The sequence below is a fragment of the Aquarana catesbeiana genome, linkage group LG11, assembly GCF_042186555.1.
Source record: "Aquarana catesbeiana isolate 2022-GZ linkage group LG11, ASM4218655v1, whole genome shotgun sequence".
NCBI classification, from domain to species: domain Eukaryota; kingdom Metazoa; phylum Chordata; class Amphibia; order Anura; family Ranidae; genus Aquarana; species Aquarana catesbeiana.
Window position 1 is genome coordinate 17,033,344 of NC_133334.1, and position 144,179 is coordinate 17,177,522.

The following is a 144,179-nucleotide window of genomic DNA, read 5'->3' on the forward strand; positions in this document are numbered from 1 at the left end:
TGATATTTGATCACTAAGGTTCTCTAACAAACCTCTGAGGGTTTCACAGAACAGCTGTATTTATACTGAGATGAAATAGCACACAGGTGTACTCTATTTACTAATTAGGTGACTTCTAAAGGCAATTGGTTCCACTAGATTTTAGTTAGGGGTATCACAGTAAAGGGGGCTGAATAAAAATGCACGCCACACTTTTCACATATTTATTTATAAAAAAATTGAAAACCATTTATAATTTTCCTTCCACTTCACAATTCTGCGCCACTTTGTGTTGGTTTATCACATAAAATCCCAATAAAATACATTTACGTTTTTGGTTGTAACATCACAAAAAATTTTAACTGTCAAGTGGTTTGAATACTTTTTCAAGGCATGTAGTATTTCCACAAACACTTCATTCAGATTGGGGGGGGGGGTGTTAAGATGGGGCATAGTTCAAACTATTATGATCAAATTTGACTCCACTTCAGAAAACCCAAGTATCGTGGGAAAATCTTAATAGATGAGTGCCCGATCGCTAGATTTTTCCTCTTTTGGGATCCCTCTCCTCTCTCTTCTCATTTGATCTCATTCCTTTGCTTTTCCTGTTTACGCCTCCCTTCTAAAAAAGTTGATTGAAGTCGAGTGAGACATATCTAGGTCTAGGCACTAAAGCACGTGTAGGAGCACCTTGTTCCTTTGTAGTGGCCCTATGATTTTCACATAGAGTTTTCTCCTCTACAGGAATTTCCAAGTGGAAGTCACCATTGTCCTATTTGGGGGGGGGGGGGGGTCCCATGTATCTCATCGTGATTGTCCCCTTATTGGCATTACCCAAAGAGCAGGTGACATTAGTAACCATTGCCTCTATTCCCCCCTGGTATCTCATTCTTGCTCTTCTTCTTATGGTCCACATATTTTTACTCTTATGATTATATGAATACGTATCCTTAATCTGCATGCTTATATATGATCCTTTGAATATATTACCATCAACACGCAAAGAGTCAAAGTCAAAATTTAGGAAAGGCTCATTTTTGTTTCAGCATTACTCGATTTCATGAGTTTGGTGTTGAGGAACTCAAGTGGCCTGCACAGAACTCTGATCCTAATATTATTTATCAGTTCATCACATGGTTTCCAGAAAGCTCACAAGAGACAGAAGATGCCTTAAAGATATGAAAATGTAATGTCTACCCTAGAAAGAAATGTGGGAGAAAAGACTCTTACATAATTCTTGTTTTATCTTAGGGCAAGATGAGTCCTCGCCATGAGGGCAATAGTTCTGATAGTTGATAGTTATGATTACGGCATATGAATGACCCACATTTTAGGACTTTTCTGTAGCACCTTACTGAATCTCCTACAGCCTTACCTGATTTTTCTTATTTTTCCATTGAATTAATGTAGAATTAAATGCAAGTTTCTGATAACGTAACCCATCACTAAGGAACACCCAAACCTCTCTTGTAAACAAACTCCCATTAACAAAAACATGGTTCTGAACAGCAAACTGTGGAAGAAATTTTTCATTTCCTTTTCTTGTTCTGATATTTGCATGTAATACTTTTTTCAAGTGCCAGTTGAACTGCAAAGTAAAAAAATTGCATATTACATTACAAATCACTGTTACTGAATTACTACATTTAGGAAGATGTAAACCCAATAACTAAATGTTGTTCACATGTTAATAGCATTTCAAAAGTAATTTTCAATATTTTTTTTTTTTTTTATTGAATTTCAAACAAAGATAAACACTGCATAGCAACATGTAACATAATTACAACACAAAACACATAGCTCGAAATGATAAATGTACAGTGTTATAAAAAGAACAAAGTATGGACACTGCAGAAAATTAAACAGGGTGAGAAGTAGTAGAGAGAACAGCCCAGAGAGAAGCTGCCCAGAGCCCAGAGCACTGCCCGAGAGATGGGGTAAGTGCAGTGCCCCAACTACTGACTGACTGATCGGGGGGGTGCCGCCCGTGGCCCCTGTGAACCGGCCGGCCGACGAACTGACCATCGGAACGGGGGGGTTAAGTTCTGGGTGCCATCCGTTCTGTGACCCGACCGAGGGGGGGGTTGTGTGGTGGGTGTTGTCCATGAGGAGCAGGTGGATCATTTGCCGCACCCCCCCAAAAAAAAAAAAAAAAACACCAGCTGCCACTGGTGAGAAGGTTGACTATTGACCCATGATTGAGAGAATTCTGAGAACCTAGGGGCATTAAATGTTAAAAAACACTCAAAAGTATAGTTGGAGTTGACCAGATTTACTACCTCTGAAACGTTGGGGGATAAGTTTGATTTTCAAAGTCTAAGGATAGTCAACCTTGCTGCCGCCAGAACATGGGTGACAACTGGCCTATAGGCAGGATGGTAGAGGTTAATACCAATATTAAGTACATAAAATCACACACATAGGTTTGACTTGATGGAATTGTGTCTCTTTTCAATCTTACCTACTATGTAAGTAAGTCAAGGGCAGGCTGAGGTTTGGTTAGTATGCCAGAGCAAGTGACTTACAGTTGGAACACCCGTGACCAAAAGCTGGTAAGGCTAAGACAGCCCCATAGGACATACATAAGGTTGCCTACTTGCCCACATTCTCTTCAACAAAGTTGGTAAGTTGAGGAGGAAAATATAGCAGTGGTGGCTGGTGGTATATTTTGGGGGGGGGCAGCTATCTGTCTGCCGCCACCCCCTTACGGGTTAGTCGGGTCTCCTGCACCCCCCCAGTAGGACGGTCAGCAGCCGAGCACTAACCCAATCTATGGAGTAGGCTTTCTCTGGGCGGCAGCTTCACACTGCGTCCTCCTTGCTCTGATTCACGGAGGTGTGGCTTCCTCTGCGTGACGTCTCCTCCCTCCTCCTCATAGGCCAACAGGATTGCTTCTCCTTTCCGCCAATCATGAAACGGGTCTCAAGACACGCTTTCTGATTAGTTGGGAGGAGAATCAGTGTGACAATAGCAAATATTTATTCGCTATTGTTACATAACTGGGGGGGCAAAAAGTTAGGCCAAAAAGTTCAATGTTGGTCTCATCTGACCAGAGCACCTTCTTCCACATGTTTGCTGTGTCCCTCACATGGCTTCTCACAAACTGCAAACAGGACTTCTTATGGCTTTCTTTCAACAATGTCTTTCTTCTTGCCACTCTTCCATAAAGGCCAGATTTGTGGAGTGCACGACTAATAGCTGTCCTGTGGACAGATTCTCCCACCTGTGCTGTGGATCTCTGCAGCTCCTCCAGAGTTACCATGGACCTCTTGGCTGCTTTTCTGATGAATGCTCTCCTTGCCCGGCCGGTCAGTTTAGGTGGACGGCCATGTCTTGGTAGGTTTGCAGCTGTGCCATACTCTTTCCATTTTTGGATGATGGATTGAACAGAGCTCCGGGAGATATTCAAAGCTTGGGATATTTTTTTATACCTCAACCCTAATTTAAACTTTTCTTTAACTTTATCCCTGACCTGCCTGGTGTGTTCATTGGCCTTTATTATGCTGTTTGTTCACTAAGGTTCTCTAACAAACCTCTGAGGGTGTCACAGAAGAGCTGTATTTATACTGTGATTCAATTACACACAGGTGGACTCTATTTACTAATTAGGTGACTTCTGAAGGCAATTGGTTCCACTAGATTTTAGTTAGGGGTATCAGAGTAAAGGGGGCTGAATACAAATGCCCCCCACACTTTTCACATATTTATTTGTAAAAAATGTGGAAAACCATTTATCATTTTCCTGCAACTTCACAATTATGTGCCACTTTGTGTTGGTCTATCACATAAAATCCCAATAAAATATATTTACATTTTTGGTTGTAACATGACTAAATGTGGAGAATTTCAAGGCGTATGAATACTTTTTGAAGGCACTCTACTTGATATTACAAACAGTAAGCTACAAGTTGGTCAACTCTCACAAATCACGACTCATTGACACATCTCCACTGAAGGATTCTAATAAACGCCTCTCCTATTTTTGACCACATTTGTGCTCACCTTGTGTCTATTTTTTTCTTCATCATCTGTCTGACCTTTAAGAGAAGAATAATTCTGGGATGAGTACAGAACATGCAGACTGTTTACCAAGAATTCCACCGCACGATACACAGGATCTGTAGTCCTGTCAGATGAGTAATCTCCGCAGTCCGGTAAATGTTCTTGACCCGTACAATTGTGAAGAGAAATATGATAAATATCTTTATACAAAGTATCTTTTTCTTTGTTTCCTGACGAGCAGAAAAGTTTTGTCATCCACAGATTTTCAAGTAACTTGTCTTTTGGGCGGATCATTGGATGGAAACCATCAACAAAATTCTTGAAATTCTTATCGGCTTCGGACCAAAAGTTCAAGGATAAACTACAATTCAAAATCTCCGGATACTTTCCTATAAGAGCAATATTTGAGGCCCAATTGGGAGGGAGGATCAATGTTACATCCCTGAGTAATCTTCTCAATGAGGATTCAAATATTAAATCATGATATGTTCCACAGAGTATGATCACTTTTACCGATGATTTTTTAATGCCGATATACACACGTTCCAAATTATGCCTTTCAGGCTTTAATACACTGACACCTTGTTTTGCTATAAAGGCCACACAAATTTTAAGATCTGACAAAATTCTTAACAAAAGAAGTGATGCTCTCTCCCCACTTTCATCTGCAGATGATATTATTCCAATCCAAGTCCATCCAAAATGTCTTATAAGTTCTGATATATAATGATAAATCATAAAGTCTTCTTCAACTATACGGTAAAGAGATGGAAAAAAAGCTATTTTGAGCCAATCCTCATCCATTGCCCCATAAGTGATCTAAAATACAGGGAGATGTGTTTCAACATTGAGGCAATAAACTTACAAGAGATGGCTAAGCTTCAAAGGATTTAGGTAGACATGGCTTTCTAAAATGTCATGTTGTCTCCTTCATATTGGAATGCCCATCAGTACGTGGGTCACCAACAAGAAAATTGGTGACTAGGATTAGAGAATACATTATTCAAATGATTGTAAAAGCTTCACATTTTCTTTTTTTAAAATAACAACTAAGATATACTTACCTTCTCTGTGTAATGGTTTTGCACAGAGTTGCCCCGATCCTCCTTTTCTCAGGTCCCCCACTGGTGCTTTCCACTCCTCCCCCATTCCAGGTGTCCCCATAGCAAGCCACTTGCTATGGGGGGTGCTCGTGTTTGCTCACTCTCAACCCTGCTCTGTGTGTCCATTGACACACAGAGCGCAGCTCGGCCTTGTTCTCCCAGCTCCCTCCTCACAGGTTGTTATTCTCAGCAGCAAGAGCCAATGGTTCCATCTGCTGTCTCTCGATCTAATGAGGAGAGAGAGAGAAAGACCCTTCTCTCATGCACATCACTGGATTGAGATTAGAGGAGTTGTAAAGGCAAAAGGTACACTCTGTGCGTTAAGATAAAAAACCTTCTGTGTGTAGCAGCCCCAATTACTTACCTGAGCCCCATCTCTCTACAGCGATGTCCACGAATGTCCAAGCCATCCGTGACACTCCTCCAGATTGGCTGAGACACAGCAGCGGCGCCATTGGCTCCTGTGGCTGTCAATCAAACTCAGTCAGCCAATCAGGGGAGAGAGGGGGAGGGGCCAGGTCAGAGCTCCCTGTCTGAATGGACACAGGGAGCTATGACTAGGTTCCAGAGCCCCCCATAGAAAGCTGCTGATTGAAGGGGCACTCAACAGGAGGAAGGGGCCAGGAGCAGCAAAGAGAAACCCAGAGAAGAGGAGGATCGAGGATCGAGGTGGCTCTGTGCAAAACCAACTGCACATAGAAGGTAAGAATAACATGTTTGTTATTTAAAAAAGAAAAATGAGCCTTTACAATTACTTTAAGCTCAGGTAAGTATAAGGTGGAGGAGCGGTACACTGGGGGCCAGTTCTCACCACATGCAGTCCAGTGCATTTTGTTCTGCATCAAAAACTCATTGATAGTAGGTTAAATGGTTTCCAATGGCATAGTTCACACCAGTGCAGTCAGTTCCAGGGCTTTCCAGTTCAAGAGAAAAAAAGTAGAACATACTGAATTTTTCCTGCACTGAACTGCACTGAAACGCAGTAAAATACATCAAACACACACAGGAATGCACTGAAACAAAAAATGCTTCAGACCTCAGTACAGTGAAAAAAAAAAGACAGGAGAAAAGAAGAAAAAAAAACATCTGGAATGCATCCGGAAATGCATCAAAAACACTCCAAAAATGTGATAAAAACGCGCATGCAACAACGCACCCGGAACGGATCTGGAGTGCGTTTTTGTGATGTGAACCAGCCCTAAAGGTTTTTTACCTTAATGCAGAGAATGCATTAAGGTAAAAAAAAAAAAAACCTTCAGACTTTAGAACTAGGGTTGCACCGATACTTATACCGGTATCGGTACCGGTGCCGATCCTAAGCATTATCGGTACTCGTGTAAATGCTCCGATATCTGAAACTGATACTGCCAGGCTCTGTTCTTTCAGATGTCAGCGGGGTTCTCCCACTGACAGCAGAAATGTGGAAAAAAAAAACAAAGCTGGCAACTATCGGTTGTTAGGGAGCGGGGCTGCCGCATCCTTAACAACTGATGACTCATTCAGCTGTCAGCGGGGTCCTCCTGTTGACAGCTGAAGAGTAAATTAAGTCCAGGTAATTAGAGCTGTGAAAAAAAAACAGCCAGGCAATGTTTATCAACTACATTGCTCAGCCACAGAAAGATAAAAAGAAACCTTTTCTTTTTTGGAATCTTTATGCTTATAAATCTGCAGATCAAAGGGATGAACTTCGAACTGCAGATGAAGTCAGTTAAAAGCAACCTGTCAAGTAAAAAAAAAATAAGAAATTTAGTTTTTTTATTAACTGTTCCTCGGTTTAACCCCTTATTAACCCTTAATTTACTCTAACCAGCCTTAATTAACTCCTTATTCTCCTTCTCCATTTTATTATTTTTTCCTGCTGATTTTTTTTTTTTTGTTCACTTCTATTTTATAAACTAATAATAATGCAAACTTTTTTTGTTTGCTTTGTTCATTAATATTTTAAAATATATTTTAACATATTTTTACATGTTTCACATTAAAAAAGTGTTGCTCCGGTACTTGCTTCAGTTACTCACTGTGGTCCCTGGTAAAGGTGGTTGGTCCCTCATTGGCGACAGCTTCCCTTCTACCTCCGACCACGACAGGTTCTCCTTCCGGCAGAACCGTCACTTTTGGTTGGACTGCAAACCGCCCTCACATGACCTGGAAGCCTGATGCCCCTGGGATCGGCTCAATCTCCGGCTAGCAACCTGGGGCAGACGACACACGTCCACCCAGACAGCGGTCTGGATGAAACACACGAACCTGGATCACCTGACCTCACCCAAATATATAGGCTCTCCCAGCAGGCCAAGGGATTCAACAAAATCCCTGACCATTGGCTGAGATACCCCATATACCCATAGCCTGACCTTGAGTTGTCCTTCTCAATCTAATGCCCGGCCACCTGTTGGAAGAAGAGGAAAGTACAACCAGGCCAAACTTAGGGAGAAGTCAATGGATCCCTAGTAATAAACTACAGTAGCTACTTCTGACAAGGAATTTGGTGAGGAGCTCTCTGACTAAACCCCAGGGTGCTACATCTAAAAATTTTCTAAACGTTTTACCAAAAATGTGGATAGTTTATTACATTTGTTTGCCCTAAAATTCACTTCAGTGTGGTATTTTTTGAAATGTTGCGTTTCCTAGACCTTTGCGTTAATATCAAGAGACATCAAAAATTGGAACTACCCCTATTTTATTCTCTAGGGCAGGGGTGTCCAAACTCTTTTCATAGAGGGCCAGATTTGATGAAGTGAACATGAGTGAGGGCCGACCATTTTGCCTGACATTCTTTGAACCATTAGAATTAAATGCAAATTAATTCACTGCCCAACAAGAATTCTCTTGCCTTTGTGGCTGTGTGTGGTGAAGAGTCAAAGGATGAGCTCAGGCTTGTTATTTGGATATATAGATATATCTTTTGTGGCCCCCCAACGAATCCCTGAGTGATGCTCAGGACTAAGGATGAGCTTGGGCGTGTTATTTGCAAATATTTATCGACGTATAACCTTCAATTTAAGAGGGAAGTTTCAGGAAAAAAAAATAATTTTAAATAAAGAACAAAATAAGGGTCAGTGCCTATCAATGCAGCCTAATCAGTCCCCATCTGCAGCCTCACCATTGCCATGAATGCAGCCTCACCATTGCCATAAATGCAGCCTCAACATTGACATGAATGCAGCCTCACCATTGCCATGAATGCAGCCTCAACATTGACATGAATGCAGACTCTGAATGCAGCCTCCCCATTGACATGAATGCAGCCCCCCCACCATTGCCATGAATGCAGCCTCACAAGTGCCATGAATGCAGTCTGATCCATGCCCATCTGCAGCCTCGGAGGGGACAGGGAGGGGGCGGGACGAGTGCCGACAGATTACATAGAGAAGAATCTCCTGTTTACTTGGCGGCCTCTTTAATACAAAGTCCTGCCTCCTATGATAGAAAGAACAGTCGTCCAATACCTGCCCAGGAGACAGGACTTCCTATTACAGAGGCCGCTGAGTAAACATGGCCCGCTCCCTGTCCCCTCGGAGGAACGATAAATACGTTAGATATCTTTTGAGGCCCCCGCAACAAAACCCGGGGGCCACAAAAGATATATATATATATATCCAAATTACCAGTGGGGCTGTATGAAATCGGAACACGAGCCGCAATTCGCCCACGGGTCAGACTTTGGACATGCCTGCTCTAGAGTGTTTGCTTTCAGAAAATATATTATGTTTGGGGGTTTTGTGTGATCTTCAGGCCTAAAATGATTTTTTTAACCACTTCAGTTCTGGAAGGTTTTACCCCCCTTCATGACCAGGCCATTTTTTGCAGTACAGCACTGCGTTATTTTAACTGACAATTGCGCGGTCTTGCGAGGCTGTACCCAAATAAAATTGATGTTCTTTTTTTGACCACAAATAGAGCTTTCTTTTGGTGGTATGTGATCACCTCTGCGGTTTTTAATTTTTAAGCTATAAAAAATAAAGACCGACAATTTTGAAAAAAACAAACAATTTTATTTTCTGCTATAAAACATATCCAATAAAAAATGTAAAAAATTTAATTTCTTCATCAATTTAGGCAAATAAGTATTCTGCTACATGTTTTTGGTAAAAAAAATCCCAATAAGCGTATATTGATTGCACAAAAGTTATAGCATCTACAAACTATGGGATAGATTTAGGGACTTTTTTTAAAAATATTTTTTACTAGTAATGGCTGGGATTAGCAATTTTTAGTGGGGGTGTGACATCGTGGCAGACAAATCTGACACTGAGTGACACTGTTTGGGGACCAGTGACACCAATACAGTGATTAGCGCTAAAAAAAAATGCATTGTCAGTGTACTAATGACACTGGCAGGGAAGGGGTTAACATCAGGGGCAATCAAAGGGTTACATGTGTTCCATATGTGTGCTTTCTAACTGTGGGGGAGGTGCTTTGACTAAAGGAAAACAGAGATCCGTGTTTCTGCTTAGCAGAAACACAAGATCTCAGTTTTTCCCCTCTGGCAGAACAGTGGTCTGTCTTTTTTACATAGGCAAACCACCATTCTGCGTCTCTCTGAACAATTGCTGGGAATTGCCGGACATGCTGATTGGCTCCCGCTGTTTCCCATTACAGCAGTAGTGGGTCTCCGGCAACGCGCGCGTCAAACCAGGAAGAAGAAATCATGTGCAGCAGGGCGGACCTTAATGTATGTGGGGTGGATCTTAAGCGCTTAATTATGTGTGCAAAAAAACTGAAAGGGTTAAAACAAAAGAGAAAAATTTCACAGCAGTTAGTTTTCCACCATGAATCCAAAATTAACAATATTCAGCCTCCTTGTTTTCATTGGCAGCCCTGCTGCTCAGGCCTCGTACCTCGGTCCTCCTGACCGTCTAAAACAGGGGTCTCCAAACTTTCTAAACAAGGGGCCAGTTTACTGTCCTTCAGACTTTAAGGGGGCCGGACTGTAACCAGTGGGAGTAGAAAATGTCCCATCATTGGTGTCAGTGGGAGGAACAGTGCCCCATTATTGGTGTCAGTGGGAGGAATAGTTCCCCATCATGGATGTCAGTGGGAGGAATATTGCCCCATTCCTGGTTTCAGTGAGAGGAATAGTGTCCCATCATTGGTGTCAGTGGGAAGAAGTGTGCCCATCATAGGTATCAGTGGGATAGTGCTCCATTGTTGGTGTCAGTAGGAATAATAGTGCCCCGATAAAAATAAAGGGAAGAAAAGGGCCGCATTCGGCCCTTGGGCCACAGTTTGGAGACCACTGGAGAGCACTGGACCACCGTCTAACACAACATTTCTGTGCTCGTGTACAAACGCTGTAACTCTTTAAGCTCTCTGTCTTTTTCCTGAAGCTCCCTGCTGCTTTGTTGCTCAGGCTCGGGCCTCTGACTGTCCTGACCCAGACAGCACGGTGCAGACATGCACCTCTCTGCTCCCTTTTAACACACACATGGACTCCTCTGTAGAGTGGAGCCCTGAACTCTAATTCTGACTCTCCTAAGAGTACCATCAGTGCCTGTTCTCTACAAAACCGGTCCAGACTGGATTTTAACACTGTGACAGAGTACCGTACTGTCACAATATATATACTGCACTTGTTTCACCTATTGGTAACAATTTTATAAAAAAAAAGGACATGCAAAAAATAAATAAAAAGAGCAGGTGATACTTAAGACATCATTCATGGTATTATACTCACTTGCACGTTGTTATAGACAGATAATATCTGGGCCATAGGGAGGGTTGTGGTTGAACTCTGGTCTCCAATAAAACCAGCTAATTTCTGGTGGTCTCTGCAAGAATAGTTTGGGATAGTCTCTCCCGGTCCGGATAAAATCTGTAAAACACTTTTTATGGCTTTTCTAGGATCAGAACACGAGTCATAAAGATGATATCCTAGGGTCACATTAGGAAGGATTGTTGGATTTTTATTCATTTGGTCAATGGCAAAAAGGAACATTTGAAGATTCTTGTAGTAATGATGCAGAGGTCTGTTGATATAATGGGTTAATAAGTTGGATACAAGAGGTCATCAGTTTCCCAACACCTAGTGGTTTAGTGACCAAATGGAAATGAAGAAAGCTTATGTCAACCACAATCACATTTCAACCCTTTAAAGTTGAACTCCTGGCAGATTTAAAAGCACTATTGTATTTGTCACAAATTTGTAAACTGGAGTATTTTTAGGGATGAGCTTTGGATTCGGGTCATCCATGAGTTCAATTTCAACCCAAGATGTTTGCAGTTTGCTAAATGTAATGAATGGAAATACTAAATGGCCAGTATTGGTCAGTTCACCCACCCGCCTGCCTGAACCTTTGGCTTCTGCAGAAGGAGGTCATTCATTTAGTGGTGGTATCACTACTGGTGATGACAGCTTCTTGCTGTTCAACGACTTGTTTTAAATTGTGAAGTAGCTGGCAGGCATCCTGGGTGAGGTTACTGAACACACATGGTCACAGCCATATATGTCACAGATCAACTGCTCCCCTTTCCTGGCCATCCAGGCTGCTTACCTGAATAATGGTCTGATATAGATTGTTTTCATCAATAAAGTTTTTATTGAGTTTATATAAAACATACCAAAAAAGTATAAAGGACACACTGATAGGCCTTTGTGGTTAATACAACAATTACATGATTATACAGAGAAAACCTTTTGCAAACATAAGGTTGGTAGCAATGATAGCTATAATGAAAGCAACCACAAATTGTAACATAGGAAGTCAATTGGGAAGCATTGGTATCCACGATTCCCATCACCACTCCCGGACCAGTAAGAGGGACCATAGTCCACTGGGAGGACAGATGAGTGTACCCCTCAAGGGAGGAAGAGCACACTCCTGAAGTATGTAGACATCACTCTTCTTAGTAGAAAGAAAGGTCAGCACCGCTTGCCTTCTAGATGTATCCTTGATACTCTTCACATGAATGGAAAAGATGGAGATCTCAGCCATAATGAAAAAAGGTATGAGGCAGTGGCGGCCCATCCATAGGGGGTGCATGAGCACCGCCCCCTCCAGGCAGTCACAAAAAAAAAATTAAAACTGGTGCAACGCCAGACACAGTGCACTCATGGAAAGCGCCACGTTTATGCAATCACAAGATTGCAGACGTGGCGCTTCATTTACGGGCTTTTATCCCGCCTTGCGGCACTTTCCAAAGCGCCGAGTAGCTTCCTCCCAGATCTCGTAGTATCTATTACTACGGCCGGGAGGTTTGATTGACATTTGAGTTTGATGTCACTTCCTGTTTTCTCTCTCCCATTGTGCCCGGGAGAGAGAAAACAGAAAGTATGGGAGGAGCGGAGCCCTCCATCGCCGCTGTGTAAGGAGATACCACAGGAGAGGGCAACACACAGAAAGGTAAGTACCGCTATGCTCCCACGGAGAATGGGGGGGTTTGATGTGACACAGGCAGGCTGCATTTGGTGAGACACAGGCTGTATTTGATGGGACACCGGCTGCATTTGGTGAGACACAGGCTGTATTTGGTGAGACACAGGCTGCCTTTGGTGAGACACAGGCTGCATTTGGTGGGACACAGGCTGCATTTGGTGGGACACAGGCTGCATTTGGTGGGAGACAGGCTGCATGTAAGAACGGACTCCACTGGGGACACTTGATGGCATCTGGTGGCAGGCGACGTGGCTAGTGACAAGCTCAGGGCTCCCACTGATTCTGCATTATAGTGAGTTGAATTATTTCATTTTATATTACAATGTAATAATAGAAATAATGCACTTCAATCATCCTGACACCATAACAACCATGGTGCCAGGATGATTGAAGTGCTAACACTAGGTGTTTGGAATATCTTTATCTGCTGATTGTTAAACTTTCTATTGTTGTGTAGGATCTGGGCCTGCTGTCCCTCCATTCTCTCTCCCTCTCCCTCCATCCCTCGTTCATCTCAGATGCTAACCACACCACCTTAGAGCTACGCCCACTATTTCGCTGAAACCTCTCCCATTTTCACCAAGTGGGAGGGGCCAAAAAGGAAGGGCGGGGTCTGGCGCCCCCATCCTAAAACTTCTCCAGTCGCCACTGGTATGAGGTCTAGTCAGCAAGGGGTGAATCTTCCATTGCATCCGCTGCCTGTCCTGTGTTCTGGGTCAGACCCAGATCCTTAAGGACAGCATCCATCATCTGGTTGAGGTTGAGCGTGAGGTAAGGCTTGGGTCGGCCATGATCTCCTCCTCTTCCTCCTCCTCCCCCGCAGACTCAAGGTCCTCCATTACTGGCTCTGGTCCATCGCTGTCTCACTGGACCCCATTGGGCCATTTGGTGGAGGTGGCGGGTTCCTCTGCTGTTCCGCTTTGTGGTTTCCATTTCCAGCTTCCTGTTGGGCCACTGGTGGGGGTGGGGGTGGGACAGGGAAGGGCGGGAAGTCCTCAAGGGAGAACAGGTCCTGGGTGGGCAGGGGAGGGGAGGGGCTGGCAGGGTCTACTCTGACATGGAGGAGGTGGGTAGGGGTGTGCCGGAGGCAGGGGGGACGGGAGGGGACTTACCTGTGGCCTTTTTTTGAGCTGATGCTTTCCAGCCTGGAGGAGAAATATGGGGTCTAAAAGAGCCCACATCTCTCAATAAAGAGGACCTGTCACGCACCATTCCTATTACAAGGGATGTTTACATTGCTTGTAATAGGAATAAAAGTGATCAATAAAAAAATGTTAAAGGGAAAGTTAAAAAATAAATAAATAAAAAATAAGTGCCCCCATCCCCACAAGCTCGCACGCAGAAGCGAATGCATTTGTAAGTCGCGCCCGCATATGTAAACGACATCCAAACCCCACATGTGAGGTATCACCGCGAACGTTAGGGCGAGAGCAATAATTTTAGCCCCAGACCTCCTCTGTAACTCTAAACAGGTAACCTGTAAAAAATTTTAAACTGTCACCTATGGAGATTTTTAAGTACCGAATGTTTGGCACCATACCACAAGTGTGTGAAATTTTAAAGCGTGGCATGTGAGGTATCTATTTACTCAGCATAACATCACCTGTCACATTATACAAAAAAGGCTAACTTTATTGTTTTTTTTTTTTATTATTCATGAAAATTTTATTATTTTTTTTCACTCCTGTTTAAAAAATGACCGTGCAAATACCGTGTGACTTAAAAAGTTGCAAATGACCGCCATTTTATTCCCTAGGGTGCCTGCTAAAATATATACATATATATATATATATATATATATATATACACATATATATATATATATATCATGTTTTGGGGTTCTGAGTAATTTTCTAGCAAAAAAAATGATGATTTTTACATGTAGGAGAGAAGTGACATATTTTGCGTGGTATGGAAGTGGATAAACATGATATGGAAACAATGCAAATACCCATAACATGTCATTTGCCTGATTTACACTTAAAAAGTCAACACAGTATAACAAATTATCAGCCCTGATATTTACTGACAGTTGTAAAAAAAATCACAGATTTTTACAAACTGCCAGTAAATTTACTGACGGTTGGCAACCCTGACATTGGAGCAGAGACAATCGGCAGCCTTTGGTAATCTGAATCTTCAATCTGTGCACAGGGATAGGCCACTGACCTGAGCTGCAGGCCATATAAAATCTTGTTGTGGGATGGATGTGGCCCATGAGCCGTAGATTCAGAGACCCCTGCCCTACAGGTATGAGTTTCAATAGACTTTCATTTTTTTTGTTCAAGTTACATACTTTAGACAGAACATGGCAGTGAGATTCGGCTTCTCACGTCTCTTGTACCCGGCCATGAGACAGTTGACGGTGAAGACTCCTCCGATGATGATGTCTCCATCCTGAACATATTCATAATCCTCATATGTTGGTACAATCTGCAGGTGACAAGCTGGCGAGGAACTGCAGATACTCTTTGGGCATAATATTAAACACAGAAATAAAATAAGCCACATATTTCTTATCACATGAAATAATTCCATAGATCTGAACAAATGCAGAGCAAGAAATCTGTACATGACATTACATGGTGTGAGCTGCTGTGTCTGTCGGTGCAGCCCTCTGTGCTCAGTTTATAAAGACGTGTAGTGCAGAGATTTAGCATTTTCATATTTTATTTAGCCTTAGAAAAGAAAAAAATAAGCTTCTGTATTATAGTTGTCTGAAGTTGCCAGAAAAGATTTTCTAATAAAAATAATTTTCTATTAAAATATGTAATGTGCTAAAAGCATTTTTTTTTTCTTTCTTTTCATTCTACTGTGTCAATTCCTTTTTGCTGACACAAAGCATGACAGCATACATGGCTCCACCTCTCTCCCAATCAGGACTATACTATATTTAAATAAGTCGCCTTCCCCTAGGCGGCATTCTCTTTTTTTTCCTCAAATGCTCAGACGGTTATAACTACAGAATGAAGATTTTTATTTTTTCCCTCACCTTGCCGGATTCATCTGGCCAGCCGCACAGGTTCAGCCTCTTCCCTTTGGTGAAGCCCCTCTGTTCGGTTGTAAATCATCCATACGAGGGAGACCCCCCCGACCCAGGTGCTGGGGGGGCTAGGATACTGGTCTCTGGTGACAGGTACGACACGCCCCCATGCTGCCCCATTTGGGCAGCATGGTTTCCCAGTTACTGGCACTACACTCCATGAGCACAGGACACCCCCTTATAGAATTCAGCAAAAGAACAACCTAGTGCACAAGGCATGGTATAACCCCTCAGGATTTTAAATGACAGACCAAATGTAAGGTAAAAAAGTCTTTTGGCCATGCCCAGGGGATGCATTGATTTACGCGGGTTGTGTCCCTTCCTGTTTGCGTCTCATCTTGAGGTGCGGATGTAAGGGACGTACGTGCGCCGGAGATGTGACGACGTGGGATGCTGCTCCGCCCCATGGGCAGGCCACGCCGCGCGGCATCTCGTCTGAGAGCATCCATACACACAGCTGTGCCTCTTCCATGCGTGTATTCCAGGCCCCAGCTGACTCCGGTTGCTCATCAGCAATCATGGTCAGCTGTTTTTCATCTGTCTCTATATAACTTGTCTCCTTGGCATGGACGATCATTCTGATCACGCCGTAGGAGTGACATCTATTCAGAAAAATTGCCTTAAGGTATGTTACTAGCAGCTCTGTTATCTGATTAGGACCACAGACCTGTCTGTCTCTATACTGGACATTGATTGATCTACATACTTTTGGATTATACCAACTTTGTTGGTTTATAACCATGGATACTTCTAGTGCTAAATATTGCACTTATGCTACTCTGGCATTTCTTTTGTGTTTAAACTTACAGATCTACATCAGCCAAATGGTGGCTTATAGTCCATAGTGACCGGTCAGCAGTGGTTGATTTTTATCACCACTAGCTGGGTGATCTTGCAGTGCGGGTTCCACTCCTCCATCCCCAGATCTTTGCTGCTGTGGTTGGCCTCTGTGCCCTGTTCACCAACCCGGAGCTGTCTTTGGCTGCTGTGGACCTGGAGCAGTATACACGTTTATTCCATCTTCCCAGGTGTCTTGTATTGGCCGATCTGCTTGTGTAAGTGTGCTCAGCCCATTGCCCCATTTTTATGAACTATGGTTTAGCATGTAGACCATTGTTGAGAGTGTAACTATAGTTAGTAATCTATTTTGTTTTATACCATTATTTTTCTGTACTAATCTTTATTATATTTACATTGTAGAAAAATGCAAATAATACAACACGAATGTTATAAGTGACATTAAGCCTCTGAAGAAGGACATCATCGTCCGAAACATGTCAGGCATCATTTCTGGCATTGGTCTCTGCTAGCCCAGAACTTCTGTATAGGGCAGCTAAGTTTCATGTCTATATATGTTAACATTTTTAATGATAAACTTTTTGATATTGCAATCATATATTGTGTATAATAAATACTTTTTTACCTTACATTTGGTCTGTCATTTAAAATCCTGAGGGGTTATACCGTGCCTTGTGCACTAGGTTGTTCTTTTGCTGATATAGTGGATTGCCTGTTTGTGCCGTGTGGAGTCAATACAGAGGTAAGACATACTCCTAAAACTTGCTTTTTGCAGCAGTATAATGCCCCGTACACACTTTGTTCGGACATTCCGACAACGAAATCCTAGGATTTTTTCCGACGGATGTTGGCTCAAACTTGTCTTGCATACACACGGTCACACAAAGTTGTTGGAAAATCCGATCTTTCTAAACGCGGTGACGTAAAACACGTACGTCGGGACTATAAACGGGGCAGTGGCCAATAGCTTTCATCTCTTTATTTATTCTGAGCATGCGTGGCACTTTGTCCGTCGGATTTGTGTACACACTATCAGAATTTCCAACAACGGATTTTATTGTCGGAAAATGTTATATCCTGCTCTCAAACTTTGTGTGTCGGAAAATCCGATGGAAAATGTGTGATGGAGCCTACACATGGTCAGAATTTCCGACAACAAGGTCCTATCACACATTTTCCATCGGAAAATCCGACCATGTGTACAGGGCATTAGAAGTTATAGCACAAATGTCTATGTATTGCAGTTCCTCAAAACAACATGAGTTCTCCCAGAGACCAGCCAATCAATCTAAGGTGAGGGTTAGGTAAGTAGGTAATAAATACATTAAAAAGAGAGCATTGGGCTAATCAAATGTAAATCTTTGCAGCCCTCACAGCCAATACCATTCCTCAAAATGGCCAGACAAAAGCCCAAGCTCAGCAACAGCCCATTCAAAGACCAAGAGAGCCAGCACAGAATGGAGGATACACAAGCTGAGGAGGATACAGAGGGCCAATGTCTAGGATGCGGTTTTTTAGGCGTTACCTAGAAAGGTTTTATGCCGGGCATGCCTGCTGGAAGCAGCAACAGATAAAGAGGCAGAGAAAGCAGATATGATTGCATTAAAACAAACAGTACGAGACTCCCTGCAGGAAGTGTTGAGCAAGACTACACAACCAGGGACAGTGTCCAGCCCACCATTCACCCAAAGAAATACCCCAAGAGAACCATCACTAGCATTCAGGCTCAGAAGATGAATCTCCGGCGGCAGAAGAGTCATTTGCTGGGTTTGACTTTGCTCTAGTGCAGCCCCTAGTATGAGCAGTAAGAGAAGCTCTTGAGTGGGAGGAGGAAGTTACACAACCTGCGAAAACCAGGAAATACTACCCGCAATTAAAAAAGATGATACTCTCATTTTCCTTGATAGAGGAAGTAAGAGAGGTCCTGTATGATGAATGGAAGAAGGTCAACAGAAAACCATCTCTTTCCAACAGGTTTGAGAAAATGTACCCCTTCAAGAAGGAGGAGGTCCAGGCATGGGAAGAACCACTGCTAGTAGACACTGTCATCAGACTATCTAGGCACGTTACACTGCTGATCGATGATGCAGTCTCCGTGAGGGATGTGTCAGAAAGGAAAATAGACATAGAACTAAAGAAGGTCTATACGGTCGCAGGAAGTGCCTGCAGGCCAGCACTGGCACTAACGTCAGTAGCCAAAGCCATAACAGCATGGGCAGAGAATGTGGAGACAGAACTTATGGCAGACACAGGAAACACGTCAGTAACAAAAATACTACGCGAAGTTAAGATGGCAGGCGACTTCATAGGTGAAGCTGTGATCGACATGCTGCAGAGTGCAGCAAGAATAATGCTGTCATCCGTAATGGTGAGGAGAGCGAGGAGGAGAGTGCTATGGCTCAAGCCATGGACAGCAGACGGGTCAGCAAAAAACTAAATGGTGCCATATTCCTTTAGATGGAAAGGCCTTATTCGGTAGCAAACTCGAAGCTGCTATCTCGAAAGTGATGGGGGGCAAGTCAGGGTTCATGCCGCAAGACCTGAAAACCAGACGCCAACGACAACCAGAAAGAAGACAATTTACAAAAAAACCAAGAGACAGAAGGTCGTTTGGAGCAAACAGATACGTCAAAAGAGGTTGGAGAAAGCCTCAAACGTCAGTGACACGGGTGAACAAAGCTAAACAGAGCACGACGCAGAAACCCTTTTGAGGGTCTCTCCGTCCAAACTGGCTCGGTTGGTACCCGACTACACCAATTTGCGCAAGTTTGGGCGGAGCAGACCCTTGGGCCATGAAGATAATTCAGGAGGGTCATCATTGGGAATTTCTGAACCCTTCAGAGCTACCCTGATTTACCTGCACAAAACTTCCCCGATGCCAACAAAAAGCATGAATAGTTCTCAAATATGTTCAATCACTATTGCAGAAAAGAGTGATAGAACCGGTACTGAATCAAGAAAGATATCAGGGATTCTATTCTCCTCTTTTCTTAATCAAGAAAAAAACAAAGGCCAGTGTTAGACCTCCGAGAGTTGAACCAGTACGTAAGGGTACAGAAATTCCAAGTGGAATCTCTACAATCAATCATACAAGCCATTGGACTGGAGGAGTGGATGTTGTCCTTGGACTTGAAGTTGTGTATCTACATATCCTGGTCCATCAACAATGCCACAAATATTTGCGCTTTGCTATAATGGAATACCACTTTCAATTTGTATTCTTACAATTTGGGCTATCAACATCAAAGAGAACATTTTCCAAAGTACTACTCCCAGCCATAGCCAGATTCCACAAATAAGGCCTGCGAGTGTTCCATTACTTGGACAATGTCCTACTAGTAGCTCAAAGACCTCAATCCTTAACAGAACATTGGAAGATCTTAGTCAAAATGTTGTTAAGTTTAGGTTGGATTATCAATTGGCAGAAGAGTCAACCAACACCCACATGAAGAATGTTATTTCTGGGGGCCATTCTGGATACCGAGAAGAACACGGTGGAACTCCCTCCAGGGAAGGCAACAGCATTAATCTCCCGACTAGAGAGAACAACAACCCGGTCATACCTCTCAGCATCTCACTGCCTCGGACTACTAGGATCATTAGCAGCCACAATCCCAATGGTAAAATGGGCCCATTGGTGGATGAGGACGTTTCAGGTGGGATTCTTAAAACAGTGGAAGAGTCGATCCACTCATCAGCGGATCAAGTTATCACCAATAATGAAACACTTCCTCAATTGGTGGCAGGAGCTGACCAATTTAGCAAACTATCACCAACTCAATCCACCAGTGCCAATAGTGGTCACGTTGGATGCATCAGCAATGGGCTGGGGAGCACACTGCAATGGGCACCTAGCCCAGGGCCGATGGAAAACCAAGAGGAGAGAGGTCTCCAACATAATAGAGCTAAGGGCAGCCTTCCAAGCACTGAAGGCATTCCAGGATCAGATAAAAGGGGCCAGTGTCAAACTTCAAATGGACAACAAGGCAGCGGTAGCATATGTACACCGTCAGGGAGGAACGCAGAGTCGAGTACTCTTAGCGGAAGTCTCATCAATCATGAATTGGGCACAACAGAACTTAACAAATCTAACAGCCGTATACATTTCAGCCCCACAGAATTATCTAGCGGATACACTGAGCCGGAAAACGTTGGACAACAACGAATGGGCATTAGACCAGACAGTCTTTCAATGGGTCTGCAATCAGTGGGGTCAACCAGACCTCGACTTAATGGCATCTCCGGCCAACAGCAAATGCAGATGATTCCTGGCAAGGGCGAAGTTCCCACAGGCGGAAGCAATGGATCCACTCAGCTCCAAATGGATCTGCACACTGGCATACGTATTTCCACCAATAGTGATAATTCCCAGATTACTGAACAATAGGGATGAGCCGAACACTCCCCTGTTCGGTTCGCACCAGAACATGCGAACAGGAAAAAAGTTCGTTCGAACACGCGAACACCGTTAAAGTCTATGGGACACGAACATGAATAATCAAAAATGCTAATTTTAAAGGCTAATATGCAAGTTATTGTCATAAAAAGTGTTTGGGGACCTGGGTCTTGCCCCAGGGGACATGGATCAATGCAAAAAAAAGTTTTAAAAACGGACGTTTTTTCAGGAGCAGTGATTTTAATAATGCTTAAAGTCAAACAATAAAAGTGTAATATCCCTTTAAATTTCGTACCTGGGGGGTGTCTATAGTATGCCTGTAAAGGGGCGCATGTTTCCTGTGTTTAGAACAGTCTGACAGCAAAATGACATTTTGAAGGAAAAAACTCATTTAAAACTACCCGCGGCTATTGCATTGCCGACAATACACATAGAAGTTCATTGATAAAAACGGCATGGGAATTCCCCAAAGGGGAACCCCCGAACCAAAATTAAAAAAAAAAAATGACGTGGGAGTCCCCCTAAATTCCATACCAGGCCCTTCAGGTCTGGTATGGATATTAAGGGGAACCCCGGCCAAAATAAAAAAAAAAAAATGACGTGGGGTTCCCCCTAAATTCCATACCAGACCCTTCAGGTCTGGTATGGATTTTAAGGGGAACCCCGCGCCAAAAAAAAAAAAAAAACGGCGTGGGGTCCCCCCAAAAATCCATACCAGACCCTTATCCGAGCACGCAACCTGGCAGGCCGCAGGAAAAGAGGGGGGGACGAGAGTGCGGCCCCCCCTCCTGAACCGTACCAGGCCACATGCCCTCAACATTGGGAGGGTGCTTTGGGGTAGCCCCCCAAAACACCTTGTCCCCATGTTGATGAGGACAAGGGCCTCATCCCCACAACCCTGGCCGGTGGTTGTGGGGGTCTGCGGGCGGGGGTTTTATCGGAATCTGGAAGCCCCCTTTAACAAGGGGACCCCCAGATCCCGGCCCCCCCTGTGTGAAATGGTAAGGGGGTACAAAAGTACCCCTACCATTTCACTAAAAAACTGTCAAAAATGTTAAAAATGTCAAGAGACAATTTTTGACAATTCCTTTATTTAAATACTTCTTTCTTCTATCTTCCTTCATCTTCTGGTTCTTCTGGCTCTTCTGGTTCTTCCTCCGGCATTCTCGTCCAGCATCTCCTCCGCGGCGTCTTCTATCTTCTTCTCCTCGGGCCGCTCCGCACCCATGGCATGGGGGGAGGCTCCCGCTCTTCTCTTCATCTTCTTCATCTTCTTCTCTTCTTCTTTTCTTCTCTTCTTCTCTTCTTCATTTTCTTCTCCGGGCCGCTCCGCACCCATGCTGGCATAGAGGGAAGCTCCCGCTGTGTGACGGCGCTCCTCGTCTGACAGTTCTTAAATAATGCGGGGCGGGGCCGCCCAGTGACCCCGCCCCCCTCTGACACACGGGACATGACGGGACTTCCCTGTGGCATTCCCCGTGATGTCACAGGGAAGTCCCGTCAAGTCACCGTGCGTCAGAGGGGAGCGGGGTCACCGGGTGGCCCTGCCCCCCATTATTTAAGAACTGTCAGACGAGGAGCGCCATCACACAGCGGGAGCCTCCCTCCATGCCAGCATGGGTGCGGAGCGGCCCGGAGAAGAAAATGAAGAAGAGAAGAAAAGAAGAAGAGAAGAAGAGAAGAAGATGAAGAAGAAGAGAAGAGCGGGAGCCTCCCCCCATGCCATGGGTGCGGAGCGGCCCGAGGAGAAGAAGATAGAAGACGCCACGGAGGAGATGCTGGACGAGAACGCCGGAGGAAGAACCAGAAGAGCCAGAAAAACCAGAAGAACCAGAAGATGAAGGAAGATAGAAGAAAGAAGAAGTATTCAAATAAAGGAATTGTCAAAAACTGTCTCTTGTCATTTTTAAAATTTTTGACAGTTTTTTAGTGAAATGGTAGGGGTACTTTTGTACCCCCTTACCATTTCACACAGGGGGGGGCGGTATCTGGTGGTCCCCTTGTTAAAGGGGGCTTCCAGATTCCGATAAGCCCCCTGCCCGCAGACCCCCACAACCACCGGCCAGGGTTGTGGGGATGAGGCCCTTGTCCTCATCAACAAGGGGACAAGGTGTTTTGGGGGGCTACCCCAAAGCACCCTCCCAATTTTGAGGGCATGTGGCCTGGTACGGTTCAGGAGGGGGGGCCGCACTCTCGTCCCCCCCTCTTTTCCTGCGGCCTGCCAGGTTGCGTGCTCGGATAAGGGTCTGGTATGGATTATTGGGGGGACCCCACGCCGTTTTTTTTTTTTTTTTTGGCGCGGGGTTCCCCTTAAAATCCATACCAGACCTGAAGGGTTTGGTATGGAATTTAGGGGGAACCCCACGTCATTTTTTTTTTTTTAATTTTGGCCGGGGGTTCCCCTTAATATCCATACCAGACCTGAAGGGCCTGGTATGGAATTTAGGGGGACTCCCACGTCATTTTTTTTTTTTTATTTTGGTTCGGGGGTTCCCCTTTGGGGAATTCCCATGCCGTTTTTATCAATGAACTTCTATGTGTATTGTCGGCAATGCAATAGCCGCGGGTAGTTTTAAATGAGTTTTTTCCTTCAAAATGTCATTTTGCTGTCAGACTGTTCTAAACACAAGAAACATGAGCCCCTTTACAGGCATACTATAGACACCCCCCAGGTACAAAATTTAAAGGGATATTACACTTTTATTGTTTGACTTTAAGCATTATTAAAATCACTGCTCCTGAAAAAACGGCCGTTTTTAAAACTTTTTTTTGCATTGATCCATGTCCCCTGGGGCAGGACCTGGGTCCCCAAACACTTTTTATGACAATAACTTGCATATTAGCCTTTAAAATTAGCACTTTTGATTTCTCCCATAGACTTTTAAAGGGTGTTCCGCGGCATTCGAATTTGCCGCGAACACCCCAAATTGTTCGCTGTTCGGCAAACTTGCGAACAGCCAATGTTCGAGTCGAACATGAGTTCGACTCGAACTTGAAGCTCATCCCTACTGAACAATATACGCAACCATCCAGGAACAGTGATAGCAATCATGTGGAAACAAAGACCATGGTTTCCATTGCTACAGGCCTTGGCAATGGAACCCCCGATTCCATTTCCAGAAATACTGAACTTCCTCCAACAAGGTCAGGTGTGGAACAGGAACCCTACCAAGCTTCATCTGGCAGCCTGAAAGTTGAGAGGCAGAGGCTAGGAGACGTAGGCTGTTCAGCCTCGGTCATCGAAACCTTGCTAAAAGCAATGGCAGCAATGACTAACAAATCTTATTCTAGGATATGGGAAAGATTTGACGCCTTTTCAAAATCCAAAGGATTTGATCCTCTAGTGCTACAGGAGGCACAGGTGTTGGAATTCTTGCAAGCTGGCCTGGAGATGGGCCTACACACAAATACATTGAGAGTGCAGATCTCGGCCCTGTCGGCTTTGACAGGAGTAAGATGGGCTACTCACCAGTTAGTACAATAATTCTTGAGGGCCTGCGACAGACTCTGACGTCAGGCAAGATCATTCGTGCCCCCATGGAACTTACAAGTAGTGCTGGCAATGTTGTCCCAGTCATCTTTTTTAGGGACTCAAGCAACCGCATTATGGAACCTCACAATGAAAGCAGTTTTTCCCACTGCCATCACATTGGGTAGAAGGGTATCGGACATTCAAGCTTTAGGGTACAAACCCCCCTTACTGTTGTCACCTACCCAACAGAGTGGTATTAAGGACATTACCACAACACCGACCTAAAGTAAACAGGTCATTTCACAGAAAGCAGAACATTGTCCTCCCAACAATGCAGAAAAAGGCATCTAGTCATACATGAGTTAGATGTTGGGGTCACTCTGAAAACATACATACAGAAGACGGCCTCTTTGAGAAGGGCTGAAAACCTGTTCATTATTCCAACTGGGGGAAGAAAAGGGCTAGCAGCATCCACAAGGACTGTAGCAATGTGGTTGGTCAAGACCATCAAGAGAGCTTAGGAAAAGGGAGGCCTGGAGCCTCCAAAGAATATAAGAGAGCATTCGACAAGAATCCTGACAGCATCATGGGCAGAGTTCAAGGGTGTATCCCCAAAAATTATTTGGAGAGCGGCAACATGGTCAACATATGACACATTCCTTATTCATTATAAAGTAGATCCGGCAGCATTAACGACCATAGAATTTGGTCATTCTGTACTAAGCGGAATGGATAACTAATAAAAATTACTTCAGCATACCCTCCCTTGTGGTTCTTTTGGGCGTGCTACATCCCATATGTGTATGCTGTCATGCTTTGTGTCAGGAAATGGAACATTTTATATTTACCTTACGCTAATTTTCTTTCCCTGATGCAAAGCATGAAAGCATACAGGTCCCTCCCTTGTGGGCCTCACATTAGAGTATATGTCACGGACCTGGCCGGAGCAGAGGCTGTTGGAGAGGACTGTATGCAAGCCTGTTGCCCACCGATTATGGGCCCTAGCATTTGAGGTGAATGAGAAATCCAGTCTGAACTGTATTAATCGGACTCAGTCATGTATATATTGTATGGGGACTCCTTACTGTAGATTTGTGTCCCTGAAGAGGGAGGGGGGATTCCTCCAGCAGCCCCCTGCTGATAAGACTGATTCATTCTGTTGGGACACATCCTGTGAGGAGATGCTGGTGTTATCAACATGTGTTTATGTTAATTGAGAGAGCTGATCACATTAGCCACCAGCACTGGCTAATAGACGAATGGTCTAGGCTGAGGAGGGGGGAGATTGTTGTTTGTATTGTTAATTGTATTAATGTGTGAAGCTCGGTGCCCACAAGACTGTCATCTGGTCTGGGTACATTTTGTAGTAAATTAGGTCATGTTAATTAGGTTAGCTTTGAGTCATCACTGCTGTATAAAGGTCTGTGAGATCTCAAAATAAAGGTAGTTCTGATGTACTCCAAGACTGGTGTTGTCTAGTTCTTGGGGTTCCTATGGCCAGATCCATTGGACTCGTGTTCCAGAACTTAGGAAGCGGTATATGACGGAAGCACTCAAGCGGAGTGTGGGGCGTTCCGTGACATTGGTGGCAAGCAGCGGGAAAGCTTCCTGAAGTCTGGGACATCCAAACTTCCATCTGGATCCAAGGTCCAGATAGCAGAAGAGGAGAGGTACAGATACCAGCCGCCATGGATGAGGAATTTAGAAGGAGGTTGCGAGAGATGCAGATACAGCACAGAGGACCAGTATCGGAGCAGGTCCTGCTGGGATGGTGTGATTCTATTCGCTGCAAACTCTGGAAGGAAGCGCTAGCCCGTGAGCAGCGACACCAGGGAAAAGTTCTCCCCTCCATCGAGGAAAGGTACCGGTCGCAGTACGGACTGCGGGTGCGGTTTTTGGGAGAAAAACCACACAAGAAGCAGACAGCTGAATTAAGCAGGCTGGTCTGGGCAGAGATGAAGCTGGATGAGAGCTACAGAGCCCTCCGGTGGCATGTATCTCAAGCATGTCCCTGGATAGCGGATGACAGCCCAACGGAAGGCTTAAGCTATGGCGGCTTGGGACTGTTGTTTGTGAAGCTGACAGGGGACCCTAACTTTGGGAGTGATTTGGAGCGGCGGGTGGACGAAATCATGGATTTCAGAGAAGGACTACTGAACATTTTGGAAGTGCACTGGGCACAGGAAGATTTGGAGTTTCTGGCCGTTCAGGAATGGGAGCTAGAGATCGCCTACAGACGGCTGCTAGACATTGCTCAGTGCCAGGGCTGGGCTCCCTTTGCCTGGGACTATCAGGAAATACCAGCTGACAACCCTGAAATCCTGGCTGAAGAGTCGGCAATGTGGCAGAGCGATAGTGTGCTTTGCCAACCTGCCCCCACAGCTATGGAGGCGGAGGTCTTATAGCGGATGCAGCAAGTGCTGACTGACCTTGATGATCCTGTTTCTGCATGGGATGATCTTGGATGGAGGAATGTGCCTGTCCAGCAGCATGCCAGAGAATCTGCAGTGGAAAATCTGGAGATTGCCATCCCCAAAACTGAAGTGCTGACAACAGGGCAGAGCTCTGCTAACCTCTGCCCAGCACTGATAACATCTTCTGGGTTCCATGGACAGGAGATGGTGAACCTCCATCCCCAGACACCAGTTGCAGAGACAGGGGATTTGATAGACTTTTCTGCTGAGGAAGAACCATCGGGTGAGCCCCCAGCAGAAGAGTTGGGATTAGGGCCAAACTTCATTGCGCTCTGCTCAGCACTGATGGCATCTTCTGAGTTCCACGGACAGGAGATGGTGAACCTCTATCCACAGACACCAGTTATAGAGGTAGAGGATTTAATAGACTTTTCTGCTGAGGAAGAACAACCTGATGAGCCTCCAGCAGAAGAGCTGCTATCAGGGCCAAAGTTCACTGTGTTCTGCCCAGCACCAACAGTGGCTTCAGCCTTCCTGAGAGAAGAGGTAGTCAGCCTTTCTCCCACAACACTGACAGGGACATGTGATTTTCTGCCAGCAGCATCTATGGAGTTAAAACAAACTTCTCCAGCTGAAGATCTGGTAACTGAACAGAGGGTCCAAGACCTCTGTCCCACACTTTTACCAATTCCAGAGACTGAGGATTTAATAGACGTTTCTGTAGAGGAGGAACCACCTGGCAAACCCCCAGCAGAAGTGCTGGCAACCGGACAGAGGGTCCAAGACCTCTGCCCCACACCTGCAGCAATTGTGGAGGCCCAAGGTGAGGAGGTGGCAGTCTATCGCGAGCTGCAGATCAGGATCCAAGGAGAGAATGCAGTCATCACCTCACAACTGCAGCTTGATCTGGTGTTGGTTGATGGGGCTTCAGTCCCCACCTGTATACCCCAGGGATGCTGGGCAGTCGGCCCAGATCCCCAACAGCAGGATGGAGTGAGCCCAGTCCCCCTGTCTTCTCTCCAGCAGCAGAAAGGATTCCAGGGAGAAGGGCCAGTCCGGGCCTCTCCCCAGCGGCAGATATGTTCTCTGAGAGAGGCAGAGGATGTCTGGGTGAGTAATACACTGTTTGGAATAATTTGTTTGGGGTACTGTGTGGGTACAGGCAGTAGAGGACTGGAACTATGGACTAACTTCGGAGTCAACCCGTCTGGGGTCTCCTCCTGTGTTAGTCTCCTGCCGAAAGGGGAGAAATGTCACGGACCTGGCCGGAGCAGAGGCTGTTGGAGAGGACTGTATGCAAGCCTGTTGCCCACCGATTATGGGCCCTAGCATTTGAGGTGAATGAGAAATCCAGTCTGAACTGTATTAATCGGACTCAGTCATGTATATATTGTATGGGGACTCCTTACTGTAGATTTGTGTCCCTGAAGAGGGAGGGGGGATTCCTCCAGCAGCCCCCTGCTGATAAGACTGATTCATTCTGTTGGGACACATCCTGTGAGGAGATGCTGGTGTTATCAACATGTGTTTATGTTAATTGAGAGAGCTGATCACATTAGCCACCAGCACTGGCTAATAGACGAATGGTCTAGGCTGAGGAGGGGGGAGATTGTTGTTTGTATTGTTAATTGTATTAATGTGTGAAGCTCGGTGCCCACAAGACTGTCATCTGGTCTGGGTACATTTTGTAGTAGATTAGGTCATGTTAATTAGGTTAGCTTTGAGTCATCCCTGCTGTATAAAGGTCTGTGAGATCTCAAAATAAAGGTAGTTCTGATGTACTCCAAGACTGGTGTTGTCTAGTTCTTGGGGTTCCTATGGCCAGATCCATTGGACTTGTGTTCCAGAACTTAGGAAGCGGTATATGACGGAAGCACTCAAGCGGAGTGTGGGGCGTTCCGTGACAGTATAGTTACGAGAATGCGCCTAGGTTGAGTCGACTTATTTAAATATAGTACAACCAGTCTTGATTGGGGCGAGAGGCGGAGCCTATCCCATACGTGTATGCTGTCATGCTTTGCATCAGGAAAGGAAAATTACCGTCAGGAAAGTATAAAATTTTGTTGTCCACCTGATGCTCTTAAAAGTTCAATGCATTATGATAACATTAAAAAAAAAAAAAAAAAAAAAAAGCGATTAACCACTTCAGCCCCGGAAGGATTTACCCCCCTTAATAACCAGGCCATTTTTTGCGATACGGCACTGCGTCACTTTAACTGACAATTGCGCGGTCGTGCGACGCTGTACTCAAACAAAATTGACGTCCTTTTTTTCCCCCACAAATATAGCTTTTAGTGGTATTTTATCATCTCTGCGATTTTTATTTTTTTGCACTATAAACCAAAAAAGAGCGATGGTATTTTATTCTTTTTGCTATCAATAATAAATATCCCCCCAAAAAATGTAAAACAATAAATTTCTTCATCAGTTTAGGCCGATATCTATTCTTATACATATGTTTGGTAAAAAAAAAAAATCGCAATACGTGTATATTGATTGGTTTGCGCAAAAATAACAAGGAAAAAGAGATTCCCCAAAGGAAGGCAAAACCCAAACTCAATCTGTCAAAAAACAATATATTTATTAGGCTATAAACACCACACAAAGATACAAAAATTGGCAATTATGGGCAAATCAGGGAAGAAATCAAATGACTAAATAAAATTGATAACGTTATCATTAAAAACAACGGAGCCGCGGCCAAGCATACCCCATACACACACCAATCACAACAGCAGATTCTAACTAGATCGGCTAGTATTGGATAATGTAGGACCTCAGATAAGTCCAAGTACAGACGGTGTGGCGGTGTGGGGGTGGGGTGGATGAATGTAGATTAGATTTGGTAATGTTGCAGGGAGGTTCAGTGGTTTGAACACACTTGAAAATTTAGTACCAGTCCGGGAGCTGAACAATGATATATATAGGCTGACCGCAATGACCGGTAAAACCTATTAAGGCAGTGAAAACTCAGGACTTTCAAACAAAGCAGTTCATACGGACAGCAAGCAGTAGGGGGAGCATGTACGGCAAGGCTGCACTGATATCATAAATTGGAGTAATACATCTCTCACCAGGTAGATCAGCAGCTCACAGAATCGCACGCTCTACCCCGAGTGGTCACTTGTGGACAAAGACTGTTGCGTTTGCTTGTGCCGTCAGGTGGAGAAAGTCCCGCTGTGTTAGTGCCTTCTATCAGATGGTATAAGCCGGTCGTCAGCTGTTGGTTCCCGGTAAAGCATTCAAACGCCCTGTGCTCGCGGCTCCGAGATGACGTGCTGACGTCACGTGCTGACGCGTTTCACCAGCCAATCACCGCTGGTTTGCGCAAAAGTTATAGCACCTACAAAATAGGGGATATATTTATGGCATTTTTATAATTTTTTTTTACTAGTAATGAGCTTTTGGGGGTATTTGATTACCTGCGCGTTTTTATTTTTTTGTGCTATAAACGAAAAAAGAGTGACAATTTTGAAAAAAAATACACAATATTTTATACTTTTTGCTATAATAAATATCCCCCCAAAAAATGTAAAAAAATTAATTTCTTCATCAGTTTAGGCCGATATATATATAGTCAACATATTTTTGGTAAAAAAAAAAAAAATCGCAATAAGCGTATATTAATTGGTTTGTGCAAATGTTATAGCGTCTACAAAATAGGGGATATATTTACGGATTTTTTTTTTTACTAGTAATGAGCTTTTGGTGGTATTTGATCACCTCTGCGACTTTTATTTTTTTGTGCTATAAACAAAAAAAGAGCGACAATTTTGACAAAAAAAAAAAAAAAACAACAATATTTATACTTTTTGCTATAATAAATATCCCCCCAAAAAATAAAAAAAAAATAAACATGTGGCTGCCCGCCAGGTGCATCGCCCCCCCCCCCCCATGCAGTGGGCACATGAGCGCGTCTGCTATAACCTTTAAAGGTGCTGACGTACACCTACGGCGATTTGCGGGATCGTGCCAACCTGCACTGGTATAATGACGGCGGCTGGTCGGCAAGTGGTTAATATTGGAATTATTTACAGTCAAGTCAGTCTGTAGGCCACCTGTAGAAGATTGCTAAGGCGAGGCTCCCCCTAGTGACTGGGATATGTCAGAGTTAAAACCACCCTTCCAGAAAGTTCCCCTAAGCCTTAGAATCACGCCAGGGCTTTCCAGAGAGTTCAGATATAGGAGATTTGTAACTCGGGTCATATCAATAGCTCACCATTATACAGTTCAGCAGCAGAAGAAGAACTCTTTGACTCTTTGAAGAGTCCTTGTCATGTACCTGGTAGAAGAGCCCGATACAATGAGGAAGGCCTCTCTTACACTTCTGACTTGGACCTCCTGAGCAGACAGGTAGTGCAGAAGTGCAGGGTGGTATGAGTGCCGATGGTCTAGCTAGCCACAGGGCTGGACAGGATCTCCCAGTTATTGTTTATATTCTCTTTGCACACATTCCTGGGAACAGGGCTCATCGATAGTATGCGCTGCAGCAACTACCACTGGAAACATCACAGATAAATGCACATATTTGCCAAAACACCAAGGATCCTCAAATATTGTCCAAAGGTTTTCAGTGCAGAAAGTTCACATCACAAAATCAAGTGATCTCCTGGTCAAGAAGCTGATGGTTGGCAGCAAGCAGAGATGCCAGGTAGCAGCAGATGAACAGTAAACTGCAACATATATAAAACAAAAAGAGCCTGCGCTGGCAACTCCCCAAGTGTAAAATTGTGAAAAAGTGATATTTTAAATTTTATATCTAAAAGCATATATACCATATGATGTTGCACAAATCCACATTTAGTGGGTATTATATGGAGATGTACCAAGAACTGTGCATAAAACTACCAAACTATGTGAATAAAAATAAATCAATAAACATAAATATTGTGATCTAAATCAATTCGTCCAAAAAACTCACTCTTAGACACTATGCGACTAGAAAGTCACTAGACTGTTATAAAGATAATCCCATACATTTGTGAGTGACAATAAATTAATCTCTGGAGAGTAAAAACACCTAAAAAATATGTGAATCAAAAGTCATAAATCATAACATAAAGTCTGTTAAATTAAACCGTTCCTTCACAGGAGGACAATCTGCAGATTTCAAGCTTAATTCATTCAAATGATAGATTCCAAATAGCAGATAAGGCTGATGCCGATAATGCTTGAGAGGAGGCTTTAGGAATCACAACCCTCGCATTCCACCAGAAAAAGGAGAAGAGAAGACACATAGCATAAAACCTATGACACCGTGAGATCACCTGCGCATAAAAGCGCTACTCACGGAACCGATGTGCAGAGCAGGCATTCAGATAGTTTAGTCGGTGTTCGCTGCTGTGCGGCGTGCGTTCCACCAACTCCAGGAAGTGATGTCACTGGTTCTCGGGTTTACAAGCGTGGGCAGGATGTTACGTCGACGCGTTTCGCCCCTCCCCCAGGGCGTTATCAAAGACTCGAAGTGTCAGCACTTTTTTCATCTAGCAGCTGCAACACATGAATTAGTTTTCAATATAATCTATTTATTTGTGAGCGCTGTGTTTTTTATCTATTTAAGTAAACTGCAACAGGCTGGCACTGAAGGCAGCAAGCAGATGGAGAACAGGAACCATTGAGTAACAGACAGATGCTTGCAGCTTGGAAATCCAGCAATGACTGAAAAATATACAGGGTCAGATGTACCAGGTCATACACAGGCAGACAGATCAGGTACAGATGTGGAAGCAGGAGCAATGTCACAGTACAGGCCAGGTCACTTACAAATCAACAGAGTAGCAGCAATAGGCAAAAGCAGAAGCAAGGTGTCAGGGCTGGGCTTCTAGCAGCTCTCTTCTTAGCACTCAAGGCTGCTCAGCTGTCAGTTAATTACCAGCCACTCGTTGTTTCCACATTGACTCGCCTGGTTACCTCATTAGTCCAGCCTACAGCCAGCCTGTTCTGGCTATTTAAACTGCCTTGCTCATTCCTTTCTTGCCTTCGCCTGGTCAACATATCCAGTGTGTTTCTGCTGTGTTCCTGTTATGACTTTGCCTGGCTGACATTTCTTCTGGATCCTGATTGTGATCTTTGACTTCTGACAATGCTGATTCCTGGTTTCCTGATTCCAGCTCGTCTGATTAACCACTTTGGCTTCCTAACCCTGGCTTCTGTTTTTGACTACGTTCCTGATCTGTATTATTTTTACTATTACATTAAAGGTGTGATTTTAACTGCATTTTTGCTGTCTCTGCCTGGTTCATGGTCCCTGACACAAGGTCAAGGATAAGCCGGGGTCGATGCAGGTGAAGTTCAAGAGTAGTCAAGGCAAGCCGGGTCAATAACTGGAGACAGATGCAGAGTAACAGGTTGCAGGTTAGCATGAGAACTCTGCAGAGAAGATTGCACTAATCCTGAGTACTGGCCCAGTTTAAATAGTCCATTTGGCACCAACATCTGTTACATGGTGTGTGCCCATGCAAATCCACCCTCACGCATATCTATGAGCATTCCTAGGCACATTGGTGCGTATACGTGAGCACGAGATTGTGTGCATTTCATATGTGCACACGAAGAGCCGTGAACAGCAATCTGCCTGAGGGAGCTATCTAGTCCACTGGAATGCCCTTTCTGACAGGTCTCTCTATTCCCTTTAGTTTCAGGCAATGCACTAGTTGTTACTACACTAGGCCAGGATGCTGCACCACCGAGCACCCAGTTAATTTCAATAAAACACAAGAGCTTTATTCCTTCCCAGTACCCTCCCTTGTACAGATAAACTACTCTATCCCTGTAGAGCCCATTAGCAGCCTCATTCACTCTTCATCCCAGTGCATTACAAACGCAAAATGGCCAGTCAGGTTCAGGTTGCATTTCAACAGCTTTACTTCAACATAACTTGTCAGCAAACAATCTTGTTGTGATAAGGAGGTATTTCCAACATGGTGGCTTAAGGTAAGTCTCAATAAAATAAACATTTTCCATAATTTCTGACTCGGTTAAATTGATGATAGGCAACTCCTGTCCTCATATTGATTAGTGGTTCCAAATTAATAATAACTACTGCAGTAGGGAACAGACACAAAAGATACGCTCAGCATCTTTCTAAATTACTGTTCTGCTTTATTATGACGCAATTGAAGGTCTTTATACACATGATTACGTAAGTATTACATTAATATTAAAATTGTACGTTTATAGTAACAAGGGGCATTACATAGGCAGGCTAATTCTAATCAGGACTCGAAAGAATGTAAACATGTAATGAAAACATTATTAGTGCTGTGTGCACAGTGAGGGCAGTGTGCAATACATACAAAATAGAATACAATTATATACAGAACGTACAAATTTCCAGTACGATCTCCCCTCTTTTGATCAATATTTTGATCACTAACTATACTTGCTATCACCTTTAACCTGGAACCTCCACACGCTTAGGTGGAGGTAGTCCTGGCCAAAGAGGCAAAAAACTCCATTGTGGAGAAAATAATAGCCAAGCAACTTTTTCTTTACAAAATGATTTTAATTGTGAAAAACAAAAGATTGATAAGACATATTTACAGAGTACTGGCTGTACACTCCTGTGGCCAGAATGGCCTTCTAGTGGAATCGTGGGCATGCTGACTTATCAGCATATGTAAACACAGACAATTCTACATAAAATGGAAGACGTACAAAAGACAAATATGACTTCAACATGGCTAAACTACTTTTCAAATATATATATATCCCTTACAATTAAAGTAATTTAATCAAAAAGTACCCTAGACTGTGATCACAAGAGGGAAACAAATCAAACACAGAGATTTCTTTAATTAAGTCATTTTTGCAGTGTCTGATGTGGATCCAGGTGACTTTCCCTTCAAGTTGTGCAAAAACTGTACATGAAATAGATGCTGTATTGAGTCTCCAAACATTTCCTTATATATAAATGTCTCTTAACAATCCACAAGTCACCTGGCTTTAGTTTTAGATCCTTCCAAACTTTTAGGATCTGGAATTGGGGAGAAAACACATAAATGAGTTTGTCAAAAACCTTAAAAGATCAGCAACATTCTCTGTGAGATCCGAATGGAGGACTTCAGCTGCTGAGACAAAGTATAAGCAAGTGAATAACACACTCCCAACCCAAATCCCATAGGGAGAGAGTCCAAAATCCCCCTTAGAGACTTGATAAAATATAAGAAAACATTCAGGCAAAAGTTTTCTAGTTTCTTACTCTACTTTGTCCGCTACATTGTAGACAGTAGGGAGTGTAAAAATAAAACCTCAAAACTTCTAGTAAGGACTCTCCTATAAAAAATGATTTCCTCTGTTACTCTCTGTACTTTCTGCACTCTATATTTACAAACTACTTCTGATAACACTTTTTACTGTGGCCTTTGCAGTAGCATTTGCCACTGGACATCGAAAAAACATGTCCATACAGACAAAATGCATACTCATAAGATCCTGACTTGGGCATCTGGATATATCTTTTACATCTTATTAATCTCTGGAAGGGATGTTCAGCTTTTGGTAACAACTTTGGTAACAGGTAAAACAAGAAGTGGTATGTTATAAAAACAACTGTGGAGAACCCTGGCTCTATCCCATGCTCATTTACTAAGGCAGCCATAAATGCTTGTGACTGATGACTCGGTCCATGTGTCAAGCTGGAGGGAAAAGAGTGGCTGGCAGACATAAATGATCACCTTTTCCAAAGTCCCGTTTCATAAGAAGTTGCCCCCTGTGGACCACTTGTTCTTCTCGTTCTGGGGTCCTTAAATTTGAATTATCAATCCCAGCTATACTGGGCCAGAACTCAAGTGGAATCTGTGAGTTGCACAGACCCATCAAGTGTCCGGGGCTGTAAATGCAGCATCCTTAGTCACCTGGTCTGCTTCCATGTGTGAAAGTTAATATGGCTACCTCAGCAAGAACCGGAAGGCTGAAAACAGCCAATCAAATTAACTTGGCATGCTTTATTGGTTTACCTGCCTAAGTAAAAACAAACTTCTGGCCCTTCAAATGGAACCAAAAGCTCTCTATATCTCGACTAGCTATATAAATATACACTCTTTTTATAGCTCACAGGCTTTGCTAAAACATGGAGCTCTGCTTCTTGAGCTGGGGAAAAAGGATCCAATGACTTTGAATACAGAGTATCCTTCTGGGTGATAAACTGCATACTCAAATCTACAAAAAATGTAATATCTGGGTCTTCAGGGAGTGTGTCCTGCACTGGGCTCACAGCAGCTGATTCCTACACCATCAATGTAACACATGTGTCTTCCTTTGTCTCCAGCCTCCTCCAATAGAGGCAACAAGGTGGCTGGATTCAAATGTACACATTTTTCATTGTTAGATTTGTACATAAACAAACTCATATTTTAAACCTTTCATTAGACAAACATTTAGTTAGCTGTATTTTTGCTGCGCAGAATGTCGGACCATTAAAAATTACATGTTTGACCAAAACAATATCTAACTTTGTCTAATAGCACCTTTGCATAAAAGCTGCAGCTCTGATATATCGGGGTGAACTCTTCATTACTGGGTCCAGCTTGCATAAATATATTACAATGGCTTGTTTTCTATCATGCTGTTTGTGTAAGAACTCCAGTTTCATGTTTCAAAAGACAACTTTTTCCTGGCAATATTATAATAAATGATAACAATACCCTGCGGTCATGCAGAGATGCCCATAAATCCAAAATATTCTTCTGCTTATACCACGGCACTTACAAGGAAAAGGGGCACATGATTTCACAATCCACACATTCTGCTTTGGATTTCAAAAATAAAAACAAAAGGATCAACAATCTGTATGATGAACCAGAAAGCATCAAAAACTATAAAACAACTGGCTGCTGGTGGCATCTATCCTAACAGGGTGTGTGGACTTGATGTGATGGGTCTGTTATATTTAAATTTTATTTATTATTACTCTCACATCATGGACCGCACATCAGGTTATTATCAAAAACCCTAAAATTTCATTTTTATAGAAAAACTTCTTATGTATCCCATACATCTTGGCTTTGTTAAATATTATGGCAGCTGCATTCCAGATAACAACCTCATCTTATTTTTTTTTCTCTCAATAAGGGCTTATTGAATAACTGTAAAATTACAAAATTGTTATCTTAATCTAAACTAATCCCATTTTTACAAATTTCCCCAATAACCTGGATTTCATTTCCAACCAAAGGTTGCCTAAACCAGTTTAAATATATCTATATTATTAATAAAATTGTTAAACTCATATTAGAAATGAATACTCATTATTACTTAATTTTACTTAATTTCCCTTTTTTAAATGCATTGTTTCCACTATCAAAGGATATTCAATTTGTGTAATACACAGTTAAATGTAACCTTCATTTTACCATGTCTGGAAAACAGATTCAAAAAACAATTGTGATCACATTATTTATCATTAGATTTGTTAACCCGTTACTTAATTCGTTATAAATGTTTTGTCTAAAAAACTGGAATTGGCATGGTGTCCTTCCAGCTTATCACTGATCTCTCATCCCAGCCACATTCTTTCATGAGAGCACAAAGGAGGGGGTCACATCTGCATACATGACACACACAAGAGATAGAACTAAAGGTCCCAGCATTCACGCACATACATGAATATCTCTCTAAAATCGCTTACATTTTTCCCATCTGTACACAACACATGCATATCATTCTCTCACTTTTTTTTAACTCTCATTAATATTTCCCTGCCTAAATTCTGCTTTCCTTATTTTGTTCAGATATCTTTTATATCTATCTTCTATGATCAGACGGGCAGCCAGAGTGCTCATCCCATCTTCCCTCTCTGGCAACATTAAATGAAAATGTCCCTTTCTGTCTAGTGTTATTGTCACCCTTGATCCATCCTGCTCACATAGATAGCTGTTTCTCTAGCTGTTTACTCTGCATGATTCTTAGTCCCTGTGGACCTTGGTGGTAACCCAGTTACCCATTGTGGATCACTGTCCACTTTAACCATTAATCTAGGGGCTCAGTATAGGCGGAACCGCACCTTCAGTTCATATATAGCGCTCCTCTTGCGCTGGGCATTTTTGAGGGTCTCTTACCCTTCATTCACTTGCTTAATTCAATGCCAATAATGACTGGCCAGTCTTCTCTACATGTGCCTATACCCTCTTGCCTCTAAACTACTTTATCTAGCAGATGTACTACATAAACCTGTGAACAGCACTATTCTTCCCTTTCTTATCTATAACAATCTGATGGACAATAGACAGTGACAACATAACATAAAACCACCAATCAATACAGTTCGATTAAGGGGAGTAAAATAGGTACCCTTTGTCCCAAAAATGCCTTACCGATCAAGGAAGTCCGATAGCTCAAATGTAAGCAAAAGGCTTACCTCCGCCGACTGATTATCAGAAATTCCCGGATTGTCTCAAGCTCCTCGTTTCGGATACTCAGGGTCACCTGGAATCCTCTTCTAAGGCAAAGCTCGCCATGCTGACTTGGTTAAATTGATGATAGGCAACTCCTATCCTCATATTGATTAGTGGTTCCAAATTAATAATAACTACTGCAGTAGGGAACAGACACAAAAGATACGCTCAGCATCTTTCCAAATAACTGTTCTGCTTTATTATGACGCAATTGAAGGTTTTTATACACATGATTACGTAGGGATCACATTAATATTACAATTGTACGTTTATGGTAACAAGGGGCGTTACATAGGCAGGCTAATTCTAATCAGGACTCGAAAGAATGTAAACATTTACTGAAAACATTATTAGTGCTGTGTGCACAGTGAGGGCAGTGTGCAATACATACAAAATAGAATAAAATTATATACAGAACATACAAATTTCCATTACAATTTCTAATGCTCGAATGCTCACAGTGATACAGGTGCTAAATCAATGTCTGTCTTTTCTGTCCCCAAATAGACTCTCCACCAATAAGGGCAAAGCCCTTCCCAGCATGGGTGTTCGCAGGGTCACAGTCTCTATGCTGCTATACTTTAGGGATTTGTCTGGCATCACATTTCTCCTGTACCCTGCTCCTCTTCTCCCACCAAGGACCAGAAGGGACAGCAACAACTTCCAGTGGCAACCATTCTCTCTCCCATACCTGGGAATTCATAAGATAGCCTCCTATGATGATCTCTACACTGGCAATTGTATGCTTTTACTGAAGAAATATATATCTCTACTGTTAGAATGTGGTAAATACCCAATCTTATGGCTTGGGAGAGTGGCAGACATTAAAATTACATACCTTCCTATACTGTTGTACTATTTTCGGACCCTCCCAGTATGGATTCCCTCTGTGATGGTTTGGTCCCTGCAACACCAAATCATACCTTTTGTATGGCCCAATCCATGTTGGTAATCTGTTCTGGCTCCACCCATCAGACAAATACTTTATTTCTAACCCTGTCATCAACTCATTTTAAAAATCTGTTACATGATTAAATACTCTACCTTATCTCTCTGCACAAACTCCTTATGGCTTTTACTTATAGCCTCATGTTTCCTTTAAGGCTCTCCAACCCTTGGGCATTTCTGAGAATGGACTGCTAAAAATCTTACTCAGGTAAGACATCTCATAACCAAAAAAGAGTAAAGCCCTTTACACAACTGCAAAAAGAAAAAGATCTACCTCACAGGGAACACTTTCGATATTCCAGATAAAGCACTTCCTACAAACCAATGTCCATTATCCAGAGGGACCTAGTGTGCTTACCATATGTCCTTTGAATCCAATTGTGCTTTAGACCCACATGTTCTTGGTCTAATCTCCCCTTCTGTATGCTCAACTTTTAGTAGCCTCTAAACAACAACTACTTTTGGAAACAACTAAATCTTGCTCCACCAACATTCTGGCAATGGAAACAAATTACAAAGTCCTAACCATATGGTACATCGTACCCTCTAGAGTAGCTAATTATTACCCAGTATGTCCCATACATTGCTTCAGCAGTTGTGGACACATTGGCACATTTTCTCCCATTTAGTGGACTTTTCCTGTAGTACACCATTTCTGGTCTGATGTATAGCGTATGATTTTGTTATTTTATGATACTCCTATCCCTTTTGCTGCTCAAGTTACTGCTCAACAATGTCCTCCTGCATGAAAAAATTGAGGTGGGAAGGCCACTAAATCTGTCTCTCCTAACATTGCAGCACTGGAAACAAACTAAAAGGCTATCTAAAGGATATCTAAATTCCTCCCACAATACCCCTCACAATGCTTCCGTGGATGTACCGAATGGGGCACACCTGCTCACATCTGGTGCGAATGCCCCATAGTCTGTACCTTTTTGTCCAGAGTTTTAAGAATGCTATCAACCCTCTTTGACAAAGCTCTGCCCCCTGATCCAGATTTGGCTCTCCTAAACAACAAACCCTCAGATCTGACCTTTCGTCAATTTAAGCTTCTCCTTTTTATCACCACAGCAGCTAAACAAACCATTGCGAAAGCTTGGAAATCTCCCTCCCTATCCACTCAAGCGATGCAACATAGAATCACTCAAGCCATGATCCACGCTAAAATAGAGGCCATCATTCTCGATAAAGTCCCTGCATACAAAAAGCTGTGGAGGCCGTGGATCACCCACTACCTACCCCCCTGACTTTGATGACTCCCTCCTATTACCTTAAACTGCCAGTTTCATTTACCATGATCCTCTCTAGGGGTCCTCCTCTATTCTACCCTCCTCTCTCCCGCCCCTACTCCTTCACCCCACCTCTCTACGTGACCCCCCCAGCCTCCCCTGTCTTACTTGTTCATCCATCCTTTGCCTAATATATGTGGCAATGTCCCTCACAAATTCACACCTCACACGAACAAATGGACTCCCAACTCTAGGTTTAGCCTATGAAGATAGCAACTTCTTGTTGAGACTGATATATTGACCCATGTCCCCATATCTAGATAAGGCCTTATCCCGGTTCCATCTTTGATGATAACTCCTTCCATACTTGGTGTACTAATTGTGACTTTGCATACTTAAGATGTTTCACAATCTGAACTACTCTTCCTAGGTGGAGCTTGCTCCAATGGACTATGTCATCAATAAAATCGTATGTCTGACTCACAGTCCAACCTTTTCTTATTTGTCACTTATACGTGATGTGTTACCTAATGCCTTGTAAAGTTCTTTACCACTTTTTTATTGTACCTTGCCATGTACAATGTTATAATTTAATATAATATTTGAACAAGAAAAAATTCAGGTGAAATTCGCCGGATTAATTTATTAAGCTCCTGAATGTTTGGAGGCCATGGACATCTTGATACCTCCCTGTGGGCTTTGACCAAGATCTCTCAACCCTTTAACAGAGCAATCAGTTCTATCCTCCCCTCACACACTCACTCTCCCTTCCCTCTCTATTCTTCCTTTTTTTTCTTTCTCCCTCTCTACTCTGTAATGATCGTTGTGTTGTTTATTTGTTCCATCCACCAGATGTCTTTTGCTTTGTAACAGTGGATTGCATATGTGTTTTTCTTGTTGTATTTAAATCTTGTTTTCCTAAACTCAAAAGTAAGATTGATATTTTATCCATTTGTATTGTACATTTTATGCAATATTGCACTGTATGTGTCAAAAAAAAATAAATAAATAAATAAATTGACCTAAAAAAAAAAAATGTTAAGCTGATTCTTTAAATGCTCCAAACAAGAAAACCCTAGTGTTTTTGAAAAGTGCGACCACATTTTACTCTCTACTGCTTTCCTGTCTGTGTGGCAGTAAGTATCATGGACATTTCCAAAAGGTTCGAATTGTTACGGCAGATGCTGAGAATGGGATGTGATTCCATTTAAAAAGGTAGTGACAGCAATTGTTTTATTTTGTCTGTTAATTGTAAATGTAAGTCAACCAACCTCAGTGACCATTAGCTATGACTAAGCACTCCCTGTAGTGTGAAACGCGTAAGTTGTTCCACTTTGCTGTGACCTGTATTTTGGATGACACCTTATTGAATAAAGGCAAATATCTTTGGAGTGCGGCTGTCCAGAATTTCTTTGATGTCCAACTGCCATAGCATTGCCACCACCTGACTTCTAGACTGAAGGAGATGCCTTTTACCTTGATCTGACCCACCTGGAGCGGTGATATTCTCTCCCTACTCAGTGACCATCACTCGTATTCTGCTCCCACTTAGATTGCTGTCCCACAAACTGGACAATTTCTGCACAGTGAGATGACATCTGTATTCCATTTAAAGCAGACCTTCTATGAAAAATGGAAAGGTCCACTTTCCTGCCAGCACCAACCAGCAAAATAACTGCAAAAAACCCCACAATAACTAAAGATGTTCCAAAACACTAAAGTACACACCTCAGCTCTGGTTTCCAACCTTTTTTGGAGGAAAAGGTGACATCACTGCATCTCACTGCTTCTTCCTGGGATAGCTGGTGTCACAGATCAGCGGCAAGCATGTGCGCCCCCCCAGTGGCTATTAGCAAAATTACGTACAGGTACCTGATTTTGTGTAATAGAGCCACCTTACCGCAGTATATGTACGCCAGGTGGTTGGGAAGTGGTTAAAAAATCATTTTAGACCTGAAGATTACACAAAATCCACAAATATTATATATTTTCTGAAAGCAGACACCCTAGAGAATAAAATAGTGGTAGTTCCAATTTTTTTTATGTCACACGATCTTACCGCAAAGGTCGAAGAAAAGCAACATTTCTGTAAAAAAAACACACTTTGGTAAATTTTAGGGCAAACAAACGCAATAACTGACCCACATTTTTGGAAAAATATAAAAGATGAGGTTGCACCGAGTAAATAGATACCCAACATGGCAAACCTTAAATTTTTGTGAGCCCGTGAAATGGCGTCAAACTTCAGTTCCCTATATTTTCTATAGGCAGCGTTTCAAAAGCCCCCTATAGTATCAGTTTAGTGATACAGAGGAGGTCTGGTGTTAGTACTATTGCTCTCACGCGTAAGCCCCCCCACACATGCATTTACATTTGTGCCTGTGTATATGTAGGGGTGGTGGGGCCTCAAAACTGTTTTTGGGGGGTGGGAGGATTTTGTGTGCTTGGGTGAAACTTTATTTTTTATCAAAAAAAATTTTTTTTTTTTACTCAACTTTTTTTTTTCATCACACGTGATGTTTTTTAGGTGACAGGTTCTCTTTATTGAGATATGCAGGGTCTAAAAGACTAGATGTGCAGAATGAAAAAAATTTGTTTAGTTTTGATTCATCATATACATAAATTTATTTAATCCATTTCATTTTTTTCCCGAATTCGGTTAGTTTATTTGTATTCAAATTTTTCAAAATCGAATAATTTTCGATTCTAAATTTGAAAAGTTTTCAAATTTGAAAAGTTTTCAAATTTGAAAAGTTTTCAAATTGGAATAGTTTTCAATTTGTTTTTCAATTCCAAAGAGAATATAATAGAAAATAAGATAAAGGAATAGAATAGAAAAAATTAGAATAGAATTGAAAATAATATAACAGAAAATAAAAGAATAGAATGTAATAGAGTAAAACAGAACAAAATAGATTTGAAAATAAAAGAACAGAGTAGAAAAGAATAGAAATGAATAGAATAGAATAAAATAATATAATTAAATAAAAAGAATATAACCATCTTCTGAAAGTCAAATAGAAAAGAATAGAATACAAAAGAATAGAATTCAAAAAACAATAGAATAGAATAGAATAGAATAGAATAGAATAGAATAGAATAGAAATAATTGAACCATTTCCCAAAATTCAAATAGAACCAATTCCAATTTGAATAGAATAGAAAATAGTAGATTTGAATAGAATAGAAAATACCTATCTATTCTAATTTAATCTATTCTATTCAAATTGGTTCTATTTAAATTTTGAGGAATGGTTATATTCTTTCTATTCTATTGTTTTTTTTAAATTCTATTATTTTCTATTCCATTATAGTCTATTCTATTATTTTCTTATGTATTCAAATTCAAATATATTCTATTTGAAATTCAAATTTCAGAAGATGGTTATATTTTTTTAAATGTTATTCTATTCTTTTTTTTTTAATTGTATGAGATTCAATTCTTTTCTATTCTATTTTTTTCTATTCTATTCCTTTATTTTCTATTCTATTTTATTATCTTTGGAAATGGAAAACAAATTGAAAACTATTTGAATTAGAAAACTATTTGAAATTGATTTAAACACTATTCGAATCAAATTGAATTTGAATTTCGTCTGATTTTTTTTTTCTTTATTTGAGATTTGTTTAAATTTGGTACTATTGTAATTCAAAATTTTTTTGCGATATAAATGAAAAAAATTGCTGTATCTATATGGACTTCGGGTAAGTATTAGGGGGGCTGGGGTGGGGGGGGCTGCTGCACACAGAAGACTTTTTATCTTAATAAGTAGAATAGACCTTCTGCCTTTACAACCACTTTAAGATATTATTGGGCGGGAGTCAAAAAGCAATTGTGTTCCTATGGCACCAGAATACCGGGTGTCCCAAATGTCACCATACACTGGGGAAAATGGAAAATTGTAGCTAAATGTACCTTTATTTACAAATAATAACTGCAAAATTTTACAAATTATTTACAAAATATGTTGGCCACCTCTTTCCAAATAATTTAATATTTTTAAAATATGAAATATAATATGAGTTTGTTCATTTTTCCTATGTATGGAGACTTTTTGGACAGCCTGTATAGTTCCTGAATCTTTATAATGTTTAATATAATCAATAAACACTCTAAAAGGTACAAAATATTTAGTTTGATAAAACGATTTCAACAACAGGATTACATTTCAAGCAGACACATCTGAGTTAACTTGAAACTGGCTATCAAAGTTCTTTAACTTTATTCTTGTGTATTCTTTTGAGGTTGTAAGATATTCAATGATAAGTGAAATCTCACCGGGTTGCTGCCATGGCAAATAATGATAGTTTTTGAATGCTGAAATAAATTTAATTACAGGTAAAAGAAAGTCACAAGAGAAAGCAATAGAATTCTCAACAGGTCTTTCAAGTTCACGTTGCTTTCAAGTTCCCTTAGGAATTATTGACTGAACAATGATTTTTAGTATCTGCGGACTGCCAGAAACAAGTTAGAGTTGACATATAAAATCTAATCATTTAATGTAACAAATTTATTGCTACATACAAGTAAATAGATTAATTAATAGTACATGCACTTCTTAATAGAGGTACATAATAATGTAAAAGCCCTTGAAAATAGTTTTTATTTGAATTATTTTGAAAAATAAAGTACTTGAATGTAATAATTGTATAAAATTTTATTATTATTAATAATAATTAGGAGAAGATTATTATTAATATTATTATTATTATGAAGAAGATTGGTATTATTATTATTATATTATTAATTTGCTAATGTCACACAAGTGGGTGGGCTCGGGGCGCAGTGCTCAGCGCCCCAAGCCCACCCTTTTTTTAAACCAATTAGAGCCTCAAGCTCTAATCATGTGCTTAAAAAAAAAAAAAAACATTAATGCATTCGACGCCCTGAATGTAGATTAGGGGCCGGTGCACTGCATCCCATATGGACGGGCCACCACTGGAAGGGGGTATTCTTCCCACTGACCTCCAATGTAAGGGACATTGTTTTCACTGGCTCCCAATGAATTCATTTTAGCAGGGGTGCCCTGAGACCTTTAAAAACATTTTAAGGGTTCTTCTTGGGTAAAATAGGTTGAGAAAGCCTCTCCTTGTAGCATAATCACATAGAGCAAGGAGGTAGAGGTGGAAGGAGTGAAGGAGGAAGAGGAGCAAAGGGAGAAGGAGGTGGAGGACCAGAGGAAAGGGGTTCTTTTATCAGTTCTTCACAATATGTGATTCAGTAGGGCAATATTCTCCTCATATAATGCCAGCTCTTCATTGGGCATGGGTGGCATACTGCACGAAGTGTGCTTCAACCCTCTGTGATGTGAATCTTCTCCTTTTTGTATTTGGTTCTGAACCAATATTTGACTCTCAGCACAAAGTTCTGATTTCTTTTAGAGACCATTGGTTGCTTGTTCCTTGTTTATGACCTTTGTACAGAAAGTCTTCTTTTGTTCATCCCTCAGTGGAATCTAATACTGGGTCACTCTCTGCTTTAGAAATTGCCTTTCCAACTCATTAGAGACATTTATTTTACCTATAGGGTGATATTACTTGTAGCCTTCAACTATGCCAGAGGAATGTCTGAGCTTACAACCTTATTATGCAAAAAAACTTTCTGGTTTTGCAAAGTAACATTATGGTGCTGAGGCCTAGGACTTCCTTCTTGCTTGAGGCAGTTTCTGCAGAGCTCTATGGTCTGGTTTTGGAAATAGCAGTGGCCTGTAATTCCACCCTTCATAGACAATTTGTGGGGCTATGCAGACATTAGCTAAGGAAAAGGGGAGGAGGAAAAAGTGATTCAAAAGAACTTACTCTCTAATGGCTGCTCTGCACCTAGTTAATAAGAGAAAAACCTTATCAGCCAATACCCTACCTCTTGTGTGGCAGGAGTGAAAAAAATACTTCCCAAAGTCTCCACTTAGGCCATAATCACATTGAAGGGGGAGAAAAGGGAGGAGGAGTAAAGGGAGGAGGAGGTGGAGAAGTGGGTGGAAGTGGAGGAGAAGTAGATGGAAAAGGAGGTGGAGGAAGGAGAAGAAAAAGCACTCACATTGGCAAGGCTCGCCACCAGCTACCTCCATGTAGCATTAACTTTACCTTACAAGTACCTTACAAGTAAAGTATCAGTGTGTCATAGAGGGGGTAAACCCCATAATTTGTCCCTGTTTTGGCTGCTGCCATTCGTCCTGTTGGATATCTGCAGGAGAGGATTTAATGTTATAAGTTTTGTCCTTTGACATTAATTGTCTGATTGGATTTTCCTTGCCTTGATGGTATTTTTTGACACAAATGAAGAGGAAATCTATACTTTAGATTAAGAAGTTGTTTATTTAGATGACAGTCCCTATCAAGTTGCATGACATTTTTGAAGTGCATTTCAGCAGTGATATGATTACAGATTCCTCCTAAATTCCTTATTTCCTTGCAAAAACAGGGCCAACGTATGGGGTCACGTATGACACACTGATACTTTTCACCTGAATAGGGGGCAGCTGCGGAGACCGCGGAATGATTCATACTATGCATGAATCTATCCACTGCATATAGGGGGGTTGAGTATAGGAGGGGCGGTACCCGGGCGCCCCTAATGGACAGACCGCCCCTGGTTTTTGTCCTGCAGTTATTCCTCCAGTGCCCAAATTGCTAAACACCTGGGAATAGAAAGATTATGCTGGCAGATGATTTGTAGATGATTTGCAGTGCTATGCATGAATCTATCCACGGCTGCCCCCTATTCATGTACTCCTTTTGGGTCACCGGGCATATGTATGCAGCCAGGGTATTTTTTTAAGAACCTAATAAGAGCATTGGCTCTAATAGGCTTCAAAATAGGGTGGACACAGAGCATTGTGTCCAGAGCCCACCCAGGTGTGTTGCAACAGCAAATAAAAATTTGCTGTTGCAACACTAATCCTCCTCCCGGTCAATCGGGAAGCAGGTATGAAACCTGTTTCCCGATTGGCCAAAACGTCAGGCAATCCTATTGGACGCCTAGCGCTGGGAGGAGGAGAGAGGAGATACCGCGGAAGCTGTTCCAGGTGAGGACACCGGAGCAGCTTTCCCCGAGCCCGCCACACTCTCACTGCCCGCATCCAGGGTAAGGACAGCGGGTGGTAGTAGGGGCTGTGTTAGTGCTGCGGGGGGATACCCAGACACAAGCAGAATTCCAGAGGACCACCGAGAACCCCAGGCAATCCGGCAAAGTATCAGTGTGTCATAGAAGGGGTAAACCCCATAATATGGCCTGTTTTTGCAAGGAAATAAGGAATTCAGGAGTAATCTATAATCATATCACTGCTGAAATGCACTTCAAAAATGTCATGGAACTTGATAGGGACTGTCATCTAAATAAACAACTCCTTCACCTAAAGTATAGATTTCCTCTTCATTGTGTCAAAAAATACAATCAAGGCAAGGAAAATCCAATCAGACAATTAATGTCAAAGGAGAAATATTAAAACATTGAATCCTCTCCTGCAGATATCCAACAGGACGAACGGCAGCAGCCAAAACAGGGACAAATGATGGGGTTTACCCCCTCTATGACACACTGATAGTTTGCTGGATTGCCTGGGGGTCTTGATGATCCTCTGGAATTCTGCTTGCATCTGGGTGATACTGTACATTGGGTCTTGCAAAAGCTCCAGAAGAAGCCATAATTATGGCAAAACATGTAGTGGCAACAAAACCTTTGTACAACGACCGTATGATTTCATGTGTTGGTTTAATACTTAAACCATGTTTCTTAAATAAAATTTATGAAATTGATATTGTTTTCAATTTGATTATTTTTACACCTTAAAACTCCCATTCTCGCTTTTTCCCTTGTAAGGTAAAGTTAATGTTACATGGAGGTAGCAGGTGGCGAGCCTTGCAAATGTGAGTGCTTTTTCTTCCCCTTCCTCCACTTCCTTTTCCATCTGCTTTTCCTCCACCTCCAACCACTTCTCCACCTCCTCCTCTCTTTATTCCACCTCCCCTTTCTCCCCCTTCAATGTGATTATGGCCTAAGGGGAGACTTTGGGAAGCATTTTTTTCACCCCTGCCACACAAGAGGAAGGGTATTGGCAGATAAAGTTTTTCTCTTATTAACTAGGTGCAGAGCAGCCATTAGAGTGTAAGTTCTTTTGAATCACTTTTTCCTCCTCCCCTTTTCCTTAGCTAATGCCTACATAGCCCCACAAATTGTCTACGAAGTGTTGGTGGAATTTACAGGCCACTGCTATTTCCAAAACCAGACCACAGAGCTCTGCAGAAACTGTCTCAAGAAATAAGGAAGTCCTAGGCCTCAGCACCATAATGTTCCTTTGCAAAACCAGAAAGTTTTTTTGCATAATAAGGTTGTCAGCTCAAACATTCTTCTGGCATAGTTGAAGGCTACAAGTAATATCACCCAATAGGTAAAAGAAATGTCTCTAATGAGTTAAAAAGGCAATTTCTAAAGCAGAGAGTGACCCCATATTAGATTCCACTGAGGGATGAACAAAAGAAGACTTTCTGTACAAAGGTCATAAACAAGGAACAAGCAACCAATGATCTCTAAAAGAAATCTGACCTTTGTGCTGAGAGTCAAAAGGAGTCAAAAGTTGGTTCAGAACCAAATACAAAAAGGAGAAGATTCACATCACAGAGGGTTGAAGCACACTTCGTGCAGTATGCCACCCATGCCCTATGAAGAGCTGGCATTATATGAGGAGAATATTGCCCTACTGAATCACATATTGCGAAGCACTGATGAAAGAACCCCCTTCCTCCAGTCCTCCACCTCCTTCTCCCTTTGCTCCTCTTCTTCCACCACTCCTTCCACCTCTACCTCCTTGCTCTATGTGGTTATGCTACAAGGAGAGGCTTTCTCAACCTATTTTACCCAAGAAGAACCCTTAAAACTTTTAAAGGTCTCAGGGCACCCCTGCTAAAATGAATTCATTGGGGGCCAGTGAAAAGAATGTCCCTTACCTTGAAGGTCAGTGGGAAGGATGCCCCCTTCCAGTGGCGGCCCATCCATACGGGACGCAGTGCACCCGACCCCTAATCTACATTCAGGGTGTAGGATTTAGGGATTTCAATGTTTGTTTTTTAAGCACATGATTAGAGCCTGAGGCTCTAATTGGCTTTAAAAAAGGGTGGACTCAGGGCGCGGAGCACTGCGCCCCGAGCCCACCCACTTATGTGACATTAGCAAATTAATAATATAATAATAATAATAATAATAATAATAATAATAATAATAATAATAATAATAATAATAATAATAATATTAACAACAATCTTCTTCTTCATAATAATAATAATAATAATAATAATAATAATATTTTTCTCCTAATTATTATTATTAGTAGTATTAATAATAATAATAACATTTTATAAAATTATTACATTCAAGTACCTTCTTTTTCAAAATAATTCAAATATAAACTATTTTCAAGGGCTTTTACATTATTATGTACCTCTATTAAGAAGTGCATGTACTATTAATTAATCTATTTACTTGTATATAACAAAAAAATGTTACATTGAATGATTAGATTTAATATGTCAACTCTAACTTGTTTCTGGCAGTCCTCAGATACTAAAAATCATTGTTCAGTCAATAATTCCTAAGAGAACTTGAAAGCAACGTGAACTTGAAAGACCTGTTGAGAATTCTATTGCTTTCTCTTGTGACTTTCTTTTACCTGTAATTAAATTTATTTCAGCATTCAAAAACTATCATTATTTGCCATGGCAGCAACCCGGTGAGATTTCACCTATCATTGAATATCTTACAACCTCAAAAGAATACACAAGAATAAAGTTAAAGAACTTTGATAGCCAGTTTCAAGTTAACTCAGATGTGTCTGCTTGAAATGTAATCCTGTTGTTGAAATCGTTTTATCAAACTAAATATTTTGTACCTTTTAGAGTGTTTTGGTTTCTAATATTTGAAAAATAAGAGGTAAAAGATAGGAGATTGATTATATTAAACATTATAAAGATTCAGGAACTATACAGGCTGTCCAAAAAGTCTCCATACATAGGAGAAAAAATGAACAAACTCATATTATATTTCATATTTTTAAAATATAAAATTATTTAGAAAGAGGTGGCCAACATATTTTGTAAATAGTTTGTAAAATTTTGCAATTATTATTTTGTAAATAAAGGTAAATTTAGCTACAATTTCCCATTTTCCCCAGTGTATGGCGACATTTGGGACACCCGGTATTCTGATGCCATAAGAACACAATTGTCTTTTGATTCCCTCCCAATAATATCTTAAAGTGGTTGTAAAGGCAGAAGGTCTATTCTATGCATTACGATAAAAAAGCCTTCTCTGTGCAGCAGCCCTCCCCCACCCCAGCCCCCTAATACTTACCCGAGGTCCATATAGATACAGCAATCTTTTTTCATTTATAGCGCAAAAAATTACAATTGTATCAAATTTAAGCGAATCCCAAATAACGAAAAAAAAAATTAATTCAGACGAAATTCAAATTTAAATAGATTCAAATAGCATTCAAATCAATTTCAAATAGTTTTCAATTTGTTTTCCATTGCCAAAGATAATAAAATAGAATAGAAAATAAAGAAATAGAATAGAAAAAAATAGAATAGAAAAGAATAGAATAGCATGCAACAAAAAAAGAATAGAATAAAATAAAAAGAATATAACCATCTTCTGAAATTCGAATTTCAAATAGAATAAATTTGAATTTGAATACATAAGAAAAGAATAGAATAGAAAAAAAAGAACAGAATAGACTATAATAGAATAGAAAATAATAGAATTTAAAAAAACAATAGAATAGAAAAAATAGAACCAATTTGAATTTTAATAGAATAGATTCAATTAGAATAGAATAGATAGATATTTTCTATTCTATTCTAATCTATTCTTTTCTATTCTATTAAAATTTGAATTGATTCTATTTGAATTTTGGGAAATGGTTATATTCTTTCTATTCTATTCTATTGTTTTTTGAATTCTATTCTTTTGTATTCTATTCTTTTCTATCTGAATTTCAGAAGATGGTTATATTCTTTTTATTTTATTTAGTGGCCTTCCCACCTGAATTTTTTCATGCAGGAGGACATTGTTGATCCTAGACTTTGAAGGTGTATTTGGGTATGCCTGGGGGCTTAAGCAGTAACTTGAGCAGCAAAAGGGTTAGGAGTATCAGAAAATAACAAAATCATACGCTATACGTCAGACCAAAAATGGTGTACTACAGGACAAGTCCACTAAATGTGAGAAAATGTGCCAATGTGTCCACAACTGCTGAAGCAATGTATGGGACATACTGGGTAATAATTAGCTTTTCTAGAGGGTACGATGTACCATCTGGTTAGGACTTTGTAATTTGTTTCCAATGCCAGAATGTTGGTGGAGCAAGATTTAGTTGTTTTCAAAAGTAGTTGTTGAGTAAAGTACTAAAAGTTGAGCATACAGAAGGGGAGACTAGACCAAGAACATGTGGGTCTGAAGCACAATTGGATTCAAAGGACATATGGTAAGCACACTAGGTCCCTCTGGATAATGGACATTGGTTTGTAGGAAGTTCTTTATCTGGAATATCAAAAGAGTTCCCTGTGAAGTAGATCTTTTTCCTGTTGCAGTTGTGTAAAGGGCTTCACTCTTTTTTGGTTATGAGATATCTTACCTAAGTAAGATTTTTAGCAGTCCATTCTCAGAAATTCCCAAGGGGTGGAGAGCCCTAAAGGAAACATGAGGTTATAGGTAAAAGCCATTTAAGGAGTTTGTGCAGAGAGATAAGGTAGAGTATTTAACCGTGTAACAGAATTTTAAAATGAGTTGATGACAGGGTTAGAAATAAAGTATCTGTCTGATGGGTGGAGCCAGAACAGATTACCAACATGGACTGGGTCACCACAACTTGGGACTCCAGGGTCACCCAAATGTGGGTTTCGGATTGGTCATGGAATGTCAGCTAATTGTGGCACCTGATAGTATTTTGGAGGTGTGGAAAACTGAGACCTTCTGACTAGGCTAGAAGGCCTGGTGTTATGCCATGCAAAAGATATGATTTGGTGTTGCAGGGACCAAACCATCACAGAGGGAACCCATACTGGGAGGGTCGGAAAATAGTACAACAGTTTAGCCAGGTATGCCATTTTAATGTCTAATTTCTTCAGTAAAAATATATAATTGACAGTGTAGACATCATCATAGGAGGCTATCTTATGAATGCCCGGGTATGGGAAGGAGAATGGTTGCCACTGGAAATTGTTGCTGCCCCTTCCAGTCCTTGGTGGGAAAAGGGGAGCAGGGTACAGGAAAAATGTGATGCCAGAAAAATCCCCAAAGTATAGCAGCATAGAGACTGTGACTCTGTGGATACCCATGCTGGGAAGGGCTTTGCCCTTATTGGTGGAGAGTCTATAGAAAGGACAGGCATTAATTTAGCACCTGTATCACTGTGAGCATTTGAGCATTAGAAATTATGGAAGATGTTTATTTTATTGAGACTTACCTTAAGCCACCATGTTGGAAATGCCTCCTTATCACAACAAGATTGTTTTCTGACAAGTTATGTTGAAGTAAAGCTGTAGAAATGCAACCTGACTGGCCATTTTGTGTTTGTAATGCACTGGGATGAAGAGTGAATGAGGCTGCTAATGGGCTCTATAGGGATAGAGTAGTTTATCTGTACAAGGGAGGGTACTGGGATGGAATAAAGCTCTTGTGTTTTCTTGAAATTAACTGGGTGCTCGGGGGTGCAGCATCCTGGCCTAGTGTAGTTACAACCTCTAGTGCATTGCCTGAAACTAAAGGGAATAGAGAGATCTGTCAAAAACAGCATTCCAGCGAACAAGATGGCTCCCTCAGGCAGATTCCTGTTCATGGCTCTTTGTGTGCATATAGGAAATGCACACAAGCATGTGCTCACGTATGCACACCAATGTGCCTAGATATGCTCATAGATATGCGTGAGGGTGCATTTGCTTGGGCACACACACCACGTAACAGATGTTGGTGCCAAATGGACTATTTAAACTCGGCCAGTACTCAGGATTAGTGCAATCTTATCTGCAGAGTTCTCATGCTAACCTACAACCTGTTACCCTGCGTCTGTCTCCAGTTATTGACCCGGCTTGCCTTGACTACTCTTGAACTCCACCTGCATCGACCCCGGCTTGTCCTTGTGTCAGGGACCATGAACCAGGCAAAGACAACAAAAATGCAGTTAAAATCACAATTTTAATGTAATAGTAAAAATAATACAGATCAGGAACGTAGTCAAAAACAGAAGCCAGGGTTAGAAAGCCGAAACAGGTAATCAGACGAACTGGAGTTAGGAAACCAGGAATCAGCATTGTCAGAAGTAGGGATGGGCCGAGCACCCCCCAGTTCAGTTCGCACCAGAACATACCAAACAGGCAAAAAATTTGATGAATTAGATGAACTTTCTGGAAGGGCGGTTTTAACTCTGACATATCCCAGTCACTGTAAGAGTCCAGGGCTTACTACGCATGCACCAATGGTGCATTGCCGCAAGATGAAATCCGTGCCAACTGAGCATGCGCCAAAGATGCCTTAGTGTGCTTACCCGCACCTGCGCAGAAGACTTGATGGAAAAAGGTGGCAAAATGCCCAGGAGGTGCACAGGAAGTGACCTCAAACTTACCTATATAAGCCCAGCCCATACACTGCCAAATTGCTGGATTAACTTCAGTCCCCCCCTTGTTCCTGTGCTAGTTAGTGTGTGATCTGTCTGAACTTGTTGTGACCTGGAAACCTATTTGACCTCTCTTGATTGCTGCTTACCTTTGACCTTGGATTTGTACCTTAACCATTCTACTTCTTTGCCTCTTTTGTACTCGGCTGCCAGATTGGAACTGACCATTCTTTTGATAAACCCTTTTATACTTTGTTGCCCAACTGGACTTGACCTCGGCTCGGATCTCAGACTAAGACTTGCACGGTGCTCTGCACCCCTGGCACCCATGCCACTCGATGTCCCACCAAGTGTCTGTCTCCATCTCCAGAGGCTTCAAGGACCCAAGGTGCAAGGGAGGCCTCCCCACTACTTCGGTCTCACATCAGGTACGTGGCTCTCGCGACAGAATAATCCAGCCATGTCTGAGGGGAGTGCTTCTGCCTTCAAGGCCCTGTGCCAACAAGTTGCCTCTGTGTCTCAGGCCCTGATGTCCATACAAGAGGGATACTTTCAACTGGAAGGTCGGCTGACTGCAATGGCCAATCTCTCAGTTCTGAGCTATGTGGAACCACCTGTTATGTCTATGGAGCAGCCCGTCTCTACTCCAGCTCCTGCACCAAGGTTTCCTATGCCAGAACGCTTTTCAAGGGGTTTGCCACAAGTTCTGGGCTTTCAGGAACACCTGTCAGCTATACTTTACCTTACAGCCTAGGACCTTCTCTGCACAGGATACAAAGGTCAGGTTCGTAGTAGCCTTACTTACAGAAGAATCTCAAGCATGGGCTCATCAGCTATTGGAAATGGAGAGTCCTATACTGCACTCTCTGTCTTCTTTCTTTGATGCCATGGCAATCCTCTGTGATGACCCACAACTAACCACAACGGCTGAAACAGTGTTGACCTCTCTACAACAGGGGAAATGCCCTGTTGAGGACTATGTATCAGAATTCCGCAAGTGGGCTGCAGACACTGCATGGAACGATGCTGCCTTGCTCTATCAGTTTTGCTTGGGCCTGTCCGAGCCCCTCAAAGACGAATCAGCAAGAGTGGGGCTCCCTGATACATTGGAACCTACAAATAAGTTGGCTATCCAGCTTGAGTGCAGATTCAGAGAATGACGCAGGAAACTATCCGGTATGGCCCGTCCCACATGGATGCTCCCACGAGTACCCATGCCTCCCCACCTGAGAACCCCTGAGACCAACGCATCACCCCCAATTCATGACGCAGAACTGATGCAACTCGGCTTATTTCGTGCACCTCTCACACCCGAAGAGCCACAACGCCGTCGCCTGAACAATCTATGCCTGTATTGTGGTGGAGCGGGTCACTTTCTTCAGGGATGTCCCATTAGGCCGAGTAAGTGGATCGAACCCCCATCTGTTTCACCGTATGTTGTTAAATCCTCACATCTGCCTCTCTGCCTCTCTTTGCAGATACCAGGAAGGATAATCCGAGTAGCAGCCATTATTGACTTCGGGGCTTGCAGCTGCTTTATTGACATCCACTTCTCCAAAAAGTATGGAATCCCACTATGCAAGAAGCCCAAGCCATTTACCGTTCATCTGGCAGATGGCTCCACACCAACCTCGGGTCCCATAACCCATGAGACCACCCTCATATAGGCCACCACCGAAGCAGACCATCGGGAATATCTTCAGCTGGACATGATTTCTTCCCCCATTTTTCTGGTTATTTTGGGGTTACCATGGCTTCGACAGCACCAGCCACAGATTGATCGGTCCACTGAAGTTGTGTCTGTCGGCTCACCCTATTGCTTACACCACTGTTCTCTACAACAAGCCTGTTTGATGGTTCAACCCCTTTCCACAAATGATAACACTCATCTCCTCCAGGTTTACAGAGACTTCCGGGATGTCTTCGACAAAAAGGGGGCTGAATCCCTACCGCCTCACCGGCCATATGATTGCCCCATTGAGCTTCTTTCTGGTTCTGCAATACCACTTGGGAGGATCTTCCCACTCTCCGAGCCTGAATTAGAAGTCCTCCGAAAATACATTGATGACAATCTTAGGAAAGGGTTCATCCGGCCCTCTACCTCTCCTGCTGGCACTGGACTCTTCTTTGTGGAAAAAAAAGACCATTTATCGACTACAGAGAATTGAACAGTATCAAGAATCGATACCCGTTGCCTCTAGTCCCTGAGCTCATCCAGATGTTCCGCACATCCAAATTCTTCTCAAAATTGGACCTAAGGGGGCCTACAATTTAATACGGATAAGAGAGGGAAATGAATGGAAAACGGCCTTTCATACTCGGTTTGGCCATTTTGAGTATTTGGTCATGCCATTTGGGCTGTGTAACTTTCCAACACTTGGTGAATCGCATCTTTCGGGATTTTCTTGACCTCTTTATGATAGTGTACTTAGATGACATCCTTGCTTTTTCACCTTCCCTCGAGGCACATCACATCCACATGCGAAAAGTCCTTTTTCGCCTCCGAGCCCAGAAACTCTACGCCAAGCTTAAAAATGTAAGTTTGAGAAAGATACCATACAATTCCTTGGCCTCATTATTTCAACTTCTGGAATCTCCATGGACCCCCAGAAGGTAACTGTAGTTCTTGAATGGCCAGTACCCTCGGACCGTAAGAGTGTCCAGATGTTCGTGGGATTCGCCAATTTTTATAGAAGATTCAAAGGCTTCTTATCAATAATGTCACCTATCACACAACTCACCAAGCAAAACAGCCATTTTCTGTGGTCCCCCTCAGCATAAACAGCTTTCGACAAACTCAAGAAGCAATTCACCTCTGCCCCGGTCCTTCGTCGTCATGACCCAGCCCTGCTTTACGTGTTGAAGGTCGATGCTTCAGAGATTGCGGTTGGGGCAGTCCTTTCTCAGCACCATGAAACCACAGCCATCTTGCATCCTGTTGCCTTCTTTTCCAGGAAGTTTTCCCCAGTCAAAAGGAATTATGATGTAGGGGACCAGGAACTCCTAGCTATTAAACTGGCCCTGGAAGAATGGCAATATCTATTGGAAGGAGACTCGCACCCTATACTTGTCTACACTGATCATAGGAATTTGGAATACCTCTGTACAGCTAAACGTCTCAGACCTATACAAGCCAGATGGGCTCTCTTCTTCACCCAATTTCAAATCCAAGAATTGTAAACCTGATGCTTTATCCCACATGTATCCCACATCAGATAAATCGCCAACAACGGACGCAATACTCCCTGCCTATAATTTCTTCCTACTCTTGTCCAGGATTAAACTGGCCTCCTCTCTAGACCAAATGCCCTCAGGAGAACACCTGCAAGAAAAGGACAGACTTTTCTTCCATGACCATACTGTGTTTGTGCCCCTTCAACTGAGAGTTCCTGTGCTCAAACTCTGCCATGACAACAAGTTAACAGGGCATTTCGGGGTGACCAAAACCACTGATCTGCTTTTGCGAACCTTTTAGTGGCCTACCCTCAAGGCAGACTGCCACGCTTACGTCAATTCCTGCCCAGTGTGCAATCACAGCAAAATGGAAAAGAATAAATCATGGGGTCTCCTACGCCCCCTGCCTGTTCCCTCCGGACCCTGTGAACAGATCAGCATGGATTACATAGTGGAGCTACCACCTTCTGATGGGTTTACATCCATATTTGTTGTTGTGGACTGCCTTACAAAAATGGCTCATTTTATCCCTATGATTGGCACTTCTTCTGCCCTAGAAACAGCTCAGGCTTTATCAAGGAGATCATATGCCTCCATGGGATCCCCAGCAATATTGTATCGGATCGTGGGGTCCAATTCACCTCTAAATTCTGGAAGGAGCTCTATCTTGTTCTAGATATCGAGAACCACTCCTCTTCGGCCTACAACCCTCAGACCAATGTACAAACGGAACGCGCGGACCAAACTCTTGAACAGTACCTTCGTTGTTTCTCCAACTTTATCCAAGACAATTGGGCATCCCTACTTCCTTGCGCAGAATTTGCATACAACAACGCAATACATTCTACCACTAAGCAATCACCATTCTATGCCAACCTGGGTACCACCCTTCTTTTTCCCCTGTCCTACCCGCTTCCGCTTCCGTCCCGGCTGTCTGGAACAGAGTGGAGTTTCCACACAACAACTTAGAGTTCCTAAAGGATACCATGGCCAAGGCACATCTGGATTACAAGACCATCTATGATCGAAGGTTGACGGGGGACCTGGATCTTCAACCGGGAGACAAGGTTTGGCTGTCTACCAGGCATTTGAATTTGGCCTGTCCCTCCAAGAAATTAGGCTCTAAGTTCATTGGGCCCTTCCCTGTCCTGTCCCGATTCAACCCTGTTGTCTACAAACTCAAACTGCCCTCAACTTACTGGATCCACCCAGCCTTTTATGCCTCCCTACTGAAACCCGTGGCCCCGAACCACTTTGGAGAACATGGGGCCCATCCTCTGCCTGCCTCTATGATTAAAGGGATTGAGGAGTACAAGGTGGAGGCCAACCTGGACTGCCGTAGAAGGGGCCGCGGACACCAATTTCTGGTACAGTGGAGGGGTTACATCCCTAAAGAGAATTCCTGGGAACCCGAGTCGCATATCTATGCTCCAGATCTTCTCCGGCAGTTCTTTCAGCGAGCTTCATCCTGAAAGGGCATCTGGAGGCTGCCCCTTTGGGGGGCTCTGTAAGAGTCCAGGGCTTACTATGCATGCACCAATGGTGCGTTGCCGCAAGAGGAAATCCGTGCCAACTGAGCATGCGCCAAAGACGCCTTAGTGCACTAACCCACACCTGCGCAGAAGACTTGATGGAAAAAGGCAGGAAAATGCCCAGGACGTGCACAGGAAGTGACATCAACCTGATGGAAAAAGGCGGGAAAATGCCCAAGAGGCGCACAAGAAGTGACCTCAAACTTCCCTACATAAGTCCAGCCCAGACATATGGATTATCTTCAGTTCCCCCTTGTTCCTGTGCTAGTGTGTGATCTGTCTGAACTTGTTGTGGTCTGGGAATCTATTTGACTACTCTTGATTGCTGCTTGCCTTTGACCTCGGATTTGTACCTTAACCATTCTACTTCTTTGCCCCTTTTGTACTCAGCTGCCAGATTGGAACCAACCCCTGCTTGTATCTCGACCATTCTTCTTCTGATTAACTCTTTTATACTTCATTGCCCAGCTGGACTTGACCTTGGCTCGGAACCTGGACTAAGGCTTGCACGGTGCTCTGCACCCCTGGCCACTCGGTGTCCCACCAAGTCTCTGTCTCCATCTCCAGAGGCTTCAAGGACCCGAGGTGCAATGGAGGCCTCCCCACTACTTCGATCTCATGTCAGGTACGTGGCTCTCGCGACAGTCACTAGGGGGAGCCTGGCCTTAGCAATCTTCTACAGGTGGCCTACAGACTGACTTGACTGTAAATAATTCCAACAGCCCTCAAAAATTCCACTCACCTGCTCGCATTTTGCAGGGGTGGACCAGGTTGACCGTTTCCTGGCTGAAGCGATCAGCCAGGAAACTGTCAGCTGGAGGACACAGCAGAGCAGCAGGACTGGACTGCCCTGGCACCGCTGAGGCTGCAGCACTCCCCTCCCTCTCTCTCCTCCTCTTGTGTATTACTGTCATGAACAGGTGTGACCAGAGTGTGTGGGCTGCAAAGAGAAAACCAAAACGCATTTAAGGTGAATAATAATAATGTTTATTAAAGATAAGTGATATAAATAAGTAAACACACCAAATACAAATAGTGCTCAACCAACCAACAGACACCCACAGACAACAGATAATTATTTACAGCCAAAGGGAAGTACCAAAATCAAACACGTTAGCCAGGCCAGGGTCATACACAGAGGATCAGCAGATGAACAAGGGCAGGACAGGGGAGGGAGATGATGGATGGAATCAGGCTACAAGGGAACAGGAACACAGGAGGTACAGGATCCGTATGGGATCGGGTACAGGCTCAGATACAGGCTCAGGTTCAGGTTACAGGGTTCAGGATATAGGTTGTAGGTACGAATCAGGGCACAAGGAAGATACCAGGGCGATGAGAGCAATCATCAGCCAGGTATTTATATGAATGCCTGTAATTAGCCTCAAGTGACACCTGAACGCAGGAGGTGCTGTCTGCTCCACACTGCCAGGATCCTCTGCTGGTGGATGCCAGTACTGTGGCCCAAAGATGACATAACACCAGCAGGGGAAAGCTCTCCTGACAGTTCAAAACTGCCAGGAGACACCTGCTGGTGGATCTCAGTACTGTACGCCAAATGATAGAATTTACCAGCGGATGGAACCTTGCCTGACAGTACCCCCACCAAAGGAGCGACCTCCGGGCACTCCAACTAGTTGTAATTGTTCATAGTCTATGGCATCAAGCAGAACAACAAATAGAGGTACGTCAGACTGGGCAACAGGCACATCAAGCTGGGCAGCGGGTACATCAGGGCAGACAGCAGGCACATCAGGGCAGACAGCGGGCACATCAGAGCAGATAGCGGGCACATCAGGGCAGACAGCGGGCACATCAGGGCAGACAGCGGGCACATCGAGCTGGGCAGCCGACTCTGGGTCATCGAGCTGGGGAGCAGGCTCCGGGTCATCGAGCTGGGCAATGGACAGGAATTGATTCTGGACAGCCGCATTCTTGAAAAATAGCCTCGTTTATTTGGAAAAATTCACATCAAAATCATAGACAGCAGACAAAAGAGAGCTGACGTTTCGCACTAACGTTAGTGCAAAACGTAAGCTCTCTTTTGTCTGCTGTCTTTGATTTTGATGTGAATTTTTTTAGATAAACAAGGCTATTTTTCAAGAGTGCGGCTGTCCAGAATCAATTCCTGTTCATTGCTACCAGCAATTGCCAGCACCTACGGCTTCCAAACCGAGAGGAATTCTACTTCCTGTCTGTCTAATACCCCTGGAGCAGTGATACTTCTCCCTCATCGAGCTGGGCAGCAGGCTCCAGGTCATCGAGCTGGGCAGCAGGCTCTGGGTCATCGGGCTGGGCGGCAGGTTCCGAGTCATTGAGCTGGGCAGCAGACACTGGGACATCAGGCCAAGCAGCGAGCACCGTAACGGCAGGCTGGGTAACAGGCACCGGCTCAGCAAGCTGAGTAACGGGCCCTGACCCAGTGGCCTGGGTAACGGGCCCCGGATCAGCGAGCCAGGCGCTGGGCACTGGCCCAGAAAGCCAGATAACGGGCACTGGCATGACAGGCTGAGACACGGGCACCAAAACTTCAGTCTGAGGCTGGGATACCGGATCTTCAGGCTGGAACACTGGATCTTCAGACTGGGACACCGGGACTTCAGACTGGGACACCAGGACTTCAGACTGGGATACTGGGACTTCATACTGGGACACCGGGACTTCAGACTGGGACACCGGGACTTCAGACTGGGACACCAAGACTTCAGACTGGGACACCGGGACTTCAGACTGGGACACCAGAACTTCAGACTGGGACACCGGGACTTCAGACTAGGACACTGATATTTCAGACTGGGACACCGGGACTTCAGACTGGGACACTGGGAGTTCAGACTGGGACACCAGAACTATGAAATGAGCCATCTAGGGGGGCAGGACCTTGTTACACCATGCCACCGAACATAGACCCAGCTCAGTGACACACAGCGGGCCACTGTGTGTGTGATCCATCACCCAGGTGAGTCTGTATTGATGATGGGGTACAGTAAAGCTGCACTGATGGGGCACAGTGAGGCTGCATTGATGGGGCACAGTAAAGCTGCATTGATGGGGCACAGTAAAGCTGCATTGATGGGGCACAGTAAAGCTGCATTGATGGGGCACAGTAAAGCTGCATTGATGGGGCACAGTAAAGCTGCATTGATGGGGCACAGTAAAGCTGCATTTTTTGGGGCGCAGTAAGGCTGCATTGATGGGGCACAGTAAAGCTACATTTGATGGGGCACAGTGAGGCTGCATTGATGGGGCACAGTGAGGCTGCATTCATGGGCAGTGAGGCTACGTTTTAAGGGTACAGTGAGGCTGCATTCATGGGCAGTGAGGCTGCGCTCAGGGGCACAGTGAGGCTGCATTCACGGGCACAGAGAGACTGCATTCATGGGCACAGTGAGGCTGCATTAATGGGCACAGTGAGGCTGCATTCATGGGCAGTGAGGCTGCGTTCATGGGTACAGTGAGGCTGTATTCATGGGTAGTGAGGCTGCATTTTTATGGGTACAGTGAGACTGTGTTCACGGGCACAGTGAGGCTGCATTCACAGGCAGTGAGGCTGCGCTCAGGGTCACAGTGAGGCTGCATTCACGGGCACAGAGAGGCTGCATTCATGGGCACAGTGAGGCTGCATTCACGGGCACAGTGAGGCTGCATTCATGGGCACAGCGAGGCTGCATTCACGGGCAGTGAGGCTGCATTCATGGGCACAGTAAGGCTGCAATGATGGGCACAGTGAGAGTGCATTAATGGGCATAGTGAGGCTGCATTCATGGCCACCGTCAATCTGCATTTGATGGGCACAGTGAGGCTGCATTGATGGGCATAGTGAGGCTGCATTGATGGGCACAGTGAGGCTGAATTAATGGGCACAGTGAGGCTGCAATGATGGGCACAGTGAGAGTGCATTAATGGACATAGTGAGGCTGCATTCATGGGCACCATAAAGCTGCATTTGATGGGCACAGTGAGGCTGAATTCACAGGCACAGTGAGGCTGCGTTCATGGGCACAGAAAGACTGTGTTTATGGACACAGTGAGGCTCCATTCACGGGCAGTGAGGCTGCGCTCAGGGGCACAGTGAGGCTGCATTCACGAGCACAGAGAGGCTGCATTCACAGGCACAGTGAGGCTGCATTTGCAGGTACAGTGAGGCTGCGTTCATGGACACAGTGAGGCTGCATTCACAGGCAGTAAGGCTGTGTTCATTGGCACAGTAAGGCTACAACGATGGGCAAAGTGAGAGTGCATTAATGGGCATAGTGAGGCTGCATTCATGGGCACCATAAAGCTGTATTTAAAAAAAACAACAAAAATCCCAGGGCTATATCGTGGGAACCTGTGGAACGGTCAAAAATAAGGGAACGTAAGTCAATGGAAGGGAATGAAAGTCAATGGATGAGGGTCTGTAGCCCGTGCGGCTGGAAAAAACCATCACTGATAGAAATGGATCAAACAATAAAAACATAAGACACCAGCGCTCAGAGGGTTAATAAAGCAGACCTGCAATGAATAAAAAATTATATAAACAATGAATGAGTTTATTCAAAAAAGCAGCTGATATTAAACCACAGTACTGTTCACTTGTAGTAAAGTAAAACAAAAGAGGGGGAGGGGGGCTTACGCAGTCTCCGGCTCCACTGAGCAACGAGGAGCTGAACTAAAGTCTCTCCAGAGCTATTCACCCACAACGAAGGGAGGGAGAGATCAGTAGATGGAAGATAGGGCAGCCATCTGTGTTCCTGCTGGGATCAGATGTAATCTCAAGGGAGTCTGCTCACTAGCATACAGATGGAGACTTAGGGTTAAGACTGCTTTCTTAACCCTCTGAGCGCTGGTGTCCTATGTTTGTAAAGCTGTATTTGATGGGCACAGTGAGGCTGCATTGATGGGCACAGTGAGGCTGCATTGATGGGCACAGTGAGAGTGCATTGATGGACATAGGGAGGCTGCATATATGGGCACTATAAAGCTGCATTTGATGGGCACAGAGAGACTGCAATGATGGGCACAGTGAGGCTGCATTGATGGGCACATTGAGGCTGCATTCATGGGCAGTGAGGCTGCATTTTACGGGTACAGTGAGGCTGTGTTCAAGGGCACAGTGAGGCTGCATTCACAGGCAGTGAGGCTGCCCTCAGGGGCACAGTGTGGCTGCATTCATGGACACAGAGAGGCTGCATTCATAGGCACAGTGAGGCTGCATTCACGGGCACAGTGAGTCTGCGTTCATGAGCACAGTGAGGCTGCTTTCACGGGCAGTGAGGCTCTGTTCATGGGCACAGTGAGGCTGCATTCATGGGCACAGTGAGGCTGCTTCATGGGCACAGTGAGGCTGTATTCACGGGCAGTGAGGCTGCGTTCATGGGCACAGTGAGGCTGCAATGATGGGCACAGTGAGAGTGCATTAATGGGCAAAGTGAGGCTGCATTCATGGGCACCATAAAGCTGCATTTGATGAGCACAGTGAGGCTGCATTGATGGGCATAGTGAGGCTGCATTGATGGGTGCAGTGAGGCTGAATTGATGGGCACAGTGAGGCTGCAATGATGGGCACAATGAGGCTGCATTCATGGGCACTGTAAAGCTGCATTAGATGGGCACAGTGAGGCTGCACTGATGGGTAATGATATGCTTTATGTTAATATTGTTAAAGTTATTGTTATTATTTATTTTTAGAACTTAATTCTGCTTAAAACATTTAACAGTGTAATTTCATGAGATAATTTACAAGGGCGTGTTTAGGGGCGTGCTTAGGGGTGGGGCAGGGGAGGGGTTGGATGGGGCAACTGGTGGCGAGTAACTCTTAAGGCCTGGCTAGTGGCTCAGGACTTGAAATTTTGAGCCCTGATTCCAATATTAATCACTTGCCGACCAGCTGCCATCATTATACCAGGGCAGATTGGCACAATCCCGCAAATCACCGTAGGTGTACGTCAGCACCTTTAAGGGATATAGCAGGTGCGCGCATGCACCCACTGCATGGCGGGGGCCCGATACACCTGGCCGGTGGCTGCAATGTGCACCTGCCACCCACGATCGCGGGCAGGAGAGCCAGAAAGGGGATGTGTGTATGTAAACACACAAATTCCCATTCTGACAGGAGAGGAGAGACAGATCTGCTGTTCCTACTAATCAGGAACAGCGATCTGTCTCCTCCTCTAGTGAGTCCAATCCCCGCAGTTAACCCCTTGATCGCCCCTTAGTGTTAACCCCTTCCCTACCAGTGACATTTACACAGTATACCGCTGTATAAATGTCAATGGTCCCAAAAAAGTGTCAAAAGTGTCCAATCTTTCCGCCGCAATGTCGCAGTCCCACTAAAAATCGCAGATCGCCACCACTACTAGTAAAAAAATATAATAAAAATATAATAAAAATGCCATAAATCTATCCCCTATTTTGTAAATGCTATTGCGCAAACCAATCAATATACGCTTATTGCAATTTTTTTTTACCAAAAATATGTAGAAGAATATATATCAGCCTAAACTGATTAGGAAATTAATTTTTTTACATTTTTTGGGGGGATATTTATTATAGCAAAAAGTATAAAATATTGTGTTGTTTCTTCAAAATTGTCGGCCTTTTTTTGTTTATAGTGCAAAAAAATAAAAAACGCAGAGGTGATCAAATACCAACAAAACAAACAAATATATACAGCGCTGGCAATGTGACCAATAGTACCAGAGTTAATATGAATATGTGAAACAAACACTGTGCAATAACACTATTATCATAAATGATACCTATTATATAGGTGTTAGGCATATATAGGTAGCATAAAATTAATGAAAAATAAGTATAAGTGAAAAACACACATGTGTAAATTAACAAAAACAGTCCCACTGGTCAGCGATAATATCCTTCAGCCTATGATAACAATCAGTCACCTGATATGCTGATATGCTGTAAATCAATGAAGGCAAAGGAGATGACTCTGGATCATGATCAATGGGATGAGTGCTTTAAAAATGTATTTTATATCTCTGTGCAGCAGGTCTTCCTTCCAACATGCCTCACCTTGCTCTATGTTAAGTTAATGGGGGTGGAGACTTGCAATAATGCACTCAAATACCACCAAAAGCTCATTACTGGTAAAAAAAAAAAAAAACAATTCCGTAAATATATCTCCTATTTTATAGACACTATAAAATTTGCGCATGCCAGTCAATATACACATATTGCAATTTTTTATTACCAAAAATATCTTGACTATATATCAGCCTAAACTGATGAAGAAATTTATTTTTTTACATTTTTTGGGGGATATTTATTATAGCAAGAAGTATAAAATATTATTTTTTTTTTATTTAAATTGATCAAATACCCCCAAAAGCTCATTACTAGTAAAAAAAAAATTATAAAAATGACATAAATATACCCCCTATTTTGTAGGTGCTATAACTTTTGCGCAAACCAATCAATATACGCTTATTGGGATTTTTTTTTTACCAAAAATATGTATAAGACTATATATCGGCCTAAACTGATGAAGGAATTTATTTTTTTTACATTTTTTGGGGGGATATTTATTATAGCAAAAAGTATAAAATATTGTTGCTTTTTTTTGTTTATAGCGCAAAAAAAACAAAAACCGCAGAGGTGATCAAATACCACCAAAAGCTCTATTTGTGGGGGGAAAAAAAGGACGTCAATTTTGTTTGGGTGCAGCGTCGCACGACCGCGCAATTGTCAGTTAAAATGACGCAGTGCCGTATCGCAAAAAGTGGCCTGGTCATTAAGGGATGGTAAATTCTTCCCGGGCTGAAGTGGTTAATCTTTTTTTTTTTTTTTTCATGTTATCATAATGCATTGAACTTTTACGAGCATCAGGTGGACAACAAAAAGGAATTGACACAGTAGAATAAAAAGAAAGAAGGAAAAAAAATGCTTTTCGCAAATTTACATATTTTAATAGAAAATTATTTTTATTAGAAAATCTTTTCTGGCGACTTCATGCAACTATAATACAGAAGCTTATTTTCTTCTTCTCTATGGCTAAATAAACTCAAAAATTCGAAATCTCTGCACTATACGTCTTTATAAACCGAGCACAGAGGGCTCCGACCTGCTGCACTGACAGCTCACACTATGTAATGTCATGTACAGATTTCTTGCTCGGCATTTGTTCAGATTTATGGAAATATCTCATTTGATAAGAAATATGTGGCTTATTTTATTTCTGTGTTTAATATTATGCCCAAATAGTATCTGCAGTTCATCTCCAGCTTGTCACCTGCAGATTGTACCAGCATATGAGGATTATGAATATGTTCAGGATGGAGACATCATCATCGGAGGTGTCTTCACCGTCAACTGTCTCATGGCCGGGTACAAGAGACGTGAGAAGCCAAATCTCACTGCCATGTTCTGTCTAAAGTATGTAACTTGAACAAAAAAAATGAAAGTCTATTGAAACTCATACCTGTAGGGCAGGGATCTCCGAATCTACGGCTCACAGGCCACATCCATCCCACTACAAGACTTTAAATGGCCTGCAGCTCGGGTCAGTGTCCTATCCCTGTACACAGATTGTTTCACTGTTGGGACTGTATTGGACAGGTGATGAGTAGTGCCTGGTTTTCTGCACATATAACGCTTATCCCCCTGTACACACGGTCGGACATTGATCGGACATTCCGACAACAAAATCCTAGGATTTTTTCCGACGGATGTTGGCTCAAACTTGCCTTGCATACACACGGTCACACAAAGTTGTCAGAAAATTCGATCATTCCGAACGCGGTGACATAAAACACGTATGTCGCGACTATAAACGGGGCAGTAGCCAATAGCTTTCGTCTCTTAATTTATTCTGAGCATGCGTGGCACTTTGTGCGTCGGATTTGTGTACACACGATGGGAAATTCCGACAACGGATTTTGTTGTTGGAAAATTTTATAGCAAGCTCTCAAACTTTGTGTGTCGGAAAATCCGATGGAAAATGTGTGATGGAGCCTACACACGGTTGGAATTTCCCACAACAAGGTCCTATCACACATTTTCCATCGGAAAATCCGACCGTGTGTACGGGGCATAAGTGTTAAGGCCAAAAAGTTCTATCTTGGTATCATCAGACCAGAGAACCTTATTTCTCACCATCTTGGAGTCCTTCAGGTGTTTTTTAGCAAACTCCATGGGGGCTTTCATGTGTCTTGCACTGAGGAGAGGCTTCCGTCGGGCCACTCTGCCATAAAGCCCCGACTGGTGGAGGGCTGCAGTGATGGTTGATTTTCTACAACTTTCTCCCATCTCCCGACTGCATCTCTGGAGCTCAGCCACAGTGATCTTTTGGTTCTTCTTTACCTCTCTCCCCAAGGCTCTTCTCCCCCGATAGCTCAGTTTGGCTGGACGGCCAGCTCTAGGAAGGGTTCTGGTCATCCCAAACGTCTACCATTTAAGGATTATGGAGGCCACTGTGCTCTTAGGAACCTTAAGTGCAGCAGAATTTTTTTGTAACCTTGGCAAGATCTGTGCCTTGCCACAATTCTGTCTCTGAGCTCTTCATACAGTTCCTTTGACCTCATGATTCTCATTTGCTCTGACATGCACTGTGAGTTGTAAGGCCTTATATAGACAGGTGTGTGGCTTTCCTAATCAAGTCCAATCAATATAATCAAACATAGCTGGACTCAAATGAAGGTGAAGAACCATCTCAAGGATAATCAGAAGAAATGGACATCACCTGAGTTAAATATATGAGTGTCATAGCAAAGGGTCTGAATACTTAGGACCGTGTGATATTTCAGTTTTTCTTTTTTAACAAATCTGCAAAAATGTCAACAATTCTGTGTTATTTTGTCAATATGGGGTGCTGTGTGTACATTAATGAGGAAAAAAATGAACTTAATGATTTTAGCAAATGGCTGCAATATAACAAAGAGTAAAAAATTGAAGGGGGTCTGAATACTTTCCGTCCTCACTGTATATACAGTATCTCATAAAAGTGAGTACACCCCTCACATTTTTGTAAATATTTTATTCTATCTTTTCATGTGACAACACTGAAGAAATGACAATTTGCTACTATGTAAAGTAGTGAGTGTACAGCTTGTATAACAGTGTAAATTTGCTGTCCCTTCAAAATAACTCAACACACAGACATTAATGTCTAAACCGCTGGCAACAAAAGTGAATATACCCCTAAGTGAAAATGTCCAAATTGGGCCCAAAGTGTCAATATTTTGTGTGGCCACCATTATTTTCCAGCACTGCCTTAACCCTCTTGGGCATGGAGTTGACCAGAGCTTCACAGGTTGCCACTGGAGTCCTCTTCCTCTTCCACTCCTCCATGACCACATCACGGAGCTGGTGGATGTTAGAGACCTTGAGCTCCTCCACCTTCAGTTTGAGGATGCCCCACAGATGTTCAATAGGGTTTAGGTCTGGAGACCTGCTTGGCCAGTCCATCACCTTTACCCTCAGCTACTTTAGCAAGGCAGTGATCGTCTTGGAGGTGTCTTTGGGGTGGTTATCATGTTGGAATACTGACCTGAGGCCCAGTCTCCGAAGGGAGGAGATCATGCTCTGCTTCAGTATTTTACAGTACATGTTGGTATTCATGGTTCCCTCAATGAACTGTAGCTCTCCAGTGCCGGCAGCACTCATGCAGCCCCAGACCATGACACTCCCACCACCATGCTTGACTGTAGGCAAGACACACTTGTCTTTGTACTCCTCACCTGGTTGCCGCCACATACGCTTGATACCATCTGAACCAAATAAGTTTATCTTGGTCTCATCAGACTACAGGACATGGTTCCAGTAATCCATGTCCTTAGTCTGCTTGTCTTCAGAAAACTGTTTGCAGGCTTTCTTGTGCATCATCTTTAGAAGAGACTTCCTTCTGGGATGACAGCCATGCAGACCAATTTGATGTAGTGTGCAGTGTATGATCTGAGCACTGACAGGCTGACCCCCACCCCTTTAAGCTCTGCAGCAATGCTGGCAGCACTCATATGTATATTTTCCAAAGACAACCTCTGGATATGACGCTGAGCACGTGCACTCAACTTCTTTGGTCGACCATGATGAGGCCTGTTCTGAGGGGAACCTGTCCTGTTAAACCGCTGTATGGTCTTGGCCACCATGCTGCAGCTCAGTTTCAGGGTCTTGGCAATCTTCTTATAGCCTAGGCCATATTTATGTAGAGCAACAATTCTTTTTTTCAGATTCTCAGAGAGTTCTTTGCATGAGGTGCCATGTGGAACTTCCAGTGACCATTATGAGAGAGTGAGAGCGATAACACCAAATTTAACACACCTGCTCCCCATTCACACCTGAGACCTTGTAACACTAACGAGTCACATGACAACGGGGAGGGAAAAAGGCTAATTGGGCATTTTCACTTAGGGGTGTACTCACTTTTGTTGCCAGTGGTTTAGACATTAATGGCTGTGTGTTGAGTTATTTTGAGGGGACAGCTAATTTACACTGTTATACAAGCTGTACACTCACTACTTTACATTGTAGCAAAGTGTCATTACTTCAGTGTTGTCACATGAAAAGATAGAATAAAATATTTACAAAAATGTGAGGGGTGTACTCACTTTTGTGAGATACTGTAAATAAACAGTGAAAAAATATACATAAAAAATTGTAAAAAAAGTCTTATAAATCCACACCCAAAAAGGACAGTCCTTATTGAAGAGTACAAAAGCAATATGTGTAATGATGACATCAAATCCTCCACCAAAGTGATGAATGGGAGATCAGCTCCCCTTATGAAACAAGCTCACCAGATAATGTTGCCATTCACTCTCATGTTTGGCAAACAAACTCAAAGATTAAATGGAACAGCTGCTGTAAAACGCCTCACTCCATTCACACACCCGGATTTGACTCCACATGTAGAAAATAGAAGGAGAAATGGAGCCTCCAATAGTGTAAAATCATTTGAGGTATTGATTCATTTAAAATAAATATTGAACGTAGATCAAATATAGCTAAAAACAGATGTTTTGTAACATTGTACAAGACATGCCGAGTGGCTCTGTGCTGCAATATCACCACTGCTTTGTTTGATAGACATCTGAACACCATCCCAGATTCAACACTTCGTCACTTCCGACTTCGTCACAGGGGGATGCCCCTGACTGGTAAGGAGTATCCTGTTTAGCCAATACCTTAGGCTGCAGAGAAACTGTGCCAGAGAGGAGGACTTAGAGACTGAGGCAAAGGCCCTTTTTAATCATCTATTTAATAGAGGATATAGTAAAAAGGTCCTAAAATGAGCATATCAGAAAACCAAGTCAAACCAAAGAGAAGAAGCAATTTTTAAAAAGAAAGTCCAACCTGTCGAAAATACCACAAAAGTAATCACCAAATTTAGTACACAGCAGGACCAATTTCGGGCAATCTTAGCCCGTAATTGGCACTTCCTATCCGAGGATAGTGTTATTTTGTAATATGTTAATGACAGACCGGAGGTGGTATTTAGACCAGCCCAGTCAGTCAGAGATAGCCTGGTCCATAGCCATTATGCATCTGTTGACTCTCAAGAAGGAGCTGTGGGCAGGCCCGGATTTACTCCCTTTGCCGCCCCAAGGCCGGGTCCTTCATTGCCGTCGCCCCCCCCCCCCCGCGAGGGGTAAGGATTTTTCAGGGCAATTTTTCAGGGCAATGGCTGGTGTTAGTGCTTCAATCATCCCTGGCACCATGGTTGGTATGATGTCAGGATGATTGAAACGCATTATTTCTATCATTACATTGTAATATAAAATGAAATAGTTCAACTCACCATAATGCAGAACCATTGGGAGCCCTGAGCGTGTCACTTGCCACCATCGCTTGTCACTTGCCACGCTGCCTGCTACCAGATGGGGATGTCACTTGCCACGCTGCCTGCCACCAGATGGAGATGTCACTTGCCACTATGCCTGCCACCAGATGGAGATGTCACTTGCCACGCTGCCTGCCACCAGATGGAGATGTCACTTGCCACTATGCCTGCCACCAGATGGAGATGTCACTTGCCACTATGCCTGCCACCAGATGGGGATGTCACTTGCCACGCTGCCTGCTACCAGATGGAGATGTCATTTGCCACGCTGCCTGCCACCAGATGGAGATGTCACTTGCCACTATGCCTGCCACCAGATGGAGATGTCACTTGCCATGCTGCCTGCCACCAGATTGAGATGTCACTTGCCACTATGCCTGCCACCAGATGGAGATGTCACTTGCCACTATGCCTGCCACCAGATGGGGATGTCACTTACCACGCTGCCTGGCTGCCACCAGATGGAGATGTCACTTGCCATGCTGCCTACCACCAGATGGAGATGTCACTTGCCACTATGCCTGCCACTAGATGGAGATGTCACTTGCCACTATGCCTGCCACCAGATGGAGATGTCACTTGCCACGCTGCCTGGCTGCCACCAGATGGGAATGTCACTTGCCACGCTGCCTGGTTGCCACCAGATGGGGATGTCACGTGCCACGCTGCCTGGCTGCCACCAGATGGGGATGTCACTTGCCACGCTGCCTGGCTGCCACCAGATGGAGATGTCACTTGCCATGCTGCCTGGCTGCCACCAGATGGAGGAGGGCAGAACAGTGGTGCGAGCAATGAGAGATGTCATCTCTCTCCCCCGCCGCCGCCCCGCTGACATTACTGGTCTCCTCCGTGGCCTGGCAGCAAAGGTGCAGCGGCACACAGGTTGGAAACCTATCTTTTCAAAAATGGTGCCGGGTGGCGCAATCACGCTACTGTGCATGCGCCACCCGGCCGAGCGCGTATGAGCTTTCCCGAGCCCGGGTAGCTTCGAAACGGCGCATGCGCAGTAGTGGGCGGCTCGCGGCCATCTTTTCTATGGGCACCGGTGCCCCTAATGGACATTAACGGGCAGCCTGAAAGGGGGGTGGCCACGAAGTCGCCACAGGAGCGGCGCCGCCACTACCTCCCCGAGGCCTGGCCTCGGTGGCCTTGTGGCAAATCCGGCCCTGGCTGTGGGAGGTGTGGGCACGTATCATTGTGGGGGATGTGACCAATGTCCCTGGGTGAGGGAGGGCCATATGCTCCCACTTCCCAGAGGTGGCATTCTGAAATTGAAATCTTATGCTGATTGTCAATCAAAGGGTGTGGTATATATAGCACTTTGCACTTGTGGTGCATTTTATATAGGAAAGATTAAGCATACCTTTAGTCAATTAATACAGGACCATCTTTATTATAAGGAGGTGGGTTTGCTATACACACCTATATGTAAATATGTGGGACTTAACATAATTTTGACCCATCAGTGATCTCCTTTTTTGTCCTGGAACGTATTTTCCAGAACTCACGGGGAGGCGATTTTGACAAACAAATCCTGAAACAGGAAACAAAATGGATATACAATCAAAAAGCGACCTCGTCCCTCCAGGGCTGAACACAGCACTGAAATTTAAGTCATACTTGTGATTTTTTTAGCCCTTTCTTTACCCTCTCCCTTCCCCCTCCCTTTTCTTTCTTTTTCTCTTTTCTCCTTTTTCTTTTTTCTTTTTTCATTTCTTCTTCTTTTTCCTTTTGTTTTTCTTTCTTTTCCCTTCCTTTCCTTATGGGTATGTCCTCTGTGAATGTCCAATCTCTGTAGAGATCTTATAAGGTGGTTATAGCTAAACAGCAATTAATGTAGGCAGATTAAATGCTAAATGTTTTCATGTAATATAATTGGGTTCAAGTTTGTATAGGCTCCGGTGTGCGGACGTGCTCTTCCCTGGCTCTTGTCTACCTGGATTGCCTGCTCTAGTTCTAGTCATTGTCAGATACCTGGGGGAAGCACGGGAACGCATTTGCATCCCCAGTGCTTTCATTCTCCCATGGAGTTCTCCTCTGGTTGGGAGAGGGCGCTGTGTGTACTGCACGTAGACCCTGATATTTACCATTGATCTGGGTCTGCTGGGTGCATTACCTGTCTGCTCTATCAGGGGCCCCGAGTCAGAGGTGTAAGATCAGTGGCGGCCCATAATGCAGGGCGCAGGGGCGCCGTCCCCATCCATGCATCCAGCCCCCTAATCTACATGCAGGGCACCAGACGCATGGATTCTTATTGGGTTTTTTTGAAGCACATGATTAGAGCCAGAGACTTTAATAGGCTTCAAAAAAGGGTGGGTTTGGGGCACAGAGCACTGCGCCTGAGCCCACACAGTTATGTGACATTAGCGAACTATAATTCGTTAGGTTGCCCACGACCTAAATGTGGTAAGTGCAGGGCTGGTGACCGACAGGGGGGGGACTTTGGGGGTTGTTGCTGGTGAACTGACCTGTTGGGGGTGGCTGTGGGTGCATTCTTTTCTGCCCCCTTTAAAAAATATACCACAAGCCCCCACTGCGTAAGAAAGGCCTTCCTCATTGTATTGGGCTCTTCTACCAGATACATGACATGGCCTCTTGAGTAAAAGAGCTCTTCTTCTGCTGCTGAACTGTATAATAGTGAGCTATTGATATGACCTGAGTTACAAATCCTCCTATATCTGACATTTTTGGAAAGCACTTGCAGGATTCTGAGGCTTGGATGAGGGTTTTAATTCTGACGTATCCCAGTCACTAGGGGCAGCATGGCCTTAGCAATCTTGGGCTCTCCAAACTACGGCCCTCCAGCTGTTGCGGTCCTACATGTCCCATGAGACATTGTAAAACGCTGACATTCACAGACATGACTAGGCATGATGGGGATTGTAGTTCCTGAACTACTCAAGGTCCATAGTTTGGAGACCCCTACATGATGGATGTAGGCTGTAAATAATTCCATTATTATTCACTTTTTTTATGTTATCATAATGCATTAAACTTTTAAGAGCATCAGGTGGAGAAGAAAAGGGAATTGACGTGGAAGAATGAAAATAAAGAAAAAAAAGCACTTTACATATTAACAGAAAATTCTTTCATGTACATTATTAGAAAATCTTTTAAGGCATCTTAAGGTAACTAAATTACAGAAGCTTATTTTCCTCTTTATTACGGCTAAATAAACTCAAAAATTCGAAATCTCTGCAGTACACGTCTTTATAAACCGAGCACAGAGGGCTCCGATCTGCTGCACTGGCAGACACGGCAGCTCACACCATCCAGTGTCATGTACATGATTTCTTGCTTTGCATTTGTTCAGATCTATTTAATGTGTAAAACTATTTGGCTTATTTTATTTCTGTTTTTAATATTATGCCCAGATAGTATCTGCAATCCATCTCCAGCTTGTGACTTGCAGATTGTACCGGCGTATGAGGATTATGAATATGTTCAGGATGGAGATATCATCATCGGAGGAGTCTTCACCGTCAACTGTCTCATGGGCGGGTACAAGAGACGTGAGAAGCCGAATCTCACTGCCATGTTCTGTCTAAAGTATGTAACTTGAACAAAAAAAATAAAAGTCTATTGAAACTCATACCTGTAGGGCAGGGGTCTCCGAATCTACGGCTCACAGGCCACATCCATCCCACTACAAGATTTTATATGGCCTGCAGCTCGGGTCAGTGTCCTATCCCTCTACACAGATTGAGGATTCCGATGAGCAAAGGCTGCCTATTGTCTCTGCTCTGACCTAATGTCAGGGGGGAAGTGAGAGGGATTCTGATGTATGGGGACTGAGGCTTGGATGGGGACTCTGATGTAAGGAGGACTCCTACTATATGGGGGACTGTGATAAGGACATAAGGGAGATCATAGGATGTGTTACAACAAAAATGAAATGTACACAAAAAATAAAAAATGACACTGTTTAAATTGTTCATTGACAACACACAGACCCCTTCAAATGTCCTCAATATTCAAGCAGACCCTATGTGTTTTTTGTTTTTAACCAAGTAGCTGGCTATGACAGCTTATAGGCTGGGTTCACACTGGTGTAAATTGGATGAGGGTTTCTCCGCATCCAATTCGCCTGACAGGAGAGTGTGACCGGCTCTCTATATGGCGCCGGTTCACACACCTCTGGAGAAGGCTGCGGAGCAGATTGCACGAGAGTCCTGTGTGTCTTTGGCTTTGTTTCAGGTCAAAATTCAGGCAGATATTAAGGCCTGATTCATCCCTGTACCGGAGGAGAGGGACACACCAGACCCCTGCTGTGAGACACGGCTGAAGACAGTGTGAACCCAGCCTTAAAAGACAAGTAAAGTTTTTTTTTTTTTATTTGCACATTATACTTACCTAGGTGGATGCTGCATCTGTCCTCCACCGCCTCTACACTGAGAACAAATTAATGGGGTTTGGCAACTACATGGCAAATGAGGTTCAATGTAGAAAAATGTAAAATAATGCATTTGGGTGGCAAAAATATGAATGCAATCTATACACTGGGGGGAGAACCTCTGGGGGAATCTAGGATGGAAAAGGACCTGGGGGTCCTAGTAGATGATAGGCTCAGCAATGACATGTAATGCCAAGCTGCTGCTAACAAAGCAAACAGAATATTGGCATTAAAAAGGGGATTAACTCCAGAGATAAAATGATAACTCTCCCGCTCTACAAGACTCTGGTCCAGCCGCACGTGGAGTATGTTGTCCAGCTCTAGGCACCAGTCCTCAGGAAGGATGTACTGGAAATGGAGCGAGTACAAAGAAGGGCAACAAAGCTAATAAAGTGCCTGGAGGATCTTAGTTATTAGGAAAGGTTGCGAGCACAGAACTTATTCTCTCTGGAGAAGAGACACTTGAGAGGGGATATGATTTCAATTTACAAATACCGTACTGGTGACCCCACAATAGGGAGAAAACTTTTTCGCGGAAGAAAGTTTAATTAGACACATGGCCACCCAATAAAATTAGAAGAAAAGAGGTTTAACCTTAAACTGCATAGAGGGCTCTTTACTGTAAGAATGGCAAGGATGTGGAATTCCCTTCCACAGGTGGTGGTCTCAGCGGGGGGCATCGATAGTTTCAAAAAACTATTAGATAAGCACCTGAACGACCGCAACATACAGGGATATACAATGTAATACTTACATATAATCACACATATAGGTTGCACTTGATGGACTTGTGTCTTTTTTCAACCTCACCTACTATGTAACGAGCCACCGAAAACCACCAATGGCTCGGTTCTCTCCCCTTCTCTGTCAGTCAGCATCTCTCCTGCTCTGCTTCTTCATGCTCATTGGAGCGCTGAGCTGTAGGGACCGGCTCGCTGAAAGGCTGAGACTGCTATAAGTCCAGGCACCTGGCAGATCCAGACTTCTGAAATCAGGATGATGCGGTGCCTGGACTGATCTTGAGGACGTCAGCAGAGAGCGGACTACAGACCGCTCTCTGCTGAAAACAGGTCACAGGAGTGCAAAACGGATTGCACTCCTGTGACCCAGAGGAGAATCCCAACCGAACGAGCTCAGGCTGGACTTCTCCTTTAAGGTTATATGCTATCAATTTTAAAACTTTTTTTCGTAAATATCAAAGCTGCTGCAGTATCACCAAACCCCAGACATATTATTTAAAGTAATTTGACCTTTTTATGGTTCACAGTAAGCTTTAAAAAAAATAAAAAAATCACTGCTTCTGGCAAAATTGATTTATTAAAAACATTATTTGGAATTGCTAAATGTTTCCTAGGGCAGAGGCCACCTTCCATACTATTTTTTATACCCCTTTGCCTATTACAGCAGAAAATGGGCATTGCAAATTTGAAAAATTTGACCCCCCATTGATTTTTGTCTTTGGGCATGAGACACGTTACCATTTCACCCACCATCACTTTTTTTTAAAAGGGATGGTGAGTGAAAAAAATCTATGCCACACCCCTATATAATAAAAATCAGCATTAACACAAATAGTCCTAATAGTCCCTCCCCCCCAACTCCATGCAATTTCACTCTCCACCTGCTCTGAGACATACAATAAATAGCAGCTGGACTCAAAGTCAGTTTACTGAATCAGATCTGGCAGCGATTGTGATTGGTTGCCAGAGGTTACAGTGTATCATTACTGTGCTCACTGACTGACTGCTAGAGGTTACAGCACACATTATGTCTCACTTATTATTTTCTAGAGGTTACAGCACATTACTTTTGCTTGATGATTGGTTGAGATTACAGAGATTACTGTACATCAATACTGCCCACTGATTGGTTGCTAGAGATTACTGAACATTATTACCACTCACTAATTGGCCGCTTTACCGTTATCTTAGCGGCACTATTTGGCCACTAGCGGGGCGGTTTTAACCCCCCTCTAGCAGCCGAAAAGGGGTTGAATCCGCCCGCAAAATGCTGCCGCAGCGGTGTTTTGTCAGCAGTATAGCAGCGCTGCCCCATTGATTTCAATGGGGAGGAGCGGGGGAGGAGCGGTGAGTTCATTGCTCCTTCACCGCTCCAAAGAGGCTGCTGGCAGGACTTTTTTTTTTCGCCCTGCCAGCTCACCGCTCCAGTGCGAAAGCCCTCTGTTTTAGGGCGGTTTGTAGGTGCTATTTTTAATGCTATAGCGCCTGCAAAACGCCCCTGTGTGAAAAGGGTCTAAAGGAAAAAAAGTCATTTAAAACTGCTTGCAGCTATAATGAATTGTCGGGTCCCGGCAATATAGATAAAACTCATTGACAAAAACGGCATGGGCTTACCCCCCAGTCCTTTACCAGGCCCTTTGGGTCTGTTATGAATATTAAGGGAAACCCCGAACCAAAATTGAAAAAAAAATGCGTGGGGGTCCCCCCAAATTTCATACCAGATCCTTCAGGTCCCCCAAAATTCCATACTAGGCCCTTATCCGAGCACGCAACCTGGAAGGTCACAGGAAAAGAGGGGGCGAGAGAGCACCCCCCTCCTGAACCCTACCAGGCCACATGCCCTCAAAATGGGGAGGATGCTTTGGGTTTTGACCCCCAAAGCACCTTGTCCCTATGTTGGTGGGGACAAGGGCCTCATCCCCACAACCCTAGCCCGGTGGTTGTGGGGGTCTGTGGGCGGGGGCTTATTGGAATCTGGAACCCCCTTTAACAAAGAGACCCCCAGATCCTGGCCCCCTCCTATGTGAATTGGTAACGGGTACATTGTACCCCTACCATTTCACCAAAAAAAGTGTAAAAAAATTGAAAAAAAGACAAGAGACAGCTTGGGACAAGTCCTTTATTTAAAAAAAAAATGTCCAGCGATGTCCATCTTCATCTTCTATTCCACTGCTGACACAAAAAAAACAGCTCTTCCTCCATGGGCGGCTCCTACCGACTGACGCGTCCCTCGCTTAGACAGCTGTTATCTAGCTGAGGGCGGGGCCACCTGGTGACATGTACGGGAGATCTCCCGTCCCCCTCTGATGCCACAGGGAAAAAAGTGCATAAAAAACACTGCGCTAATACGTGAAAAAACAAAAGAGACCAGCTACATACAATCTGACAAAGACCATGAGTATTTACATTTAAAAATGCCTTAAAGATGGCCCTGGTCACCTGGCCCGGATGGATTCACGAACGAGTACTACCAGTGCTTCGCTGATATTCTATCCCTGTATCTAGTGGAAATTTTTACAAAAGCCGCTCTCAAAGCACCATTCCTGGAAGAAATGTTGACAGCTAACATAGTCACCCTACATAAGCCAGGCAAAGATCCTAACAATCCGGCTAACTTTAGACCTATCTCTTTGCTCAATTGTGATGTTAAAATATATGCTAAGTTTCTTGCCAATCATTTACAGTGGAACCTTGGATTATGAGCATAACCCGTTCCAGGAGAATTCTCGTAATCCAAAGCACTCACATATCAAAGCAAGTTTTCCCATTGAAATCAATAGAAACTAAAATAATTTGTACCGCATTGACTTCAATGGCATGCAATACCGCATGTGGCCAGAGGTGGAGGGCGCTGGAGAGCCCCGGAAACCCTCGGAAAGGCTCAGAAACACCCGGGAATGGAGAATTTCCAAGTATTTCCGAAGGTCTCTGAACGGCTCTGATCTGCTCCGCTCGGCTCCACTCGGTTCTGCTCCGCTCAGCTCCGGAACCCCCGAACCTCTGGCCATATGCGGTACTACACACCAAATTAGCTTTATCTGCGAGACACTCGCAAACTGAGTCAGAATTCTTTTTTAAAAAGTTGCTCATTATTCAAAATGCTGCGTTACTCGTAAACCGAGGTGCCACTGAACTCTGAAACAGCCCAACCAAACCGGGTTTGTCAGGAGTTGGTAGGCTTCCTACTCTACCAGGTGTATCCTGAACATTATTTAACTTGCTGAACGGACTTCAGCAATATTGGATTTATATTCTACTCCTTCTGTGAGAGGTTACTCCTCCAACCTCCTCTCTAAATACTTCTCAATGTCAAATGGGATGTGACAGGGATGCCCCCTATCCCCCTCTATCTTCAATTTGGTCATAGAACCTTTAGCTGAGGCCATTTGTTCCCATCCAGAAATCTCTGGCTTTCACTTCCATATCCGCCCCCCTTATTATCAACTTATTTGTGGACAATGTTATCTTGATGCTCACTAACTCGTCCAACTCCCTACCCCACGTTCATTAGGTCTTGACCTCATTTAGTTCCATCTCTTACTATAAAGTAAACTTTTCCAAGTCATTGATTCTTCACCTGGGTGTCCCCAAACATGCCCGTTTGTGACTTTCAAATTATTTACCTTACTCTTGGTCAGACAAGGGGCTATCTTACCTGGGAATTACCCTAATATACCTGACCCCACAATTAAGTGAGGCTAACTATTAACCACTCATAAATAAGCTACAAGTTGCAATGCAGCACTATTCAAGTTATGAGATTTCCTGGATAGGGAGAATGGCCACAGTTAAAATGATCCTGATGATCCTGCCACAAATTCTGTACATTTTCAGGACCTTGTCTATCCCTGTACTCTCCACTTACTTGCATTCACTCGCTTCCCTTATTAAGAAATGTATCTGGCAAAATAAAAAAGCCCACTGCTCCCAATCCCATCTTATCAAACATCAGAGAGCTGGAGGAGTTGGCCTTGTAGACATTCCAGATTACTGGTGCCACGCAATAGACCCAACTAAAGCAATGGTTTATCCCCTCTACTAATAACCTCTTATTAAATTTTGAATCCTCTTTTTTGCACACACGTGATCTTAGGGGACACATGATCTTAGAAGTGGAGCGACGCAGGTGTCCAGTGGGTAGAAGACATACTTACTGAATCTTCACCCTTGTCTTTTGAAGCACTACAAAGTTCCTACCATATCTCATCATGTTTTTACATATTTATGTGTGTCAGCATTCCAGATAACCCAACCCAAATCTGTCTATACATCAGACAGCTTGGAAGTTCTTCACCAATCATAACCCCACAACCAAGGGTATATCTTTATTGTACTCACTCCTACACAATAAAATTACCTTCTCCAACCCCCCCCCCCATTGGTTCAGTAGGAATCTGACCTTTATCACGTTTTCACTGATGACCAATGATTAATGGTTATTAGATATTCCCAAAGTGTTACCCACTTCTCATTAACCATTGGGAATAATCACAAAAGTTTTTATCCCGGTGGTATTTAACCCCGAGCTGCCTGGGAAAATTCTCTCCCAACAACACCTCCCTTTGTTGGAGAGAATGCAGTCATATCAGCACCGTCTTCCACATATTTTGGGCTTGTAAGGACCTAACTAGTTACTGGCATTTCGTTTTTCAGCTTATATCACAAATCACAGGAGTAATCATCAAGCCTGACCTGGCACTACACCTACTATATCTGGGTATAGAATGTTTTCCCAAGGAATTTTGTGCCATCATAGTACTCATTCTTCTAGCTGCTAAATCACTCCGAACTAGATTATGGCAGACAGACACACAGCACCTAACGTCTCTGAATTCGCCATGCACCTTAATCTTAGTGGCAGGCGGCTGGTGTTTTTTGTTTGGGGGGGAAGCAAACACCTGAGCCCCCCCACACCCACTCACCCACCACCACTATCTGCCGGTCAGTCCACCGGAACTTACCATATCTAGGTGGTGGTCATCCAAGGAGCAGTGGCAGAGATCGGGCCTCAGAGGAGTGGCAGCAGGGACTGGGCATCCAGGCATTGGCCAGCAGCTCTTCTCCTCCTCGCTTCCGCCGTGCGTCTCCAAATAGGATCGCCTGTCCTTTCAGCCAGTGGGGTGATGGGTATCAGACCCGCTATCTTACCTGGGAATTACCTGGGCTATCTTACCTGGGAATTACCCTAATATACCTGACCCCACAATTAAGTGAGGCTAACTATTAACCACTCATAAATAAGCTACAAGTTGCAATGCAGCACTATTCAAGTTATGAGATTTCCTGGATAGGGAGAATGGCCACAGTTAAAATGATCCTGATGATCCTGCCACAAATTCTGTACATTTTCAGGACCTTGTCTATCCCTGTACTCTCCACTTACTTGCATTCACTCGCTTCCCTTATTAAGAAATGTATCTGGCAAAATAAAAAAGCCCACTGCTCCCAATCCCATCTTATCAAACATCAGAGAGCTGGAGGAGTTGGCCTTGTAGACATTCCAGATTACTGGTGCCACGCAATAGACCCAACTAAAGCAATGGTTTATCCCCTCTACTAATAACCTCTTATTAAATTTTGAATCCTCTTTTTTGCACACACGTGATCTTAGGGGACACATGATCTTAGAAGTGGAGCGACGCAGGTGTCCAGTGGGTAGAAGACATACTTACTGAATCTTCACCCTTGTCTTTTGAAGCACTACAAAGTTCCTACCATATCTCATCATGTTTTTACATATTTATGTGTGTCAGCATTCCAGATAACCCAACCCAAATCTGTCTATACATCAGACAGCTTGGAAGTTCTTCACCAATCATAACCCCACAACCAAGGGTATATCTTTATTCTACTCACTCCTACACAATAAAATTACCTTCTCCAACCCCCCCCCCCCATTGGTTCAGTAGGAATCTGACCTTTATCACGTTTTCACTGATGACCAATGATTAATGGTTATTAGATATTCCCAAAGTGTTACCCACTTCTCATTAACCATTGGGAATAATCACAAAAGTTTTTATTCCGGTGGTATTTAACCCCGAGCTGCCTGGGAAAATTCTCTCCCAACAACACCTCCCTTTGTTGGAGAGAATGCAGTCATATCAGCACCGTCTTCCACATATTTTGGGCTTGTAAGGACCTAACTAGTTACTCATTTGCTGTTGTAATATTCATTTGCTGTTGTAACACACTTGGGTGGGCTCCGGTTGCACTCTCTTCGACCCAAGCCCACCCTATTTTGAAGCCTACTAGAGCCTCTGGCTCTAATTATGTGCTTAACAAAATGGCCACTGTAATTAATGCACTGAAAGGGGTCGGGCGCATGAACAGGGGGTGGCCGCGGCGGCCATGGATAGATTCATGCTATGCATGAATCTATCAATTGCATATAGGGGGTAGCAAGGAGAGAGGGGGCAGTGCCCGGACGCCCCAAATGGACAGGCCGCCCTGTATGAAAGGGCTCTGGCTCTCAGTACAAATGCCCACTCCAAATTCAAATAGCAATGGGAATTGTGGATACCAATGCTTCCCAATTGACTTCCTATGTTACAATTTGTGGTTGCTTTGATCTTATTGCTACTAACCTTATGTTTGGTTTTCTCTGTATAATGATGTAATTGTTGTATTAACCCCAAAGGCCTATCAGTGTGTCCTTTATACTTTTTTGGTATGTTTTATATAAACTCAATAAAAACTTTACTGATGAAAAAATCTATATCAGACCATTATTCAGGTAAGCAGCCTGGATCGCCAAGTAGTGGGAGCAGTTGTTCTGTGACATATATGGCTATGACCATATGTGATCAGTGACCTCGCCCAGAATGCATGCCAGCTACTTCACAATTTAAAACAAGTCAGTGAACAGCAAGAAGCTGTCATCACCTGTCATGATACCACCACTAAATGAATGACCTCCTTCTGCAGTAGCCAAAGGTTCAGGCAGGCGGGTGGGTGAACTGACCAATACTGGCCATTTAGTATGTCCATTCACTGCATTCAGCAAGCTGCAAACATCTTGGGTTGAGATTGAACTCATGGATGACCTGAACCAGAAGCTCATCTCTAAAGATACTCCAGTTTACAAATTTTTGACAAATACAATAGTGCTTTTTAGATCTGCCAGGAGTTCAACTTTAAAGGGTGAAATATGAATGGTTGGCATAAGCTTTCTTCATTTCCATTTTGTCACTAAACCACTAGGTGTTGGGAAACTGATGACCTCTTTTATCCAAGTTATTAACTTATTATATCTACAGACCCCTGCATCATTACTACAAGAAACTTCAAATGTTCCTTTTTGCCATTGACCAAATGAATAAAAATCCAACAATCCTTCCTAATGTGACCCTAGGATATCAGCTTTATGACTCGTGTTCTGATCCCAGAAAAGCCATAAAAAGTGTCTTACAGATTTTATCCGGACCAGGAAAAACTATCCCAAATTATTCTTGCAGAGACCACCAGAAATTAGCTGGTTTTATTGGAGACCAGAGTTTAACCACATCCCTGCCTATGGCCCAGATATTATCTGTCTATAACCACGTGCATGTGAGTATAATAACATGAACGAAGTCTCAATTGCTCTTTTTATTTATTGTTTTGCATGGCCTTTTTTTATAACAAATTTTACCAATAGGTGAAACAAGTGTAGTATATATATTGTGACAGTAGGGTACTCTGTCACAGTATTAGAAGGCAGTCTGGGTCGGTTTTGTAGAGAACAGGCACTGATGGTACTCTTAGAGAGTCAGGATTAGCATTCTGGGCTCTACCCTACCGAGGAGTCCATGTGTGTGTTAAAAGTGAGCAGAGAGGTGCATGTCTGCACCGTGCTGTCTGGGTCAGGACAGTCAGAGGCCCGAGCCCAAGTGACAAAGCAGCAGGGAGTTGCAGGAAAAAGACAGAGAGCTTAAAGAGTTACAGCTTTTGTACATGAGCACAGGAATGTTGTGTTAGATGTGTCCAGTGGTCTCCAACTTGCGGCCTGAGGACCGAATGCGGCCCTTTGCTTCTCTTTATTCTTATCGGGGCACTATTCTTTCTACTGACACCAACAATGGAGCACTATCCCACTGATACCTATGATGTGCACACTTCCTCCCACTGACATGAATGATGGGGCATTATTCCTCTCACTGACACCAACAATGGGACACTTTTCCCCCCACTAACACCAATAATGGGGCAATATTTCTCCCACTAACATCCATGATGGGGCACTATTCCTCACAATAAAGATGTGGCATTGTTTACTCCCACTGACGGGACATTTTCTACTCCCACTGGTTACAGTCCAGCCCCCCTAAAGTCTGAAGGATAGTAAACTGGCCCCTTGTTTAGAAAGATTGGAGACCACCTGCGAAGGATACTGACTGCTGTGAAATTTGTATTTTCTGTTTTAACCCTTTCGCTGCCAGAGATGTTTTTTGCCTTTTTTTTAGCACACATGATTAAGCTGATGAGCATTCCAGTACGAAGGGGACAACATGACATTTTAGAAAGCCATGTCTACATAAATCCTTTGAAGCTTAGCCATCTCTTGTAAGTTTATTGCCTCAATGTTGAAACACATCTCCCTGTATTTTAGGTTGTTTATGGGGCAATGGGTGATCGTCTCGAAAGAGCTTTTTTTCCCTCTCTTTACTGTTCAGTTAATGAATACTTTATGATTTATCATTATTTATCAGAACTTATCAGACATTTTGGATGGACTTGGATTGGAATAATATCATCTGCAGATGAAAGTGGGGAGAAAGCATCGCTTCTGTTATTGAGAATTTTGTCAGAGTTTAAAATTTGTGTGGCCTTTGTAGCAAATCAAGGTATCAGTGTATCAAAGCCTGAATGGCATGTTTTGGAAAGTGTGTATAGCGCCATTAAAAAATCATCGGTAAAAGTGATCATACTCTGTGGAACATATCATGATTTAATATTTGAATCCTCACTGAGAGGATTATTCAGGGACATAACAGTGATCCTTCCACCCAATTGGGCCTCAAGTATTGCTCTTATAGGAAAGTATCCAGAGATTTTGAATTGTAGTTTATCCTTGAACTTTTGGTCCGAAGCCGATAAGAATTTCAAGAATTTTGTTGATGGTTTCCATCCAATGATCTGCCCAAAAGACAAGTTACTTGAAAATCTATGGATGACAACACTTTTCTGCTCGTCAGGAAACAAAGAAAAAGATACTTTGTATGAAAATCTTTATCATATTTCTCTTCACAATTGTACGGGTCAAGAACATTTACCGGACTCCGGAGATTATTCATCTAACAGAACTACAGATCCTGTGTATCGTGCGATGGAATTCTTGGTAAACGGTCTGCATGTTCTGTACTCATCCCAGAATTATTCTTCTCCTAAAGGTCAGACAGAAGATGAAGAAAAATATAGACACAAGGTGAGCACAAATGTGGTCAAAAATAGGAGAGGCATTTATTAGAATCCTTCAGTGGAGATGTGTCAGTGAGTCATGATTTGTGAGAGGCGACCAACTTGTAGCTTACTGTTTGTAATATCAGGTACAGTGCCTTCAAAAAATATTCATACCCCTTGAAATTCTCCACATTTTGTCATGTTACAACCAAAAATGTGAATTTATTTTATTGTGATAGACCAACACAAAGTGGCACATTATTGTGAAGTGGAAGGAAAATGATAAATGATACAAATAAATATGTGAAAAGAGTGGGGGGCATTTGTATTCAGCCCCCTTTACTCTGATACCCCTAACTAAAATCTGGTGGAACCATTTGCCTTTAGAAGTCCCCTAATTAGTAAATAGAGTCCACCTGTGTTTAATTTAATCTCAGTATAAATACAGCTGTTCTGTGAAACCCTCAGAGGTTTGTTAGGCTGCTTTCACACAGAGGCGTCGGCGTCGGTAAAGCGCAGCTATTTTTAGTGGCGTTTTACCGTAGTTTTTGCGGAGGTATTCGGCCGCTAGTGGAGTGCTTTTAACCCCCGCTAGCAGCTGAAAAAAGGGTTAAAACCACCCGCAAAGCGCCGCTGCCTGTTCATTTCAATAGGCAGGTGCGGTGGAGGAGTGGTGGAGGAGCGGTGGAGGAGTGGTGGAGGAGTGATGTCTACAACACTCCTTAACTACTCCAAAGATGCTGCTTGCAGGAGTTTTTTTTAACGTCCTGCCAACACATTGCCTCAGTGTGAAAGCCCTCGGGCTTTCACACTGTGACTGCAGGGGAGCCATTTTTCAGGCGCTTTACGGGCGCTATTTTTAGCCCAAAAGCACCTGAAAGACGCCTCAGTGTGAAAGAGAGCCTTAGTGAACAAACAACATAATAAAGGCCAAGGAACACACCAGACAGGTCAGGGATAAAGTTGTAGAAAAGTTAGGTTAGAGTATAAAAAAAATCCCAAGCTTTGAACATCTCACAGAGCTCTGTTCAATCCATCATCGGAAAATGGAAAGAGTATGGCACAACTGCAAACCTACCAAGACATGGCCGTCCACCTAATCTGACCGGTCGGGCAAGGAGAGCATTTATCAGGGAAGCAGCCAAGAGGTCCATGGTAACCCTGGAGGAGCTGCAGAGATCCACAGCTCAGGTGGGAGAATCTGTCCACAGGACAACTATTAGTTGTGTTCTCCACAAATCTGCCCTTTATGGAAGAGTGACAAGAAGAAAGATATTGGTGAAAGAAAGCCATAAGAAGTCCTGTTTGCAGTTTGTGAGAAGCCATGTGGGGGACACAGCAAACATGTGGAAGAAGGTGCTCTGGTCAGATGAAACCAAAATTAAATTTTTGGCCTAAAAGAAAAACGCTATGTGTGGTGGAAAACTAACACTGCACATCACCCTGAACACACCATCCCCACCGTGAAACATGGTGGTGGCAGCATCATGTTGTGGAGATGGTGTTCTCCAGCAGGGACAGGGATATTGGTCAGAGTAGATGGGAAGATGGATGGAGCCAAATAAAGGACAATCTTAGATGAAAACCTGTGAGAGTCTGCAAAAGACTTGAGAATGGGGCGGAGGTTCACTTTCCAGTAGGACAACGTACAAACATAACACTAAACATACAGCCAGAGCTACAAAGAAATGGTTTGGATCAAAGCATATCCATGTGTTAGAATGGCCCAGTCACAGTCCAGACCTAAATCCAATTGAGAATCTGTGGCAAGACTTGAAAATTGCTGTTCACAGATGCTCTCCATCCAGTCTGACAGAGCTTGAGATACTTTACAAAGAAGAATGGGCAAAAAATGTCACTCTCTGTGCAAAGCTGGTAGAGACATCCCCAAAAAGACTTGCAGCTGTAATTGCAGAGAAAGGGGTTCTACAAAGTATTGACTCCGGGGGGCACCATACAAATGCCCCCCCCCCACACTTTTCACATATTTATTTGTAAAAAGTTTGAAAACCATTTATAATTTTCCTTCCACTTCACAATTTTGTGCCACTTTGTGTTGGTCTATCATATAAAATCCCAATAAAATACATTTACATTATTGGTTGTAACATGACAAAATGTGGAAAACTTCAAGAGGTTTGAATACTTTTTCAAGGCACTGTATAGCAGATAGCCATCCCAATTGTCAACTAAAGAAGCAAGCACAACAGGCTGAAAATGCTGCTGTAATTTTTGAGGCATCAGCTTCGTGTTGTCAGCCTGCAACAGGAAGTGCTGCTACTTTCAGGGTAAAAAACTTTACAACAGATTCACAAAAAAGAATGTGCTTACCCACCTCCCGTCTGCTGTATTGACAAATGACAGAGCAGGCGTCGGCTCTCTTGTTCTAGGACAACATCATATGATGTCACTCAGTGCTGTGCTCTGTCCCTAGGACACCACACATCACCGATAGGGTTGCCACCTGTACAGGTTTCTCTCGGACAGTTCGGGTTTTCATGTGCCCCAGACCCGGACACATCATACAGACCGGACTGCACCAAGAGTGACAAGTCTGCTCAGTGGATGATGTGTGTCCCCTCCCCCACCATCTCACTAGCTGCACAGTATGAGCCCACCCCGCACTAATGCTGAGTGCAGGGGGATCCGGACTTCGGCCAGGGATTCAGCCCACACTGCCTGCTGCTGATTGCATGCAGGAGGGAGCCACGGGCTGGCCCGGAAGAGGGGGAGGCAGCTTAAAAGTCTGCATACAGAATACAAACTGCAACATCGTCACGCTATGCCTCAGTCTCTGTTGATTATAAAACCTACCCAAAAGCAGGGATGAGGATGCGCCCATATCTATTGCCGGCTTCCTTTCTATGGCCATAGCACGCCCCCTTTCCATACAGAAGAAACTCCCTTTCTCCCATCCACAGGCTCCTCTCAGGCTGGGCAGCTTGGTCTGGGCTGTAACAGAGTTCCTCTACAGGTGGGCGGAGCAAGCGAGACAACCCTATACTGCAGCCCTGATCACTGCTTCCTGCCCAGTAGACATCAGGACTCACCCCATAGTAGAGATGAGCTTTCAGATCGTGTCGAACATGAGTTTGATTTAAACATTGGCTGTTCAACCATTTGTCGAAAACCGAACATTATGAGCCGTTCATGCCAAATTTGAGTGCCGTGTAACGGCCCATAATGCACTGAGTGAGCGCAGTGCATTGATGTATGATGATTGGAAAAAGCATGCACCATGACCTGCATGCTTTGGCCAATACCAGAACCCTCAGCTAAGAGAGCCATAATTGGCCTAAGGCAGGTGCATTTTGCCAATCATGGCTCAGGAGGACTAAGTCCACGCCCCACACTATATAAGGCTACCTGCACGTCGGTCCCGTGTAGTGTGTTGTTGGCATGGACGGAGAGAGAATGTCATTTAGATTGAGCAGGCAGGCAGGTTATTCAGTTAGCTGCAGTGTATTTAATATATATATATATATATATATAGACAGTCTCATATAAATATATATATATATATATATATATATATATATATATATATATATATATATATATATATATATATATACATATATACAGTGGGGACGGAAAGTATTCAGACCCCCTTAAATATTTCACTCTCTGTTATATTGCAGCCATTTGCTAAAATCATTTAAGTTCATTTTTTTCCTCACTGATGTACACACAGCACCCCATATTGACAGAAAAACACAGAATTATTGACATTTTTGCAGATTTATTAAAAAAGAAAAACTGAAATATCACATGTCCTAAGTATTCAGACCCTTTGCTGTGACACACATATATTTAACTCAGGTGCTGTCCATTTCTTCTGATCATCCTTGAGATGGTTCTACGCCTTCATTTGAGTCCAGCTGTGTTTGATTATACTGATTGGACTTGATTAGGAAAGCCACACACCTGTCTATATAAGACCTTACAGCTCACGGTGCATGTCAGAGCAAATGAGAATCATGAGGTCAAAGGAACTGCCTGAAGAGCTCAGAAACAGAATTGTGGCAAGGCACAGATCTGGCCAAGGTTACAAAAACATTTCTGCTGCACTTAAGGTTCCTAAGAGCACAGTGGCCTCCATAATCCTTAAATGGAAGACATTTGGGAGGACTAGAACCCTTCCTAGAGCTGGCCGTCCGGCCAAACTGAGCTATCGAGGGAGAAGAGCCTTGGTGAGAGAGGTAAAGAAGAACCCAAAGATCACTGTGGCTGAGCTCCAGAGATGCAGTCGGGAGATTGGAGAAAGTTGTAGAAAGTCAACCACCACTGCAGCCCTCCACTACTCGGGGCTTTATGGCAGAGTAGCCCGACGGAAGCCTCTCCTCAATGCAAGACACATGAAAGCCCACATGGAGTTTGCTAAAAAACACCTGAAGGACTCCAAGATGGTGAGAAATAAGATTCACTGGTGTGATGAGACCAAGTTAGAACTTTTTGACCTTAATTCTAAGCGGTATGTGTGGAGAAAACCAGGCACTGCTCATCACCTGTCCAATACAGTCCCAACAGTGAAGCATGGTGGTGGCAGCATCATGCTGTGGGGGTGTTTTTCAGCTGCAGGGACAGAACAACTGGTTGCAATTGAGGGAAAGATGAATGTGGCAAAGTACAGGGATATCCTGGATGAAAACCTTCTCCAGAGTGCTCAGGACCTCAGACTGGGCCGAAGGTTTACCTTCCAACAAGACAATATGTCAACAATTCAGTGTTTTTGTGTCAATATGGGGTGCTGTGTGTACATTAATTAGGAAAAAAATTTACTTAAATGATTTTAGCAAATGGCTGCAAAATAACAAGGAGTGAAAATTTTAAGGGGGTCTGAATACTTTCCGTCCCCAATATATATATCTATCTATAGATAGATAGATAGATATCTCCACTATATCCAGTTTAGCTATATCTGACTGCAGGCTGTTCCTGGTGTACTTTTTGTAATAGTTGTTATTAGACTTCTGTTGGTGTACAAAGTACCGTGCACCCCTAGTGCAGTTGCTACTACTTTTCTGTTGGTGTACACAATACAGTGCACCCATAGCTGTTATTACACTTCTGTTGGTGTACACAGTACCGTACACCCATAGTGCAGTTGCTACTACTTTTCTGGTGGTGTACACAATACAGTACACCCATAGTTGTTATTACACTTCTGTTGGTGTACACAGTACCGTGAACCCGTAGTGCAGTTGCTAGTGCTACTACTTTTCTGGTGGTGTACACAGTACACAATACATACAGTGCACCCATAGTTGTTATTAAACTTCTGTTGGTGTACACAGTACCGTGCACCCCTAGTGCAATTGCTGCTACTTTCCTGGTGGTTTACACAATACATACAGTGCACCCATAGTTGTTATTACACTTCTGTTGGTGTACACAGTACCGTGCACCCCTAGTGCAGTTGCTACTACTTTTTTGGTGGTGTACACAATACATACAGTGCACCCATACTTGTTATTACAATTCTGCTGGTGTACACTCTACCGTGTGCCCCTAATGCAGTTGCTACTACTTTTCTGGTGGTGTACACAATACAGTGCACCCACAGTTGTTATTACACTTCTGCGGGTGTACACAATACCGTTCACCCCTAGTGCAGTTGCTACTACTTTTCTGGTGGTGTACACAGTACACAATACATACAGTGCACCCATTATTGTTATTAAACTTCTGTTGGTGTACACAGCGCCATGCACCTATAGTGCAGTTGCTACTACTTCTCTGGTGGTGTACACAATACAGTACACCCATAGTTGTTATTACATTTCTGTTGTTGTACACAGTACTGTGCACCCCTGGTGTAGTTGCTACTACTATTTTGGTGGTGTACACAATACATACAGTGCACCCATAGTTGTTATTACACTTCTGTGGGTGTACACAATACTGTTCTCCCCTAGTGCAGTTGCTTCTACTTTTCTGGTGGTGTACACAATACATACAGTGCACCCATAGTTGTTATTACACTTCTGCTGGTGTACACTGTACCGTGCACTCCTAGTGCAGTTGCTACTACTTTTTGTGGTGGTGTATACAATACAGTACACCCATAGTTGTTATTAGACTTCTATCGGTGTACACTGTACCGTGCACCCCTAGTGCAGTTGCTACTACTTTTCTGGTGGTGTACACAATACAGTGCACCCATAGCTGTTATTACACTTCTGTTGGTGTACACAATACCGTACATTCATAGTGTAGTTGCTACTACTTTTCTGGTGGTGTACACAATACAGTACACCCATAGTTGTTATTACGCTTCTGTTGATGTACACAGTACCGTGAACTCATAGTGCAGTTGCTAAAGCTACTACTTTTCTGGTGGTGTACACAGTACACAATACATACAGTGCACCCATAGTTATTAATAAACTTCTGTTGGTGTACACAGTGCCATGCACCCTTAATGCTGTTGCTACTACTTTTCTGGTGGTGTACACAGTACATAATACATACAGTGCACCCATAGTTGTTATTACACTTCTGTTGGTGTACACAGTACCATGCACCCCTAGTGCAGTTGCTACTACTTTTTTGGTGGTGCACACAGTACACAATACATACAGTGCACCCATAGTTGTTATTAAATTTCTGTTGGTGTACACAGGGCCGTGCACCCCTAGTGCAGTTGCTACTACTTTCCTGGTGGTCTACACAATACATACAGTGCACCCATAGTTGTTATTACACTTCTGTTGTTGTACACAGTACCGTGCACCCGTAGTGCAGTTGCTAGTGCTACTACTTTTCTGGTGGTGTACACAGTACACAATACATACAGTGCACCCAGTGTTGTTATTAAATTTCTGTTGGTGTACACAGTGCCCTGCACCCCTAGTGCAGTTGCTATTACTTTCCTGATGGTCTACACAATACATACAGTGCACCCATAGTTGTTATTACACTTCTGTTGGTGTACACAGTACCGTGCACCCCAGTGCAGTTGCTACTACTTTTCTGGTGGTGTACACAATACAGTGCACCCATAGTTGTTATTACACTTCTGTTGGTGTACACAGTACCGTGCACCCCTAGTGCAGTTGCTAGTGCTACTACTTTTCTGGTGGTGTACACAGTACACAATACATACAGTGCACCCATAGTTGTTATTAAACGTCTGTTGGTGTACACAGTACCGTGCACCCCATTGCAGTTGCTACTACTTTTCTGGTGGTGTACACAGTACACAATACATACAGTGCACCCATTGCTGTTATTAAACTTCTGTTGGTGTACACAGTGCTGTGCACCCCTAGTGCAGTTGCTACTACTTTTCTGGTGGTGTACACAATACAGTACACCCATAGTTGTTATTACACTTCTGTTGAAGTACACAGTACCATGCACCCCTAGTGCAGTTGCTACTACTTTCCTGGTGGTGTACACAATACATACAGTGCACCCATAGTTGTTATTACACTTCTGTTGGTGTACACAGTACCGTGCACCCCTAGTGCAGTTGCTACTACTTTTCTGGTGGTGTACACAGTACACAATACAGTGTAGTGTGGTTTTGCTAAATAAAATTTACAGCATATCCGGAAGGCCACCAAGGAGAGGCAGACGCTCACAGGCCACTAAAAGAGGGCAAGCAGGCTCTGTGTCTACAGTCGACAGTGCCGGTCATGGACACTATGCATCCTCAGCATGTGGCCGCGGGGCACGCTTGTCCTTTTTTTCTGCAGCTGGCCATGTTATTGAGCCACAACATGCAGAAGAGTTGGTGGAGTGGATAACAAAGCCATTCTCATCCTCGTCATCCTCTGTCACCCAGGCTCAGAGTAGTTTGCCTGCCAATGCAGCTGCCAAAGTGGCCAATTCCATTGGCTCCATGTCAACAGTCACTCCTTCCCTAGCCCCACCATCATGCATGGAGGCGTCCCCCAATCTATTCGACCACAGTGTCAGGTACATGCTGCAGGAGGATGCACAGTAATTTGAAGGCTCTGATGATGGTACCCCGGTTGAGGAAGGGAGTAACATGAGCCTAGAGAGAGGGGGTGCCCAAGAAGGTCAAGAAACTGGCAGTCATGTTCCCCCAGCTGTAGCATACTGCCAAGTTTGCTCCAGTGACGAGGTGGGAGGAGATGATGAGGTCACTGACTCTACTTGGATGCCTGATAGAAGAGAGGAGGAGGAGACACATCTCCAATGAGGCAGGATGCCCTCCAGGAGGCAGCTTAAGGGCAGCCACCCTATTGCATCACACCGCAGAGCCAAGCAGGTGCAGGGAGCTGCTGACTCCCCACATATTTTGAAAAGTTCTTTGGTGTGGGCCTTTTTTGACATGTGTGCAGCAGATCGCACCGTTGCTGTTTGCAACATATGTCTGAAGCATATCAAGCATGGCCAAAACAGCAGCCGCTTGGGCACCACATGCTTGAACAGACATATGACAACCTTCTAATGCAGTCCGTTGGCAACAGCACTTAAAAGACCCACATCAAAGAACAAGATGGACTTCTCCTTGCTCCTCAGCAGCTGGGATCTCCAACCCCACTATACTCCCAGTCCTCTCAGAAACCTGCACTGAGAGGAATCAATGTATAGAAATAGGTGTCCCAAGTACTTGCGGCCAATCTGCTAGCGGTACACCAACATCGGATTTTAGCAGGCAAATTTCCCTACCCCAGTTGCTAAACAGTCGAAAGAAATTTGGTCCCAGCCATCCACATGCTCAGTGTCTGAATGCTAGCTTGGCCAAATTGCTAGCACTGCAACTGCTGCCTTTTCAGCTGGTAGACTCTGCCCCCTTTCGTGAATTTGTGGAATGTGTGAAAAGAAATGCCATTTCTTGTCATGGAAGGCCATTCCGGCTCTCTACCAGCATGTCAAAGGCAATGTCTTGGCCTTGTTGGACAGGGCGGTCAGCAGTAAGGTGCATATTACCGCCAACTCATGGTCGAGCAGGCATGGACAGTGACGTTACCTTTCTTTCTCGGGGCACTGGGTAACTCTGCTGGCAGCTGGGAAGGATGCAGGACAGGGTTCAGTATTGTTGGAGCTTGTTCCGCCGCCACGCCTCCAAAATGCTAGTGGTGATTCTGCCACAGCTCTCTCCTCCACCCCCTCCTCTTCTTCTTCCTCTATGGCCTCTTCCTCTGCAGAAATGTCCTCTGAACCAGCGGTGCTCCATAGGCGTTCAAGGGGCTATGCAAGCACTCAGGCAAAAAGATGCCATGCGGTACTTGAGTTGGTCTGCTTAGGGGACAGGAGCCACACTGGGGCAGAGATCCTGTCAGCTCTGCAGGGGCAGGCTCAGAGGTGGTTGACGACATGCCAGCTTCAGCCAGGAATGGTTGTACATGACAATGGCACCAACCTCCCCTCCCTGCCCTCCAACAGGGACACTTGACCCATGTTCCCTGATTGGCTCATGTCCTGAATTTGGTGGTGCAGCGGTTCTTGCGTAAGTATCTGGGTTTACAGGATCTCCTGAGGCAGGCCAGGAAAGTCTGTGGTCATTTCCGCCGATCATATAATGCCAGTGCTGGGCTGGCTGACATTCAATGAGAATGCAACCTGCCCAAGAACCGCCTCATTTGTGACATGCCCAACAGGTGAAACTCAACGTTGGCAATTCTGCAGCGGCTGCACGTGCAGCAGAGGGCCATCAATGAGTACCTGTGTGAGAATGGCACCAGGACAGGGTCAGGGGAGCTTGGCTTTTTTTTGCCACAAAGCCACTAGGATGGTGAGCAGTGACAGTGCATGCATCAGTGATACTGTCCCTCTTGTCTTCCTGTTGGAGCACACTGTTTAACAGGGGCATGTAATTACAATTCTTGATATAATATTTCACAGCAGGGCCCGTTCCAGCACCCACCAAGAGTAACTGTGAGGGCTTACAGTGTTCTGGTACCACCAACAACTAAGGCCCAATTTTTCACAGCGTGTGTAGGGCAGGCCGTATAGTATATACGGGCGGTCCCCTATTTTCAAACATTCAACTTACAAACAACTCCTACTTAAAAAAGTAGGGAGACAACAGGAAGTGAGAGGAAATCTACCCCTAGGAAGGGAAATTCTCTCCTGTAAGAGTTAATATGGGAAAAAGGTGTCTCCACTGATGCTTTATCGCCAATCCTTGTTTCCCTAATAACCCCAAATTTTCTAAATCCAATTGTCATTGGGACAGAAAGTGAGGTGAAATCCTCTGAACAGGGTCACAGACAGCAAAACAAATGTTACAGGGGTGATGATAACTCTTCCCTATGTTATCCAAAAAGCTTAAAAATAGATTTTATGGCTGGAGCTACACTTAAAAAATGTACCTGTTCCAAATTACAAACAGATTCAACTTAAGAACAAACCTACAGTCCCTATCTTGTTTGTAACCCAGGGACCGCCTGTATACTGCTGCTGTTCAGAGTATATAGGGCCGGGGGGCCCCACGCCTTTTTTTTTTAAATTTGGGTGTAGGGTTCACTTTAATATCCATACCAGAACCAAAGGGCCTGGTAATGGGCTAGGGGGTTACCCATGCCATTTTTCTCAATAATTTTCATCCATATTCCCGGGACCCGACATTACATTACAGCTGCAAGCAGTTATAAATTACTTTTATTCCATTAGAAAAGTCATTTTGTGCAGGGACTGTTCTAAACACAGGAAAAATGTGCCACTTTACAGGCATACTATAGACACCCCCCAGGCAGGATATTTAAAGGAATATTTCACTTTTATTGTTTCACATTAAGCATTATTAAAATCACTGCTCCTGAAAAAACAGCTGTTTTTAAAACTTTTTTTATGCATTGATACATGTCCCCTGGGGCAGGACCCAGGTCCCCAAACCCTTTTTATGACAATAACTTACATATTAGTCTTTAAAATTAGCCCTTTTGATTTTTCATGTTCGGGTCCAATAGACTTTAATGGTGTTCGCACAAATTTATTGTCTGTTCGCATGTTCTCCCGCGAACCGAACCGGGGGGTTTTCGGCTCATCCCTAACCCAGAGCAGAATGAAGATAACAAAAGCTTGATGCCAGACTGCATATTCTCCTCCCATGAGTCCCAACTTGTTCTGCCTTCCAAACTGTATAATTCTGTGCTATAAACCTGTTCTGCGCCACCAATTCTGTTCTGCACCACCAATTCTGTTCTGCACCACCAATTCTGTTCTGCACCTTGCAGTGCAGGTTTACTGAAAGAGAAAGTAAAAATCTTGACTATGCCAGGCAGTGGTGGCCCATGCATTGTGGGGGCACGGGCGCCGCCCCTCCTAACACCCCTACCACCCTCCCTATCCATGTGCCCGGCCCCATTCAGAACGCCAGACACATTAATTACTATGGTGGGCATAGGCGGGGGGTGTATTTTAAAGCATGTGATTAGAGCCAGAGGCTCTAATGATCTTCAAAATAGGGTAGGCTCGGGGAGCGGAGCACTGCATCCCGATTCCACCCTGTTGTGTGACAATAGCGAAAGAATTTTCGCTATGGTCAAACTACAGTTACTTCCCACCAATCAGGAGGCAGGTCTGTGAGACCTGTTTCCCGATTGGCCAAAGCACCAGGCAATCCTATTGGATGCCTAGCGCTCTGGTGGAAGAGGAGACACAAAGGGAGGAAGCCTGAGGAGCGGACACTGGTGCCGCCGCTGCCCACGCTAGAGGAGAGGAGGAGGACAGCCCCACCACTGCAGGAGAGGAGGAGGACAGCCCAGCCACTGCAGGAGAGGAGGAGAACCCCGCCACACATCGTGTAAGTGCCACTGGACTACCCGCGGCTGATCCGGTGGGTGGTCCGGCGTGTGCTGCAGGTGATCAGTGCCACGCCGCCCGGTGGCGGGGGGGTTTGGTGAAGTTTTCCACCACCCCCAAAAGGAGAACCCACCAACCGCCACTGATGCCAGGAATCCATTGAGAACGTCCATTTGATGACAAACGCGTCCCATGATGAGCATGTCATCTAGCAGGCACTGTGTAAAAGGAATGTTCGCCAAAATCGCGTCCATTTTTTGTTGCCAAATGGCTGGGTGGAGGCTACACCAAACACTATCCGATTGCATTCATACAGTCCCTTGTGGGTGTTGATGGTTAGAAACTTGCGGGAAGAAGGATAGACCTCAAACTTTAAATTTTCTTGTCTGAGATCAAGCTCGGTGAACTTTTGACCCCCTGCAAGAGAGGCAAAAATGTCATCTACTCTGGGTAGGAGACACTTGTCTATCTCCAGTTGGGAGTTCAGTGCCATGTGGAAATTGCCACAAATGCGTAAGTCCCCATTCGCTTTCTTTACTGGTACAACTGGTGATATCCACTCGCTATGCTCTACCTTTGAGATGACACCTTGTTCCTCCAGCCGACTTAGTTCAGCTTCCACTCCTGCTCAGAGTGTGAAAGGTACTGTCCGAGTTTTGAAGAACTTAGGCTGAGCATTGGGTTTCAGCTTGAGTCTCACACAGTCATGCTTTATTTTCCCCAACTGGTTATCAAAAATCTTTTGGAACCACTGCTTCAGGGACATCACCCATCCCTCATTATCTCCTAATGTAATTGTACCAGTGTTATAGGGGTTCATGGTAATGTCTGGCATACCAAAGTGAGCAATCCAGTCTCTCCCAAAGAGAAGGGGTCCCCCATTTTCTAGGATATATAATGGCAGTCTTTTTGTCTGACCCTTGTACAATACCTGTACTTTTGTGTAACCCAGTGGGTGGAGTATCTGCTTTGAGTATGTCTGCAGTTTGATTGGTGTTGGGTGGACAGTTGTTCGGGTCTGAAGTTGTCTCCATTGTTTCAGGGTGATAACTGAAACTGCTGCTCCTGTGTCTACATCCATCTTGAGTTTCTTTCCCTCAATGGTTACCTCTACAGTCATTGCAGAGGGTGCTGAATACATATGATGTATGTCTAATCTGTGGAGCATTTCCTCATCCTCTCACTCAGATGGTGATGTATATATTCCTACCATACATGTCTTTGTCTTTGGGTTCAGAGGTTTTTTATCTTGCACCTTCTTGCCACAGCACACTCATTTAAGTTGGCCTGTCTTACTGCAATTATGACAGGTCTGACCCCTAAACCGGCAGACTTTGTGGCCATGGTCTGTATTCCCACAATGGTAGCAAGTTGACTCCCAGCTTGGTGGGGGTCTGCATTTCCATCTTGTGGCACTTGGTTTGACTACTGTTCTGAAAACTTCCTGTTTCACCTCTTCCCTTCTGCCCTGGGGGGTTAAATTCCTCTGTGTCTTTCACAGCCATCTCCATCACTGAAGATATCTCAATTGCCTTTGTAAGGGTAAGGTCTTACTCTGTTAACAGTCTCTTTTGGCTAGACTCACAATTCAGTCCCATAACAAACTTATCTCTCAGTGCAGTAGGTAGGTACTCCCCAAAATAACAGGTAGAGGTTAGTCTGCGAAGGGTGAGCACATAAGCTTTAATTTCTTCACCTGGCTGCTGCTGTCACTGATAGAACCGAAATCGTTCTGCAATCCCTAGTGGTTTAGGCTGGAAGTGATCCTCTAACAATGTCAGGAGCTCTGCCAATGTCTTAGTTGCTGGTTTTACAGGGGAAAGGAGATCCCTAAGAGTGTCATATGTCTTAGCACCAACCACTGTCAGAAATACTGCCACTTGCCTGTTGTCTGGGATGGCATTTGCACTGAAATACTGTTCCAGTCTCTCAACCCAGGAACTCCAGAATGTCCGTTTTCCATCAAATTCACCTAATGTTCCGATCAATGACATTTTCCTGCTGGCCTCTGTGAGTGCTTTTATCCAGGTGACAATCCACACTGCCTTTGTCTATCTCTCAGACATATAGACACTTTATAAATCATATCCTCATTGCCACTGTTATATCCTCTGAGTTGTGAGAGACACAAGACTCTGGTCTGGAACAACTGATGTTTATTTCAGTACTCACTTTACACTCCAACATGCATCTCAGGACAGTTATATCTTCTTATACTTCCTTACATGTGCTCTAAGATGGCTACTATACCCCTTGATCCTTGTCATCACTCCTGGGTGGAGCCAGCCTTAAAGTGACAGTACATGTGGAAAAATAAGATAAATAATAAGGTGATTTTGCGCAAATATAAAAATAGTGTCCAATTAATAAATAAAATATTTCAGGAGAGCTTCTAAATTATTTCCATAATAAATAAACCACGTGGTATATATAAAAATCTAAAAAATGTATATATATATAAGAATAATAAATCTCTGATAGGAAATATTCAATAAATAATCTAAATAGCAATGATAATATCCGTATGTGAATTCCCAGTGCTAGACGTACATTAGTGCCAATATTAAACAGATAAAAAATAAATCCCAATCAATAAAATGTATATTTTATATAGATGAATTACATTAAATCTGGACTTGATGAATTGCACTTAGAATGTCTCTATAGCAATGGTGTGGAGCAGTCTAGAGAGAGTCCAACAAATATCATAGTAGGTAGAGGATGATAAAGTTTTATAAATATGAAATCAGGTGAGGATGATCGTTCCAAATATTTCTGCCGTAGCTCCTTTGTGTATCTGGTCTCCCAGAACTCTTACCTTGAGATTAGTAATAACATGCAATTGCCACAGTCACCACTGGGGGGATCCCTCGCTCTTCCTAGATAGTAATCGTCACTTCTCTGGACGGCATATCGTGATGCTATTTCCTCTCCCAGCTTCGTTCAGTCACTTTCTCCTGTTGAATGGGGCGGTACCTCCGTGGAGGGGGGACAGGGAGAGAGAAAGGGAAGGGGGAAGAGCCTCCAATAGTGCAGTATATCAGGTTTTTCTTGAAAAACTTATTTATTAAAAGGCTTATACTCTTACACAAAACAAAGTTAAAAAGCACAGGGAACAAATTAGGCGTTGTTCCTCGCCTTCTCACGTCACTTCCAGTCGCGGCTCTATCCGGCCAATCCCTACGTGTTACGTTGTCTCACACAACTTCATGTGGGGAACCGGATTGTCTATTGGACTATGCTTTTATTATTAAATACCGGAAGTAGTGTGGTGGCCATTTTAGGAATGGGCGATATGGGAATCTCGTGGCCATTTTGTTGTAGTCTATTGTAGAGGTGTATTGCAGTCACTGTTTCACTCTGTTTGGTGAGATAATATATACTTTTCACTATCTGTAGTGTAAAACATTCTTGATTGGACCATCCAATCAATCTTGATTACATTTTTTATCATTAAATATGTAATATGCATTTTACACATCAATCTTAGTGCATAAACGAATAAAATCTAATGTTCTTTATATCTCAATAGTAGATTAATACATGTTAAAATTAATTTGTTAAAATATTTAGTAAATAATTAAAATTCCTTAATAAATTTGTCCCAGGGCAACCCTATGATATTGTGATATATAATACATGCAGACTATATAGTTAGTAATCTCCTCTTAGAGGTGTCTATATGTTTCCAGCTATACTAGCTGCGTATCAGTCCATTCTATTGTGTAATTACTTATATGAATGGGGTGTGGGTATGGGGATAGGATAAATAGGATAAAATTAAAATATTAAAAGTTACTTAAAAAACAGTTCAAATCAAATTCTACGTTCATTCCCCCAGGTGTTAGTGTACGCATAGTGTATATCCATTTGGATTCCTTCTGGCTTATTGTTCTAATTTTATGGCTACCTCTCCACGCTTTTTGATATTTGTCAATGCCCCAAAATTGGAGTTGTGAGGGATCCTTGTTGTGTTTCAATAGGAAATGTTTTGATACGCTATGTTTTGGAAAGCCATTTTGTATGTTCTGTATATGTTCCTTTATTCTTACTTTCAGTGCTCTCTTGGTCCTTCCAACATACTGTAAGTTACAGCTGCACTGGAGGACATATACAACTCCTTCCATATGACAGTTGATAAAGTCATGAATCCTATGTATTTGGTCCGTGTTCGTGGCTGTAAATTCCGTTCTTTTGCTCTGAAACTTTTTTGCACGATGACAGGCGTAACAATTTTTGCAAGATTAAGCTCCTTTGCCATTGAAGAAGGTAAAGCTTGGTTTCCTTGGTGGTTCTATTACTGATTTAACAATCAGATCCTTGATCGTAGGGGCTCTTTTATAGATAATGTTCGGACGTTCTGGTAGTATCTTATTTAAATCTTTGTCATTCTTGAGGATGTGCCAGTGACGTTTAATGATCCTGGCCACATCCTTGTATTGGGCATTGTAGTCCAATATTAAGCTTGGTGCTTCCGATAGCATTTTCTTTTTTGGTTTATCTTGTAGCATCTGGGTTCTCTCGATCTTTGTGTATTTGATCTTTTATCCATGAGTCGTTATATCCTTTAGCTTTAAATCTCTCACCTATTGTTTGTGCTTGAGATAAATAGTCTTCATTTTTGGTGCAGTTCCGTTTCAACCGAATGAATTGTCCTTTTGGTATATTGTATAACCACGGTTTGTAATGACAGCTCTTTATGGATAAGTAAATGTTAGCATCAACGTTCTTGAAGTACGTTTTGGTGGTTAGTTTGTCCTCCTCTATGCAGATATTTAGGTCTAGGAAATCTACCGATTTCTCGTCTATCTTCCACACCAATTTAATATTTTTGCTGTTTTCATTAAGCTTGGTTAGGAAGGCTTCTAGGTTGTCCCGATCTCCATTCCAAACTATTATTAGATCATCTATAAATCTCTTATATAGGGTGAGTTCCCTTGGGGTGTCTGTATAAATCGCTGTCTCCTCCCATTCTGCCATAAAGGCATTCGCAACTCCCGGTGCAAACTTTGCACCCATAGCAATCCCTATTGCTTGTTTGTAGTATTTTTGGTCATGCCAGAAGTAATTGCAGTACATGTGGAACCCTTCAGGTATAACACTGTCCTCTGCCCTTCTGACACCATCCTCTGCTCTACTGACACCGTCCTCTGCCCTCCTGACACCAGCCTCTGCCTTATGGAGACCTTCCTATGCCCTACTGACACCATCCTCTGCTCTACTGACACCGTCTACTGCTCTACTGACACCGTCCTCTGCCCTACTGACATCATCCATTGCCCTACTGACACCGTCCTCTGCCCTCCTGCACCATCCACTGCCCTACTGAGACCATCCACTGCCCTACTGACACTGTTCTCTGCTCTACTGACACCATCCACTGCTCTACTGACACTGTCCACTGCGCTACTGACACCGTCCTCTGCCCTACTGACACCATCCTCTGCCCTACTGACACCATCCTCTGCCCTACTGTACTGACACCATCCACTGCTCAACTGACACCATCCACTGCCCTACTGACACCTTCCACCGCTCTACTGACACTGTCCTCTGCTCTACTGACACCATCCTCTGCTCTACTGACACCGTCCACTGCTCTACTGATACTGTTCTCTGGTATACTGATACCATCCTCTGCAATTCTGACACCATCCTCTGCCCTACTGATACCATCCACTGCTCTACTGACACCATCCTCTACCCTACTGACACCATCCATTGCCCTACTGAGAGCATCCTCTACACCACTGACACCATCCTCTGCCCTTCTGATACCATCGTCTGCCCTACTGACACCATCCTTTGCACTACTGACACCATCCACTGCTCTACTGACACCATCCTCTGCCCTACTGACACCATCCTCTGCCCTTCTGACACCATCCTCTGCCCTTCTGACACCATCCTCTGCCCTACTGACACCATCCTCTGCTCTACTGACACCATCCTTTGCCCTACTGACACCGTCCTCTGCTCTACTGACACCGTCCACTTCCCTACTGACACCATCCTTTGCCCTACTGACATCATCCACTGCTCTACTGACACCGTCCACTGCTCTACTGACACTGTCCTCTGCTCTACTGACACCGTCCACTGCCCTACTGACACCATCCACTGCCCTACTGACACCATCCTTTGCCATACTGACACCGTCCTCTGCTCTACTGACACCGTCCTCTGCTCTACTGACACCGTCCACTGCCCTACTGACACCATCCACTGCTCAACTGACACCATCCACTGCCCTACTGACACCTTCCACCGCTCTACTGACACTGTCCTCTGCTCTACTGACACCATCCTCTGCTCTACTGACACCGTCCACTGCTCTACTGATACTGTTCTCTGGTATACTGATACCATCCTCTGCAATTCTGACACCATCCTCTGCCCTACTGATACCATCCACTGCTCTACTGACACTATCCTCTGCCCTACTGACACCATCCATTGCCCTACTGAGAGCATCCTCTACACTACTGACACCATCCTCTGCCCTTCTGATACAATCGTCTGCCCTACTGACACCATCCTTTGCACTACTGACACCATCCACTGCTCTACTGACACCATCCTCTGCCCTACTGACACCATCCTCTGCCCTTCTGACACCATCCTCTGCCCTACTGACACCATCCTCTGCTCTACTGACACCATCCTTTGCCCTACTGACATCGTCCTCTGCTCTACTGACACCGTCCACTTCCCTACTGACACCATCCTTTGCCCTACTGACATCATCCACTGCTCTACTGACACCGTCCACTGCTCTACTGACACTGTCCTCTGCTCTACTGACACCGTCCACTGCCCTACTGACACCATCCACTGCCCTACTGACACCATCCTTTGCCATACTGACACCGTCCTCTGCTCTACTGACACCGTCCACTGCCCTACTGACACCATCCTTTGCCCTACTGACATCATCCACTGCTCTACTGACACCGTCCACTGCTCTACTGACACTGTCCTCTGCTCTACTGACACCGTCCACTGCTCTACTGACACTGTCCTCTGCCCTACTGACACCATCCACTGCTCTACTGACATCGTCCACTGCCCTACTGACACCGTCCTCTGCCCTACTGACACCATCCACTGCTCTACTGACATCGTCCACTGCCCTACTGACACCATCCACTGCCCTACTGACACCATCCACTGCTCTACTGACACCATCCTCTGCCCTACTGACACCATCCACTGCCCTACTGACACCATCCTCTGCTCTACTGACACCATCCACTGCCCTACTGACACCATCCACTGCCCTACTGACACCATCCACTGCTCTACTGACACCATCCTTTGCCCTACTGACACCGTCCACTGCTCAACTGACACCGTCCACTGCTCTACTGACACTGTCCTCTGCTCTACTGACACCGTCATCTGCTCTACTGACACCGTCCACTGCTCTACTGACACCATCCACTGCTCTACTGACACCGTCCACTGCTCTACTGACACCGTCCTCTGCTCTACTGACACCATCCACTGCTCTACTGACACCATCCACTGCTCTACTGACACCGTCCACTGCTCTACTGACACCATCCACTGCTCTACTGACACCATCCACTGCTCTACTGACACCGTCCACTGCTCTACTGACACCGTCCATTGCCCCACTGACCGACACTGTCCCATTTTAAGGTAGGCTAATTCATATTTTTACAGTGACATTTGTTTTATTAATTTAATCATATTTTATGGGTATAAGAATGCTTTTTTTTATTTAAAAATGTCTCTTTCAGCCCCTCCCAATGCAATTTGGCAAACACTCACTGTTCCCCATGGCGCACCTAGCGCACTGAATTATTACTCTCCTTGAGGCACTCAAGGGTGTCCTAGGTCTTTTACAATTCTATAGTGTATACTTAACTAAAAAATAAATTGAGCTGCTAAAGTGTTCAGGTTTGGCTTGAAGAAAAGGTGGGAACCCTAATCACCGATCTCGGTAAAGAGCCGATGACGAGGCTCTTTACCCTTGTGATCAGCTGTGTCCAACCACAGCTGATCACATGTAAACAAGGAAATGACGATTATCGGCTTTCCTCTCCTCACACTAAGCTTGAATCTCCCACAGTGGAGATCTGTGCAGATAATCAGGGCACCGATAATCAGTGCAGCCCCAACAGTGCCCAGCAGTGATTTGAGTCAGTGCCCACCAGTGATGCCTGTCAGTGCCCATCAGTGATGCCAATCATTGCTGCCTTTCAGTGTCACCCATCAGTGCCCATCAGTGCCTCCCATTAGTGCCTCCTATCCATGCTGCCTATCTCTGCCCATAAGTGCCACCTATCAATGTCACCTACTGTATAAGTGTCATCTATCAGTGCCTATCAGTGCTTATCAGTGCTGCCCATCAGTGCTGCCTCATCAGTGCCCTTCAGTGCCGTCTCATCAGTGCCGCCTCATCAGTGCCCATCAGTGTCCATCAGTACTGCATATTAGTGCCTCCTCATCAGTGCCCTTCAGTGCCATCTCATCAGTGACCATCAGTGCCGCCTCATCAGTGCCCTTCAGTGTCGCCCATCAGTGCCACCAATCAGTGCTGCCTATCCATGCTGCCTATCAGTGGCCATAAGTGCTGCATATTAATGCCACCTACTGTATCAGTGCCACCAATCAGTGCTTATCAGTGCTGCCCATCAGCGCCGCCTCATCGGTGCCCATCAGTGTTGCATGTTAGTGCCTATTAAACAGTGCCCTTCAGTGCCGTCTCATCAGTGCCGCTTTATCAGTGCCCATCAGTGTTGCCTCATCAGTGCCCATTAGTGCTGTATATTAGTGCCTCCTCACCAGTGCCTCCTCATCAGTGCCCATCAGTGCCTCCTCATCAGTGCCCATCAGTGCTGTATATTAGTGCCTCCTCACCAGTGCCTCCACATCTGTGCCCATCAGTGCCACCTCATCAGTGCCCATCAGTGCTGTATATTAGTGCCTCCTCACCAGTGCCTCCTCATCAGGGTCCATCAGCCTCATCAGTGAACATAATACACAAAAACAGTACACAAAACAAAAAATACTTTATTTTTTCTACTTAGCAAAAATGAAAAAACCCAGTGGCGCCCTTCATAGCCAAAAATCCCCTCCCTAAGCTCTCTATGCCCCCCCCCCCCCCATACCTGGGACATTTTTACCCACCCTCTAAGAAAACCTAAAGGGATTTTGCTTTTCTATTATGTTTTCCAGGATACATGCATTTTTAACAAATCTAGCTCCATGCTAAAGTGAGAATCTGACCTTGGTATCTCCTTCTCTCCTGCAGAGTGGCGTGCTGCCTTTAGCTCTATAACCAAAGCCTCCCACTACACTAGCCACCATGAGATGTCAATCAAAATTACCAACAGGGGGTACTACACGCCATTCAGGCTAGCCAACTTCCAGTGGCAGCTGCTCCATTAGGGATGCAGAGGCGCTACCCCCTATCCATGCGTCCAGTCCCTTAATCTACATGCAGGGCGCTAGACAGATTTATTCCAATGGGGTTTTTTTCTTTTTTTTGAAGCACGTGATTAGAGCCAGAGGCTCTCATAGGCTTCAAAAAAGGGTGGTCTCAAGGCACGGAGCACTGCATCCCATGTCCACCCAGTTGTGTTACAATAGCGAATACATTTTTCGCTATTGTCACACTGATTCTCCTTCCGACCAATCAGGAAGTGGGTCTTGAGACCCGTTTCCTGTTTGACTGAAAGGAGAACCAATCCTGTTGGCCTAGGAGGAGGAGACGTCACACACGGGAAGCCGCGCCACCATGAACCAAAGGAAGAAGGACGCAGTGTGAAGCTGCCGTCCGGAGGAAGCCTGCGCCATAGATGGGGTTAGTGCTCAGCTGCTGACCAAATGACTGGGGTGGTGTGCAGGAGACCAGACCAACCGGTGGGGGGGAGGTGGCAGCAGACGGATTGCTGCCCCTTCCCAGAAAATATACCACCAGCTGACACTGCCTACTTTTCCTCCTCAACATGTCCTATGGGGCTGTCCTAGCCTTACCAGCTTTTGGTCACGGGTGTTCCAACTGTTAGCCACTTGCACTAGCATACTAACCAAACCTCAGCCTGCCCTTGACTTACTTACATAGTTACATAGTAGCCGAGATTGAAAGAAAGACACAAGTCCAACCTATGTGTGTGATTTTATGTACTTAATATTGGTATTGACCTCTACCCTCCTGCCTATAGGCCAGTTGTCACCCATGTTGTGGCGGCAGCAAGGTTGACTATCCTTAGACTTTGCAAACCAAACTTATCTCCCAACGTTTCAGAGGTAGTAAATCTGGTCAACTTCAACTATACTTTTGAGCGTCTTTTAGCATTTAATGCCCTTAAGTTCTCAGAATTCTTCCGATCATGGAGCATATGGGTCAATAGACAGCTTTCTCACCACTGGCGGCTGATGTTTTTATTTTTTTCCGGGGGGCAAATGATCCACACGCCCTCACCAGTGGCGGCTGGTGTTTTCTTTTTTGGGGTGGGGGCAGCAAACGATCCACCCGCAGTCAAAACCCCAATACCCCCCTGGTCAGTTGGTTCATGGATGACACCCACCACACAACCCCCATCAGTTGGATCACAGATGGCACCCAGAACCCAACCCCCATGTTGGGACGGTCAGTTGGTCGGCAGGCTGGGTCACAGGGGCCACGGGCGGCACCCCCCGGGTCAGTCAGTCAGTAGTCGGGGTCCTGCACTTACCCCATCTCTCATGCGGCTTCTCTTCGGGCTGTTCTCTCCGTCTGCTTCCTCGTGTCTCCTCCCTCCTCCTCCTCGAGGCCAATCCGATCTTATCTGGATCGGGAGGAGAATGAGTGTTACAATAGCGAATATACATTGGCTATTGTGTGCCCCCTAGCCCACCCTTTTTTTAAGTCTCTTTTGAAGTCTCGGTCTCTGCCTCTAATCACGTGCTTCAAAAAAAAAAACATTGAAATCCGGTGGCCCGCATGTAGATTAGGCGGCCGGACAAATGGACGGGGGTTTGGTTCGCCCGTGCGCCCCTAATGGACGGGCCACCACTGCTTCTCACTCTGTTTAATTTTCTGCAGTGTCCATACCTTGTTCTTTGTATACTATAACGCTGTACACTTATCATTTTTAGCTATGTGTTTTGCACTGTAATTATGTTGCTATGCAGTGTTTGAAATTCAATAAAAAAAATATTGAAATTGACTTTTGAAATGTTATTAACGTGTGAACATATTTTAGTTACTGGGTTTACATCTACCTAATGTAGTAATTCATTAACAGTGATTTGTAATGTAATAAGCAATGTTTTTACTTTGCAGTTCAACTGGCACTTGAAAAAAATGTTACATGCAAATGTCAGAACAAGAAAGGGAAATGAAGAATTTATCCCGCTGTTTGCTGTTCAGAACTATGTTTTTGTCAATGGGAGTTTGTTTACAAGACATGTTGGGATTTTGCTTAGTGATGAGTTAGGTTATTGGAAACTTGCATTTAATTCTACATTAATTAAATGGAAAAATAAGAAAAACCAGGTAAGGCTGTAGGAGATTCGGTAAGGTGCTATAGAAAAAAGTCCTAAAAATGTGGGTCATTCATATGCCGTAATCATAACTATCAACTATCAGAACTATTGCCCGCATGGCGAGGACTCATCTTGCCCTAAGATAAAACAAGAATTATGTAAGAGTCTTTTCTCACACATTTCTTTCTAGGGCAGACAATACATTTTCATATCTTTAAGGCACCTTCTGTCTCTTGTGGGCTTTCTGGAAACCATGTGATGAACTGATAAAGAATATTAGGATCAGAGTTTCGTGCAGGCCACTTGAGTTCCTCAACATCAGACTCATGAAATCAAGTAATGCTGAAACAAAAATGAGCATTTCCTAATTTTTGACTTTGACTCTTTGCATGTAACATATTCAAAGGATCATATATAAGCATCCAGGTTAAGGATATGTATTCATATAATCATAAAATTAAAAATGTGGGGACCATAAGAAAAAGAGCAAGAATTAGATACCAGGGGGGAATAGAGGCAATGATTACTAATGTCACCTGCCCTTTGGGTAATGCCAAAAAGGGGGCACTCATGGTGAGATACATGGGACCCCCCATCCCAAGTAGGACAATGGTGACTTCCACTTGGAAATTCCTGTAGAGAAGAAAACTCTACGTGAAACTCATAGGGCCACTACAAAAGTACAAGAAGCTCCTACACATGCTTTAGGGGCTGGACCTAGATATGTCTCACTCGACTTCAATCAACTTTTTTAGAAGGGAGGGATAAACAGAAAAAGAAAAGGAATGCGATCAAATGAGAAAGGAGATGAGAGGGATCCCAAAAGAGGAAAAAATCTAGCGATCGGGCACTCATCTATTAAGATTTTCCCACGATACTTGGGTTTTCTGAAGTGGAGTCAAATTTGATCTTAATAGTTTGAACTATGCCCCATCTTGACACCCCCCCCCACCAATCTGAATGAAGTGTTTGTGGATCTAACTACAGTGCCTTGAAAAGTATTCATAAAAAGTATTTCTTGAAATTTTCCTTATTTTGTCACGTTACAACCAAAACAAAAATGTAGATGTATTTTATTGGGATTTTATGTGATAGACCAACACAAAGTGGCACATATTTGTCAGGTGGGAATTTTTAAAATCCCTCTTTCATAGTAATTGCCATGTTATCAAGAAAAATAAATTTTGCATAATAATCATTGGGACCGGGAGGATCAAGAGTTCTTGATGGGTATCCCAGAATTTTGACTTAACATGGTTAATTGAAGTCAAGTATTCCAGATAATACATAGTGGTGTGGTTCAGTGACAAATTTTATTAGAACATCATTAAAAGTGTATTTTCAACATATTAAAATCCAACAACTTGTCTTTTACATGGTCATAATTGGTGTATTTACAAAGATTGGTGATGTGGCATCTCTTCCCGACATGTTTCGCCACTTGGGGCTTCTTCAGCGGATTTGGAAACCAGGGCACTTGAAAACAGAGCAATGAATAATAAATTACACATAATAAGGTAATTACCTTATTATGTGTAATTTATTATTGATTGTTCTGTTTTTTGATATAGCAACTGTATTGATTTTTCCATTACCCCTGAAGAAGCACCAAGTGGCAAAACATGTCAAGAACAGATGCCACACCACCAATATTTGCGAATACACCAATTATGACAATATAAAAGACAAGTTGTTGGATTTTAACATTTTTTAATGATGTTCTAATAAGATGTGAAAACATTTTTTACTATAAAGTATATATTTTTTTGTTCTATTTTCGCCACTGTTAAAATCCCACTAAAAAATATCCCTTGTTATGTGAATATTCCGGATAATAAGTTGGCTTGCAGTATTAAAAAAAAATCACACATTTTAAGTCATCTGCCAACCAGGAAAAAATTTTGCCAAGCTTCTGTAACAAAAAAAAAAGATTTCCAGAGGATTTTAGAAAAAAGAGTTGTTGAAGTCCACGGTCATAGAAAAAGAGTTATCTGAAACAGTAGGATAGGGGTGAGGGCACATCACTTAAAACATATCCACCATAGAAGAAGTTTCTTGGCTTTATAGATTCATTTAATGAACTTCCATATATAATACAACGTGTTGCTTTCTGTTAGGTTCCAAAAGCTCAGTGCTCAGAAAGTTGTTTGCCAGGATACCGGAAAGTTCCCGGCTTCTTCATACAACCTTGTTGTTATAGTTGTGCCATGTGTGCATATGGAGAAATGTCCAATGTTACAGGTAATGGTTATCAAATATTACTGGAGATGTTATTTTTACCACCTGCTGTGCGGGGCAATTTAAAAAAAAATTCACATGCATGATAAAATCACAATTTTTTGCCAGAAAATGACTCAGAAACAATATATATCTTCTAAAAGCAGAGGCCCCTCTGGAAAATAAAACACACAGGCGCCACTCTAAGTGCAGAATAACAGTAAATTTAATGCACAAATGGATATAAGTACTCACAAGAGTAAGGTAATAACAGGCATTTAGGCACAAATTGCCGAGCGTGCGTGAAGGGAGTGCATCTGTGGAGCTGCTTGCTGATGACTCAGAGCGGGCTGCTCCGGTGATCGCCAACGCTTCCTGGATCTGGAACACACAGGGGCGCTCCTACTTCAGGCCTAACAAGCCCATTTGTAATAGCTTTGGACAGAAGACAGATACTCTTTATGGAGATATCAGATGTCTCTTTGCCCTCCAAAGCAGCTAACTGAAGACAGATTGTGCTTGGTTAGCTGCTTTCCAGGCTGTAATAGCCATGGGATGAGAGCTCTGAAGCAGGAGTTGACAAAACCATCATCACTTCTGGGTTCATTCATCACAGAGGACATTGGAGATGGACTTTCCCCCTCCTTCTCTGTAGGGTGTTGTCCCTACCATTTACTGCTGTCCAAGGCTCCCTGAAAGAATAGAATGCCTGGAAACCACCAGGGGGGGGGAGGGGGTTACAGCATCATAAAAGTGATCAGGAAGGTGTAAAGCTATTCATATCACTTCTAAAAGAAAGCTGATCACCATCTGAAAAAAAATCTGTACCATGATCTTGTTATAACCATTTGCTGACAGGCTTTGTTAATATGTCAACCAGCAAGTGGTTAATGTTTTGTCTTTAGAGAGGATTGTAACCTGGAAAAGAAAGGCTTTGTTTATTAGATATTTGACAAATATTAATATCTGATTAAACCCATATAAGTAAACCAAGACAAAGTAAGTGCTCACAGTGTTCAATGATTTTATTTTGTTTTCCAGATAGTGAAAACTGCATGAGATGTCCCGATTATGAATGGCCAAATGAGAACAAAACTCGCTGTTTATCCAAACAATTAGAATTTCTTCCCTTCACTGATGACACGCTCTCACTAGTTTTTATAGTCGTCTCACTGTTGTGTTTTGGGAAGACTCTTCTAGTACTTGTCATTTTTATTTTACATCAGGACACACCAGTTGTGAAAGCCAATAACAAGAGCCTCAGCTTTGTCCTTCTGGTCTCCATCATGTTGGGTTTCCTCTGTGTGTTCCTCTTCCTGGGTCGTCCTGTGGATGTAACCTGCTTGCTACGTCAAGTTTCTTTTGGAATTCTCTTTACAATAGCCGTATCTTCTGTATTGGCCAAGACTATTATGGTTTGCATTGCCTTCAAAGCCACCAAACCCAACAGCATGTGGAAGAAATGGATCGGAGTAAAACTGCCCACCTGTATAGTCTTAGCTTGTTCCAATGTTCAGGTTATAATCTGTGTTAGTTGGTTGTCCATCTCTCCTCCCTACCAGGAATTGGACACACACTCCTACCAGGAGAAGATCATCATTCAGTGTAATGAAGGGTCAGTTATCGGGTTCTACTCTGTCCTGGGATATATGGGAATCCTGGCTGCTGTCAGTTTTATTATAGCTTTTTTTGCCAGGACATTACCGGACAGTTTTAATGAAGCCAAATACATCACATTCAGCATGCTGGTGTTCTGCAGTGTCTGGATTGCCATGATCCCGGCCTATCTGAGCACCAAAGGGAAATACACGGTGGCTGTGGAGATATTCGCCATACTGATTTCCAATAATGGTCTCTTATACTGTATATTTCTTAAAAAATGCTTTATAATTCTCTGTAGGCCGGAGCTGAATACAAAAGGCTATCTGTACAGTCAAAAAAATATATAAACATTCTTTATTTAAAAACTTAAAAAGTTAGACAGTTATGTATTTTTTTTTATTATTATTTTTTTTAATTAGCAAAGGTTGCAAAAAGTAAAATGACTTGTTTAACACTTGTAGTGTAAAACAAGAGAGCATCATTAAAAAAATAAGCAAATGTACAATATGTCAATCAAATTTGAAATATTTAAAATGTATTAAAGAATCCAATCATCAAGATATAAATGTTTCCATATCATGAAAAAAGCAAAAAAAAAACCAAAGAAACACAAACGCGCCCATAAGACACACACATCTGTACTGGTGCCATAAAACTTAAAGTCTGAACTCCAGACAGATATGAAAGATACAAATTATTGCAGCTCTGAAATAATACAGCATAACATTTATTTTTTAAACATGAATCGAAAGGCCCCCTGTTCGGTTCGCGGCAGAACTTTCAAACATTGCAAAGTTCAGAACCGTATAACAAACCAATGGTTATGGGGGTCTGGGTACTGCTCTGGGGGACATGTATCAATGAAAAAAAAGTTTGTAAAAAACTATTTTTAAATGAGCAGTGATTTACTGATGCATAAAGTGAAACCATCAAAATGAGAAATAACTATAAAAATGAAAAATTCCTTTTAAATATAGTCCCTGGTGGGACCCCTTAGTCTGCCTGTAAAGTGGTACATCTCTATTGTGTATAGAACCTGCTGCAGCAATAATTGCATTTATTAGACATGTGTGGTTCGTTTCGTTCCAAATTAATATTCGGATGAATTTTCGTTATTCGGAGATTCGGATATAACTGAATACATGAATAACAATTAAAAAAAAAATTATCGAATGCCCTGAATAACAAAACAAACTTCAGACTAAAATTCGAATTGAATTTTACATTGAACTTCAGTTGAATTCTAACTGTACACATATTGCTGAAATCAAAGACTGTGTGTGTTATTAGAGTATCATTTCAAAAAAATTCTGTTTTAGTTAAGCCAAAGGTGATTTAAAGAGTCATTGGAATCATTTGATGAAGATTTTTCTTTTGTTTGTTCACTTTGCCACATTGGAATCGAAAATAAAAAAAACTAAAGGTTTCTATTCCACCGATTTGAAATTATCGATTCATACACTTTGAATCGAAAAAAACAGTAAATTTGAAGAAAATTCGAAAAATTCATAATACGAATCTGTTAAAATATCGTTATTTCGGTATTATTATCGATATTCTATAATTCATATTAGTGAGAAAAGTTTCAAGAAAGTCTGTTCAGTTCTCGTGTAAAAACTTAAAAATTGATTTAATAATAAAATAGCAAAATATTACAAGAACAATATCAAAATGTAAAATGTAAAAATAGCATCAACAATGTAATTATTTTTAAGAAGAAGTTTGAATCATATGTGTGTATTTGTGTGTGTGTGAGGCTGTGTCAGTTTTCTTCAATGTTTCCGTGTGTCTCCTTCCCAAAACCTTTTATTCAGAAAAAGCCTTCATTCTGCAAAGATTCCGGCAATCCAGATCCCTACAGATTGACGGAATGAAGACCCTGGTCTTCGCGGACTACTCCATAGAGGTATCCAAAAAAAGGAAGGCTTTTCAGCAAATATGCACAGAGCTGCACCAGCAACAAATCAAATTCGCCCTGGCCTTTTTTAGCTACCCTTCGGTTTAATGCACACAATGGGGAAAAGCTCTCCTTCCATGACCCATCTGAAGCGGAGGCCTTCCTATAATCTCTTCACTCAGGTCCACACCTCAGTCCCTCGTCCAGAACAGATCCAATCAACCGAGGTCTCGACCAAAGGAGCCCACGCAAAGACTCTCCAAAAAGATTCAGGTCCTCAGGCCCGTACCAACGCCATTCGACGCTCAGCGGAAGGTCGACCTTGCAGATCCACCTACACTGCAAGACTTATCACTTGATCCTCCTTCCATTTTCAGCAACCTGACCTATACTTTGTGGTAGGCCAGCCCTTTCTTGTTCTTCATTTTTTTTGTGTTAATACCTGTTTTGTTTTCGCTTCTAGCACTAATGTACCTCTTCTGGCCTCCCTGCGTAGAGCCTATTCTTCTCCTCATACACAACCCAAATTGGCAGTATCAACCACCTCTTATTACGTGGGATTTCTGCAATGCTGTAGTATTCGGGTCTTGTCATAGGAGCTGGACTACACAGTGACTCCATGCGGAAAAAAGTGAAGTTTACTCAATATGTTATTTTGCTTTTACCTATGACCCCCCTCCCTCTGTACCCTCACCTTATCTTCTTCCTTCCACACCTTGGTGTACCCGCAGCACCTGACACTAAGGCACCACTTTTATACAATGTAGACAACTCTCTATCCTCACCTGCACCTACAGTTCATCTTCATATCACACTCCGAACTAATCATACAACACCAGCCCAGTTCTTATTGATGGCCCCCCCAACATGAAAATAGTCTCCTGGAATGTAAAAGGGCTCCGTTCCCCTAACAAGAGAATTAAAATTCTCTGCCACCTCCAAAGGCTTAAGACCGATATTGCCTTGCTACAGGAAACCCTCCTCTCCGCATCCAATTTCCCCCATATGAAAAAGTTATGGGTGGGCACAGTCCTCGGCTCCAAATCAAATGGTCACAAAGCAGGGGTCCTACTGCTCATAAATAAAAATCTTCCATGCACGGTTATATCTGTTAATTCAGATTCCCAAGTCCTTTCTTACATCTTCGAAGTGACCCTGCTAAAACTACCCAAAGACCCCTTGCTCCTCATCTTCAGCCACTGGGACCCTCTGTTGCTGCCTTGGTCCCCCAATGCCACCCCTCCTTATAAAGACTGGTCTTTGAATTGTCTCCTACTCGCCAAGAGATCCATCTTGAAAAATTGGATATCCAATGTTCCCCCAAAAATTTCACAAGTCAAAAAAGACCTCCTGCTACTACTTTTCAAGGACAGATTTAACACGAACTTCTCACACCATACTGCCAAAACACGTTTCTACCACAGATGGCAAGCCTATATAGTCTCTACGCTTACTCCAGCAGACCTGGCGAACCTCGAACAGTTTTCATTCTCATATTATGGGCCTCTCCCAACACCTCCAGTGATACTACTCTCTCTCTCTGTAAGACCCACTACCGATGGAACCCAATCTTCAACAGACCACAAAGCATCAGTCAAGAATGACTCTTGACCATCGACCTCAATCCCTCCTAACAACACACTGAAGGAGAGCGCCACCCCTTGTACCTCCGTTACAACGCTGAGGTCTACCTCCTTTTCATCTCCATAACAAGAACTTGGTGCTCACCCTCCCTCCTCCCCCCGCTTCCCCCTCACCCCTATCCCCCTTCTTTGGGACTTTTTGTTTGTTTCCTCCCAGCAACCCTAGGGACCCTTCGTTACAGATTACTATGTTACTATTTTGGAGTTGTTACCTCCTACATGTTGTTATCCCATTTTTGGGACATACCTGCGCATCCCCTAGGTTACATGCTACACTTTCTCTGCTATTTTTCTGGTTACTGCTATTGCCACAACCATCAATATGTAAAAATACAATACTGTTGCTGTTATAATCTGTATGATTTTTACCTTTCAATAAAAATATATTAAAAAAAAAATATCCTAATCAAGAAATATTGTAGTATAAAGAACTTATATTCTTAACTAAAACATAAACTTTTACATCTTAAGAAATATGAGACCTTTCTTCTCCTCTCATTTGCCAAGGGGGAGGGTGAATCTAATTACGACCATGTGTTAGTTCTCCAAAGAAATGCCTATGAAGCTTATAACAATATGTATACCTTCACAAGTATAAGAGTCTATATAATTTCAATTTTTCCATATCTAGAAAATATAAATATATACATACAATATATATTGATTGAATATATTTTAAATTTTGATTCTATATAAGGAAAAGTGAACTTAGAAAAGCTTTTGCTTCAAATACCATAAAAATATCTTCACCCTTTTACCAAATAATCAATCCCCTTAATATTCACAAATTCATAAATGTAACATTGTTGTACAATACTTTGAAATACGGATGTCACTTCAGAAACATATGTTCCATACGTTCCCTCCAAATTGTGTTTAGCATAAATCTATAATCCATACAAACTTTCAAATAACCTTGTCAAAATTTAAACTTAAAATAGATTTCTTAACTTCAATTCATTCATATATGTGAGATGATTTTAAAAATAAATACATATTACAATGTAAAGTTAGTCCTAACTTGTTTATATGTACTTTAATAAAAATGTACTCTTATCTTAATTAACACCGGATGTTCTTCCTAACTAAAGTGACTCTATTTTAATGAGGTTTAACCTTTTCAACTCTAAAAGTACACTACATGTATTTGTAAAAATTGATGTGTAAAAAATGTCTCATCTTGATATGATAAACATATCACGTCACATAAAAATGTATATATATATAAACTGCAATATATCTGATGGATAAATTATTTCATCAGTAGTCAAAAATCAAAAGTCAATTGTTTTTTATAAGTTTCTCTCTTATTAGAGGTCTTGATGTTTTTTTTCTTCTTCCTTTTCTTCTTCCTGCATTCTGTAAAGTTGGAAAAACTTTATTGAACATAAAAAGACAATTATTATGACAAATGAATCTCTTGTGTTAAATCTTCTCCCAGAACTGATATTCTTAAGCTTCAAAAGTTTGTTTTCATCTGTAAAGTCTAGAAATATAAAGTTTCTCTTCTTTTGGTGACTTATAAGTCAGGTCCTGAAACAGAATGCAGTATCATTATTTTGAATGTACTATTTCATTGATTAAAATATACCTTCATTTACTTATTCATTTTACATATCACAGTCCTAACATTTTATCATGACATGAAACACATGATAATAACATTTCTAATTACCTTACTTTGCTCTATTTCTCTTAAACTGGCCAATACTCCTTATACTATTATTCTGTGTATTTTAAATATAACAGGACACAATTTCTCATTTTTGTCATGATTCAAAACCTCGTTTTCACAAACAAAGAAAGGTTTCAGATCAACCCAGAAGACTGAAGTAAACTGTGTTCATTCACTTCTCCTTTTTAGGATTTAGAGTTATGCCTGCTGTACTGTAATTTTTTTTTACATATGCCAATTCAGCATTTTCTGTAGAATTTTTGCTGAATAACATAACCATTCTTTGGGTAACACATAGGAAGATCTGCTGAACATTGTCTTGATATTATTAACAAATACTGGCTTAAAGCCTCTCTCAACGCCTGTTCTAAAAACGCCATTTACAGGTTTTGTGGATAAATTTGTACACGCATAATGTTCTGTTAGATTTAAATTGTAAAGTTTTATAGAATGGGCAATATTTGTCATATATTTCTCCTGAATTAATTCTCTCTAGAAGAAGTTTTAGTGATAGATCAGGTGTCTGTAATATGATCTTATTAGATCTCACAATATTTTCTGTTACTTTGACTGCAAAATAAACACTTAACAATTGCTTAATATGTGTGTCAAAGGTCTTTTCCATATTTGTCAAACCTCTGGAGAAAAAGCCTATTATTTTATTATCACCTTTCTTTAATTGAGACAAAGTTACTGAAATCGAATTCTCAGATACATCAGTATGCAATACAACTGGAATAGACATTCCAATTTCAATTGTATTCAATGAAGGAGCATTCTGCAGATCCCTTTCCATCATTCCAAAGGCATCTGTCTGGGTTTGACCCCACTGATCAAAAACAACATCTTTTTGTCTCAAAAAATAAAATAATGGTTTAACTTTATCATCACATTTCTGTAAAAATTCTTTGCAATGATTTACTTCGCTCAAAAATTGATATAATGCCTTGTAAGATGTTGGAATTGGAATAGCAGAAATGTTTCTAACTTTTTCCTGTGATAACTGTCCATGACTAATTTGCATATGAAGGAATGCTAACTGACTTTTCATCAACTGAACCGACTCTGTCTTCAATTTCAGCCCTGCTGTTTATAACTGTGTAAATAACTCAGACAAAAGAGTGATATGTTCCTCTATACTCTGTGTAGACAACAAAAACTGGTCAGCATGCTGGAAAATACATTCTGGTCTAGAGAATTTCGACAATACTTTCTCTAAACACTCATGAACTATACCATCACTAATGTCCAATCCTGGAATTATTCTAGTGAATGCATAGGTTTCTTTATTAAAGCTGAAGGCAAGTTTATATTGGCAGCTTTTAGTTACTGGCACTGAACAATGACTGTTGGCAATTTCCAGTACAGAAAATACTTTAGCCTCGGCATCCAGGTGTGGCATTAAATTTAAATCAGAAATAATAGGTTTGGTATTTGTAATGCATTTATTCAGTGATCTTAAATCAACTGATAAAAAATGTGAATCATCAGCATTTGTACAATGTCAGAAACAGGACCTATTGATTCTTGTGGTAACTTATATTGAATTTGGGACTTGGGATCTTTTCCTTCAATTCCGATTTCAATATCTTTAAACAAACCTGTATCAATTTTGGTCTGACTCCAAAGACTTTTATGTAAGAGATCTATTAGTTCCCGTTTGGTGCACACTCACGCGCATGCACGCGCACATGGACGGCGGCAGATGCCTGTGCACATCAATGCGCATGCGCGACAGACGGTGTGCACATGCAGAAGCACACCCATAGTGCCAGTTGGTGCCAGCCTGCCTATTTAAAGAAGTGCTCTGCCCTCAGACCGGTGCTAATTGTTCTTCAGCTGTACCCTGATACCTGAACCCTGCTACTACCTGCCTGTTACCTGTTGATGAACCTGGCTTGCCTTGACCCTGCTTCTGGATCCTGTTTCTCCTCTGACTACCAGTTTCTGATCCTGGCTTCCCATTGGACTCTGTTTATGCCTGCTGCCTTGTACTGCACTACTCGCCTGTTACCAGACCCGGCTATCCATGTGACTTCGCTTCTGCCTGCTGCCTTGTACCCCGCTGCCCGCCTGTTACCGAACCTGGCTACCCTTGAGACCCTGCTCCTGCCTCTGGTGTTTCTCCTCGTCATCCTGTAAGTGCCTGCAATCACAGTCCTGCAACCTGCTGCGACTTCCTGCTGCAAGTATTCCAGAGACTTTACATCACCTAACTTTCCAGCACCACAGTTCCTGCGGAGTGCCTCCTTAAGCCCAGCTGATCCTTGGCCCAGCACCGCTTATCCTGATCTGACGGTTTCTCTGCTCATCCAAGATCGCATCCTCCGCCACAAGACTCCGGGTCCGCAGCTGCAGGCACTCGTGTCCCTCCTGGTCCTTGGCTCCCGCTGTTCCACTCCCAGCGGGACCTGGACTGGAGATACAAGAGAGGCCGACCTCGTCATTTCAGTCTCCAACCAGGTACGTGACAGTACCAGTCAGCCAGTAATGGAGTCTGAAAGGGAGGTCTCTCTTCTGTCAACCCTCTGCCGGACTGTTACCGTACTTTCTCATGCAGTACAAGGGTTGCATAAGGACTTTATTCAACTCCACGACCAACTACAGTCAATATCCAGGCCGGTCTCCACCTCCGAATCTACAAGAGTCATGGATTCTGCTGCTGCAAATCACAACTTGCAACCATGTGGGACTTTCTTACCCTCCTGAGCCTAGAGTACCTTTACCCGAGCGCTTCTCTGGTGACCGTAAAGGATTCAGAACTTTTCAGAATGCCTGTGAGCTTTATTTTTCTCTACTACCCCGCACCTTTTCTACCGAAGAAGTGAAGGTAGGCTTCCTCATCTCCTTGCTGCTGGGAGAACCGCAGGCCTGGGCTCACCAACTCCGGGAGCAACGTGATCCTGTTTTGGCTTCTGCAAGTTCCTTTTTTGGCACTATGGCCCAACTGTATGCTGATCTGTTCCATCAACAGACTGCCGAAACCACCTTAAGCCATCTGCAACAGGGCCCCAGGCCTGTGGAGGATTATGTTTCGGACTTCCAATTATGGAGTACTGATACCAAATGGAATAGTGCTGCACTACGTTTTCAGTTTCGTCTCGGCCTGTCAGAGGCTATCAAGGATGAACTGGCCAGGGTGGATGCACCCACCATCTAGGATGACTTGATTCATCTCTGCATTCTGATTGATCGCCGCGTGCATGAAAGACAGTCCAAGAGAACTGGAAACCTTCATTTATTACCTGCACAGCCCAAGGCCCAGTTACCTCCTTCCTCTGCAACTATGCCTAAAGACACACACAGCCAATGTTAAGAGGGTCGCACACACCAGCTTCCCGAGACCTCCTCTGTCCAAACAGGAGCGATCTCGTCGTCACCAGCTCAAACTCTGCCTTTACTGTGGCAACGAAGGACATTTTCTGCAATGTTGTCCCCGAAGACACCTTAGGAGATCATCTTCTCCACCTCATACGGTTGCTTCCTTAAACCCTGGGCAGAACCACACCTTGCTGCCAATCTCTCTCCAGTATGCAGGAAAGACTCTCACAGTTTCTGCCAGTGTGGACTCAGGGGCCTGTAGCTGTTTTGTGGACTCTTCTTTCGCAACTATGCATGAACTACCTTTATGTACCAAGAAAAACAGCTTCTCGGTTCACCTAGCTGATGGTACGGGAATTAAATCTGGACCTGTTACGCTAGAGACTGTACCTATTCCCTGTTCTACCACTTCTGGACATCGGGAGCTCCTTCGTCTTAATGTCATCACATCCCCACTTTTCCCTGTTATTCTTGGGAAACCCTGGCTGAGGTCGCATAAGCCCCTCATCAATTGGTCATCTGGAGAAGCGTCTTTTCCATCTGACTATGCAAGGAGTACTGCTTCCCTCTTATACCCAGTTCCGGAGAGCCACTCCTCTGCCTCAGTGCAGATTCTGAGACTGTTAAACTTGTGCCATCCGTTTATCATGAATACTTGGATGTTTTCAACAAGAAGAATGCTGACACTCTCCCACCCTCACAGACCGTATGACTGCCCTATTGAGCTTTTGCCGGACGCTGAAATTCCCTTTGGCAGAATCTTTCCTCTCTTTGAGCCTGAACTGGAGGAACTTTGAAAGTACATTAAGGAAAACCTTGATAAGGGCTTTATCCGGCCTTCCTCTTCCCCCGCTGGAGCGGAAACTTTCTTTGTTGAAAAAAAGGATCACACACTCCGGCCTTGTGTTGATTACCGGGACTTAAATAAAGTATTGATTAAAACCGATACCCCCTGCCACTCATCCCTGAACTTTTTTAGAGACTGCGAGAAGCATGTGTTTTCTCTAAATTGGATTTAAGAGGAGCATATAACCTGATCAGAATTAAGGAAGGACATGAATGGAAGACGGCCTTTAGGTCTCGTTTTGGGCACTTTGAATATTTAGTGATGCCCTTCGGACTCTGTAACGCACCAGCTACCTTCCAGCATTTTGTGAATGATGTTTTCCGGGACTTCCTTGATGTATTTACTATTGTCTACCTGGATGACATACTAATCTTCTCCTCCTCCCTTGAATCATATCGAGTCCATGTTAAAAAGGTATTAGACAGACTAAGGAAACATCACCTTTATGCCAAAGCTGAAAAGTGTGAGTTCAAGAGACTTCCTATCCAGTTCCTGGGCCTCATTATTTCCACAGATGGGATTGCCATGGACCCACAGAAAGTATCTGCAGTGCTCGACTGGCCGGCTCCCACTGATAAAAAGTCTGTGCAGGGATTTGTGGGATTTTCTAATTTTTACAGGAAGTTTATCAAGAACTTCTCAGGTATCATATCCCCCATTACACAATTAACCAGATCATGCACAACTTTCCCATGGACTGTAGAAGCTCAAGCTGCTTTTGAGAGATTAAAGGGCCTTTTCACATTTGCACCCATTTTGAGACACCCTGACCCTACTTTGCCTTATGTTCTCGAGGTTGATGCCTCCGAGATTGCTGTGGGAGCCATACTGTCTCAGCGACAAGGAATAAAATCTTTACTCCACCCTTTCGCCTTCTTTTCCAGAAAACTGAGTGCCTCAGAAAGGAACTATGACGTGGGTGATCGGGAGTTACTGGCTATCAAATCTGCCTTGGAAGAATGGCGCTATCTTCTTGAAGGAGCAGCACATCCCATTCTTGTGTTCACCGACCACAAGAACCTTGAATATTTAAAAGCAGCCAAGAGATTAAGACCCCGCCAGGCCAGATGGGCCCTCTTTTTTGCAAGGTTCTACTTTCATATTACCTATCAGCCTGGATCCAAGAATGGGAAGCCTGACGCCCTTTCTTGTATGTTCCAAGACACTGAGGTTCCCTCTAAGCCCGATACCATTCTACCAGCTAAAAATTTTCTTCTGTTACAGATGGACCTCATTCCTCAAATTAAGTCAGCAGTTCAGAACCAGTCTCCACCTCAAGAACTCCACCTTCAGCTGAAAGAAGGTCTCTACTTTCATGGCGAACAGATCTTTGTTCCTGAGCAGTTACGGTCAGCAGTGCTTTACATGTGTCACGACCATCCCTTGGCAGGTCATTTCGGAGCACATAAGACATCAAATCTGGTCCTTCGCTCCTTCTGGTGGCCAAACCTGGTGCAAGATTGCAGGGACTATATTAAGTCCTGCACAACATGTCTTCGGAACAAGACTGATAGAGCCAAAAATTGGGGTCTATTGGAACCCCTTCCTGTCCCTGATAAATTATGGACCATGATTGCCATGGACTTTATTGTTGAACTACCCCCATCAGAAGGCTTCACCACCATTTTTGTGATTGTGGATCGATTTGTGCCCCTGAAAGGCACCCCTTTTGCTGCAGAGACTGCCTTTTCTTTTATCAAGGAAGTTGTACGCCTTCACGGTATTCCTGCGAACATTACCTCTGACCGTGGGGTACAATTCACTTCCCGATTTTGGAAATCCTTATGTGAAGCTTTGGGCATTAAACACTGTTCGTCATCTGCATACCATCCACAGGCTAACGGTCAAACAGAGAGGACAAACCAGACCCTGGAGCAGTATTTGCGTTGCGTCTCAGTAAAGAAGAGGATTAGTGCTGTTGTCTTCGAGCTCAACCTGCCGGCAAGTTTGAAGATTCACCCGGTATTTCACGTATCTCTCTTAAAAGGATCCGTGGCTGATCACTTTCCTGATCGAGAACCCTTAGATACCTCCACCCTTGCTTGTTGAAGGTAACAAAGAGTTTGAGGTTGAGGCTGTTATGGACTGCAGGAAGAGAAGGGGCCAGACCCAGTTTTTAATTAAATGGAAGGGCTATGGTCCTGAAGAAAATTTGTGGGAACCCTCTTCTAATGTACATGCTCCTCAATTCATTCAGGCTTATCTTCAGCTTCACCCGGAAAAGAGATCCCTAGTGGGCATCCAGAGGCTGCCCGTAAGGGGGGCAATGTAAGAGAAAGAGTAAGATTAGTTCCCATTTGGTGCACACTCGTGCGCATGCGCATGCGGCACACATGGATGGCTGCAGATGCCTGTGTGCATTAATGCACGTGCACAACAGATGGCGTACATGCACAGAAGCTCACCCATAGCACCAGTTGACACCAGCCTGCCTATTTAAAAAAGTGCTCTGCCCTCAGTCTGGTGCTGACTGGTCTTCAGCTGTACCCTGATACCTGAACCCTGCTACTACCTGCCTGTTACCTGTTGATGAACCTGGCTTGCCTTGACCCTGCTTCTGGATTCTGTTTCTCCTCTGACTACTGGTTTCTGATCCTGGCTTCCCATTGGACTCTGCTTATGCCTGCTGCCTTGTACTGCACTGCTCGCCTGTTACCAGACCCGGCTATCCATGTGACTTCGCTTCTGCCTGCTGCCTTGTACCCTGCTGCCCACCTGTTACCGAACCTGGCTACCCTTGAGACTCTGCTCCTGCCTCTGGAGTTTCTCCTCGTCATCCTGTAAGTGCCTGCAATCACAATCCTGCAACCTGCTGCGACTTCCTGCTGCAAGTATTCCAGAGACTTTACATCACCTAACTTTCCAGCACCACAGTTCCTGCGGAGTACCTCCTTAATCCCAGCTGATCCTTGGCGCAGCACCGCTTATTCTGATCTGACAGTTTCTCTGCTCATCCAAGATCGCATCCTCCGCCACAAGTCTCTGGGTCCGCAGCTGCAGGCACTCGTTTCCCTCCTGGTCCTTGGCTCCCGCTGTTCCACTCCCAGCGGGACCTGGACTGGAGATACAAGAAAGGCTGACCTTGTCATTTCAGTCTCCAACCAGGTACGTGACATTTTATGTGATCGAACCAATTGTTCCAATATGAGATTGGTTCCTGTATGTGGCCAAATATAAACTGAAGACATGTCAGCGACTGCTGTACAGATATTTACAACATTACATTACATGGAGGGATCTATTAAAGTGGTTGTAAACGCTATAAAAAAAAAACCCTGCAAGACAAAGGCATAATGAGCTAGTATGCATAGCATACTAGCTCATTATGAATTACTTACCTCACATCGAAGCCCCCGCAGCGGTCCTCGTACCCCCCTCCGGCCAGCGACATCTCTCCCGGGGGCTACTTCTGGGTACCCCGGCTTTGGGGGTGTAATTGGCCAGGGCCGCGATGATGTCACTACCACGCATGCGTGTGGGAGCCATGGGTAATAGCACCCTGACTGAAGCAACAGCACATACGTGCCATTGCTTCAGTTTGCTCTTGTGCGCATGTGCCGATGACATCAGCACATGCAGGGGACAGGAGATACTGTATCTCTTAAACTATGCAGGTTTAGGAGATATCCTGGGTAGCTACAGGTAAGCCTTATTATAGCCTTACCTGTAGCATAAAGTGGTTCTAAAGGGTTCACAACCACTTTAACATAGATTTGGGCCTAGATTAATCTTTCCATATAGTAGAATTACTTAAATCAATAATTCAATTTAATTTACTAATCACATCAATGCCTAGAATATTCTCTACATTTTGACAACACCATATATCGATATTAGTTTTCAAAAGTCCTGGAATTTCAAAAGTCACATCACAAACTTTAGTTGCAACTATATTTTTTTTTCCACTGAAACCAATTAAATTCCATTTTGGAGAATTAATATTCACTGGTAATTTGTGTTTAGTTAAACTGAGTTCAGCTCCTAAATCTATTAACCATTTTGTTTTCCTTCCATTTAATAAACCATGTAACCATGGCCTTCCACCTTCATCTTAGGCCCCTTTCACACGTGTGGACCGTATGTCCGTATTTCATCCATCCATTTTCGGATGAAATACAGACATACATGCATCCCTATGGGATAGCGGGTGTCAGCGAATATCATCCGGCCCCGCTATTGTCCAGATTGAGGAAAATACAATTTTTCTATCCATCTGCAGAGCGGATCAGATGAACACGGACAGACGGTCCGTGTTCATCTGATCCCCCATAGGGGAGAGCGGAGATCTAACAGGGCGGTCCCTGCACATTGTGCAGGGATCGCCCTGTCATCCGCCAGCTCAGCGGGGATCAACGGAGCGATTCCCGCTGAGCAAGCGGATGTTCACGGGTTGGATCAACACGGATCCGCACATGTGAAAGGGGCCTAATACAATTGGAGCAACATAACTTAATGTTGGAGAAGTTAACACTTCTTTTTTCTTTTTTCTTTGATTTTGGCTGAAGTAATCAATCTCTCTCATTGACAGCATTGTTTGCCATATTGATGGAACTGTCATTAACAGTCAGTGTTCTAATCTGTTTGACTTTTGAGGCATAAGGCAAATCAATCAACCTATTGTTTGGAAAAGGATGAATAAATTGTTCAGAAATTTCCTCATTTTCAAATTCCAAAGTTTTCTTTGTGAATCGAATTTATATTTTAAACATTCTTTCTGTACATGTCCACTTTTCTTACAATGGAAGTACGTAACATTTCCTGTCTGCACTGAAACTTCGATTCTGCCTGTGACGTGTATCTCACCATATCTGGCTGTGGCCATACACGTGGCAACTTTCTGATTGCCATTTTGTTTTTGACTGTCTAAACACTGTGTGCGTACTGCATCTTTATTTATTAATTTTGTTTTAAGTAAAACTTCATGATCCTGTCATATTTTTCTATAGACCACATATCTGGTACAAAAGACTTCTGTTTAGTGTCTACACTAACAATAATCTCTAAACTCTTACTTGACTGTGCTTTAGAATTTACACAAATCATTTTTTTTACATTATTCTGTAATTCAGACAACTGAATAACTTTTATTTGAATTGCACTTTGCAAATCATCTATTTGCTCAATCAAAATCGGACGATTAGCACATACACAGTTATTCTGCTGAGTCTATGTTTTCCCTTTTTTACAAACAACATTCCTTTTAGGAACTCCTAATATCATTGTGTCAAAAACTTTAACTAACTTCATCACATTTCTAACCTGTTTGCTGAATCTCTTAAAAGTATTGATTTTTGTATCTTAATATTCGCCTGTAAGCATTCATTGAACATAAAACAGCATAATTCATCATCTTTAACAAATTTTGACAGATTTTTGAATTCTAATTTACTATCATTAGATAATTCATCAATAAAATCCATTACTTACCAATTTAAGACAAACTTCCTTCATGTAACAGGCGTTCCCTCTCTTGGCGGGAAATTACATCATCAAGAAACAGGGTTTTCTTGCACATGCGCAAACGTCTCACCAATTCTGATAATACTATGATTCTAGGTTCATTCAATGATGCCGAAAGTTCATTTGCTTAACTCCATAATCAATGCTTGTCTTGCTCAAGCGGAAGGAGAAATAATTCAAAAATGTTCGATATTCGAACAAAATGAAACTGGCTGAAGCCTCACCACTGTTAAAATATTGTTATTTCGGTATTATTATCGATATTCTATAATTCATATGAATTCACATGAAAACAGCCCCCACCTTCCTAATGGTTTGACTTATAGTTCCACACAAGGGTGGGGGTTGCTCAGTCTCTATGCATTGACATTCCTGAGGAGTGGGCAAGAACAATGTGTGAAAGCATTTAACTTGTACCATATAAGTTTTCTTTAAAGCAGGATTCCGTCCTAAAAAAAATGTAAAAGTCAGCAGCTACTAACACTGTAGCTGCTGACTTTAAATAAGTACTTACCTGTCCTGGGTGCCCGCGATGTCGGCCGCCCGAGGCTGACCCGTCCCTCGGCTCTCGGGTCCCGGCACCGCCATCCTAAGTAAGGGAAACAGGCAGTGGAGGCTTGCGGCTTCACTGTCATTTTCCTACTGCGCACGCGCGAGCGGCGCGGGGCTCCATTCTGTGAATGGCCCCGTGGTATTCTGGGAACACACACAGTTCCCAGAAGACAACGGGGCTGCTCACCGAGGAGCAGAACACACCGCGGAAGAGAAAGAGGCAGATTAGGAAGACTGCCTAGCAACAAGGGTTTAGGTAAGTTTAAAAAAATTTTTTTTTTTCAAATGTTTTTTTTTATTTTTTTAGGATTTTTGGTGATTTTTTTTTCAGGGTGGCCCTCCACTTCAACATCTGAATCAAATACTATATATACTAATATATATATATATATATATATATATATATATATATATATATATATATATATATATATATATATATATATATATTCATTGAAAACCCAATGTTCTTATTAATATCCTAATCAAAAAATATTGTAGTATGAAGATCTTATATTCTTAACTAAAACATAAACTTTTTACATCTTAAGAAATATGAGACCTTTCTTCTCATCTCATTTGCCAAGGGGGGGGGGGGAGTGAAGCTAATTACAACCATATGTTAGTTCTCCAAAGAAATGCTTATGAAGCTTATAACAATATGTAGACCTTCACAAGTATAAGAGTCTATATCATTTCACTTTTTCCATATCTAGAAAATATAAATATATACAAGTCAATTATTCAAAAAAGACCCAAACCATTCATTAATTTGTTAATATTTGTTAATTGATAAATATTAGATATTAGATAAATACAAATCCAGAATACAAGTACGAATTGAACGAATAAAAAAATAATACGAAACTAAATAACTAGATCGAAACAAAGTCATGCACATGTCTAGCATTTATAGGGCCAAAAAATTTCATTTTCATTCAAGCTTATTAAACCTATTTTATAAACAACAGCTTGGGGAGTCAATCTGTATGATGAGGCCACAATGTGCATGGGGAACAAGATTAGAGATTTTTTAGGTAAATTCTGGTGTCTCTTCCACAGACTTTTGATAGAAGTAACAGATGTGGAAAAATTGGTCTTTGGGTGTTGATGGAGCCTTCACACTTTAACCCTATAGAGGTACTCTTATTGAAAGCAAAAATTGGTCTTGCTGTCAAAAATTTAAATGATATGCACTTGTCAAACAGGTGTAAAAAAATTGCTCCTTGGGTGTTAATTGCGCCCATGAAACCTACACCAAAAGCATTCTTCCAGATGAAATCAACACCCACAAAGCTAGGCAGCTTAGACAGTCTTTTACAGATTCAAGATCCAGAAAGCACTTAATCAACGACATCGGCATCAGGGGCTTAATAGCTGCTGCTAATCCAGGAATGATACATTTTGATAAATGTCAGCCAGTCCACAGAGTCTGTAAACAGACGCGTTCTCTTATCTGTCACAAAACCTACAGCAGCACTACATGCCCATTCGGAAAGCATGCTGGATGCAGGGCACCCCAGCAGCTCAATTGCATACTGGGCAAGTTCTTGCCAATGGTCTATTATCATGACCCAGTAACCCAGTGGATCGTCAACTAGAAAGCTCTCAATGTCTGTTTTCAAAAGTCACATCACAAACTTTAGTTGCAACTGTATTTTTTTTTTCCACTGAAACCAATTACATTCCATTTTGGAGAATTAATATTGACAGGTAATTTGTGTTTAGTTAAACTGAGTTCAGCTCCTAAATCTATTAACTATTTTGTTTTCCTTCCATTTAATAAGCCATGTAACCATGGCCTTCCACCTTCATCTTAGGCCCCTTTCACACATGTGGACTGTATGTCCATATTGCATTCATCCGTTTTCGGATGAAATACGGACATACATGCATCCCTATGGGATAGTGAACATCCGCTGACACCTGATATCATCCGGGCCCCGCTATTGTCCGATTCTGCAGATGGAGGAAAATCCTATTTCTCTATCCGTCTGCAGAGTGGATCGGATGAACACGGAGAGACGGTCCGTGTTCATCCGATCCCCCATAAGGGAGAGCGGAGATCTTTTTGGGTAAATTTTGGTGTCTCTTCCACAGACTTTGGATAGAAGTAACAGATGTGGTGCCTCCGGCAGCACTACATGCCCATTCGGAAAGCACGCTGGATTCAGGGCAGCCCAGCAGCTCAATTGCATACCGGGCAAGTTCTTGCCAGTGGTCTATTATCATGACCCAGGAACCCAGTGGATCATCAACTAGAAAGCTCTCAATGTCTGTTTTCGCCACTAGATAATCTCCCATTATATGATGCAGACGCTGTTGATGGGATGTGGAAGCTGAGAGCCCTGGCTGCTGAGGACTAAAAAAATTTTGAAAAGCAACCTTGAGGAGGCTGCCTTCCCACCGCTCCTCTCTTGACCCACAGAAGCCTCAAGAGTATGTTTTCTACTAGACTGTAACCTACCAGAGTCAAAAAAGTTGCAGAAACTCCTCTTTAAGGTGCTCTTAACAAAAGTTGAAAAACATAAATATATAACCGTGAATATATAATATAATCCACAGTAGCGCTCTTAAATGTGTCCAAAAAAGACAAAAGAGACAAAAAATGTCCTTCATGATGAAAAATGGTTATATATGTATATAAATAAACAGTGAAAAAATATACATAAAAAATTGTAAAAAAGTCTTATAAATCCACACCAAAAAAGGAAGCTCCCCTTAAGAAACAAGCTCACCAGATAATGTTGCCAATCACTCTCGTGTTTGGCAAACAAACTCAAAGATTAAATGGAACAGCTGCTGTAAAATGCCTCGCTCCATTCGCATATCCGGATTTGACTCCACATGTAGAAAATAGAAGGAGAAATGGAGCCTCCAATAGTGTAAAATCATTTGAGATATTGAGTCATTTAAAATAAATATTGCACGTACATCAAATATAGTTAAAAACAGACATTTTGTAACATGGTACAAGACATGCCAAGTGGCTCTGTGCTGCAATCTCACCAGTGCTTCATTTGCTAGACATCAGAACACCATCCCAGCCTCAACATACAGTCGCCATGTAGCCCCCTACATACTTTATCACGGGGGATGCCCCTGACTTGTACAGAATATCCTGTTTAGCCAATACCTCAGGTTGCAGAGAAACTGTGCCAGAGACTGAGGCCCTTTTCCATCATCTATTGAATCGAGAATATAGTAAAAAGGTCCTAAAATGAGCATATCAGAAAACCAAGTCGAACCAAAGAGAGGAACCAATTTTTAAAAAGAAAGTCCAACCTGTCGACAATACCACAAAAAAAATCGCCAAATTTAGTACACAGCAGGACCAATTTCGGGCAATCTTAGCCCGTATTTGGCACTTCCTATCTGAGGATAGTGTTATTTTATAAATATGTTAATGACAGACCTGAGGTGGTATTTAGACGAGCCCAATCAGTCAGAGATAGCCTGGTCCATAGCCATTATGCATCTGTTGACTCTCATCTGTTGACTCTCAAGAAGGAGCTGTGGGAGGTGTGGGCACGTATCATTGTGGGGGATGTGACCAATGTCCCTGGGTGAGGGAGGGCCATATGCTCCCACTCCCGAGAGGTGGCATTCTGAAATCGAAATCTTATGCTAATTGTCAATCAAAGGTGGTGGTATATATAGCACTTTGCACTTGTGGTTCATTTTATATAGGAAAGACTAAGCATACCTTTGGTCGACGTATACAGGACCATCTTTATTATAAGGAGGTGGGTTTGCTATACACACCTATATGTAAATATGTGGGACTTAACATAATTTTGACCCATCAGTGATCTTTTTTGTCCTGGAGCGTATTTTCCAAAACTCAAGGGAAGGCAATTTTGAGAAACAAATCCTGAAACAGGAAACAAAATGGATATACCCAAAGAAAGATTTTTAAACCTCTAGTGGGATTTTAAAGGCAATGTAACAATAAATTTAAATGGAAAATTTGTTTATTATAAATACAAGTTTAAATAGAATTCACAACACACATAAATCAAACTTTATGATATTTTGAACAGTACATAATATTAAAAAACCTCAGTGCATGATGATGAAAAAGAGGTAGATAGTGATACACTAGGGTACTACAAGTGACGCTCGTGCTGTCACTTCTACCGTGGTTGGTCCGCAGCTGGGATGGTGTCATTCCCTCACCCAGGATGTCCTACAGTAGCATCCATCACTGGTCCGTTTGCCTCCTCCCATCTTCTAGGCAATGACACTGCATCACGCTTTGGCCATGCCTCGGCGATGATGCAGCGTCATTTACTTTCCTGCCCACCGGCAGTTCCTTCTGGTGGGCAGGGCCCATCGCCCTTTTCCAACATGGTAGCGACCCTATCTGACCAGATGTTTACATCCGCCGGACTCCTCCTCATGCTGTACCATGCCTGGCCATGGAGCGCTGGCATGGTACAATGCAGGCGTGGCACCTCCCTCTCTTTGCAATGCCCACACCCTTTATAAGGACACCAGAGACGGCAACCAAAGGGGGCTGTTATTGAGTGAAGGCGTTTCACCTATGCTGAACTTCAGTCTGGACGAACTTTCCATTTCCACTTTTTCTTTTTCTTTCAAGGTAAGATCTTGGTGGGGAATAACTGGACCTTTTTAAGGGGGACGCCCTAGGAACCTTTGCAGATATGTTTCTTTTTGGGGGGTTTCCTTATACTACATTTTTATATATGTTTGATACAGCCATCAAGCTATGCTATGGACGCCATTCGTTGGGATCCTTACTATATCCTGTCGTCTTGTGGAGGATGTGGGGCAGCTTGGGTAATGGAGGACTGAAACCCTCTCACTCTGACACTGGGAATGCATTAACAGTTACTTGATAAATGTATGGAAGAGGTAAGTGGTTCTGGCAGATATTTTGTCCATTTTACCATAAATGAGATATATATTTGCGGTTTATAATACTGCTATTTTGATTTTTTTCTAGACTTTGATACAATTTTCCCTGAGGACGACTTTTTTGAATATTGTATGTTGAAACGCGTTGTAATTCTGCTACTTGACGCCACCTTTTGTGCACCGGTGGTGATTTTATCTTGTAGTAAGATGTATCACTATCTACCTCTTTTTCATCATCATGCACTGAGATTTTTAAATATTATGTACTGTTCAAAATATCATGAAGTTTGATTTATTTGTGTTATGAATTCTATTTAAACTTGTATTTATAATAAAACAAATGTTTTATTTAAATTTATTGTTACATTGCCTTTAAAATCCCACTAGAGGTTTAAAAACCTTTCTTTGGAAATATTATGGGATGATGGCAATGACACATCCAACCCTCTGAGTCAATTACAAAATGGATGTACAATCAAAAAGCGACCTCGCCCCTCTACAGGGCTGAACACAGCACTGACATTTAAGCCATACTTGTGATTTTTTTAGCCCTTTCTTTACCCTCTCCCTTCCTTTTCTTTCTTTTTCTCTTTTTTCCTTTTTCTTTTTTCTTTTTTCTTTTCTTCTTCTTTTTCCTTTTATTTTTCTTTCTTTTTCCTTCCTTTCCTTATGGGTATGTCCCCTGTGAATGTCCAATCTCTATAGAGATCTTATAAGATGGTTATAGCTAAACAGCAATAAATGTAGGTAGATTAAACGCTAAATGTATTCATGTAATGTAATTGGGTTCAAATTTGTATAGGCTCCGGTGTGCAGATGTGCTCTTCGCTGGCTCTTGTGTACCTGGATTGCCTGCTCTAGTCCTAGTCATTAGCAGATACCCGGGGGAAGCACGGGAACGCATTTGCATCCCTAGTGCTTTCATTCTCCCATGGAGTTTTCCTCTGGTTGGGAGAGGGCGCTGTGTGTACTGCAAGCAGACCCGGATATTTACCATTGATCCGGGTCTGCTGGGTGCGTGCACATGAGCCCTACTCGGGCCCCCGCACCGGACGTGACGTTTGTGGGTTGGGCCTGGCCCCGCCTCTCTGGTGGGATAATTTTTAAAAGTATAGTGGGGGACTTAGTAGCTGGGTGTTCTCCCGGGGGATACATATTGACGCTGCTGATGCTGTAAAGGCTTATCAACAACCTTTTATTGCAAGGTAAGGATGGTGATATGTTTGGAGTAGCTGCTAGTGTATGGTGATAGGTGGATCTAACAGTGGGGAGATGTTGTTAGGTGCTATTTGTTTACATCATGACATGAATGGTAGACCCCCGTTTTTGGATTCTGGGAGGTTTTGGTAGCACCAGTTGTGGTCAATATCAGTATGAGTCCCAGATAATTATGATGATAACTTTTGGATACTGTTATAGGAGTCAAATCCATTGGAGATTTGCATTGGGGACCACACTTGGTATATCAGCTGGAGGTATATACAGTTGATCCTGTCAGCTATGAAATGATTAAATTATCCTCCCCCTCACTTCCATAGGGGCTTGTCACATATATCCTGAATGACCTAATCTTTGGGCCCACTATGTGATATGTGGTTATTTTTTGCCCCCATGTTATGTTTTGTAGGGCTAATAGTGAGTATACATATGTGGCGCTTTGTGACTGAAACTGGATATACTTTTTGTAAATCGTAATAATCATAGAATATACATACACTCTCTCTCCTTTACAGTAATTTGTACTGGATTTCCTTTCTGCCATGTCTATCACTGCATGATCCAGTGCTCGCCTGACACGGTCCTGGTTTCACTACCAAGGACCATTAATTGGAGGGCAGTCTGGTTATATGTTGAGTCTGTGGGAGCACATCTTTCTGTATACTGATGTATTTGGTGAGCACGTTTGTAATATGATTTGCTATATATTATGTAAATGAATGAATGTTTGTTATGCCCTCTACACACGGTCGGATTTTCCGACGGAAAATTTGCGATCGGAGCGTGTTGTTGGAAATTCCGACCGTGTGTGTGCTCCATCAGACTTTTTCCATCGGATTTTCCGACACACAAAGTTTGAGAGCAGGCTATAAAATTTTTCGACAACAAAATCCGATCGCGCCAATTCCGACCGTGTGTGGCCGATTCCGATGCACAAAGTGCCACGTATGCTCAGAAGAAATTCCGAGACGGAACAGCTCGGTCTGGTAAAATTAGCGTTCGGAATGGATATAGCACTTTCGTCATGCTGCAATGTTTTAAATTGTTTAATGCGGCGCACTCTGTTCTTCTTTATAATGCTAGAAGAATGAAGTAGTTTTGCTGCTCATATTCACACAGACTTCTCACAAACTTCTTTCTTTATTATTTATTGTGATTCCCTCAATATATTTTGATTTGTCACATCTGACAAAAAGATATATTTTTCTTTTTTTTGGTTTGTATTGTTTTCAAGCCTGATCGTGTTGTTATTATTTTTTTTTTTGGATTTTACATCCAGAATATTTTTGGGTGTGTTTTGTGTGTCAAGTTACCACCATACCATTATTATCTTGTATTATTTAATCTCAAGGAGATTGTTTGGTGTTGGTGTCCCTTGTTAATTTCACATTGTATATTTGAAATGTACCTGCCTCTTCACAAACAAACTGTCCTTTTTGATGGAAAACACACATAGGCTAGTATAATTGAAACAAAAATTCCTTTATTAAGGGCTCGGAACCAAACAAAGAGGGAGGCAACGCTGGAGAAACAGCTGAAATTGGCCAAGCCTTTGACCCCCAGGGCAGACATCAATTCTTTTACAGCAAAATTGGTGGCCTGAGGAGCCCATATCTAAGGGAGTACAGTCTGGTCCAGAAGTCCAAGAGATCATGAAAGCAGCAGATGACATCTATGTCCCCAGGCTGTGGTCATACAAGAGGCTGCATCTTTTGCCAGACCAGACTGAACCCAGGGCCATCACTCTTTGGTCTTCCTTCCACGCCATCTTCCCGGCTGTGGCTCTGGTGTTGGAGGTGTGGCAGGAGGAGAAGTAGGACCTGGAGGAGGAGGAGGAGGAGGAGTAGGACCTGGAGGAGGAGGAGGAGGACCATGTGTGAGCTGACAAATGTGGGTTTCACATGTGAGTTGGCCCCTCAACCCCTTATTTACAGCTTCCAAAATTAAAAACTCACATAAGAGTCATTGGCCCTCCTCCATCTGCATCATTTTGCATACAGTTATGGCAGCAAAGTCCTCCTCCACACTGTGGGGTGTTCTGAGGGCCTCAGTAGCCTTCCAAAAGAAGCCTATGGCAGCCTCCTCCAGGTTACTCCTCTTCCTGCCACTTTGTCTTTGAAGGCAGAGGGGAGGGACCTGGATATCAGGCAGCCTGCTTGGCCCGGCCACCTCCTGGCTGAAACTTCCCTGTGTATGAAAAAGGGACATGGTTTTAGTTTTTGCATCATCAATAACAATCATAAATTAGTACTCCAAACTAACATCTATTTAACATCATTGATTGGACAACCAGCAATATTTAGAAGAATGCTATACCTGGCTCAATCTGGGCTCCTCCACATGTTGCTGCCTGGAAGGCCCAGGTTGGGCGTCAGAAGCCTCAGCTGGGGGGGAAGGAAGCGTGGAAGGAAGAGTGGAGAGTGCTGGCCTGGGTTCAGTCTGACCTGCCAGAAAATGCAGCCTGTCATAGTACCACAGCCTGGGGACATAAATGTCATCTGCAGCTCCTGATCTCTGGGAATCCTGGACCTTCTTGCGCTCCCTTAGATAAGTGCTCCTCATGTCACCAATTAGGATCTTCAAATAGGTGATGTCTGCCGTGGGGATGACTGGCTTCACAAATTGCAGCAAATTATCCAGCACTGCCTTCCTCTTTGTTTGGTTCTTATATTCAGGATGGTTTATCTGCCATAGACAGGGCAGCTCCCTGAACATATCTATGAAGATTGGCATAAAGTCCTGATCATTGACTAGATCCATTTTCACTGCAAGACACAACACAAGACAAACCCTAATGTCAGCCTAAAGTCTTCTAAACTTGTCCAAATACAGGCCTCAATCTAGAAGCAATATAGGCCAAAATTTAAATCTTACCTTCGTTATTACGATCGGCGCCTCCGATACTCCTTCCTCCGCTCCCAGATCATACGTAAGATGCACTCGTGTTCCGCTTTATACACACTGCGCACTAGAAAACACCATTGTTTTGGCCATATGCATTTGAATACATTTTTTCAGCCCTACTTCTATTCAAATAATTTTGGTGTCAAGATGGGTTTGTAAGTAGAATGTAATGCACACTAGATTCTGTGTAAGGAGAGGACACTCAGCAGCTGTTTACACATCTGGACACTGGAGCACTAGTGTGGGACACCAGAACACCCTTTTTATTAGGGGGTCCCACACAGGTGCTCCAGTGTATACTATAGGGGTGTCTCCATCTGTGAATCTTGTACAAAACAGGTAAGTATTCAAGCTTGACAAAGGGAAAAAATATTTCTTCATCTTGGAACTGTGCCAAAATAGACAATTGTACCCCACTTCCAAGCAATGTTTCATATTCCTATTTCTGCCATGAAATATCTGTGTGCTAAGTATACCTATTTTTTTTTTTACATAGGGGAGAAAAGACTCGGAGGACACCACTCACCCGTGGAGACCAGAGACCCCCCACCTCAGGAAGAAGGTGAAATCCCCCAAAGACAAGCAGAGCAGGAGGAGGAGGGAGACGTGGTGGAAATAGTCACCACAACAGGTGAGTGTCTGTGACCACAGGCTCAGGTAAGAGATGGATGCTGGCATATTTATAATACATGGTATGTTTTTGTTTCTATATTTTTAGGTGATCGTGATGTTGTGGATCCAGATCATTTCACCAGTGAAAGTGCCCAGATCCTGATCGGGGAGATCATGGAGTGTAATAGGGACTTGGAAAACATCCAGAAAAACATCAGTGATGTTCAAAAAAAAATGAAGAACATCATTGATGTTTTAGGGCGAGTTTGAAACACCTCCAAATCCCTTCCCTCTTTTGTGCTTTTTGTAATTTCCAAATTTCTCTTATTTTTGGACATATTCGAGAAAAAACAAATTTTGAGGATGCACACAGTGTGTCAACATGTGCTATCTGCCATCACGTGAGATCAATGGACGCGTTTTGGGGGTGCAACCCCATCCTCAATAATAAAGTAGCTGAGAGGAAGGGGTTGCACCCCCAAAACACATCCCTTGATCCCCCCTAATGGCAGCTAGCATATGTTGACATTTGGCAATTTGTGTGCATCTTAAAAATTTGGCTTTTCCAGGGGTGACTTCACCCCATCTGAATGCAATATCAAACACAGTTTAGAAATACTCATGTCTGATATTGCGTTCAATTTCTACAAAAGTTGAACTTTGTAAGTTCCAGATTTGTGTATTTCTTGTTGGTTTTAAACATGCCTGTTTGATCTAAAATGGACATTTCTACTTTTAGTAATGTGACCAAACAAATTGTGATACAACAAACATGTTGGTTTGTTTTAAAAACCTTTGATAAATGCACATATGATTGTGCTGGTATTAAAAAGATTGATAATCAAGAATGTGTGGATTATTATTTCAATGCTCCAAAACTTTTGTTGTGCTAAAATTGGTGTTTTCAGTGACAATGGGGGTTATTTCCTAAGGGCAAATCCACTTTGCACTACAAGTGCAGTTTCAGTGCAGTCTCAAGTACACTTGTAGTGCAAATTGTCTTTGCCTTTAGTAAATAACACCCAACAGTGCTTTGTAATGTTACACAATCACGCCATTTTCAGGACTCCTCACATTTCTGTCAGGGTCAGCTAAAAGAAACACAAGCAGTAAATGTCACCAAAGATTTTAGTAGTTAAAATTATTTTTTTATTTTAAAATTGTTTCAGACATTGTCTGGCATATTGATGCCCCCCCTACCCGCAAAGTATTCTAGGTATCTAAGAGGGACCTTGCGGGCACTCAGGGGGGACAAGCCAGGACGGCCACTTTCAAGTGCCGTCAGGGTTGGTTCATTATGAATTCCGGCTTCAGGCCTGACTGAGCCAGCATAGTTGGCAGAATTTTGCCTTAAAAAGTTGTGTAGAACACAGCACGCCAGGATGATGTGATTGAGTTTATACTCCGTCGTATGTATGTGTGAAAGAAATAGGCGGAACCGGCTGGCCATGATTCCAAACGTGTTCTCCACCACTCTTCTGGCTCTGGCCAGCTGGTAATTAAAAACCCTCTGGTCTGGGGTGGAGGTCCTCATAGGGAATGGTCGCATAAGATGGTCCCCCAGCGCAAATGCTTCATCCGCAACGAAGACGAATGGGAGTCCTTCCACATTGTCTTCTGGAGGTGGCAGGTCCAAGCTGCCATTCTGGAGATGCCTGTAGAACTCCGTCCGGGCGATGACTCCACCATCGGACATCCGGCTATTCTTCCCCATGTCCACATACAGGAACTCGTAAGTAGCCGACACCACTGCCAACATCAAAATACTATTGAACCCCTTATAGTCGTAATAGTATGACCCCGAGTTGGGTGGTGGGAAGATGTGGACGTGTTTCCCATCAATTGCCCCTCCGCAGTTAGGAAAGTCCCACTGCTGGGAAAAGTGGGAGGCCACAGTCTGCCTTTCCTGAGGGTTGGAAGGAAACTGTGGAGTCAAACAAGAAAAATAAATGAATCATTTTGCACATAAACATGGAAAGCAGATTAGACACAAACATTCTTGGCCAACATCAGGATAACATTTATTTTAGGGAGTAATTAAAGACCAAGGTATAAGGTACACCTATCAGATTCCTTCCCCCCCCCTCTCATGGGCCATTTCGAACATTTTAGGGGTAGAGATGTTTTTGGACAGGTAACCCTCTCCACTTCATTTAGAGATGAATGTGTATTACTTTGGGCAGCCCCTCCTTACTTTACACTATTGGCAGCCCAATGGACAGGTAAGAAGTGTCATAATACAAAGATAAAAATACACACTGTACACATTTTAGCACATTTTGACATTCTGCTATTACCTATCAAGATAATAATAGGATACACAAACTTTAAACATTAACATTTAAAAGTATTCAGGCAGGCCCTTGCACTACATGCTTTGGGGAATTCATCCATAAATATGACCACAAAAGAGAGGTATAGTGTGTATGGGTTTTGCAAAGTCAGCAGATGATTGAGGATAGATAGAGAATTGGTATAAGCTGACTTAGCAGTTGGGGGGAGGGAGGGTTCCAAATGATTTGGGGACACACAAAAAAAGCCTCTGGCACTCTGCCTGAATTTAAAGCACAAATCCCAATTTACCACATTTTAGGGGGTGTTTGGGGTACAGCACTACTATGGAGCTGACAAAATACATTGTTAAGTGACTACATGAGGTGAATATAGGGCCAGGAGACCATGCTGGGGAGGTAAGTGAAGGCAAATATGCATGAAGAACAAAAAAAAAAATGAAAAAAACAGCATGCATAAGGACAAAGGGGATATTCACAGCATATTACAATCATGGTAATTAGGGAATAAGGAAAGAAATACAATACATTAGCAAACATGAAATACAATAAAATGTGATGTTAAAGGATAAAAATCTTATCTTAATATACTCCTTCTGAGGACCTGGATGATGGCAGAACAGGTCTCTGGGATAATGATCCCCAGAGCCTGGGGGGAGATGCCTGTCAAAAACTTGAGGTCTTGCAGGCTTCTTCCCATCGCCAAGTACCGCAGGGTGGCGACGAGCCTCTGCTCCGGAATGATGGCTTGCCTCATGCGGGTATCCTGCCTGCTGATATAAGGGGTCAGCAAAGCCAACAAACTGTGAAATACAGGGTCCGTCATCTGGAGAAAGTTCCTGAAATCATCATTCTCACGGATCTCACGGAGCAAAGGCATGTGACAGAACTGGTCACGCTGGAGCAACCAATTCTTGGTCCATGAACTCCTCCCCACCCTGTTCATGGACTGGGCTTATGTCAAGGTAAAGACCCCAACACCAAGTCCCCGCACAGCATGAACTCTACGAGGAGTACGTATATGCAACATGGCTAGAAAATGGTCGGCTGCTCAGAACAAAGTAACAGAACACACTGAAGAACAGCAAGGCCTGTGAAGAGCGACCTGAAAATTAGTAACGAACGAACAAGAACACAATGAAAAATCAATGCAAACTCACTGCACGCACTGAAGACCAGATACAAACCCACAAGCACAAACTGAACAGCAGAAAACGATCTGAAAGCCACCAGTCTGAAAAAGCGCGAATCGTCTCCCACCAAACTTTTACTAACACGAGATTAGCAAAAGGAGGCCAAAGGGTGCCGCGCTTGGTTCGGACCTGCCCCTTTCTAGTCTCGTCATACGTGGTGTACGTCACCGCGTTCTTGCCAATCGGAAATTCCGACAACTTTGTGCGACCGTGTGTATGCAAAACAAGTTTGAGCCAACATCCTTCGGAAAAAATCCATGGATTTTGTTGTCGTAATGTCCGATCAATGTCCGATCGTGTGTACGGGGTATTAGATTTATTGATCAACTAGCATAATGTGACAATATTGATATCTCTTTCAATTTAATGACAATTAGATATATTGTGAAATTCCCTGAAGAAGCGGAGGTATTACTTTGCGAAATGCGTTGGTTAATTCTACTTAATATGAACTGTCATCAAGCATGTGGAACACGTATCAATATTTATAAATCATGTTATGCTACCAGTTATATTATGAGATATGATTATCTGTGTATGTAATTTAAAAAAAATGTTATTCAATAAATAATTTGTACACAATATTGTGTGCTCATCTCAGTGTCAGCCCTACATCCTCCAAAGTCCTATTTTTATGTTTTTTTTTCCAACACATATACATTACCTCAGATATCTATTTTATGATACTGTTCTGTTATTATGTTTATTCTTAATATATTATTGAAATAATATATTATACTGACATAAAAGCACACACATAGGTTTGACTTGATGGACTTGTGTATTTTTTCAACCTCACCTACTATGTAACTATGTAATATTATCATAATAATAATTGTATTATTATTATTATTATTATTATTATTTATACATCACCGTGAAATTCTTGCTTTTTTATGTGTTTTTAAAATGCTTCCACCAGCTAAATGTAAAGCAAAAAAACAAAAAAACAAAAACAAACAAACAACCCCCCCCAGAAAAAACAAAATGGAGGGGTGTAGGGGGGTGGGAGCGGGGTATGAAGGAGGAAGGGTGAAGTGGGGAGAGTGAAGGTAAGAGGGAGGAAAGGTAGAAAGAAGATGAAGAATTAGGCCAGAAGTGAGGAGGACAGACAGGCTAGGTAAGAATGGGAAAGGAGGATGTGTAGACTTATACAAGAAAAGAGCTTGGGGCCTTAGGGTTGGGTGGTATATTGAAACGGTCTGGAATACCCAAGCTGGCTAGGGGCAGAACAGGGAGAGCATAAGACCACCATGGATACCACACTTTTAAGGAACTTAGCATGGGTGTCATGAAGTACACTGGTCATCTTTTCATGTAACATGAGGGTGGTCAAAATGCTCTTCACTTCTGTATTACAAACCGAGGGCTTCTGCCAGGCTCTAGAAATAGCGTGTTTTGCAGCAATGAAGAGGTAGGTGGCCAGCTTTTGTTGATAGGAGAAGAGGCCCAGGAGGGCCCAATTTGTGGAAAGGTACATGAAAAAGAGTTGACAGGAGGCTATAGACCCCAGACCAGAATCCCACCAGTCGTGGGCAGGACCACCAAATGTATATCTCATCTCCGCAATGGCCACATCCCTGGAAGCATCTACCATTGTACAATGGATTTGCATGAGCTATGTGGCCCGGAACCCAATACCAGCGGAGGAGGACCTTGTAGGCTGCTTCCATGGTAACTGTATTAAAAGAACATTTGGCGATGGATGACCAGGCCTTGCTCCAATCCTCTAATTTTATTGAAGTCATCAAGTCTCACTCCCATATGGAAACGTATGGGTGGGAGAGGGACAACCCCCCCGCCGGATAAAGAGGAATACATAGAGGAGATAGTGCCCCAGGTTCCACGTGAATTAAGGCAGATGCGTTCCAAAGTCCTCATCTGGAATGGGAAGGAGGAGTTACAATGGAGAGTTGAAATCCAGTGTCGAAGTTGTAAATAACAAAGATGAGATGGGAAGGCGCCGTATCCTAAAAAGTGACGTACTTGTGAATAGCCGTGAGCAGGATAGCAGGCAAAAGCCAGGGGTTGGTCTAGCCCCGGAGGGAAGAGGGGGTTATTCAGGAGAGGAAGGAGTGGGAGAAAGGGGGACATTAAATCTCCTGAATAGCGGACCGAGTCCCAGAGACGCAGGCTATGGGTCATGAGGGGGCTAAAAGAAGAGGGGGCACAAAATTGAGGGAAGCCATAAAGGATATATCCAGTAATGCAAGCTAGGCAGAGAAGGTTCCACCGCTCAGGTAGGCTGCAATCAGTGGACAAGAGAGGCTAGCAACATCCTTCAAGAGGAGAGTCCCAGGTGCTGGCTGATGCGAGGTAAGGCAGAGAAAAGCGAAGGGATCTGGAAGCCGCACACCAGTCTGATGATAAGTGCCTTTATTAGTAAAAAAGTTTGATCATGGAGGTATACAAAAACACCACAGCAGAAGTGTACAGGGATAAACTGACGCGTTTCGCACTCACAGCACATACTGGTATGCCAGCTATGAGTAAGCACTCGCTGTGAGTGCGAAACGCGTCAGTTGATCCCTGTACACTTCTGCTGTGGTGTTTTTGTATACCTCCATGATCCAACTTTTTTTACTAATAAAGGCACTTATCATCAGACCGGTGTGCGGCTTCCAAATCCCTTCGCTTTTCTAAGCCATAAAGGAGTCAAGACTGGAATAGGAGTGCAGTTGGGGCGTACCCATAAAGGAATGTCCGAAGAAGCCTGCAACATTGTAAGCTGTGAGAGCTGTGCAGCTAGGTAGTACTTGGAGATGTTGGGGACACTCTTAGTCTGTGATTAAAGAGAGAAGTGTGGGCCACTCTGGGGCATTTGTGGCATTTTATTCTGAAGTGAGCGTAAGAAGAAGGCGGGCACTTGGACCGGCAAGGTGCAAAAG

The 144,179-nt window shown here is 43.1% G+C and overlaps 1 protein-coding gene across 1 annotated transcript; it reads left to right on the top strand.

Annotated features, from left to right (window-relative positions):
- Positions 1 to 109,497: 109,497 nt before the first annotated feature.
- On the top strand, positions 109,498 to 113,690 carry LOC141111673 (vomeronasal type-2 receptor 26-like). Its single transcript, XM_073603822.1, has 3 exons — positions 109,498 to 109,551; positions 111,096 to 111,219; positions 112,237 to 113,690. The coding sequence occupies exons 1-3, from the start codon at positions 109,498 to 109,500 to the stop codon at positions 113,142 to 113,144; spliced, it is 1,086 nt and encodes a 361-aa protein (XP_073459923.1). The 3' UTR covers positions 113,145 to 113,690.
- The last annotated feature ends 30,489 nt before the right edge of the window (positions 113,691 to 144,179 follow it).

Bases quoted from the DNA above. Each gene is read 5' to 3' on its own strand.
- LOC141111673 (XM_073603822.1), top strand. From the start codon at position 109,498: ATGATTACTAATGTCACCTGCCCTTTGGGTAATGCCAAAAAGGGGGCA. The intron at 109,552-111,095 runs GTGAGATACATG...GCTTTCTGTTAG, and splicing joins CCAAAAAGGGGGCACTCATG to GTTCCAAAAGCTCAGTGCTC. The intron at 111,220-112,236 runs GTAATGGTTATC...TTTGTTTTCCAG, and splicing joins AGAAATGTCCAATGTTACAG to ATAGTGAAAACTGCATGAGA.